Here is a 104,649-nt window from a genome sequence, read left to right on the forward strand (position 1 = left end):
CTTTGTACTTCATAGAGATTTTTTTTTGGGGGGTCCGGTGATGGGGCCTGAACTCTGGGCCTGGGCGCTGTCCCTCAGCTCTTCAGCTCAAGGCTAGCACTCTACCACTTGAGCCACAGCGCCACTTCCGGCTTTTTTCTTTTTTCTTATGTGGTGCTGAGGAATCGAACCCAGGGCCTCATGCATGCAAGGCAAGCGCTCTAGCACTGAACCACCTTCCCAGCCCCTCATAGAGATTTTTTTAATGCCAGTACTGGGGCTTGAACTCAGGATCTACGTGCTGTCCTTTAGCTTTCTGCTCAAGGCTAGTACCCTATGACTTGAGCCACAACTCCATTTCTGGCTTTTGGTGGTTAATTGGTGATAACAGCTTTCAGCCACCTGAGTAGCTGGGATTGTATGTGAGAGCTCATGTATGCTTTCTGAAATGCTTTTTGTCATTAAACAATAGTTTGTATTTTCTAGAATTTTCTATAGGTGGAACCCGGTTTTATGCACTGTCTTCTTGTCTGACTTCTCTGATTCATAAAATTCATTCATGGTTTTTATGTGTTATTGTCTTTTTCCTTTAAGTCATGTGACTATAGCATAGTTCACTCATTCCCTTGTTGAACATCTGGATTATTTCTAGTTTTTTGACTACTACATATAAAGCTACTGTGAAAATCCACAAATAGATCCTTATGAGGACATCTTCATTTTTTCTTGGGTAAATTATCTATGAGTGTATGGCTATAACTCTTACAGTTTATTAAGAAAAAAAATCTAATTTCTAAAAGGAACAAATATTCTGACAGATGCTTCAACCAAAAAATCAACACAGAAAATAAGCATATCTAAGTGGATGCTAAATCCAAAAGGTTAGGTGATACGACAAAACTAACAGGACTTAAGAAACAAAGAACTCCCGCTCATCTGGTTGAACCACTACTAAATATCCCCATGCTGCTGATCACAAACATGGTATATAACATGTGAACACTGTTATATATTACAGACTGTGGTAGACAATTTGCTCCAGGGAAGTTAGAATGAACTTGTGACTTTGAAATTATGTAATCATTTAATCACAATCAAAAAAAAAAGAACCTCGGGGAAGGGAGGGAGGGAGGGAGGGGATGGTAGGGGGAAAACAATGGAGGGGGTAACCATGTTCAAGAGGAAGTGTACTCATTACCTCACTCATGTAACTGTAACCCTCTGTATAGTAGCTTTACAATAAAATAAAATTAAAAAAAAAAAAAGAAAATAAGCATATCAAAAGATCCTCAATGCTGTTTAAGTAAAACCATAGTATAAATTAAGAGCAAAATGGTAGAATTTACCAGAATAGCTAATATAAGAAGCTAATACGGCAGGACTTGCAAAGAGAGGAACTGGAACACTGGCAGGCATGTAAAATGGCCAAACAGTTGGGCAATTCCCTAAAATGTTAAACTTGTGCTTTACCTCACAACAGTGTTTCCTGTCAGCTCCTTCCTTTTCGTCATGAACTTGAGAACTTGGTCTGCATTTCTTTCTTCTTTATTGATTTGCCTTTTCTTCTCCTGATTAGAAACCCAAGGACAAAAATCGCTTTATTCCTATTTTGGGGATTTGTCTTTTCTGTTCCTCATTTTTTTCCCTATTCATCCAAAATATACTCAACATAAAGACCAAAAAACAAGGTATCAAGAGGTGTCTTTCCTTAGGGGCAGTAAGCGTCCTGGTGAATGGTGGCACCATGTTGCCAGAATGAGCATTTGCTGGTCATGCTCATTTAATCTAATTATTTCACCCCTTTTGTCTCGGTCTCTGAATTTGCCATTTGGAGAAAATAGCATCTTCATATACTTATTTTGTTAGGATTCAACTGCTATACTGTGTAAAGTATTAGTCCTTGAAGCATGGCTTTATTTGTAATGTGTGGGTGAACAGGTGCTGTCTTTAAAGGAAAACTCTGGATCACACACACACACACACACACACAGCTTCTTCAACTGCACAGACACTATTTTAGAGGAACTGCCTACTTCCCAGAATAGGTATTCTAAAACAAGCTCATAATAACCTACTGTTTTGAGGAAAATAAGGATTTTCTTTAAGCAACAGCGATCAAGAGGGTGGGACCCAGATGAGCAAGGATGAAAGCGTAAGTTGACTCTCGCTTCCTGTCTGCCATTCTCTGAGCAGACTAGAGAACCTGCTCGGTGTCACATCTGCGCATCAACAGCCATCCAGGTTCAAAGCCTGGATTTGCCTGCTTGCCAATGGGTGATTCAAACAAGTGTGTGCCCTCATCACGTCTATACTAATACCCAACTCATGGGGAAGTTATAAAAATCAGATGAATTAGCATAGGCAATAGTCGCTGCCTGCAGGCTAGTTGGCTGTGATGAGTGAGAGCCATGTTGGATGACCTTAACAGTAGAGGGAACTGAATGGGAGCTGAGCCATCAACCCCGACTGACTTAAAGACAGAGGAAATTATCACCAAACACCACCATCTCAGGATCATTACTGGACATTTTTTAAGAGAATAGGCTTAGTTAGGAAAATGGCTTTGGTTTCATGTACACAGCACCCTGAGGTTTGTACAGCAGGGTAGAATGTGAGCAGTATTTCAGATCCTGTGCTCATAAAACACTCTTTTAAAACATATCATCAGTTAGCAGGTGGAGATGGTGCTTCAGTGGGGTTCTAGGTTACTTGAGAAAAAGAAAAGAAAAAATCTAAACACAGTGGGGAATTTTTTTAATAAAATAGTTACACATCACTCTCAAGAAAATGAAAATCTGAGTGATCATTCACTAAGAAGCTCAGAAAAGCAGCACACAGGAAGCCCTATGCATGTTCAGGCCACACAAGAATGGGAAGAAAGGATGCTCTGGTTCTAGCAGACCACTTGAATATGTAAAAGTTCCTCCCATATGGGAAGAAGTTTGGCGCAAAAGCAAATTTGAACATGAGCACCTTGGATGATACAGGGAAGAAAAAAATCGTTACATATTTTTACTTTCTGGCAAATCTCAAAGAAGGGTATGTAGGCATTCGTCATTCAACTTTTCTGAGAGTTTGCAATATTGCAGTTTTTTCCTCTCCAGGATTAAATTTAGGATATGAATTACTTCTGTAGATTTAAGTCTGAGGAGATCCATCTGGATAGAGGGAAAAAATGGGTCAGACAAAAAAAAAATCTCTTCTTTGGCATTGTATGCTCTATCACGTTGACCAATTTTTTAGTCCCAGAACAAGTATGAAGATCATCAGGGAGAACAGAGTGGAAATAGCGCAACAATCCTCAACCCATATTATAAATGTATACTAATTCAAAATAAAATAACAGATTGAAAGAAAAGAAAAGAAAAGCTCTTTTTGTACAATATAAGTGTAAGACAGTGGCTCACACCTATAATCCTAGCTACTCAGGAAACTGAGATCTGATGATTGCAACTGAAGTCAGCCTGGGCAGGAAACTCCATGAGACTCTTATCTCCAATTGACCACACAAGGCCAGAAGGAAAGCTGTAGCTCAAGTGCTAGAGGGCTGGTCTTGAACACAAAAGCTCAGAGACAGTGCCCAGATCCAGAGATCAAGCCCCAGGACCAGAAAAAAAAAATGTTTTTTAAATCCCAGAAAAGTAAAACTGCCTTTTCCCTCAATTCTAGACTGCCTCGTTTAAGTGTCTCATCTCACAGACTGCTCTGTGTTAGTATTTCTAACCTGTGCTGTCTGTCACAGAAATCCTCTCTGGAATGTAGAGGTGTACATGATGACATTACTGTAGTCAAAAATGTAACACCACATGCAGCTTTCAAAGTATCTCTAATTGTTCTCTCTTGTGCATAGACACCAGACACCAGAGGCGTGCACACACACACACACACACACACACACACACACACACACACACACACTTGCAGCCCTAAAACCCTCACCTAAATCGGCTCCCTGCGTTCCGTGCTCTCCCATCCTGGCATGTACCTGACCTGGCCAATCACTTGGCTTCACCACGTTCAGTTTGCTCCTGCTGACTTCAGTGGTTTCTCTTCTTTCTTGCTCTGACTAGAGGCAGACTCCAGGAATAATCTTTTCTTGACTCTTCCACATGAATTCAAGGTGTCTTATCACATTTCCCAATTTTTTTTTCTCAGTCCCTGGACAAGTGTGCAAATCATCAGAGAGATGGTAATAGGTATGACCGTGGAAAAGTTCTGCTGAGGGCGATGTTGTTTCAGTGGGAGCAATCAAGAAGAAACCCAGGCAGGAACACCTAGGAATTCATGTTCTGTCTAGTGTCCAGAATATTCTAGAAGGACCTGAAAAAGGGAGGGCTTCTCATTCTCTGGATTCAGTAGGAAGAGAAGTTTTGTTAAAATACGTCCAGTTGTATTCCTTGGAGTCCTGTATTCTAGTTCCATGTCTTGTCAGCTGACACAAAAAGAACTGAACATGATAAGAGATATGAAAGTTTCCAAGAAGGTCCATTCCTCCCCATAGCGCAACACTGTACGTGCAAGAGAATCTCCTATTTGGGAAGAAGTTGAAGGGAAAAGAAGAAGGAAAAGGACAGCTCACACGAACACACTAAGGAACAGGAAGCAAGATGTGGAGATGGTTGCACTTGATTTCAATCGATAGCCAGCTACCATGCCTGACCCTCTTTTAAGATCTGCAGTTTTAAGGCCCTGAAAACTGAATATCATTGGCAATGGTAGCTCTCTGCTTCTATCTGGGATGGTCCAACCGGAATTTTCTTCTCCTTCCTGTCATCTCAGCCTTGAGACAGCATGATTCTACTTCCTTCTGCAAGCAGAAATCTCCTCCAGTTTCATGACAACTCCAGTCTCAATGGCTTCCCTCCAGCTGCAGCTAGTGTGTTCTGCTGCAATTTCGTGTATCCAGTTCTGTCCCTAACAAAGATTATGAAACACAACAGGCTTCATTTGCAGCACTAGTCTTATGACTGTTACCATTCAGAACCACTCAGCTGCGCTATGTAAGGACTGACTTCATCCTGGCTCAACTTAATAAATGACAGACACTCTTTTCAAAATGACAGACAATGCTGAACTCCAGTGGCTCACCCCTGTAATCCTAGCTATCCAGGAGGTTGAGATCTGAGGATTATGGTTTGAAGGCAACCCAGTACATGAGGCTCCTATTGCCAATGAACCATCCAAAACAGCCACCGTTGGAGCTGTGGCTCAAGTGGTAGAGTGCCATCCTCCAACAACAACAAAAAAAGCTAAGGGATAGTTCCTGGACCCTAAGTTCAAACCCTAATGTCGATACAAAAGAATGATGAACAAAATGTTTCTTAAAAATCATCTTTTTACAAAACTAAGAACAATATTTATTGAGATTTCCCCAGGTACTTTTAACAAGGTGAACTTTTATTTGTTTTAATTCTTTTTTAATGATTTTTTATTACGAAAGTACCATACAGAGGGGTTGCAGTTACATGAGCAAGGTAATGAGTACATTTCTTATCCAGCATTGTTGCCTCCTGCTTTGTTTTTCCCCTACCATCCCTACCCTTCCAGCTCAAACTCAGGGCAACCTACTCACTAGGCAAGAGTTCTACCACTGAAGCCACACCTCCAGCCCTTTGGCTCTTACTTGTTTTGCAGAAAGGAGCTTGTGGGTTTTGCCTGGGTTGGCATCAGACTCAGATCTTCCCACCTCCACCTCCTGAGCAACTGTGGTTACAGTCATGTACTACTGTCTTTATTGAGGTAAATTGATCATACAAAGCAAAGGGGTTTCGTTGTAACATCTCCAAACATGAATAAAATCCGCTTTGATAATATTCACCTTTTCTAACTCCCTTTCTTCTTCCCTTTCCCCTTTGCCCTTCCCCTTGATGCCCCTGGCAGCAGCCCCTCTGTTCTTGCTCTTTCTTATCTCTCTGTTCACATCTTTTTGTTTTTGTTTTGGGGTTTTTTTTGTCAGTCATGGGCTTGAACTCTGGGCCCAGGTGCTGTCCCTGAGCAATTCAGTTCAAGGCTAAAGCTTGAGCCACAGCGCCACTTCCGGTTTTCTGGTGGTTTATTGGAGATAAGAGTCTCATGGACTTCCTGCCCAGGCTGGCTTTGAACCTACATCCTCAGCTCTCAGCCTCCTAAGTAGCTAGGATTACAGGCGTGAGCAACAGGCACCCAGCTGGGGGTTTTTTGTGTTTTTTAGATAAATCTGTTGGTGAGAGTGGGATCTTGAAGTTACTTTTATTGTGTTGGGTCTATCTGTTCCTTTGTGCCTATTATGTTTGTGCTGGTAGTTGTGTGTGCTGACCCTTGATGCATCTATGTTTATAATTATAATACCCCCTTGATAACTACTCCCTTTATCAATAATGACCTTGATTGTCTGTTCTGATTAATTTTGTTTTGAAGTCTGCTTTGTCAGATACGAGTGTAGTTAGTCTTCTCCATTACTTTCAGGTTCTATTTGCTTGGAGTTCAGGAGACTTGGGGCTGGGGGGATGCTTCTCTTAAGTGGAACAGGAACTTGAACTCAGGATCTTGTGCCTGCAAGCCAAACCTGTTCCCACTTGAGTCACACTCCAGCGCTTTTTGCTTTTCTTTTTCAGTGAGGGTCTTGGGATTTTTGCTTGCATCTGATCTTGGACCACGACTCACTTTACTACTCAATAACCTGGGATTATAGACATGTGCCAAATACCAGATTGCTCTTTTGAGATAATAACTCACTTTTGGCTTGAGCTGGCCTCAAACCGTAATCCTTCTCTCTCTGTTTCCAAGGAAGCGAGGATACAGGCATGCACTACCATGCCTGTCCGAGCTCATATATTAGCCCATTCTGTCTTACTCTTCTTGTGTAGGGTTCCTTTAAGTATCTTCTGAAGTACTAACTTAGTGGACAGGAATTTCTTTTGCTTGTATTTATCATGGAATTTTTTTTATTTCTCCTTTAAAGCCCATACTTTAGATTTCCTTAATTTTTAACTTAGTGTCCTTTTTCTGTCTTAGAATCCCATCTAAGATGCCACATTACACTTGTCATGTCTCCTTGAATGCCTCTAAATTTGCTTTAGATGATATTGGCACCTGCTCAGGTGTTATAAAACACCTATAAAGAATTTTATAAAGAGGCTGGGAAGATGGCTCAGTGGTAGAGCACTTGCCTTGCATGCATGAGGCCCTGGGTTCAATTCCTCAGCACCACATAAGCAAAAAGAAAAAAGCCGGAAGTAGTGCTATGGCTCAAGTGGTAGAGCGCTAGCCTTGAGCTGAAGAGCTGAGGGACAGCGCCCAAGCCCAGAGTTCAGGCCCACGACCGGACCCAAAAAAAAATTTTTTTTTTATGAAGAATTCTATAAAGAATGTTTCTCAACTATTCTCAGGAGTTTTCTCAGGGTCAGACAGAGGTTGCAGGTCTTTAGGAGAAGGGATGCAGAGCAAAAGTGCCATTTGCACCACATCATCTCAAAGAGCATATTCCATGAATGCCACTAATCAATGATACAAATTAGCTTTGAACACCAGCCTGGCCTAGTATTTTTCTTCAGGTTTGTCCTTTCTTCATTTTTGTATGTAAACTTCGGGCCGGGGTCGAGATTACTGTTCATAACTTACTCATAAGTAGTTGGGACTTGATGGTAGAGAATCTACAAAATTTATTTGGAATCCCTCTATGTGTGAGACTCCATTATGCTCTAGTTATTTATATGCTCAACCATTTATTTGTATTATTATGGACACATGGGTATTGTATACATTAGGTAATGATCTGACACTGAATAATACTCTTTGAGGCTTGGGTTGTGTCTGCTTATGCCATTGGGAGGCATTTTAGCCATCTCTTAAGACCCATTGTTTTGTTTGTTACTTCCTTTAAGGAAGTAACAAGATGCTCCAGGTTTATGTTCTATATATTCCCTGACCTAGACCTGCTATTAGTCACTTCTCCAAGGAACTCTGGCTCTTTTCTTTTCTTTTTTTTTTGGGGGGGTCCGGTCGTGGGGCCAGAACTCTGGGACTGGGCGCTGTCCCTCAGCTCTTCAGCTCAAGGCTAGCGCTCTACCACTTGAGCCACAGCGCCACTTCTGGATTTTTTCTTTTTGTTTATGTGGTGCTGAGGAATCAAACCCAGGGCCTCATGCATGCAAGGCAAGCGCTCTACCACTGAGCCAGCTTCCCAGCTCACTCTGGTTCTTTTCTAATAGCTTTTGTTTATTTACCTTAATAACATTTAGTAGCTTTTATTTGTTATTTATTGTCTATTTGGGATGGTCCAGCCAGCTAGACATAGTAAATGATAAAAAATAAAAACAAAATAATATACTCTTTACCACTTCGATCAATCACTTCTAAGCACACCACTTATTAATAAGTAGAAAAAGTAAATTTTATTATTTTCTTCAATGAAAATTGTTTTTGAGAGAGGGTCTTTTATGTGATTTCCATTTGACTCCATTCTCTTTTTTATTTTAATTTCATTGTCAAGGTCATGTACAGAGGGGTTACAGTTACATAAGTAGTGAGTGCATTTCTTGTCCAACTTGTTAACCCCCTCCCTAATTTTTCTCCTTTCCCTCCTCCTCCAATCCCCCCCAAGTTAAACAGATCATTTCTAACATATTGTCTTGTGAGTTCAGCTGTTACATTAGATCCCCTTTGTCCCTGGTCTCACCATTTGAGACTGCGTCTTTATATATAGCTCAACTGACCCACAACATACAAACCTTCTGTAACAGCCTCTTAAATGCTGGAATTAAAGGGGTAAAACACAAACTTTACTGTTTTTTTTTTTAATCTGTTCCTTCCCAGTTTTGATTACATGATTGCTTTCTAGGAAGTCTGGGTTCTTGAGGAAATTCTACAGCCATAAATTTCTACAATATGATCAAGTAAGGTTAACATCTGACTTTCTTGGGAAATAACATTGCTACGTTGAGGGAAATTGCCAACAACTGCCTCAGCAATTGCAGTTTCAATTTAATTCAATGTGAATTCCTGATGTGTGACACAGAAATATTGACATCAGATCAGAGGGAGTCATGGCACCAGAATGAAGAAGCTCTGAGTGGGCTGATGACCTGGATCATTCGGTTCTCATAAGATATAAAGGCAGCTACACTCAAAAGATATAAAGTGCTCCCAAAAACATAAACACCAAAACAAACCAAAACTGCTTTCAAGAATAGCTGGCCAAGATTCTGTCCCATTCTATGGGCTATCTCTTAACTCTGTAAATTATTTCCTTTGCTGGGCAGAGGCTTTTAATTTATTGCAGTCCTAGTAGTTAATCTTTGCTCTTATTTTCTGACATATTGGATTCTATTCAGGAAATTTCTCTCTATGCCTATGAAATGGCATCCAAGAATCAATAGACGGTAAGACCCCAAAACCACTGATAAACTGGGATTTATCAGAATTTTATCTAAGCGAAAGAACAAAGCGCTGATGGGATCTTGGAGCACCGCCCTGGGTATCAGCCAGTGCCATCTTTTAAGCAGTTTTGACCGGCGGGGGGAGGGAGGGGAGGGGGAAGGCTTGAGCATGCGCAGTTGGGCTCCTTGTGCATTTTGACCAATGGTCACTCCAGAAGTTGGTTTTTTTTTTTTACAATTTCCGCCAGGGCTTTTAGCCTAGGGGCTGTCGAAGGGAAGCTTGGAGAATGGAACACAAGATGGGAATGATGCATTTAGTCAGTAGCAGGAGCGATGTTACAGTTTGACTTTATAACCACAAAAACAAAGCTACAAAATCATCCACTACTGAAAAGCAGAGGCTTCTAACTTTTACATGGCCTAAATACCTCAATCAAATATTACCTTTTATTTTCAGACCACAATACCTATGACTTCGAATATTTCCCCACTTTCAAAATTTCAGGTCCTACCTTAAGGCCTTTGATGTCTTTCAAATTGATTTCATTTCTTCTTTTGTTGATTTTGTTTTGTTTTGTTTTTTTTGGGGGGGAGGGTTTTGCCAGTCATGGGGCCAGAACTTTGAGCCTGGCCGCTGTCCCTCAGCTCTTCAACTTAATTAAGACTAGTGCTCTACCACTTGAGCCACAGCGCCACTTCTGGCTTTTTCTGCTTATGTGGTGCTGAGGAATCAAATCCAGGGCCTCATGCATGCAAGGCAAGCACTCTACCACTGAGCCACCTTCCCAGCCCTCTTCTTTTTTTAAACAAGATGAGAGGCAGGGATTTAGATATCCAGTTTTCTCAGCACCATTTATTGATGAGACTCTTTTCCAAAACACACACACAAACACACACACACACACACACACACTGGCAACTTTGTCAAAGATCTGATGGTTGTAGTTGTGGACACTCATTTCTAGGTATGATTCTTCCTATCTTATCCTAGCCTGTCCTTCTATTCTATTAGATTTGGAATATAACTCAGGTGAGAGGAGAATTAAGGGGGGAACTTATTGCCTATGGTGACTTCATGAGGCTGTGACTATGTCGTGGCAAACATCCTAGAGTCCCCAAGCACAAGCTGTATGCAATATGAATGCATGGCTTAGTCCCTCTCTCCTAAGATGCAAGAACATGGTAGAAATGTCTCTGGATTTTTTATTCAATTTTCTTTATTTCAACCAAGTTTGTAATGCAAAGACGGACCATAAACATCTCTACTGGTAACAATCTATTCCTTTATAGTCTTCTCTGACATGACATTTTTACTTTTATGACATGCTGGACTGGAATCTTTCAGGATATCTTTTCAGGATATATTCCAAAAGAAGCAGGTCATCGATTGCAAATCCACTAATAAATAGCATCTACTTGATGTGCCAGCGTTTTCAAAGATGGCGATAAGAGGGAGCTACTGATCTCTTCCATCAGAAGGCCCAAGCCTTCTCCTGAGCCTCTTCATGGCTGATTTCATCTCCTGGTTCCTCAGAGTATAGATCAAGGGATTCAGCAGAGGGGAGATGACAGTGAAGGTGACAGAGATGGCCTTGTCGGTGGGAAGGGCGGTGAAGGGCCGGGCATACACATAGATGCAGGGCACAAAATGCAGGGTCACCACGGTGATGTGGGAGGTGCAGGTGGAGATGGCTTTCCTCCTCCCCTCTCCAGTGTGAGACCGCAGCATCATTAAGATGACGGTGTAGGACACCAGCAAGAAGATAAACCACAGAGTAGTGAGCATGCCATTGTTGGAGATCATCAGGATCTCCAGAAGAAAGGTATCCGTGCAGGCAAGTTTGAGCACCTGGGGGACATCACAGTAGAAAGTGTCCAGAACGTTGGGCCCACAGAAGGGCAGTGGGAGCAGGAGGGAGATCTGCACAATGGAGTGGACAAAGCCCCCCACCCAGGAGGCCGCGATGAGGGCCGTGCAGCGCCCCCTGCTCATGATGCTCACGTAGTGCAGCGGCTTGGAGATGGCGATGTAGCGATCCAAGGCCATCACCGACAGAGAGAACACATCCACTCCCCCGATCAGGTGGAAGAAGAACATCTGAGCGACGCAGCCGTCGAAGGAGATGGTCTTCCTCACCGAGAGGAGGTCTCTCAGCACCTTGGGGGCCGTGATGGAGGAGAAGCAGATGTCGGCAACAGACAAATTGCGGAGCAAGAAGTACATGGGGGTGTGAAGGCGAGAGTCCCAGGTCACGGTGACCATGATGAACAGGTTTCCCAGGAGAGTTGTCACGTACACCAGCAGGAGGAAAAGGAATAAGAGCAAGCTCACCTCTTGACTCTGGCTCAGGCCAAGGAAAACAAGCTCTTTGACCCTTGTGCAGTTTTCCGTGGCCATGGGCACATCCTCCTGCTTGCTGGTGGATTTCAGGATATGTCTTATGAAGGAACTCTTATTTCTCTTGTTCTTCTGAGCACCTAGAACCCTTGTAAGATGCTTTCCTGAGTGGATGTAGTGTTTGCAATTTGTTGAGTGGTCCAAGTAAAATAGCATCACAAGCAGTTTTGTAATTAAATCAAGTTGTCACATGAGAAAACATTTCATAGTTCTTTTCCTTTCTTGTTGTCTTGTTTGTTCATTTATCTTTCTTTGGGAGGGAAAAGGAAGGTCACAGAAATGGAGCGACAGAGAGTAAACAAATGCAGCAGTGCTACTCACTACACACTACAATGAACATCAACTATACAACTTGGGGGATGAGAGGAAAACAACTGGGAGAGTGGGAGGAAAGGGTGGACATTGTCCAGAAAGAAATGTACTCCTGGGCTGGGAAGGTGGCTCAGTGGTAGAGCGCTTGCCTTGCACGCATGAGGCCCTGGGTTCGATTCCCCAGCACCACATAAGCAAAAAGAAAAAAAGTCGGAAGTGGCGCTATGGCTCAAGTGGTAGAGCGCTAGCCTTGAGCTGAAGGGTGCAGGGACAGTGCTCAAGCCCAGAGTTCAAGCCCTACCAAAAAAAGAAAGAAAGAAAATACATATATTATATATATATATATATATATATATATACACAGAATTGGATAAATTGGATGCTTTTGGTACAAAAATGTCCAAGTTACTAAACTTTTGTTTGTATTCCCTTGATTAAGATTTCTTCATCATCTTTTTAGTTATGCTGTTTTGTGGGGAAATGATTCTGGCTTTGATAAAAACAGAGTGGAAACACCATCTGCAGCTTCTTATTTCTGCTATAACTGTCACTGGTTTGCTATTATTATTGTTGTTGTTATTATTTTCAATTTTTTTACACTTAATAAAAACACACTTGAATAAGTACCTATGGACTTTCAGAAATTAGAAAGATAATATTGTTTTCAAAATGGAGAACTTCTCTGCATGCCAGGAGGCGGTAGGATGTAGAACAGAGCTGGCTATACTGGGCATTTGGGGTCACAGCTCTATATCCCCCATGTTTTGCCATCATCTAGCTTATCAGTGGAGGCCTAGACTCCGTTCCGCATGATGTGGATAGTGCACGTGTGAACCAGCAAGGAGAAAGAAGAGCCTGACCTAAGGCTGATATAAACTTGGGAAACTATAGGACTGGAGAAGGGCATAGTTCTCCAGGTCAGAACTAACTGGAGATCTGCTTTTTCCCCCTTTCCTGACTCTCTTTTCTGCTCCTGTCTCCACCATCAGTAGATCCATTTGGAGGTGACCTTCCCGATGCCCTCTGGAGTCTTCACCTCTTAAGACACAAAGAGTCTTATGAATGGTTCTCCTCTCCTCACAGGGAAAAATGGTTTTCAGTTCTTTCCTGCAAATGAAGAACAATGATCAATAAAGAGATCTCATTTCTCCAGACTCACAACATCTGTAAACTGAAGATGTAACTCTACTCCATCCCAAAGCCCACATTCCATCTCCTTCAACATACAGTCATTGTTTAAGCATTGAATAATCAGAATGCTTTCTTTATCTCAGTAAGAGGATAAAGGTAGCAGAAACCAAGAAAAGGCTATGTTTAGAAAAAGCTACACACTTTCTTCTTCACTTTAAGCATACAAGCATGAAGCAGAATATAGTTTCTCTAAAAAGAATTCAAAGCAGGGAGCCTATAATCCTGGCCACTCAGGAGGCTGACATCTAAGATCACAGTTCCAAGCCAGCCAGGGCAGGAAAGTCCCTGAAACTCTTATCTCCAATAAACCACCAGAAAATTGGAAGTGGCGCTGTAGCTCAAGTGGTCCAGCGCTAGCCTTGAGCTGAAGAGCTGAGGGACAGCACTCAAACCCAAAGTTCAAGCCCCACAACTGACAAAAAAAAAAAAGAACTCAAAGCAACATAGGTGATCGGCAGTTCATAGTGAACCTCTCAATATTGTCAAGCACATTACTACTTATAAAGCACTTTGTGCTTCAACCAAACAAGCTTCGATTTGTGTGGTGAGATGAATAACATACAATTCACAGGACTTTATACATGTTTTTATATGTTCATAATGAGAAGGGGGAAGGAATGCAGTTAAGAATCCAATATGTTTCCTACAAAATCAAGAAAGGTAAGGAAAGGGGTGGGTAGGGAGCAATGGGTGAGAATGTTGAAAGGGCATTGACCAAGATGCGTTGTATTCATAAACTGCCTTGTTAAATAGCAACTCCTTTGTACAACTACTTAAAGATAATTTAAAAAAAAAAAAAACAACAACAAAAAGCAGTCAGGAAGTTTTCAGATAAAACAGGAGCCAGCATAGATCAGCCCACACTCCTTTAGATCTGCGGTGAGCTTGTGCAGCAAAAATTGATGCTGAGAAAATGAAAGTCGATTCCTTGACATTAGAATCCAATGACATATTGGACCCTGCATGTATCAGAAAGTGGAACTGCATTCATTTAGTCAACGAATCTTCTTATCCTGTAATGCACAATTCCTAACCCTTATGGCATGGTTGGTATTGCGCTAGCACTAGCAATATGCACACATGTTCAGCAAAGTTCTAGTCTCCAGCAGTTTTCAGTCTGAGGCACGGTACAAACGTTCAAGTGTATAAACACAAGTGAAGTATAGCGCTAATACCAACGTCAGAGCTAGAGCTAGGGTTAGTCTGGGCAAGTTTCTTATAGAGGTTAAAGTTTCATTCCATTTCATCAATTTCCCAGAAGCAGGAAAATGTAAAAAGGAAAGAATTCACACATGGCCATCTGTGATGAAAATAGCCATATGGAGAACACTAGAAAATGCACCATGGTTGCCACAATGTGAGAAGATGTTTATTTCCCCTCAACTCTGATTCATGTATTTAGTAGCATATATTAAAGGGTTTTCTAAAATGTAATGGTGAAATTTTATGGTCTTCCTCGACATTTTCTCTCTCTCTCTTTCTCTCTCTCTCTCTTCTCCCTCCCTCCCTCTCTCATTCTCCCTCCTTCCGTCCCTCCCTCCTTCCGTCCCTCCCTCCCTTCCCACTTCTCTCTCTGCTGGTCCTGAGTCTTAAGGCTTGAATTCAGGGCCTGAACATTTTTACTAAAGGCTAACACTCTACTACTTTAACCATAGCTCCATTCCTGGATTTTTGGTGGTTAATTGGAGATAACGGTCTCACAGACTTTCCTACATGGACTGCCTTTGAACTGTGATTCTCAACTCTCAGTCTCCTGAGTAGCTAGGATTCGGGGTGTGAGCCATCTGCACCCAGATCCTCTTTCTCTCTTTGAATGACACAACAATGGGAGACACTGGTTTCACAAGAATAAGGGATGTTTATATAAGATGTATTGAATCATTTTAAGTAACTTTCGTAATTACGATTATTTTTTCCATCTTGTGCATAGACAATGAACCTTTATTACGATGCTTACATATCTACAGACAAATCAAGTCAATGGAAGTTCAGGATACTATATTAAGTAAAAGAATACAGACAGAGCCAGGCACTGGTGGCTCATACCTGTACTCCTAGCTACTCAGGAAGCTGAGATCTGAGGACTGCAGTTCAGAGCCAGCCTGGGCAAGGAAAGTCTGTGAGACTCTTATCTCCAATTAACCACCAGAAAACCAGAAGTGGCGCTCTGGGCCCAGAGTTCAATCCCCACAACCGACCAAAAAAAAAAAAAGAATACAGATAAAGAGTAAATATTGTATTCTCATATTTGGAAAATTTTTAAAAATAACCTGATGGCAAAATAGTGATTTAAAGATTTAAAAAGGCTTGTGTGTATATGTGGGTGTGTGGGTGCATGCATGCTGCATCAGTAAAGGAAGAGTATATTTGATAACTGCACGCTGTATGCATATGGGGAAATATTGTGTTGCAACCCCATTAAAATGTAGAATGTATATATGCTAATAAAAATTTTAAATGATAAAGTAAAATGTCTACTATAAACTAGACTATGTTGAAAAATGCTTATAGTCTAAAAAAGTAAATGATTTAAGAAATTACAAGATATACTACATGATGAAAAATGAGATATTTTTGCAGAAAAGCACAGATAAATTTGAATAGTATAAGAACTATAATACAATGCCCATGATCATTTTTGACAATAATAAACGCTAGGATTTGTACAGTTCTTTGTATATATAACATGCTCAAAGTTAATTTGTTTCATTCTTACGTTCACACATTAGATACATGGTAGTGGTAATCCTATTTTTCACAAATACCTCTGGAGTGGAAGAGATGGGAACAGAAGGAAAGAGAGTTGTCTTTTTACCCTACATCATCATAGATGGTCACAGTGTGTGCTGTAAGGCCATTTGAAAAAGTCTGTCTGCAGAAAATCATTTTCCAGAAATCCTCTTTACAGTGATTTTAGTGTACAACTGCTTCCACCAATACACAACCCACAGGGACTTGATAAATGCATGAGCAGCTCTTTCACAACCAAGCCATCATTTTATCATTTAAAAAATGATTAACACAGCTTCCCCTCCTCCAATATTTGACACTTACCTGTGGAGCGGCCATCTTTGGACTAAAGCACTTGCTAGACCTGGGAATAATTGTGAAAGCCAAATCGTTTACACAGAACCACAGGAACATCTCATCTCCATTGTACCATGCATAGCCTTAACCTGGGCTTGTGCTTAGAGTTCTTACTTATTTCCTGAAACTCCAGCTAAAACTCATTTCCTAAGAGGTACTGTGCATATCAACTGGCATTACAAATTCCTGAAAATTTTATTTCTTAGGGGGGTATTAAATATCTTTTCTTTCCTCCATCGGTCATGGGTTTGAACTCAGGGCCTGGGTGCTATCCCTGAGCTCTTTTTGCTTACAACAAGCACTCTACCACTTGGCACCATAGCTCCACTTTCTGGTGGTTAATTGGAGATAGTCTCATGAACTTTCCTGCCTGGGCTTAACCGTGATCCTCAGATCTCAGACTGTTGAGTAGCTAGGATTATAGGCATGAGCCACCAGCTCCTGTCTTAAATATCTTAATATCCTCCATTTTCAGAAGGTAAAAAATAGTGTCAGGAATCCCATCTGTAAGGTTCCTCCACTTGCGTCTCTGTCTAATGTTCAATTCCTTTATCTCCAGGCTAAATGTGAGAATGGCCAAGGGAAGATTCTTCTTCAAGAAAGTGAAAGTAAGTGGCCGATTCCAGTTTGGGTGATGCAATTTTAGTGGGAATTATTCAATTAATAGAAGCCAAACAACACACACACACACACACACACACACACACACACACACACACACACACAAGACATACACACACAGAGATCAGTAGGTGTCTAAATTCTTTAGAGGCAATAGACGAAATCTATCCAATTTCTGCATTCAACAATTCTCCACTGGGTACCTGGCGCCATGTTCTAGTCCCATAGTCCCAGGCTGATTACAAGAGTTGGCTGAAAGATTATTTTTGGACATGGAAGTAGAAATCAAGTGGCTAGTTTCCCTGGTAGTCATGGAGTTTCAGTGGGACTTATTAAATAGATTGTTGCTAATATATATGCAAATGTGTAAACACAAGGAGTCATTATGGAGAGCAGCCACATTTTGGGTTGTGTCCAGATTATCTAACATCTAGAGAAAAAAATAAATCCTATTATCCCTAACTTAATCAGCTCTTTGTTAAAAAAAAAAAAAAAAAAAAAAAACATGCCAAGTCTATATTCATTTTTTGAAACTACATATTAGCTATTTAAACCATATAATGGTATATATTGCACACATATGCATCCTATATACATATATATTATTATCTATATGTGTGTATGTATATTGCAAGCTCTCAAAAAGCTAGAACAAGAGAATATGCCCCTAAACACTCTCTTTTGTTTTCTTTTCAAGCAGACAATAATTATGTCTCCAGTAACCTGCATGTCTACTATACAACACATCACAGGTGAGGTGATCCTTAGAAATGAACACCTGTAACTTGTTACTCTCTACCTTCTATGTATGTTATATAAAACCTTTACCCTCAGGAGAGCTGCACACAATTAAGGTCACAGATAGGTAGAGGTAATCATCAAAACTGTTCATTCAGCATTTTGGGCTATATATAAATTTACCTTATTGATCCATAGGAAAAAAATTGTTTGAAGCAAGGTCCTGGTAGTTGACAGAGGTGCTGTCCTGGGGCTTGTACTCAGGGCCTGGCATTGCCCCTTGAGTTAGTATTTACTGCCTGAGCCACAGCTCCACTTCCATCTCTTTTTGTAGTTTATTGGAGATAAGAGTTTCAGACTATGGGCTGGGAAGGTGGCTCAGTGGTAGAGCGCTCGCCTTGCATGCTCAAAGCCCTGGGTTCGATTTCTCAGCACCACATAAGCAAAAAGAAAAAAGCCAGAAGTGGCGCTGTGGCTCAAGTGGTAGAGCGCTAGCCTTGAGCTGAAAAGCTGAGGGACAGCGCCCAGGCCCAGAGTTCAGGCCCCACGACCGGACCCAAAAAAAAAAAAAAAGAGTTTCAGACTAGGGCTGGGAAGGTGGCTCAGTGGTAGAGCGCTTGCCTTGCATGCCTGAGGCCCTGGGTTCGATTCCTCAGCACCACATATGCAAAAAGAAAAAACTGGAAGTGGCGTTGTGGCTCAAGTGGTAGAGCGCTAGCCTTGAGCTGAAGAGCTGAGGGACAGCGCCCAGGCCCAGAGTTCAGGCCCCACGACCAGACCCAAAAAAATTAAAAAAAAACAAAAGAGTTTCAGACTTGCCTGGCTCACCTAGACTTACTTCTAACCGTGATCCTCAGGTCTCAGCCTCCTGAGTAGTTAGGATTACAGCGGTGAGCTACTGGAGCCAGGCATTTGATGCTATTTCGAATGCCATGAAATCTGAGTCTAGGATTCCAAGATTAAGTGAATCCTTAGGTCTACTTTTTATTTCTCAGCCATCCTATTCCATCTTCAATGAAAAGCACCAGATACAAAGAGAAGAATACAGCCAACAAATGGAAGGGACAAACACGCCCAGGATCAAAAAGAAACAGAGTTGATGAATAGTTTCACCAACTATACTAGCTCTCAATATTGACATGAAATATAAAAAGGAATGCAGAAGGACCATTGGAGTACACATTGAATTTTGCTTAGGAGAACTCGAAATCTACATTGCAGCATATTTTTTAGATGAGAATGTGATTTAAAGAGTAAAGTTCCACCAGATCTGTTGAATAGGCCAGATTCACATTCACCGAGAAAGGAAATTAGTAATGTCATAGGAGCATGGACATTTCTAACATATTTCAAACACAGAAAAGACAAACTCCAGTATTTACTCAAAAATCTTATGGTACCAAGTATGAAATAGTGAAACAGACATACCTATAACTTCATGGAATGCACTTTCTAGTGGGAAGAGACCATGCACTTAATTAGAGGAAAACAATATGGAGGAAAACAAAGCAGGGTATAGGACAGAGAGTAATTAGCAAAAGTCTACAATTTATGAAATGATGGTGAGAGAGTGGTGAGTTAACAAAACCTATTTATTAGGCTATATTAGTTATACAAGAAGGGTTTTCACAATGTTCCCTACACGATCTCCAGTAGGGAAAGTAACCGTAAGAAAAGAATTACGATACACAGACTTCAAATTATACTACAAAGCCATACTAGCAAAAACAGCAAGGTACTGGAGGGATGAGGGGCAAAGACAGACATAAAGAGATGAATGATATAGAAGACCCAGGAATAAGCCACACAACTACAACCAGCTCTTTTGACAAAAGAGTCAAAAGTACATACTGGAGACAACCTTTTCATAATTTGTGGTGGCAGAACTAGCTCTGTATAGGTAGGAGACTGGAACTTGGCCAAGATCAACTCCATAGAACTCAATGAATGGACTGAAACTTGAATCTAATGCAGAAAATATATGAAGCATGTGGAAATTACAGGCACAGGTCATTTTTTTTTTCAGGTCATGGGGCCTGAACTCTGGGCCTGGGCGCTGTCCCTCAGCTCTTCAGCTCAAGATTAACGCTCTACCACTTTGAGCCACAACACCACTTCTGGCTTTTTCTGCTTATGTGGTGCTGAGGAATAGAACTCAGGGCCTCATGCATGCAAGGCAAGCACTCTACCATTGAGCCACCTTCCCAGTCCAGTAATTATTTTTTTGAATACTGCTTGCCCATAAAAAGAGTAAAATTTGATAAATGAGACTAGATCAAATTTTTAAAAGCTTCTGAATGCAAAGAAACGATTACCAAGACCAAAAGCAACCCACAGAATGGGAGAAAAATCTTCACCAGCTATTCAATGGACAAAAAAAAATTAATATCCAGAATATACAAAACAGCTTAAGAATGAAACAGTGGGGGCTGGGAAGGTGGCTCAGTGGTAGAGCGCTTGCCTTGCATGCATGAGGCCCTGGGTTCAATTCCTTAGCACCACATAAGCAAAAAGAAAAAATCCGGAAGTGGCGCTGTGGCTCAAGTGGTAGAGCACTAGCCTTGAGCTGAAGAGCTGAGGGACAGCGCCCAGGCCCAGAGTTCAGGCCCCACGACCAGACCCAAAAAAAAAAAAAAAGAATGAAACAGTGAAAGAATAAATGAACAAATTAATAAGTGGGCAAGTGAATTGGCCAGTTCTCCCAGGGGGATAAATGATGACTAGACACCTCAAAACCTATTCAACATCCTTATCCATCCAGAAAGGAAATGCAAGTTAAAACTACACTAATATTCTATCTTAGCCCAATCAGAATAGGAAAAACAAAAACAAACAAACAACAGCAAACGCTGGTGAGGATGACAGGAGAAAAGAACTTCCATACCCTGCTGGTGGGAATGTAAATTCGGTTATTATGATGATTATGAAAATCAGTATTGAGATTTCTCAAAAACTTAAAAATAGACCTACATGATGACCTTGCTTACCACTATTGAGAGAGACTATCTGAGAGAGTGTAAGTTGATATGCAAGGAAAATGTCTGCCTGCTGCTTATTACAATACTGTTCACATTAACCATATAAATGGTGGAATCAACAGAGGTGATCCACAAAGATGGTGCATATATATAGACCTTTGATTATTAGATAGCTACAAAACTCAGATTCATGGACACACACACACACACACATGAATTTTTTTTTTTTGGTCAGTCATGGAGCTTGAACTCTGGGCCTGGGCTCTGTCCCTCAACTCTTCAGCTCAAGGCAAGGGCTCTACCACTTGAGTCACAGCGCCACTTCCGGTCTTCTTTTTTTTTTTTATTGTAAAGATACTATACAGAGGGTTACAGTTGCATGAGTGAGGTAATGAGTACACTTCCTCTTGAACATTGTTACCCCCTCCATTGTTTTCCCCCTACCATCCCCTCCCTCCCTCCCTTCCCCGAGGTTCTTTTTTTTTAATTGTGATTAAGTGATTACATAATTTCTGGAATTTCACAGTATTGTGGAATAATGATGCTCAGTTAAAGTCACAAGTTCATTCTAACTTTCCTGGAGCAAATTGTCTATCACAGTCTGTAACATATAACGGTGTTCACATGTTATATACCATATATGTGATCAGCAGCATGGGGATATTTAGTAGTGGTTCAACCAGATGAGTGGGAGTTCTTTGTTTCTTAAGTCCTATTAGTTTTGTTGTATCACCTAACATTTTGGATTTAGCATCCACTTATCAGGGAGACCATGTACCGTTTGTCTCTTCGTTCTTGGCTTACCTCGCTCAACATGATTCCTTCTAGCTCCATCCATTTCCCTGCAAATGCCATTATTTTGTCATTTCTAATGGCTGCATAATATTCCATTGTGTATAGATACCACAATTTTTGGATCCATTCATCTGTGGTGGGGCATCTGGGTTGTTTCCATATCCTAGCTATTGCGAACAGTGCTGCAATAAACATGGAGGTGCACGTGTCCTTGTATATTGGTTCCTGTTGTTCAGGGTAGATGCCTAGAAGTGGTATGACTGGGTCGTAAGGGAGGTCAATCTTTAGCTTTCTAAGGACCCTCCAGACTGCTTTCCAAAGTGGTTGTATAAGTGTACATTCCCACCAGCAGTGTAATAGGGTTCCTCTTTCTCCACATCCCCTCCAGCATTTGTCGTTGGCTGATTTGTGGATGTGGGACATTCTGACTGGGGTAAGGTGGTATCTCAGGGTTGTCTTTATTTGCATTTCCTTCACCACCGGGGTGATGAACATTTCCTCATGTGTTTCTTTGCCATTTTTATTTCTTCATTTGAGAAGTCCCTCTTTAGTTACCTTGCCCATTTAGTAATTGGTTTGTTAGGTTTGGGAGGGATTAGTTTCTTGAGTTCCCTGTATATACAGGATGTTAACCCCTTGTCTGATATATTGCTGGTAAATATTTTTTCCCAATTAGTTGGTTGTCTTTCTAGCTTAGTTGCGATAGATTTAGCTGTACAGAAGCTTTTTATTTTTAGGTAGTCCCATTTGTCGAGTCTCTCTCCAACTTGTTGTAACCCTGGGACTCTGTTCAGGAAGTTCCTTCCTGTGCGTATTAGTTCAAGTGTCTCTCCTACTCTGTCCTGCAGTAGTTTCAGAGATTCAGCTTTAATGTTAAGGTCTTTAATCCATTTTGAGTTGATGATGGTGCATGGTGATAGGCTGGGGTCCACTTTTAGTTTTCTGCATGTGGCTGCCCAGTTTTCCCAGCACCAGCGGTTGAAGAGGCTGTGTTTCTTCCATTGTATGTCTTTGGCTCCTTTGTCGAATATCAGCTGGCTGTAGGCCTGTGGATTTATTTCTGGATCTTCTATTCTGTTCCATTGGTCTTCGGGTCTGTTTTTGTGCCAGTACCATGCTGTCTTTGTTATTATAGCTCTGTAGTAGAGTTTGAAGTTCGGCATGGATAGCCCTCCCATATTGTCTTTATCCCCTAGAATTGTTTTGGCTATTCTAGGTCTTTTGTTGTTCCATATGAATTTTTGGACTGTTTTCTGTATTTCAGTGATGTACGTCATTGGGATTTTAATAGGAATTGCATTGAATTTGTATATTAGTTTTGGAAGTATTACCATCTTTACTATATTAAGTCGGCCTATCCAGGAGCATAGGAGGTCTTTCCATTTCCTAGTGTCTTCTGCAATTTCTTTCTTTAACTTTTTATAGTTCTCATTAAATAGTTCTTTTACATCTTTGGTTAGGTTAATTCCTAAATATTTTATTTTTGGGAAGGTTATTGTGAATGGGGTTGCTCCCTTTATTTCCCTCTCTTGTTGTACATTGTCAGTGTACAGGAAGGCAACTGATTTTTGTGGGTTCATTTTGTATTCTGCTATTTTGCCGAAGTGATTTATGATTTCTAAGAGTTTGGGGATGGAGTTTTTGAGATCGTGAAGGTATAGTATCATGTCGTCTGCAAAAAGGGATAGTTTAACTTCTTCTTTCCCTATGCGGATCCCTTTAATGTCTTTTTCTTGCCTTATTGCCCTGGCTAAGGGTTCCAGGACTATATTGAAGAGGAGTGGAGACAGTGGGCATCCTTGCCTTGTTCCTGATTTTAGGAGAATTGGTTGTAGCTTTTCCCCATTACCACTTCCGGTTTTCTGGTGGTTAGTTGGAGAACTCATGAGCCCACAGAATGGGAGAAAAATCCTTACCAGCTATTCAATGTGGGTTCTCATGAACTTTCCTGCCCGGGCTGGCTTTGAACCTCGATCCTCAGATCTCAGTTTCCTGAGTAGCTAGGATTACAGGTGTGAGCCACCAGCGCCTGGCACTGATTTTTAAACATGTGCTTGTTTAGGGGAATAAAGAGGGAAAAAGAGAGAGAAAATAAGTGATAGAGACTAATATCAAAATTTAACACAGCCATGTGCAAAGTAAGTAAAGGGATTTCAGTGAACGCTGTTGACCAAGAGAAGAATGAGAGGACAAGGAAAGAGAAAGCAACAAAGAATTATCTGATTAAAATCAAATACATGCACATCCGAAATACCATGGTGAAACCCTGTTGGCACAATTAATACACACTGAAAACATGGATGACAAGAGAGTAGAACAGGTCTGGTTGAGGAGTGGGTATCAGCAGAGCTGAGAAGGTAGATGGAAAAGGGGCAGGAGGGACGATGTGTATGGTAAAAAGTAGTTTATTCACATATATGATAAAAAAAAAAAAAGAGCCTGGCACTGGTGGTTTATGCCTGTAATCCTAGTTGCTCAGAAGGCTGAGATCTGAGGATCTCGGTTCAAAGCCAGCCAGAGCAGGAAAGTCCATGAGAGTCTTATCTCCAATTAACCACCAGAAAACTGGAAGTGGCACTGTGGCTCAAGTGGAAGAGCACTTGCCTTGAGCTGAAGAGCTCAGGAACAGTAACCAGGCCCAGAGTTCAAGCCCCACGCCTCACACACACACACACACACACACACACACACAGAATAACAAAACCTGCCAAAGTTGTTTTAAATGGGGAGTATGGAAAGGGAGAGGGGTAGAGGGAATGTGTTTGATTGATACACATTATACACTTGTATAAAAAGATCACAGTGAAAACTCTTCTTGTATAACTAATTTATGCTGATAAAGTTTTATTTCAACTCACCATTCCCTCATCATCATCCTTTCAGAAACTGTAGACTTTCACTAATTACTTTCTGTCCTTTGCCCTGCTTTGTTTTCCTCCATATTTCTTTTCCCATTCTAATAGTCTCTGTAGTTATTTTTCTTAGTAAACGCACAGTATCCTCCCACTAGAAAGTGCATTCCATGAGGGTATAGGTATGTCTGTTTCACTATTTCATACTTGGTACCCTCACATTTTTGAGTCAATACTGGGGTTTTTTCCTCTGTGTTTGAAATATGTTAGAAATGTCAGTGCTCCTATGACATTACTAATTTCCTTTCTCAGTGAATGTGAGTTCTGGCCTTCTATTCACAGATCTGATGGGACTCTACTCTTTCAATTCCATTCTCATCTAAAAAACGTTGCAGTATAGATTCCTACATGACTATTAGCACTTGTTTCCCATCTCCATGCCCAAAAATAATCCTTTAGCTAACTCTCGTAATTGGCCTGGGACTAAGAGACTAGATCATGGTGCAGGGACCCAGTGGAGAAATACTAAAGACATAATTTGGTTAGATTTCTTATATTACTTCTAAAGAGTCTATTGCATCAAGCAAAACTTGTCCCTATGTGTGTGTGCCTGTGTGTGTGCATATTTTGGTGACATTAATTTAATAATTCTACTGAAATTGCATCACCAAAACTGGAATCATCTACCTGTTTCCACTTTCTCAAACAATGAGTCTCTTAGCCATCAATCCACAAGTAGAAAAACCTTAAAGATGTGAATGCTTGAGACACAGTTCCTTTGTCTCCTGAAAATGGAGCAAGGACAAGAAGATATTGAATTCCTCAAAATATTTTACTGGTCAGAAACAAAAATTTTCAGGAATTAATGATGCCAGTTGATATGCACAGTACCTCCTAGCATATGAGTTTTAGCTGGAGTTTCAGGAAATACGTAGGAACTCTAAGCACTATGCATGGTACAGTGGAGACAAGATGTTTTTGCGGTTCTATGTAACAAATTTTGGCTTTCACTATGATTCTCAGGTCTAGCAAATGCTTCAGTCCAAAGATGGCCACCCCAAGGACAAGCACAGGGAAGGTAAGTGTCAAATATTGGAGAGGGGAAGTCATATTAATCCTATTTTTTAATCATAAAATGGTGCCTGGGTTGTGGGAGAGGTGTTCATGCATTTATCAAGTCCCTGTGGGTTGTGTATTGGTGAGAGCTACTGCACACTAAAATCACTGTAAAGAGGGCTTCTGGAAAATGCTTTTCTGCAGACAGACTTTTTCAAATGGCCTTACAGCACACACCGTGACCATCTATGATGATGTAGGGTAAAAAGACAACTCTCTTTCCTTCTGTTCCCATCTCTTCCACTCCAGAGCCATGTGAGGTATTTGTGAAAAGTAGGATTACCACTACCATGTATCTAATGAGTGAAGGTAAGAATGAAACAAATTAACTTTAAATCGCATGTTACATCTATAGAAAACTCAAAAAATACTAGTTTTTATTATTGTCGGGCATAATCAATACCTTATCATAGCCTTTATGCCACTCAAAGTTATCTGTATTTCTTTACCAAAATATCTGAGGCATTATACCCTTTAATTTGCACATATCAATTTACTTTTTAAAAGACCACAAGCTCTACAATACAGTCTAATTTATGCATATCTTCGTTATAATTTTCATTCTATTAACATATGCTAATTCTACCTATCAAGGGAAGTTCACATGATATTGCCACATATGAATACAATATGCACTTATCAAACTCAATATCCCTTTACTTATGAACACACACTAGACAAACATATACCTACATGCACCTACACATTCACTCACACACACTCACCCTTCAAACCCCTGTTACTCACTATTATACATTCAGGTCAACTTCTGTTAGTTTCCAAATATTAGAACATGGTCCGCTTAGCTTTCTCTGTCTGACTCAATTTATTTATTATAATGTTCTCAACTTCAATCTACTTATTCATACATCTGTGAACATTACAATAAACATTCATTGTCTATGTTATACATAGATAGAACAGGTAATAATAATCATAGAACTTTCTTGAAACAAATGTAGTATCATATAGGAGATAGAGAGAGAGATAGACCAAACAGGCATTGTTCTCAGGAGAGCAGAGCCTCACTGCAGTGTGTCGTTCAAAGTGGGAAAGAGCATGACCAATTCTCAAAAGAAAGCCACTGTGCCTTTCTATTTCTCATGAGTGTGAGGATCCCAAAATCCCCCACACCACTTCTCAGAGCAAAATCCTCAACCTCTGGTACTAAATACACAGATGAGAGTGGAAGGTAAAGAAATCAAAGGAAGCCGGGCATCCGTGGCTCACTCCTGTAATCCTAGCTACTCAGGAGACAGATCTGAGGATCACAGTTCAAAGCCTGCCTGGGCAGGAAAGTTGGTGAAACACTTATCTCCAATTAACCACCAGAAAACTAGAAGTGGCGCTGTGGCTCAAGTGGTAGAGCTCTAGCCTTGAGCTGAAGAGCTCAGGGACAGCACCCAGGCCCAGAGTTCAAGCCCCACGACTGACAAAAAAGAAAGGAAGGGGGGCTGGGAAGGTGGCTCAGTGGTAGAGCGCTTGCCTTGCATACCTGAGGTCCTGGGTTCGATTCCTCAGCACCACATAAGCAGAAAAAGCTGGAAGTGGCGCTCTGGCTCAAGTGGTAGAGAGCTAGCCTTCAGCTGAAGAGCTGAGGGACAGTGCCCAGGCCCAGAGTTCAGGCCCCATGACTGGCAAAAAAAAAAAAAAAGAAAGGAAGGAAGGAAGAAAGGAAGGAAGGAGGAAATCAAAGGGCATTGTCCTGGCCCACAGTGGTGGAATATTTAGGTCTCACAGATAGGAGATAGACAGGAGGAGAAAGATCGCAGATAGGAGGAAAATTGGGGTCATACTCTTTATTTTTTTTTTTTTGGTCCAGTTGTGGGGCCTGAACTCTGGGCTTAGACATTATCCCTCAGCTTTTCAGCTCAAGGCTAGCGCTCTACCACTCACTTGAGCCACAGCACCACTTCCGGCTTTTTTCTTTTTGCTTATGTGGTGCTGAGGAATCAAACCCAGGGCCTCAGGCATGCAAGGCAAGTGCCCTACCACTGAGCCAACTTCCCAGCCCTGGGGTCATACTCTTATATCAATCCCTAACTGACCAAACAAAACATAAGCACTACTGAATGTAATAATCCAATAGTTGTTAAGGTTTTGAGGCAAGAAATGAGCTGTTAGTAATTTTTTACTTCTCCTTTCCACACATGCCTACAGAGTGCCAGACCTGCTGCATTTTCCACCATGCTCTTCACACTCACGCCACTTTCACCACTGAATGATTATTGAGAAGTTCTTCCCTGTGTATAGTTTCCTGCCTGTGTTTCCTGGAAATCGATCAAAACTAAGGAAAATTTACACCTCTTTTAGGAAACGTTTCCAGAACAACTCTAGGTTCTAGCTCCACTGTTTGTATCAACACTCCATCTCACATGCGTTTACACACTCAAATGTGTGTACTTTCCCTCAGCCTGTGGGAACACATTGTTGTACTTGTGTGCATATTGCTAGTAATACCCCAATCCCAACCATGCCATAAGTGTTCAATGTGTGTGTTACAAGACTAAAGGATTTGCCAACTAAATGAATGCATTTCCACTTTTAGTATATGCAGTGCGCTGTATTCAATCTGATCTAACTTTTGCACCTTCTAGTTCCATTTTCCTAGCATCAATTTCTGCTGCACAATAAATCGCTGCAGGGGCTGCTGATGTGAGTGAGATTGGGCCTATCCTAGGCTGACTGCAAATACATTCTGTATAATTTATGGCTATTTAAATAACAGGTCACCTTTATGCTAGATTTGAGGTGAAGAAGTGTTGTATTAAATAATTCGTTAAATGTTAATTACAACAATATTAAATAACGTATATAGGTTAAGAAGGATGGTATGTTTGAGCAAATGGCATGTAGAGTTTGGAATAAAATAGAATCACCTCTGATGTTTGATCCCCTTCCAGACTATGGTGAGTTTGGAGAGATGAGTCTCCCTTCCTGTCCAACATTTCTTCATCGGTAGGGAGTAACTATAATCACTGTTCCCTAGGAGTGCATGTGAGAACCATTCACAAGAAACCTAAACTCCAGTGAAGTGAGAACTCCAGGGGAAATCATGACTCTCCCACCCGCCAGCTACAAATGGATCTTCTGATGGCAGAAACTAGAAAGGAAAAACAAGAACAGAAGGAAATGGTAGATGGCCAGTTACTTCAGCCTCAGCAAGCTGTACACTAGCTTCTTCAGTCCTGTAGCTTCTCCAGGTAATCATCCCCTCCACTCCTCCTCCCCGAGGGCTTGAAATGATGCCAAACACACCCTCCAGAATGGAGTCTGAGCTACGCACTGATCAGCTAGTTGATGGCAAATTGTGGAGGAAGTAGAGCCAGGATTCCAAACTCCCGTAGTCATCTCTGCTCTACACCCTGCTGCTTTCCTCAGTAGGGAAATTTGTCACTTTTGATGAAATAATCTATCATCTTTCCAGTCTCAAAATTCCATGGGCTCCTATCCAAATGTGCTACTCTGTGGTGCAGAAAAATCTCTGATAATAATAATAAATAATAAATAAATAATAGTATTGGGGCTAGGAAGGTGGCTCAGTGGTAGAGCGCTTGCCTTGCATGCCTGAGGCCCTGGGTTCAATTCCTCAGCACCACATAAGCAGGAAAAAAAAAAAAAAGCCGGAAGTGGCGCTGTGACTCAAGTGGTAGAGGGCTAGCCTTGAGCTGAAGAGCTGAGGGACAATGCCCAGGCCCAGAGTTGAGGCCCATCAATGGACCAAAAAGTAAATAAATAAACAAATAAACAAATAAATAATAGTATTGATTATAGCAAAGCCAGAGCCCTCAAATGCAGATATAACAAGGTGATATTTTCATCCTGGGCTTTTATCTAAGGCAGAATCATTTTCCCTCAGAACAGTGTAAGTAAGAAGATGAGATAAAAAGGTTTTATTCATGAAACGAGACACAAGTGTAGTCCATTGGAGGTTTTATAACAGAGGCATCAAATGGAACCTTGGTAATTTTATCTTTTTAAAACCATCGCTTTTAGGTAACAATATTTTCCTTCCCCGAATAGTTCTACAGGAAAAGAACGATTGAATGATTTCACATGAGACAACTCGATTTGATTTTAAGATGTAGACCACGCAAGAAATTGCATCCCTACATCCATGCGGGGAAGATTCTAACCTGCGTTCTTGGTGCTCTGGAGAACAAAGAAAATAGCACCCTGCTTCCCTAGGACGCCTGCTTGAAACCCACCAGCAAGCAGGAGGATGCGCCCCTGGCCATGGAAAACTGTACCAGGGTCAAAGAGCTTGTTTTCCTTGGCCTGAGCCAGAGTCAAGAGGTGAGCTTGCTCTTATTCCTTTTCCTCCTGCTGGTGTACGTGACAACTCTCCTGGGAAACCTGCTCATCATGGTCACCGTGACCTGGGACTCTCGCCTTCACACCCCCATGTACTTCTTGCTCCGCAATTTGTCTGTTGCCGACATCTGCTTCTCCTCCATCACGGCCCCCAAGGTGCTGAGAGACCTCCTCTCGGTGAGGAAGACCATCTCCTTCGACGGCTGCGTCGCTCAGATGTTCTTCTTCCACCTGATCGGGGGAGTGGATGTGTTCTCTCTGTCGGTGATGGCCTTGGATCGCTACATCGCCATCTCCAAGCCGCTGCACTACGTGAGCATCATGAGCAGGGGGCGCTGCACGGCCCTCATCGCGGCCTCCTGGGTGGGGGGCTTTGTCCACTCCATCGTGCAGATCTCCCTCCTGCTCCCACTGCCCTTCTGTGGGCCCAACGTTCTGGACACTTTCTACTGTGATGTCCCCCAGGTGCTCAAACTTGCCTGCACGGATACCTTTCTTCTGGAGATCCTGATGATCTCCAACAATGGCTTGGTTGCTACCCTGTGGTTCACCTTCCTGTTTGTGTCCTACACCGTCATCCTGATGATGCTGCGGTCTCACACTGGAGAGGGGAGGAGGAAAGCCATCTCCACCTGCACCTCCCACATCACCGTGGTGACCCTGCATTTTGTGCCCTGCATCTATGTGTATGCCCGGCCCTTCACCGCCCTCCCCACCGACAAGGCCATCTCTGTCACCTTCACTGTCATCTCCCCTCTGCTGAACCCCTTGATCTATACTCTGAGGAACCAGGAGATGAAATCAGCCATGAAGAGGCTCAGGAGAAGACTTGGACCTTCCCAAAGGGAGTAAAAAAGAAATCCCAGACTCTCCCCAGTAAATGAGTCTCCTTTGATTGTGTTTTTCATAGATCTATATACAGAAACCCATTATGAACTAACCAACTAGGTGTTCTAGAGAACTACTTTTATTTATTTTTTTCTATTTAAAACATATGTACCAAATAACACTAACTTCTCTTCAGCATAAAGTAACTCTTGCTATGAGATTGAGCACACTGACGTATTTTCAAAGACCAAAGTAACAACATGTCAATTAAATGATTAAATCTAACTTACTGAAGAAAAATAATTTAAAAAAAAAAAAACAAGAAAGGATTATTTTTGTGGCTTTTTTTTTTTTTGGTCAGTTATGGGGCTTGAACTCAGGTTCTAGGTGCTGTCACTAAGCTCTTTTGCTCAAGGCTAGCACTTGAGCCAAAGCACCATTTCCAGCTTTTTCTGAGTAGTTTATTGGAGATTTGAGTCTCATGGACTTTCCTGCCCAGGCTGGCTTCGAACCACGATCCTCATATCTCAGGCTCCTGAGTAGCTAGCATTACAGGCATGAGCCACTGGCACCCAGCTACATTCTATCTTAATTATAGTAAAAGTCTACTAGTTAAATAGATTATATATTAATGATAAATGATAAAGAAAGATGACAGAAGAGATAAGTAGATGATGAATATCTTAATTATAGTAAAAGTTTAATAATATATAGATATGATTTTATGTACATGCACATATATGGTTATCAAAACCCACCGAAGTGTACCCTTTAAATATGACAATTTATTGCATTTAAGTTCCACCTCAGAAAAAAAAAAAAAGCTGATTTTAAATAAGGTAAGGTCTGGGAATGGTGGTACATACCTGTAATCCCAACTATTTAGGAGGCAGAAATAGGAGGATCATAGTACAAGGCCAGGTTCAGGCAAAAGCATAAGGCCCTATCAGAAAATTAAACTAAAAGCAAAAAGGGTCGGGTAGAGCACTTGTCTAGTAAATGCAAGGCTCTGAATTCAATCCCCTGTACTACCAACAAAAGACAAAAAGAAAACAGAAAGGAACAATATCATATTTAAAGAACTGACAAAACCACTGTATCTAGATGTGTGTCAACACCCAAAGTAGCACTTGTTTTACATGCTCTTTTTGAAATGGAGCGAAAATACAGGAGGCAAGAATCTAATTTTATTTTATTTTGTCAGTCAGGGGCTTGAACTCAGGGCCTGTATGCTGTGTAGAAGCTTCTTCACTATAGGCCAGTGCTCTACCACTTCGAGCCACAGCACCACTTCTGGTTTTCTGGCAGTTGATTGGAGATAAAGAGTCTCATGAACTTTCCTGCCAGGATTCTGGACATCACCTCTACAAAGGTGGAGAGGTGGGGACATTTTTTTTTTCTTTCACTTTTAAATTTCCCATTAGCAGAGAAAGAGAATTTCTTGCCTTTGCCGAAATAGCTCAGTTGGGAGAGCGTTAGACTGAAGATCTAAAGGTCCCTGGTTCGATCCCGGGTTTCGGCAGTGGTTTTATTCGTGCTGGAGATGTTGGACGTTTTCTTACACACACTCCACTCCCTCAGAAAGAGCATCCAGAGTTCGACCCCTCCCAGATCCTAGGATTACCATCACCTGCACACAATGAGATATCCAGGGTTAAACCCCTCCTAGCTCCTAGGATTACCATCACCTGCAGTGTGCAGGCTGCGGGGCCCCGCTCCCCTCCGGTCACCTCGCGGGGGCCGCAGATTGTCTCCTAAGGAGACTTTTCAATCTGTGCATCTCACCGCAGGACCCCGGGCCAGGGCTGCCCGGCGCAGGAGCAGCGCGGCCGAGGCGGATTCCTCGCTTTCGCCTCGCCTCGCGCTCCACCCAGGGCGCAGCCCCGCCACCCACCCGGGGCGCAGCCCCGCCACCGGCCCAGGGCGCAGTCCCGCCACCCGCCCAGGGCGCAGTCCCGCCACCCGCCCAGGGCGCTGTCCCCGCCCAGGGCGCGGTCCAGCCTAGCCCAGGGCGCAGTCCCGCCACCCGCCCAGGGCGCAGTCCCGCCTGACCCAGGGCGCAGTCCCGCCACCCGCCCAGGGCGCAGTCCCGCCACCCGCCCAGGGCGCGGTCCAGCCTGGCCCAGGGCGCAGTCCCGCCACCCGCCCAGGGCGCAGTCCCGCCTGGCCCAGGGCGCAGCCCCGCCTGGCTCGGCCCAGACCTGCAACACTCCGGCCGAGACCTCCGTTCCTGCTGTGGTTCTGATGCCCAGACGGGGGCCAGATCTCTGGCTTTATGCCTTTCTTGAGGTTCAGGTTCGTTTTGGGGAAAATCCTTGAAGAAAAGGCAACAGTTCAGTGGGAAGAGAAATCTGCTTTAGCGTGGTTTCCTTCTGGAGTTGTGCTGAGGCTCAGCAGAGCCCCGGACAGAGAAGCCTAAAATAACTTGCGCCCGAACAGGGACTTGAACCCTGGACCCTCAGATTAAAAGTCTGATGCTCTACCGACTGAGCTATCCGGGCTCCTGGAGGCCTGCGCTCCCTTCGGTGATCCACGGTGGAACAGGCACGCGGTCTTTCACCAGCAGATTTAAATGTCATCCCTGGGTTGTCTCCTTGGGTGGAGGAAGAGCTGCAGTCCTCAGATCTCAGCTTCCTGAGTAGCTAGGATGACAGGCCTGAACCACTGGCGCCCTGCCCAAATTAAGGTTTATCAGAAGTAAGTTGGCAATAAAGTTAGAAGATGTTTTACGATGCCTTTAGGATGTCAAATGCTTTATCCTTTGGCATATGTTTTTCACAGATGCTTCTTTCTTGCAACAGTTTTAATAGAAAAATGAAACCTACGCAGAGTTCCCACAAACACTCTCCCCGTGTTCCCCTATCATTACATCCTGTAGTGTACTGTATTTGTTAGCAATTGGTGAATTAATATCGATATATTATTGTTGACTAATGTCCATAGTTTCCATCTGAATCCATTCTGCACTGTACATTTCTACAGCTTTGGACACATGTATTAGGTTGTGTATCTATGATTCTGGGATCATTGAGAAACATAGCACTGTCCCCCCAAATCCCCTGCATTCTGCTGATTGACCCCTCCTCTCCCCCCAGGCCCTGGAAAGCACTTCACGTCTGTCTTCCTGTTCCAGCATATCCTATGGTTCGAATCATACAGCCTGTAGCTCTGCGGAACAACTCATTTGTTTTCCCTATTCTTTTTTCTGTCTTTCTTTTAGTCCAGGATCAGCACTCGAACGCAATACCTTAATCCTTCCACTCCTTGGCTAGCGCTTTATGAACTGAGCCATGCCTCCAACCTCCGCTCATTACTTTGTAATCACCACTTGGAACACGCCGACCTTTAAGATGCTCGCAGCATAGCTGCAATTGTTTCAGAGAATTCTACTTTACAGGAAAAAAAATATATTTGTAATGCATTTTTTCAATGTTTCCCAAATCTTTTATGAAAAACTGGAACTGTTCAATATTAACTGGCGCTGTGATGAGGTAAAGTCTGCTTGCAGAGAATGTAGCAACTCTTTCGAGAGATGTAGAATATACAATACCTTGCATCTACAGCTTTTGGAGGGAGAACTTTATGAACATACCAATGCCTGAGCTTCAATCAATGACACCATTAGAAACACACTTTCTAAGTTGTGCTCTGAGAGAGTCTGGGAAAGACCAATAATCCACTGAGGGCAGCCTGCTGCAGGCAATTCGTTTCTAGTCAGAAAAAAACACTCAATATACACAACTCCCGTTCCTTGTCTCAGATGGCATACCTGCTCATTTTGTTAAAAAAGTGTTTTCTCAGCCAGGTGCTGGTGGCTCACACCTATCATCCTAGCTACTCAGCAGGTTCAGATCTGAAGATCACCATTCAAAGACAGCCCTGGCAGGAAAGTCCTTGAGACTTGTATATCCAATTAACCACTCAGAGAAAGCCAGAAGAGGAGTTGTGGCTCAAGTGGTGGAGTACTAGCCTTGGGCACAAAGAGTTTCAGGGACAGCATCCAGGCCCTGAGTTCAAGCCCCACAATTGACAAAAAAATAAAAAAGAAAAGAAAAGAAAAAAGAGAAAGAAAGGAAGGAAGGAAGGAAGGAAGGAGGTAGGAAGGAGAGAGATACTAGAAAGTAATTTTTCATAACCCAAGGGAAGATCCCATTCAATGGATCACCCTGAAACCAAGTTTATCTTTGTCCTAGAGTGCAGCCTTCCTAAGTAAAACTGTCCTCACATGATGAATTATACAGGATGCTAGGCATTCACACATAGTGGTTCCACAGGAAGTCACGCTTAGGAGAGGAACAGGAAGGTGCAATGCTTATGTGCATCTGAGCATACAGAATAACATTTATGGAAATGAACTCCAGGAAATGAAAACAAGAAGGTTGTTCTTTGTTGTTTTTTTTGTTTTCTTTTTATCTGTGTGTTCATTTATCTATCTTTGGGGGTGGTGTAAAGGGGGGCACAGAAATGGAGGGGCAAACTAGACACTATGTTATAAATGAACTATACAACTGGGAAACTGGGACGGTGCAAGGGAAGGGGTGACATTGTCCAAAAAGAAACGTACTGACTATTGGGCTTGTGTAACTATAATCCCTCTGTATATCACCTTTATAATAACCATCTTTATTGTTTTTTGTTGTTGGTGGTGGTGGTGGTCACGGGGCTTGAACTCTAGGCCTGGGCACTGTCCCTCAGCTCTTCAGCTCAAGGCTAGCGCTCTACCACTTGAACCACAGCGCCACTTCCGGCTTTTTCTGCTTAAGTAGTGCTGAGGAATCGAACTAGGACCTCATGCATGCAAAGCAAACACTCTACCACTGAGCCACCTGCCCAGCCCCAGTAACGATTTTTAAATAATAATTTTTTTAAACCCTGTCTGGAGACTATCAGCCCTATCGGCTTTTCTCATGCTGAGGTTGTTGGCAACATAAATTGTAGGATATACAAGCTGTCAGCTCTTAAAGGAACTTGAATGCTTCCATCACCCAAACACCTGTCATTTCACAGAGGAAGAAATGGAGTCTAAGAGGAAGTTATCCAACTTGATTCTTTTTGTTGTTGTTGTTTTGTCAGTCATGGGGCTTGAACTCTGGGCCTCAGTTTCAACTTGTTTATTCTCATGCAGACTCATATAATCTTTGTTAAATTGTTCAACATCTCCCATAGAGTGAAGCTGATTTTTCTTTCTTCGGTGGCCCTGGAGTTTGAATTCAGGTTCTTGAGCTGGCTCAACACATATCTACAACTTGGGCTACAAGAAGCCCCCTCTCCCACTCTTTTTTTCTTCTTTTATTTTTCAAATAGAGTCTCGTGGTTTTGAGTAGGCAAAGTCTACAGCCTCCTAGGTAGCTGGTAACACAGCTGTCTACCATGATGTCTGGTCTTTTGATTGAAATGAGGTCTCCCTAACTTTGTGTCCTTGCTGGCTTCTACCATGATCCTCTCAATCTGCACCTCTCAATATAGATATGAATTATAGATATGAACCCTAAGAAGAGAAACTGAGCTTCTAAAATATAAATAAAAATTTTAAAAAAGAAAAGCTTTCCTAAGAACAGCACTTAGTAAAATGCTTTGTAACCTCTCCTTACCACTAGAGGGAGCCATTCCCTTTTCCATGTTTCTCTCTTGGGAAGCTATTTAAGAACCTGAGATTGTTTTTTTCCCCAAGATGAAGCTTTAAAACTTGTTATCACAGGCCAGGTGCTGGTGCTTCACTCCTGTATCCAGAGGCTGAGCTCTGAGAATCACAGTTTGAAGCCAGTCTGGGCAGGAAAATCCCTAAGACTCTTAGCTCCAATTAACTACCAAAAAGCCAGAAGCTGGAGCTGTGGTTCAAGTGGTGGTAGCCAAATGAGAACTTGGGAGCCCTGAGTTTAAGCCCCCAGTACAGGTACACACACACACACACACACACACACACACACACACACACCATATGTTAAGGAGAGACAGAGGAAAGGCAAATTTTCCATCTGCTTGAGCTGGGCTGTGCATCTTCTGTGCTGCTGGTCTGGGACCTTCCCCCTTAGACTAGGACTTAAGACCATTGACTCCTTTGTCTCCCACATCACCGGTTGGTTGAATGCTTATGCTCCTCTCCCAAATTTGTACATAAACATAATCCCAGCCACCCATTGGTGGCTCACACCCGTTATCCTACTACTCAGGAAGCTGAAATCCGAGGATGGTAGTTCAAAGCCAGCCCTGATAGTAACGTCCATGAGACTCTTATCTCCAATAAACCATCCCCCCCACCCCCCACCCCCCAAAAAAGAACTGTATCTTACGTTGTAGAGTGCTAGCCCTGAGTATAAATGCTCAGAGAGAGAGAGAGAGCCTTTTCTCCTCTGGTCACATATAGTGAAGAACGTATAGAGTGTTTCCTGTTTTGTAGCGATCATGAATTGAACTGTTAACAAGCACTTGTTTGTAGGTCTTTGTGTAACTATATGCTTTAAGGTCTCCCCAGTAAATACCTGGGCATGGAATAACTGGGTTCTATGCTGTTTTCAGGTTGACAGGAGAACTTCTGAACTCTCCCAAAGAGGCAGTGTTGAGAGAATTTCTTTATGCTCTGATTTATGTTCGGTGATGATGTCTCTGTTCTCAGATCTGTGCCTGTGTTTGAGTTGTGTTGTCCATTTTCTTAGGTTTGAATCATGAGTTTTTAAATAAAGTCAATACAAAACTTTTAACAAAAAGAAGGCTTTTGCAAAACATTGATGGCTTCTCTTTTCTTTAATAATGTCTTTTGAGAAGCAAACATTCTTATATCAAGTGACTTCATTTTTTTACCATGGATCATAGTTTCTGTATCCTAGTTAAGAAATTTTCGCCTCCCTACCCAATGATCCAAAAGTTTCTCTCCTCTCTATTCTTCTAGAAGAGATATACAATGGGTTCAGGCTTTGCATCATAGTCTTTAATCGGTCCTGCCTTCTTGAAGCTTTAAATACAGTGATCTCTGATAAGACATTTATTTTGCAAAGGATGGGCCCTGTTTGAAGACCTTCAAAGACAAAATGGTTCTTCCTCTTCTTTGAGGGATACATTTCAATTATAAAAGAGCCTAAACTAAACCTACTTAAAAGAAGATCAGACTTCTAAAGTACCACAGCTAAAATGTCTTTTTCTTAATGTGTTAAATGAACACACATGAGGCTGTGCAGTTTACTGACAGACACTGACTCCTGGGCCAAACTTCAGTCAGGCTCCTTGGAGCTCCATCTCCACTAGCCCAGGGTGTGGCCTCCCCAGGGAGCTCAAACAATCTAGTTCTAGAAAGAGTCTTGCAAAACTCACTTTATGAAGAATCCCCCACCCTCCATATCTGATCAATCCCACCTGCCTCCTCTGTGAGATTTTTTTTTCCCCCTCCCCCCACGAAGACCCAGGAGTAGTGATGCACGCCTGTAATCCCAACTCTTGGGAGGCCAACGTAGGAAGGTGGATGGAAGAATCTGAAAACAGCCTAGGTTATATCGCTACATCTTAATAAAGCCAGAAAGGGAAGGAGGGACAAAGGGAAGGAAAGAAAATCTTCCCAAGTCGGCTTAGCAAGAATTTCTCATCCATTTTCCCCCCTCATTTAAAAATTGTATGTCTTAATCATTTACTATGGCCAAACCCTGGAGCAGACAAGAATGTCTCAGTCTTGATGTCTCCTCTGAAGACATCCCACCAACCACACACACACACACACACACACACACACACACACACACACACACTCATTCTGAATCTAAAGCTACAAGGAAAAAGTAAAGACAAAAGAGAAAACACAATATAAAAAATAAAAATAAAGCTGGCACCAGTAGCTCACCCCTGTGATCCTAGCTACTCAGGCAGCTGCAATCTGAGGTTGATGGTTCAAAGCCAGGCTGGGCAGAAAAATCCCTGTGAGACTCTTATCTCCAATTAACCACTCAAAAACAAACACAAACACAGAATTGGCACAAGAGTGGTAAAGAACTGGCCTTGGCCTTGAACAAAAGAGCTCAGGGACAGCACCCAGGCCCTGAGTTCAAGCCCCAAGATGGACAGAAAAGAAACGAACGAATAGTTCAAAGGAAAGAAACGAAGTGCATGGCAAACACTCAAGAGTAGAATAAAATACATAAACCAGCGCTTTCACCTGTGAAAGGAACCGTCCGGTGTTGGGGTGGGGGGTGGGGGGTGGGGAGAGGACCTCCCTGGGTGGGAATTTAACCTGGCACGCGCTCTTTGCGGGAAGTCTACGCGTGTGCGCCTCTTCCAAGGCCGAGACTAACGCCTCCAACAGGGCCTGGGAAGGATCGAGCCTTAGTAATAGGAGATGAGGCGGGGAGGACGGTGTTGGCAAACCTGCAGGAAAACCTGGGAGCTGAGGGCCCTGCCCGGCCCTGCGGGGGCGCATGCGCAGGACCAGGAGCTAGCCCTCACCAAGGCCACGATCAGAGATGCGCTTGGGGAATTGATACAACGCCGCCCATTCCTCTCCATATTTACTCAGATGGGCAAAATCTGCCTGGCAAAACTCGAGGCGCACAAGCTGGTTCCACTGGGGCTCGAACCCAGGACCTTCTGCGTGTAAAGCAGACGTGATAACCGCTACACTATGGAACCACGTGCAAGCACAGCTTGCCGGAGCGCAGGAAATCCTGACAGAAATGGTATTTTGTTGTTTGTTGGCAAAGTAGGACCCGCTTGAAAGCAGATAAACGCTCGTAAACAGGAATCGGGAAAACGATCTTAGACTTCCCAGGGCTGAGACGGAAGCACTCAGTCCTAGGCGTCAGAACCCGCCGCGGCGGTGCCGCTGAACCCGGGGTGTCCTCGGTTATGCCGAGGGGGGGGGGGGGGGGGGGAGGAAGGGGGGAAGATTCCAAGATCCCGGACTTCGGCAAAAAGCAACAAGAAAAACTCTAGTGGTTCCACTGGGGCTCGAACCCAGGACCTTCTGCGTGTAAAGCAGACGTGATAACCGCTACACTATGGAACCGGGCGCTGCCAGCCCTGCCTTCGGTGCCTTAACTAGGCAGGAGGATTCGGGCGATGGCGCGCAATGAGGTTCCGCGTCGGCGCGGGGCGGTCGGCGCCGGCGCCGCGGGGCTTCGGAGAGGCTCTCGGACCGCGTTCCCCGCCGCGCCTCCGGCTCCGGGCTCTCCCGCCCGGCCCCGCACGGCTCCGGGAGGAGCAGAGGGCGGCGCGCGCCGCCGCGGCCCGGATGTAGGCAGCGCAGAGGAAAAAAAACGGCAGCTGGCTCTGTGGCGCAATGGATAGCGCATTGGACTTCTAGACAGACGGGGGCATTCAAAGGTTGTGGGTTCGAGTCCCACCAGAGTCGCTTTTCTTGTTTTGAAACCGCGGGGAAGCCAAGAGCCGGAAAGCAAGAAGCGCGGCCTGGGCTGGTCCGGGAAGTGAGTTCCCGCGCCTCCGGGCCGCGCGGCGCCGCGTCGGGGCTGAGCTGCGGGGGGGCGGGGGGTTAATAACTGACATCAAGAACGGAGACCGTCAGATCGCTTGGAAACGTTCATTGCTGGAATAAAGCGTTTAGTTCTTCATACTTTGTGGGTAGGTACTGTTACTGCTGCTGCTGCTGCTGCTGTTGTTTAGTTACCATTCCCCCTGTGAGGTTATGAGTGCAAAGCTTCTCGTCAACCCTTCCTTCCGCCTCCCTGCCCGGCCCCCCTGACCGCCCCCCCCCCCCCCGCAGTCCGTCCGCCCGTGTGCAAAGGCCCTGAGCCCGGTGCCCGCCCCCGCCCGTGTGCAAAGGCCCTGAGCCCGGTGCCCCCCCCGCCCGTGTGCAAAGGCCCTGGGCCCGGTGCCCGCCCCCCCCGCCCGTGTGCAAAGGCCCTGAGCCCGGTGCCCGCCCCCGCCCGTGTGCAAAGGCCCTGAGCCCGGTGCCCGCCCCCGCCCGTGTGCAAAGGCCCTGAGCCCGGTGCCCGCCCCCCCCCTGCCCGTGTGCAAAGGCCCTGAGCCCGGTGCCCGCCCCCCCTGCCCGTGTGCAAAGGCCCTGGGCCCGGTGCCCGTCCCCCCCGCCCGTGTGCAAAGGCCCTGGGCCCGGTGCCCGCCCCCCCCCGCCCGTGTGCAAAGGCCCTGGGCCCGGTGCCCCCCCGCCCGTGTGCAAAGGCCCTGGGCCCGGTGCCCCCCCCGCCCGTGTGCAAAGGTCCTGGGCCCGGTGCCCCCCCGCACGCAGCTGCGTTTCAGATCCGGCCTTCTTCTCTGGGAACTTTCCAGTTGCCGCTTCAGCGTTGCCCGGGTTACCCGACAGCAGCGCTCTGCTCGCCGCTCACCAGAATGGCCGAGTGGTTAAGGCGTTGGACTTAAGATCCAATGGATTCACATCCGCGTGGGTTCGAACCCCACTTCTGGTAGACGCGCGCTCGCTTTTTCTCACTTCCTGTTCCTTTTGCCGACCCGGAGGCGTTCAAACCACAGCCAGGAAAGCGGCTGGGGGCTCTCGGCCTGCGCATGTCTGTCTGTGAGTCCGCTTTCAGCATTGATGGTTAACGTGGGGCCTGCCTTGGGGACCACACACTGGTATTTGGGGCAGGGAGCAAGGGGGAGGTTTATCTCTTTAATTCTGCTACAGACCACACATACTCTTAAAGGCAGGCAGGCTTGGGGGGGGTTGAGGGGGAGGGGGGGTTAAAGCAAAACACAAATCGACAGAAAAGGACAAAACAGAAAAACAGGAAGAGAGAAACAAGAGAATTTCGGAAAGAAAGAAAATAAGCACCAGGGAGGACACTTGTGGCTCCCGCCTGTAATCCCAGCTACTTCAAGAAACTGAGGCTGGAAAGAAGTGTATGCCTTTAACTTCTCTCTGCCTCCCGAAAGTTCTCATCTGAAAAGCCAACTAAGAGATTTCGAGAACATGGAATCATTTAACAGATCACGTTGTTTGTTTTTTTTTTTTTTTCATACTTGAAAAGAGGAATGGGAGAATGATGGGAAAGGGGTGGCACTGATCAAGATGTCACAATAAGCAAGATGATCAAGTAATGTGTGCTGGTCTTTTAAATGTCAGTAGTACAGATTGATGGTCATAAAGGAAACACTAAGAGCCCAGTTGCCACTCTCTGAAAGGTGGCTAATTCTCCACCTTAGAGATTTCCACTGGTTCACAACAACATACATACGATTGCACATGAAGTTAGTACATTCATATGCACAGATATACATATATCCTTTATTTTTCCTCTTTTTAAAGGAGTCTGTAATAGCACACATCCGTTGTACAGGGAGAGAGGTTCACTATGACACTACCATACATACAGAGGAAACCCATGAATTTTCTAGCTCTCTTCCTTACCCCTCACCCCTTCTTTAAAAAAAGTTCCACTTTTCTCTTTGCCTGACTTATGTAACTGTAATCCCTCTGTACATCACCTTTATAACAACAGTGGAAAAAAATGAAAGAACTTCAATCCAGTGGAAAAATTAAAATAAGTGGATAATCCAATTTTGTCTATTTTCCCACATGCCTAGAAGCACTTTAACCACCTTCACCCTTCACCCCTCCCTCCCCCTCCTAACCCACTGAGACCCCTCCCCAGCACAGTTTTCCCCACCAGTCATCATTTGTTTTTATGTAAGTGGACACTAAGTATGTCAAGACAGTTCGCCCCAGTTTCTTTTTGCAGGGGCCCAGATGAGATTTTCGTCACCCTTTAATTTTCTTTCACAAGCTTTATTCCACACATTCTCTTTGGCACACTGTGGTCTTTCTATTTGCCATAACCTTGCTATCTTGCCACAACTGATTCTTTCTTCTTTTTTTTTTAAATCTTTGCTCGCCATTCTTATTTATTTTTGCATAAAAGAATCTTTAAAAAAAAACATGTCCTCACATAGGATCCCAAATCTCTCTTCAAGGGACTTAGGAGGCCACATGATAAATGATTAACTGACCCATTGGATTCCCCGGGGAGACTGCTCCCCAGGTAACCGTCACCCCATGAGAGATCAAATCCAGCCCTTACACGAGTGATCGGAATCTGGATTCCACTTGGGCGGTCGGGTGGGGGGTGAAGATGTTCAGGTTCCGCCCTTCCCCCGCCCCAGGGGGTTTCCTTGCGACATTTCCACTCCTGTATGCGATGTACCCCATTCCATCTCAGCTCCTCTATCTATCCTTCTCCCTCACCCCCCGCCGCCCCCCAACTCCCACCGGCGTCTATGCCGACACAGGCGACCTCTCCACTTGGACCACCAGATGCTGAATCTGCTGCCTAACTCTGGGCATCGCCTCATGGGGAAAAGAATAAGTTAATTAATTAGCTGAATGAATGAATGAATGAATGAATGAATGAATGAATGAAAATCCCTTTTCAGGGAGCCCCGCGGGGAGCAAGCCGACGCCTCAAAGGGGCAGGGGTATGATCCACTGGTGAAAGACCGCGTGCCGTTCCACCGTGGATCACCGGAGGGAGTGCAGGCCCCGGGAGCCCGGATAGCTCAGTCGGTAGAGCATCAGACTTTTAATCTGAGGGTCCAGGGTTCAAGTCCCTGTTCGGGCGGAAGCTTATTTTAAGCCTTGTTTGTCCGGGGCTCTGCTAAGCCGCAGCAAAACTCCAGAAGGAAACCACGCTAAAGCAGATTTCCACTGTTGCCTTTTCTTCAAGGATTTCCCCAAAACGAACCTGAACCTCAAGAAAGACGTAAAGCAGAGATCTGGGCCCCGTCTCGGCATCAGAACCACAGCAGGAACGGTGGTCTCGGCCGAGCCAGGCGGGGCTGCGCCCCGGGTGGGTGGCGGGACTGCGCCCTGGGCCAGGCGGGGCTGCGCCCTGGGCCAGGCGGGGCTGCGCCCTGGGCGGGTGGCGGGGCTGCGCCCTGGGCCAGACGGGACTGCGCCCTGGGCCAGGCGGGGCTGCGCCCTGGGCCAGGCGGGACTGCGCCCTGCGCGGGTGGCGGGGCTGCGCCCCGGGTGGGTGGCGGGGCTGCGCACTGGGCCAGGCGGGGCTGCGCCCCGGGTGGGTGGCGGGGCTGCGCCCTCGGGCTCGCGATCGCCCTCGGCCGCGCTGCTCCTGCGCCGGGCAGCCCTGGCCCGGGGTCCTGCGGTGAGATGCACAGGTTGAAGAGTCTCCTTGGGAGACAATCTGCAGCCCCCGCGAGGTGACCGGAGGCCCCGCAGCCTGCACACTGCTGCATCTCATGGTGCGCAGGTGATGGTGATCCTAGGAGCTAGGAGAGGTTGAACCCTGGATATCTCATTGTGTGCAGGTGATGGTAATCCTAGGATCTGGGAGGGGTTGAACTCTGGATGCTCTTTCCGAGGGAGTGGAGTTTGTAATAAAACGTCCAGCATCTCCAGCACGAATAAAACCACTGCCGAAACCCGGGATCGAACCAGGGACCTTTAGATCTTCAGTCTAACGCTCTCCCAACTGAGCTATTTCGGCGAGGGCGAGAGTTCTCTTTCTCTGCTAATGGGAAATTTAAAAGTGAAAGAAGGAAAAAAAGGTCCCTTTATCTCCAACCTTTTAATTTTCAATCCTATTACCTCATTCAGTTCAGTGGGTTTCAGAATAAGGAGCAGTTGTCCCTGTCACGTAGGGACCATTTTCTTCGTTGCTGCTCTGCCTTGTCTCCGGTGACCTTTCACTGTCTTCCTGGTCACTTTTCCTCCTCCTACCGGTGGCCCCAATAAGAATGAAAATAGCAACGACTGTGCCTGTCCGGCCTCAGAGGCTCTGGGTTCGTTTTCATTTAATCAATAAATAAAACCAGCACCGCGTCGGTTACACAAAGCACCTGATTCCCCTTCAGTCCTCCAGGGAAAGGAGGGGTTCCACCCCTGGTCTGGGACTGCCAGAAGAATGGTGGGGGCCAGGAGACTCCACCTTCCAAACGTGCCAAAACTTAACTTGATTGATCACTTCCGAGGAGCGGGGGAGGAAAAGTTTGGAAGATTCTCCTTTGCCACAGCTGCTTGCCTTACCTGTTTATTCTGCAATGTCTCTGAGCCCCATCATTCAGCACCCTAAAAAAAAAAAAAAAAGAAGGCCATCTTGATCAATCACTCTCCCCCCTTCTTTGAATCACTGACTTATATTTTATGATGCTGGGCATTGATTTCTTGGAAATGACTCTTTCTCTGTTTCTATGCGAATCTCTTTTTGGGCTAGCCAGAAATCTCTTTAATTCTAAGAATGGCGACGACGTCTGACTTACTGGCTTTTAAGCAAAGACTCTTCTTAGTGGTTTGTGCTATCTCGTTTAGTTATCACAGGTTTAGGAAATGGAAACTGTGGCCACGGCCTTCACCATCATCATCATCATCATCATCATCATCATCCTTTCTCCTGAGAAGGCTGAGGGAGGAAAAGATTCACTTTCTAGAGGTGTGTGTGCGCGGTGTGCGTGTGTGCGCACGTGCCAGTCCTGGGGTTTGAATTCTGTTGTTCATGGCTACAGCATTACCACTTAAGCTGCAGCTCCACTTCAGGTGGGTTTGAACCCCTCTCCTTAGATCTCAGTCTCCTGAGTGGCTGTGTTGTTGTTGTTGTTGATGATGATGATGATGATGATGATGATGATGATGACGATGATGATGATGATTTGCTCCGTCCAGCAGTCCAGCAGCTACCGTAAGGCCTCAACCGCGAGCGGAGTCCCCGTCGAGCGCGGGGGGATCTGATCTCCCTGGAGGAACTCGTTCTTTTCCAGGGTCGGGGGGAGGCGAGGGTGCAGGCCGCATTCGCAGGCACCTAACCCCGAGCCAGCAGCGCCGCGGAGGGGCGAGGAGACAGGGGCTGCGATGGCTGGATCTTGTTGAAACCTCGGTTCCCCACCGGGAAACAGCGGCTGATCAAATACGGAGGTGCACATTGTGCACGGGGTTTTACTACGGTTTTCTCTGCACAGCCACGGGGGTCTTAACACCCTTCAATGTAGTTCACATGAGGCATGGAGGGGGAAAAAAAAAAAAAAAACAAGCTTCCGCCCGAACAGGGACTTGAACCCTGGACCCTCAGATTAAAAGTCTGATGCTCTACCGACTGAGCTATCCGGGCTCACGCTGCGCAGCGTCACTTTGGTCACAGAAGACCGTCCGGCGTTCCGCGGCACCCTCCGCCGGTGACGTCAGCCCGCCTGGGGGCTGCGATTCGCTGACGCTCCAACGCCCGCAGGCCCGCGGGCGCGGGGAGAGAGCGAGGTGGAGCGGGGTGGGGAGCGGGGCCGCGCCCGCGCGACGCGGATTCGCTGCAAAGAGAGGGTCGGAAGCGATGGGCGGCCCTGGCAAGCCTGCCGGGGTCTTCACAGCACGGGCACCACGAGGGCACCGCGCGTGCCACGCGGACACCGCGCGCCGCCCCCCCCCAGCCGCTTCTGCGCGTGCGCAGCGCCAGCCGCGGCCCCACCCCCCTCCCCACCCCGACCCCCGACCCCCAGGGTCCCCCCACCCTTCACCTCCACGCGACCCTCCACGTTCCTTGGGCAGATCTATGTGTGGGGACATGGCCGGGAAAAGAGGAGATGGTGGCTTCCGGCTCCAGTTGATAAAGTCTCTCAACACAAAGGACAAGGGAGTTCGTGAAGTGAGAAGACAAAGGGAAAGAACCGTGGGCCTCTGCTCGGAAGTAACTACCAGGGAGCATATCAGTAGCGGATGAAGGTAGTCAGGAAGTGTGTGGTCTGGAGGTAACATCATCTGGAGATGGTGCCCTCTCCACAGTTGATAGGTAAGGGTGATTCCCCTTTGTCCTTCCTGCTACAGGATGGAGAAAGGACACCTGTGCACAGGTGGTCAGCCCACGGGGGGCCGGGAGGGGGCGGAAGGTAGAACGCGTTTGTATCTGCTTCTTGATTGTCTTCACCTGTGAAGAATCCCCAGGCCACAGTGAGGTGTGGGGCTGTGATCTACTCTGCCACCTTTCCACACCTTGGGAGGGTGACGTTTACTGGGCATTCTCTCTGGGGAGCTTCCTGTGTGTCCAGCAAGCAGAGCGGCCCCTGAGTGGGCGAGGGAGGCATTATGTACACATCAAGGAAGTCTATACCTCGCCAGGATGCCTTCACAGGTGAGCTGCAGGGGGCGGGAATGGAATGCAGGAAGTTGACTCAGCCTTGCATACACTGTCTTCTCTGAGCTTGTTCAGATTCCAAGTGCTACACAAAAATGTCTCCCCTATCATCTTTAGATTTCATCTTTAGATTTTTAAAAAAAATAGACAGGCTTTGTCCTGCAAGGAGGAGCCCAGGGGAGTATCAAGCATTTCCTAGGAATTTGAATCTCACCTGTATTATCCATCTCTGCCTTCCCCCTTACCTGTGAGGAAGGTAACACTTGTACACATGCTGTCAGGTTTCTCCAGAGCCACAGAACATAGACAAAAATACAGGTAGATCTTGGAAGTGCTGCACGTGCATGTATAGAAACAGAACGATAAAGCCTACTGAAAAGCGTTTTAAAAGGGTGGAAGGGATGAGAGAATAAAAGAGGGACAGAGTGAGATCAAAGTACCTTATACAAATAGGTGGAAATATCACAATGGAAGCCCTCTATACAATTGATATAGTCTAATTTTAAAAAAAGGGAGAGAGGGAAAGAAGCAGAGATGAAAATAGGAGTAAAGATCGCGTTAAGAACTTGGCTCAAACAATTATGGAGGATGTTAAGCTCAAAACCTGCAAGGCAGGTTGACGGTCTGAAAATTCAGGTAAGAGTTGACTTTGCAGTTTTTACTCAACACAGCCCTAACCAGGAAACTCTCAGACAGGTATCTTTGTTGAAGTCATGATTCCTTCCTGATCAGAAAGCCATCTTTGCTCTTAAGGGCTTCAAATGACTGCATGGGACACAACCACATTCTAGATGGTAACTGGCTTGACTCAAAGCCCACTGGTGCAATAAGAATGATGACTAAAAGAAAAAGACCTACCTTGACAATCAGATCTAGAACAGTATTTAACCAAACCATGAGACACCATAACCTGGCCAAGTCAACACACAAAATTACTCATCCTACTGCAGACACACAGCATATATAGTGTGGAGGAACTACCCGGTTTATTAGCCCACCACTTGGGGTTCCTTCCTTTTGATTTTCACAGCAGTTTTTTTCTTTTAGTACCTTACCAAAACACACACACACACACACACACACACCTTTCTACTAACAACCCAGTGTCTTCAGTGGATGGAAGCAGGCAACCTGGAAGACTAAAAAAGAGAAGTAGACATAGGTCTGCAGAACATATGTCTACATTTTGCCTTTTACCACACTTAGAATATGACAACCGAACTTCATTGGAGTGGAATGTGTGTGTGTGTGTGTGTGTGTGTGTGTGTGTGTGTGTGTGTGTGTGTGTGTGGTGATAATATGATTTCACATTGTATTCCCTCAAGTGTAAGTCTGCTTGGTTATTATTCAGTTAGGATCCAGTCCAAGCTTCTAGACTCTCCTGGTCTCTACCCGGATCATGATCGAGTGGGGGGGGGGGGGGACGGGGCGGGGGGGGGGGGGGGAAACAGGTGGCCGATCGCAGTGGGTTCCCAAGTCCTGGATGCCAAGGCACCCGTGGCCCGCGACCCGCGAGCGGCTCAGACGTGGCCTGGCATCTGCTGTGGAGCGCGGAAGCCATCCAGGCCCGCCGGCCCAGGCCTGTGCTCCGGGGCCCCGCAGGCTGCGGATCCAGGGCGGCCAACCCGCAGGTGCCGCGGGGAGGCCGCCGCCCGCCTCCGGCCCGAGGAGAACGGAGCCCGCCCGGGCGGGGAGGGCGAGAACAAAGCGAGGACGCAGGGGCAAAACGGGGGGTCATCACATCACCACCATCCGCCCCGAGTCTTCTCCGGAGCGCGTTTCACCAGCAAGCTGACAAAAGCCACTGCCGAAACCCGGGATCGAACCAGGGACCTTTAGATCTTCAGTCTAACGCTCTCCCAACTGAGCTATTTCGGCGAGCCCGGCTGCCCTGCCTTCCCCCCTGTCCCATATAATTGTGGCCCGCGGGGCCCCTGGGCCGACCCGACCCGCTGGGGAGACGCGACGGGGCGCGGCCCTGCGGACGGACGGACGGACGGACGGCAGCTGCGGGACCCCGCCCCCGCCCCCGCGGTAATTGCTTTCCACCCGCGTCTGTCTTTCATGATGACGCTTCCGTGGGTGACTCCATGGTGTCGGATGCGCTGTATACAGGTCTGTAGTCAGACTCGTTTAAAACGAGAGGGAAATGGAGAGGTCCGTAAGGTCCAAGTGCCGCAGACGCCTCCCTGGTGCGGTTCAGACGCACACTGAAAGTTCAGTTTAAAAGCGCACACACCCTTTTTGAACCAACGCACCGGGCAGGCTTGGAGGGGAGCCCGAGCCCGAGGCCAGGGCCGCCCCCCAGGAACGCAGAGGCGGCCTGAGACCTTGAAACCCCTGGGCCAAGAGAGCCTGGCTCACCCACCGCGCCCCACTGCCACCCCACCCTTCCCAGCCTTCCCTCGGGCGTAGGGAACCTCAGCCCCGCTGAAGGACGGGGTCGCCCTGGGTCGCCCTTCCCAAGCTGCACTCCGGAATAAAGCACGTCGCCGGCTTTCTTGATTCTGATGCCCTCGTGACTCAGTTTCCCGACACAGTCTGCCTGAGTTTGATCTGCAGCCCTGAAAAGAGAAAAAAAAACAAAATGGGCATGTGGCTGGAGTGGTAGAGCCAGGGACTTCAGTGGATGGCACCCCGGTTCCCCCGAAGAAAAATCAGCACAGGAAGACCATTCGTCAAGTGTTCTGCATTTTGTTTTGTTGTGAATCTGAGATGGGTACCTGATGCTTTCTCATTCCTTGGCTGGTGTTCTACCAACTGAGCCATGCCTCCAACCCCTGGGATTGGCTATTTCTTTTCTCTCTTTTATTTGTCAAGTCTTCGCATGTAGACTTTTGATATTATCCCCTTTGTCTATGTGAATATACCATCTTTACTAAAAGCATCCATTTGCTAAGCGTAATATTCCAAATATACCTTAGTTGTCTCTTTTCTTTTTCGTTTTTAACGGTGTACAGTTGAGAAGGAGGCCTGCCTGATATACAAAGGCCTCTTTCAAACTCTAAGAAGCCACCTGTGGTTTCATAATACCCTTAGCAGGCTGATTCTATTCCACCTCGGCCTCTCATTGCATAACTACACATTTGTTCAAGTAAAAAAAAAAAAGTCTTAACAATTCCATAAGACAGAATAATTCAGCATTCACTCGATTCATACATAGGGAGAGAACATAGACATAACTTGCAAAGAATCTATTCAGAACATATTGGTTCAGAACTATAAAACAATGGATGTAAAGTGGAGAATCATTCCAAATTGTACTTCTTGAGAGGTAAGGAAAGAGTGTATCTGAGGTGAGCAGTACAGGGCTGCTGGGCCTAAACTCACTTGTTTAGCTCAGATTTCACTTTTTTTTTCTTTTCCCAGGTAGTAGGAAAAATCCTAAACTGCCCCCCTCCCCAACAGGACACCCTCCCAGCCCATCCAGTGGACACTGCCTAATCCCTGGAACTGTGGTTAATCTGATGGGTTTCACTAGGTTATATAATATAGCATGGCTGTTTCTATGATATGTAATTAATCTAGGTGGGCCTGACCTAGTTCAGGTGCCTGGTTAAAGCTGGGGAGTTGTGGTAGTGAAGACAGACAGATGACACTTAAAACACACCCTCCTGGTGTTTCTGTGAAGGGTTTTTTGAGTTGATTGGGTCGCGAGGGCTCTGACCCAAACAGTGGTTGTAATGGTGGAAAGGCTGTGAGACTGGGAAGTGAGGTCTAACTGGAAGAAATGGGTCCCAGGGGGCGAGCCTTTGAATGGCTCCTTCCTGTGACTCCTCTCTTCTTTGTGAGCAGCTCTGCCTCACCTCCAGCCCAAAGCAATGGAGCCAGCCAAGCATGGATGGAAGCCAAAATAAGCTGTGTCTCTCAGGAATTTGTCCCAGTGAACAAAAATCTGGCTAAAACAGGGTTTTCTCCAACTGGTGGCACAAAGGATTCAAAGATTCAAAAATATAAGGATGTGATGTAAACGCACTGGCTTGAAAATGGCACCCACATAACAAGAGTTAGTGAGAGCCTCTAGGAGTTGATTGAGAGTGGCTACTTTAGCCCACAGCCACCATCAAAACCAGTCCTCAGTCCTACAATTGCAAGAAAGTGAAGGATACCAGTGGCTCCTGGTGAGCAATCATCCTGGGTGACTCTTAGATACCCTGAGCAGAGAGAACCCTGCCCCACGGTGTAGGATTCACACACTGTGAGCTAATAAACAGGGGTTTCAAACCACAAAGGTCGTGCGTGGTAATGAAGTTGTAGCAATGGAAAACGAATTGAGAAGTGCAGACTTGTCACAGGTTTGTATAGATAGATGATAAAGAGTACATTTTAATCCTAGCCTGGTCACTTACTTGTCTATAATTTTGCACAAGTCCGTTCCTTCTTATACATATTGCACCAAATAGTGCAGTTATTGCATATGCAATTATACTAGGTCTTGCTCTAGTGAAATCAGAATCTTAGCATATAAGGTGGGAGAGAGAGAGAGAATGACAATAATTTGTGTGTGTGTGTGTGTGTGTGTGTGCGCCAATCCTGAGGCTTGAACTCAGGGCCTGGGCACTATCCTTCAGCTACTTTTGTTCAAGGCGAATACTCTCCCACTTGAGTTACAGCTTCACTTCCAGTTTTTTGGTAACTAATTGGAGATAAGTCTCATGGACTCTTCTGTACCCACGCTGGCTTTAAACTCAGCCTCCTGAGCAGCTAGGATTACAGGCGTGAGCCACCAGCACCTGGCTAGAATAATTTTCTAATATTGGCCAGGTGATTATAATCTAATTTCATTCAGTCTCCCATTCTCAGTGTTTACACAAATAAGACTCATTTTTTTAGGCTGTATTTATATTTTCTACAGACCCATCCAACCCAGCATGTACAAAAATGAACTTATTTTTCCCCTCTAAATTTGTTTTTCTTCCTACCGCCTTCCATCTGTTTCCCAAGCCAGAAACCTGACAAATGTCTTCCTTTCCCCCTCTGCTCTCCATTCATAATCATACCTAATGCTCTTTGTTCTACTTCAGTAGTTCTGGAATTCTGAAAACATCTCAAATCTTCTCATCTGGTGTCCTTATCTAAAAATCCATATCCACATATCTAAAAATCAATTCCCACTGGCGCCCACTATCCTACTTTAAAACCCTTCACAGGTAAAACAAACAAACAAACAAGGTATTGCCAGGTGCCAGTGGCCTATAATTCTAGCTCCTATTCTATTCTGGAGGCAGAGATCTGAGGATCACTGTTGGAAGCCAGCCCGGGCAGAAAAATCCCCTTGAGACTCTTTTTTTGTCGGTCATGGGGCTTGAACTCTGGGTTTGGGCGCTGTTCCTCAGCTCTTTAGCTCAAGGCAAGCGCTCTACCACTTGAGGCACAGCGCCACTTCCAGTTTTCTAGTGATTTATTGGAGAAAGGAGTCTCAAGGTCTTTCCTGCCCAGGCTGGCTTTGAATTGAGATCCTCAGATCTCAGCCTCCTGAGTAGCTAGGATTACAGGCGTGAGCCACCAGCGCCCAGCTCTGTGAGACTCTTATCTCCAATTGACCACTCAAAAATAGAAGAGTGGAGCTGAGGCTCAAAATGATAGAGTGTTAGCCTTGAGCAAAAGAGCTCAAGGACAGCTCCCAGGCACTGAATTCTAGTCCCAGGACTGACAAAAACAAAACAAACAAGCCATCTCAAAATGGAATGTAAAACCTTCAATAGCTTGCTCTACCCTTCACTAGCATACAAAATCTCAGTGTTCTTTTCTTGACTGGCAGCCAAATCCAAAGTGTGCCCCACTCGAACCAGTTTTGTTTTTAATGAGTATACATTAGCTCAACAAAGAGGAAGAGTTTGTTGTGACATTTTCTTTTTTCTTTTTTGGGTCCATTCGTGGGGCCTGAACTCCGGGCACTGTCCCTCAGCTCTTCAAACTCTGGGCGCTGTCCCTCAGCTCTTCAAACTCTGGGCGCTGTCCCTCAGCTCTTCAAACTCTGGGCGCTGTCCCTCAGCTCTTCAGTGCTCTACCACTTGAGCCACAGCGCCACTTCCGGCTTTTTTTTTTTTGCTTATGTAGTGCTGGGGAATTGAACCCAGGGCCTCAGGCATGCAGGGCAAGAGCTCTACCACTGAGCCACCTTCCCAGCCCTGTTGTGACATTTTCTAGGAGCACTTTTTTAGTAACCTTAAAAGTCAGAGAATGGAATCTCTGCAACCTTTGCAAGGCTCTTTATAGAAGATTCTGAACCCCATTACTCTCAAACCCAGGGCCTTTGCATATACAGTACACAGCACTCTCTCACTGAGCTGTATATTGTGAGCCCTTGAGGTCTCTACCTTGCTTTTAACAATACCTTGCCTGCTGCTGGGTGTAGGGGATCTGTGGGAGTAGGGAAGATGAATACGTCAGGAGTATTTCATAAGCAATTATGAAAATAGAACAGTGGAGCTTGCTGAAATTGCTTAAGAAGGAGAGTGGCAGAGAGTTGACGTTGGAGAACATGGTATGCATGTATGGAAATGTCATTAGGAGCACTTCCTTGCGCGACTAATATATGCTAATAAAAAAGATACCTCAAGCCAGTCATCTGTGGCTCACACTGTCATCCTAGCTACTCAGGAGGCTGAGATCTGAGGATCATGGTTTGAAGCCAGTTTGGACAGCAAAGTCTGTGAGACTCTTATCTTCAATTAACCACTAAAAAACCAGAAGTGGAGGTATGATTCACCTGGTAGAGTGTTAGCCCTCAGCAAAACAAACAAAAAACCAACCAAACAAGGACAGCACCCAGGTTTAGAGTTTGAGCCCTAGGACAAGCACAAAAAATAAAATACAAAGTTATTTCAACTGGCAAATGCCTTTTTCCCCCTGAAAGATCCATAAGAACCAAAACAAAAAAACAACAAAAAGAAGCACTTGAAACAGACAGAAGAGAAGAAAGCCTCAGGACAGTTTAATGATAGCTTATTCTATGAGCTTCAGAAGTACTCTGCCGTAGGGCAAAAACTCTATGAACTTTCAGAAAAAGAGCTCTATATTCTTTTTTTTTTTTTTTGGGTCCAGTCATGGGGCCTGAACTCTGGGCCTGGGTGCTGTCCCTCAGTTCTTCAGCTGAAGGCTAGCGCTCTACCACTTGAGCCACAGCGCCACTTCTGGCTTTTTTCTTTCTGCTTATGTGGTGCTGAGGAATCGAACCCAGGGCCTCATGCATGCAAGGCAAGCACTTTACCACTGAGCCACCTTCCCAGCCCAAAGCTCTATATTCTTGTAGTAATCTTTCGAAGTTCCCTTGGTGTACATGGACAGTAAACAAAGTTCAAAGAGTTTTCTACACTTCCTTTGGGATTATGCTGTCAGTAAGTGTTCTACAGTTTTGAATGTAAAGCAGACCTTTGAAATGTAGACGCTCAGCATTTTTGTGAAAGTGTGAAGAATTTTGAATCATGGCCAAGGATGGTAGACCCCTCTCCAGATCCATAATCCTACCCACCAGACAACACTGGAGGACTCAAGGAAGGGTGGCTACTGTTTTAGTTGCCTTCATTTAATTTATTTGTCAGTTGGGAGCTAGAACTCTGGGCGTGGGCACTGTCCTTCAGCAGTTCAGCTCAAGGCAAGCATTATCACTAGAGCTATAGTACCACGTCTGGTTTTCTGGTGGTTGATTGAAGATAAGAATGTCACAGACTTTCCTACTTGGGCTGGCTTTGAACGGTGATCCTCAGATCTCAGCCTCCTGAGTAGGTAGGATTATAGGTGTGAGCCACTGGCGCCTGGCTGTTTTCATTGCCTTTAATACTCAAGACTGCAGGATAGAGAGGAGAGAAGACAGAAGACTGTGGTCCCTGGAGGGAAGCTGGTCCCTGGGCTCAGGGGTAGGTTGAGCCAACCCTGGGGAGGCCAAATGAGGCAGCTGGATGGGGTGAGAGGACTAAGAAGGCTGTGAACCCAAGAGCGAACACGTTCCTGACCATAGATGCTTGTCTGTGCTCAGAACATCAACCTGCACAGAAATTGTGATGGTTTAGTCACATTCAAAATCAACCTTGGTATTCTCTTTATGCTTCTTTAACACATCAAATGTTTTAACTGTAAAACAACCTTTGTTCTTGTGCAGAAGATATATGCCATATATCTACGTCATAGGATAAGCCAAGATTTAGAAATGTGTCACTATATAGCACCTTTTTCTTTCTCTTTCTTTATTCCTTCCTTCCTTCCTTCATCAGTTGTGGGGCTTAAACTCAGGGCTTTGGCACTGTCCCTGAGCCTCTTTGGGCTCAAGACTAGTACTCTTATTACTTGAGCCACAGTTCCATTTCCAGTTTTTGAGTGGTTAATTGGAGATAAGAGTCTCTTGGGGCCGGGCGCAGATGACTCACGCCTGTAATCCTAGCTACTCAGGAGGCTGAGATCTGAGGATCGTGGTTCAAAGCCAGCCCGGGCAGGAAAGTCTGGGAGACTCTTCAATAAACCACTAGAAAACTAGAAGTGGCACTCTGGCTCAAGCTGAAGAGCTGAGGGACAGTGCCCAAGTCCAGAGTTCAAGTCCCACAACTGACCAAAAAAAAAAAAAAGTCTCATGGGGACTACTCTGCTCCAGCTGGCTTCAAACAGTGACCTCAGATTTCAGTCTCCCGAGTAGCTACTAGGATTACAGGCATGAGTACCTTTCTTTTTGGACAATATCACCTCTTTCCTCCCTCTCTCCCAGCTTTGCTTCTTTTTATTAGGAGAGTGGACTTATATATTTATATGGAAAGTTTCTCACCCTCCCTAGTTATACTATACAATCTGTGACCTCTCTTTACCTCAGAGCTTTTATTTTCATGTCTGGCTGGCACTCTATTTCCAGTTGACCCTTGGATCTCAGTCTCCTGAGTGGCTTAGAGTTATAGGCTTGGGCTACTGGTGCCCAGCACATTCTTTTTAACTGAAAACCACATATATCATTTTTCTTTTAGCCTTAGCCACACAATAAAGGTTGAGCTATACATATAGGTTCATATATATGTACATATATACACACATATATATGTATATAGATATGTATATAGATCTATATATGTATATAGATATGTATATATCTTCACAAAAAAGGATTTTTATGATACAGAAGCCTCTCAGGGAGATGAACTGGGTCCCACCATTGGACCCAAAACTACATGTGTTTTTAAAAAATAATTTTAACTTTTTAAAAAATTAATCTTATACGGTCCAAGGAATTGAACATAGGGCCTTATGCATGATAGGCAAACACTTTACCACTCAGCCACATTCCCTGTCCAAAACTATGGTATTTTTGTGATTGTTGGTCGTGGGGCTTGAACTCTGGGTCTCAGCGCTGTCTCTCAGCTCTTCAGCTCAAGGCTAGCACGCTACCACTTGAGCCACAGCGCCACTTCTGGCTTTTTCTGCTTATGGGGTACTGAGGAATCGAATCCAGGGCCTCATGCATGAGAAGCAAACACTCTACCACTGAGCCACCTTCCCAGCCCCAAATCTATGATTTTTTACTTCTACTTTACTACTTTTGTTTTGTGGTTGTGGGGCTTGAACTCAGGGCCTGAGCACTGTCCCTGTGCTTCTTTTGCTCAAGGCTAGCACTCTACCATTTGAGCCACAGCACCACTATCTTTTTTTTTTTTTTTTTAATAATTTTTAATTGAAACTGATTACATAAATTTCACAGTATTGTGGGATAGTGCTAAAGTCACATACACATTTTAACTTTCACAAGGCAAATTGTCATTATCATGGTTCATAAAGTTTGTGAATTCTAAGTTTTGAAAATACAATTATTTCTTCCACATCAGGTGATATGAGAGGTCGAATTGAAAGTCATTATTAGAAGGCCAGCGACCACAAGCAGACTCATCACAAATACCTGCAACCCTGCTAATACACTTAACACTGTCAGAAAAGTGAGCCATGAAAGCAGTAAAGAGCAAGCAGAAAAACACTACCAACAAACCAGCTCAACTCCAATGGAGAGCTGAAATGGGACACCATATTGACCAGGAGGAGGGCCTGGAGACAGAAGACATGGAGACAGGAGGCATGGCATTGTCCCTGAGCTCTTGTGCTCAAGGCTGAACCATTTGAGCTACAGCTACTTATGGCTTTCTGGTGATTCATTGGAGGTAAGAGTCTCATGGACTTTCCAGCCTGCGCTGGCTTTGAACTATGACCCTCAGATCTCAGCCTCCTGAGTAGTTAGGATTATAGGCCTGGCTTTAAGTTCCTACTTGTAATGGGAGAATGGAAGAAGCAAGTAGGGAGTTAATGTCCCACACACCTCTCACAGACTGGCATTATGCTTGCTCTCATCTGAGGGCTCTCCTACTTTATTTTGCCTATCCCCCTCCGGAACTCTGAGAAAAAGCAAGCAGAGCCGCTGTCATTACTTTTGTCAAAAACTCTAGTTTAAAACTTTGAGACAGGGTCTGTGAAACTCAGGCTGGTCCTAACTCTCTTGCTTCACTGTCCTGTGGCCTAGGACTGGCTGGTTTTTTCCTTTTATTTTAGATGGGGGTTTCACTGTTGTCCAGGCTGTTTTTGAATTCCTGGGTTTAAGCAATCATCCTGACTCAGGCTAGACATATATACTGTGTGTAATTTTCAAAGATCTTCAAATCAAATTTGCTTGTTTCAAAAAGTAGAATTTGATGGGCGCCAGTGGCTCACACCTGTAATCCCAGCTACTCAGGAGACTGAGATCTGAGGATCATGGTTCAAAGCCAGCCTGGGCAGGAAAGTTTGTGAGACTCCTATCTCCAATAAAACCACCAGAAAATCAGGAGTGGTGCGGTGGCTCAAGTGGTAGAGCGCTTGCCTTGAGCTGAAGAGCTGAGGGACAGCGCCCAGGACCAGAGTTCAAGCCCCACAACCAACCCCCTCAAAAAAGAAAAATAGCAGAATTTGAGCTGGGTGTCAGAGGCTCATGCCTGTAATCCTAGCTAATCAGGAGACTGAAATCTTAGGGTCGTGGCTCAAAGCCAGTCTGGGCAGAAAAGTCTCCATGAGACTCTTAACTTCAACTAACCACTCAAAAACAAAGTGGTGCTGTGGCTCAAGTGGTGGAGCGCTATAGCCTTAGGCACAAAGCAGCTCAAGGGACAGTGCCCAGGCCCTGAGTTCAAGCCCCACAATGGACCAAAAAGAAAAAAAAAAATTGAACCCCTCCATAAACTAGGTAACAGTAAGAATTTTGTTTTTAGTATTATTTGCAGTGCTAGTTTTGAACTCAGGACCTGGTGCATACTAGGCCCCTAATTTTTCACTTTTTTTTTTTTTTTTGAGGTGAAGCAGGCCCAGAATTCACAAAACCAAACCAAACGACCATTAGCAATTATTCCTGCCAAGGTCAAGATGAAGCAAAGTGCAACACATTGAAGTGGTAGGGCTTTTAAATCTAATTTTCTGCTCACAGGCCCTCTGGAGCCTTGCTCAATAGTGTTCTGTGCCCTCTTCCAGTTTCTCACAAAGATGAGGGCTCCCGGGCTCCCACATTCCCAAGCAGAACAAAACCACTGGACCAGTTCTCCTCCCCCTCCCCGCCAATGCTTCTGGCCTAGAAGAACTGAATCAGACAAATATGGCTTTTTAAAAATTATTTAATTTAGTAGTTTTTTTTTGAAAAAAAAAAGCAATAAGGCAAAAAAACTGAAAACATATATAGTTTTGTTTTGATGTGACTTTATTCCACCTTTAGGACTCGTAAGCTTCTTCCATTAGCAGGTATCTGGGGATTGAGCCAGAAATGTAGTGCAGATGGTAGAGGAAGAAAAGGGAGAGAAAGCAGGGAAGTTCAGTTTAGTTAGGGAATTCTCACTCCATCTAAAGTCCCTGAAGAAGGTCCCAGCTTTTCTGGGTCTCCTGGAACAAGCCCTGGCATAACCCCCGGCTTGGGATGGAAAAGGGTTCTTAGGAAGAAATTCCCAGCGTGTTCCTCGCAGCTAGGGAGGAAGGGATGAGGGAGAGGGATAAAAGCACTGATTTACCCAGTAAAACCCAATTTCCCTGGAGGGATGGCTTCCTCTGGAATGATATTTTCCCCCAGGACCCACACTGGCTGAGGCTCAGCAGTTAAGGAACAGAAACAGAAAACACTAACAGAAAGCATACAAGGAAGGCACCTCGATTTGTGATCCTCAACCAAGGGCAGGTGGCATAGGGGTTAGATTTCTGAATAAGACAAAGAGAACAAATAGAGAACAAAGGAGGAAGCCAGCCCAAGAGGAGGAGTTCTCTCATTCACCCTACATGATGGCGCTACCAGCCCCCCATTATGGCAAGAAAATTCTTTTGGGATTTAGCCTGTGTGCTGAACAGAGGCTGAAGTAAACTGGAAGGTACTCTCCTCTAACTTTCTACCCATATTCTTCCAACAAAGTAAGCAAAGAGGCAGGAAAGAGACTAGGATTTCATCTTCAAAGGAGAGGAGAGCTTAACACAGCACTGAGCACCCCAGGATACAAATCCTGGGCCCGTCTCAGTTCAGTAACTACCAGATGTGATCCAGCTTGGGCTCCAAATCTGCCCCTGAAAGATGGGAAGTAGAAGAGTGCCCATCCTCATAAGACAGAGTCCCAGGGAGACAAATGATATACAAAAACCAAGATTCTTAATGGGAGGAAGGAAAATCAAACAAAAAAATTAGATTTTTCTCTACATATATATAATATACAGATATTTAACACATTATTCCAGAGGTGGCTCCAGTCCCTGGGGTTTGAGAGATGGTGAAAACTTAGTTCCAGATTAACTGCTCTCAAATTCTGAACTATACCAGAATGGACAGGTGGCTCCAGACTGGGGCACAAACCCATACAGGTGTAAGCTGGGAAAGAGGGGTGAAAGGCGATGAAGGGTGGGGGTGAGGACTGGGGAAGGCCAAGTGGCTAGCAGTCTTCTTCCATCCCGCCTGGTCTCTCGGTTCTCCGCCTGAGGAGTCCATACAGCCTTTCTATGAGGACGACGTGCCCCTCATACAAACCACCAGCGTGGTTTCCAGCTGCTGCCAAAGGCAGACAACGGCAGAGGGGCACGTTATGCAAGTGAAGATAGAAACTGCCAAGGAGGTACCAATTTTCCAGCCCCACAGAGCCGTCTCTCTTGCAGCCGCTCCAGTACCCTGGTTGTCTGCACATGGAGGGCCCACACGCCAGACCCCACGTGAGCACGCATTTCCTTTAGACCTAAGCTCCACCGCAATCATGCACAGTGCCTCTGCTGGTTAAAGTCTTATGTGTTTCTTTTTAAAGGAACTTTAAAATCAGTTCTTGCTCTGAACAGCACCAAAAATGCTCATGAATCACAATCTTATGCAGATCTTGGCTGAGCAGGATACTACAAGGGAAGGGCAAATGACATCATCTTAAATGGGTGCAGAAGGAGAAAGAAGAGCCAAGAATTCTTGACTTCGCAGATGGAGAGTAACACTAACTTTCAGCCACTAATCCTCTCCCTTACAAACATAGTTATCTAGTATGTTGATTTCAGTGTCAATCAGCTAAGGCAACCAGCCAATCACCACCACTGGTGTCTGCTTCTGGTGATTGATTTGGAAAAAGTGATTGGTTAAGACAGACAAACTTGAGGAAAGCACTTGGTAAGAGTCACAATTGCCAGCTTTCCCACACATCCTCTGTCCTCTTCTCCGATCAATCCTCTTCCTCTTTGTTACTGCTCCTTCAGAAAATGTCTGGACACGAGTTCCAGTCCTGCTTTTCTTTACACTCCCAGTATTCACCCCTATAAATATGAGTTAACTCCTTGGTAACAGGGTCCTTCTTCCGCTCAAACCACAGTGCCTTATAAGGATCATAGGGTGTGCCTAAAAGGGAAAGAGGGAAAAGAAGCAAAATTAAGAGCCAGCTCTCTCCACCTGCCAAGACGCAGGAATAGAAAGCAAGTTCATTACCATCTTCTGTGGCCTTCATAGCTTCAGCTTCTCTTTTCTTTCTGGAAAGTCTTTGTTTTTCCTCCAGGCGCTGCTTCTCAGCGTTTGCTTCATCCCAGCGTCCATTTTCCATCAGTCTCTGGTCAGGCCGTAACCGGCTGTCTGTGGGTGCAGTGCCACCTTCCCAGGCATTGAGAGTTAGAGCCAGCTCTGAGAAGTAGTACATGTTTTCCGCATTCTTCCTAAAAGAAAAGGTAACAGAAGAGCTCAGACTGAGTTAAGGAGTAGTAATTTGGTACATTGCCAAGCCAACATTATCAAGGTTGCTCTACAAGTGGAAAAAAAAAAAAAAGTCTAGGGCCAAGAGCCAACCTGGATCCCTCTACCCCTCCCAGTATGATTCCATTTAAGTGTCATCTGGGGTTTGATACTACTCAGCCAGAATTATCTGTATCCATCTGGATGAATACAACAAACACTCTACTTAATCAAAATTACTCATTTCTATTGCCTTCTACTGCATTTACTTTTTTTTTCTTTTTGTCATTCATGGGGCTTGAACTCTGGGCCTGAACGCTGTCCCTAAGCTCTTCAGCTCAAGGCTAGCGCTGTACCACTTGGATCACTGCGCTACTTCCGTTTTCTGAGTGGTTTATTGGAGATAAGTCTCACAGCCTTTCCTGCCCAGGGTTGGCTTTGAACCGTGATCCTGAGATCTCAGCTTCCTGAGTAGCTAGGATTACAGGCTTGAGCCACCAGCACCCGGCTTGCCTTTACTTCTTTTCAAATTTTTTTTCCTTTTTCCTCCTGGGACAGTCTTGGCTACTGCTATCAATGGAATCTATTAGATGAGGTCAGAGTCCTGGACACTTGCTCAGGACTTTCCTGCTGCCTCTGGGCTTTTGGACACCTTGCTTCTCTGGCTGTTTGTGAATAGCTTTGCTCTAAACTACAGAAAGATATTCTTCTGAATCCCAATCCAATAGAATAAAAATTTAAAAAATGTTTTTGAATGGTGGGTGTTAGTTAGGACTTTCTTGTGACCACCTTCTGGTAACCTCTCCAAAAGGCCCTATTTCCCTGGTTGGCCCTTCATATAACTAAGTAGGAAGGCAGGCAGACTTATTTTCACTGTTCCACAGGTAAGGGCAAAGTGGCCTCCAGGTACCAGTTCACAAACAGATACTCACGGTAAAGGATTCCTTTTCCACAGCATGACCCTGCTTTCCTCTGCGTCGTGGCCTCTCTGACGAGCATCACCCCCATTCTCCCCAGCAGCTGGCTGCACTTTGAAGCAATCCATTTTCTCATCCCATGTCCCCAGAAGGGCAAAGTGAACTTTTCCTGATGGATCTGTCACTTCCCCTGTCACCTGTAAGAGTTGAGAGCAGGGCTTTGGAGCAGAGGATGCAGTGTGGAGTGACTAATCCAGAAACCAAGGTCCTAGGGTAAACACTGCTTAGATCCTGTCACAGCAAGGATTATGGAGTCATCTGAATTATTCTGTTGTCCTGATTGTGGAACTTTATTCAAAATACTAAGTCATGACTTGGAGGTCACTCTGTTGCACAGGGATTTTCTATGCAATGAAAAGCATCTGACTGGTACTCAGCATTGCGTTCTCTTCTCTCTAAAAACAGAGACCCACTGTGGTGGTAACACACTCTTTCCTGAATGTCACAGATGTCCCGCTGGTCCCACCTGCTTCTCACAGTCCTTTTACTAATCCTCCCTTTGTGTTCCCTTCAGTCTCTAATTGTTCTCGACTTTTACTTCCTCACTTGTGGTCTAAGAAAAGAAAGGGGTCCTGTATGCAATTCAGTCCCTTTTTGCTGAATTTCTCCAGTCTACTTGCTTTTCTTTTTCTCTCTTGCCAGTTCTGGGGCTTGAACTCAGGACCTGGGTGCTGTCCTGGAACCTCTTTGTGTTCAAGGTTAGTGCTCTACCATGTGAACCACAGCACCACTTTTGGCTTTTTCTGCGTGGTTTAATGGAGATAGAATCTCACAGACTTTACTGCCCTGGCTAGTTCTGAACCACGATCCTCAGATCTCAAGCCTCCTGAGCAGCTAGGATTACAGTTGTGGGCCACTAGCGCCTGTCACTGTCTACTTGTTTTGAATCACCACATCTCTTTCTTTTTTTTTTTTTTTTGGTCCGGTCGTGGGGCCTGAACTCTGGGCCTGGGCACTGTCCCTCAGCTCTTCAGCTCAAGGCTAGTGCTCTACCACTTGAGCCACAGCGCCACTTCTGACTTTTTTCTTTTTGCTTATGTGGTGCTGAGGAATCGAACCCAGGGCCTTGAGGATGCAAGGCAAGCGCTCTACCACTGAGCCACCTTCCCAGCCCCACCACATCTCTTTCTACATACCTATCAACCTATGCATGTGTATCTGGCACAAATGTGTATACATAAACACCAGCCTTAGAGGGCCAGGCTTTCTTAGAAATGTACACTTAAGAAAAAAAACATGTAAATTCCAATTTTTCTTACCTTTCTTGCCACATCTCGAGAGAAGTAGCTATAAGGAACAAATTTAAGATTACACTTGTCTCCTGTCTTGTGATTTATAATATCAATTTCACCAGACTGGAAATGAAAAAAATCATGGATTAGTTTTATGAAGACTGTATGACTTGAATATCTTCCAACACCCACACCTTCTAATTCTTGATAGTTTGGTCTTACATTCTAGCACTCCCTTGCTTAAGCCTGGTTCTCTGCCAGCCTTAGGGATGCTGTGGAATCTTTTGTAACTTTTGTCATTTCAGGTTGGGATTAATACCACTTGCTTTATGTGTCACATGGTAGGTGGCAGGATTTGACCTGAATATGTAATGGAATTCACATAATAATTTACCTTCCCATGCAATCCCTCAAAAGAGCACCCTTCCTGAACTCCTCTGCTTAAATCAAAGTACACACAGTTTCAAGGTTATATATGACAGGACTTTCTAGACTTTATTCATTTTTTTTGCCTCATTTCTATCCTCTGAATTCCAGACTGCTCTTGAAAGATCCAGCTTAATTCCCCCATCTAGTATGAAGTTCTTCCTGACTGCTCAGAAGATAGTACTCTCTTTTTCTGAATTTACTACAACCATTGTCTTAAAGGCAATCTTAACAGTTACAAGTGAGGATGAGCAGAAATGCCCCAATGAAAGCATTCTTGTACATGCTAATGAAATTCTTTTTTTTTTTTTTTTGGTCGGCCGTGGGGCTTGAACTCTGGGCCTGGGCGCTGTCCCTCAGCTCTTCAGTTCAAGGCGAGCGCTCTACCACTTGAGCTACAGCGCCACTTCCGGTTTTCTGGTGGTTTATTGGAGATAGGAGTCTCACGGTCTCTCCTGCCCGGGCTGGCTTTGAACCGCGATCCTCAGATCTCAGCCTCCTGAGTAGCTAGGATTACAGGCGTGAGCCACCAGCGCCCGGCGCTAATGAAATTCTTTTAAAAAAACCTTAGTACTTCCCTTATTCTAGTTTATTTTGTCACATACTTTAACCCTGGTACCTAGTGTACCATCTGGCAATAGATGTTTCATGAACAAGGAAGGATTAAGAGTGGAAGTCATGCCAAGGGTGAAAGTGCCATGCTCATTTATTTAGTTAAATTAGCTAAATAATTAGAAACATTTTTTTTCCTGGTACCAAGGCTTGAACTCATTCTTCCACTTGCTCAGCTTTCTTGCTCATGCTGGTGCTCTACCATTGAACTTTGCCTCCAGCCCTACTTTTTGCTGGTTAATTGGAGAAGTTTTCTGTTTGGGTTGGTTTCAAATCATGACCTTCTAGACCTCAGCTTCCTGAGTAGCTACAATTACAGGTGCCCAGCTAAGTGCTGTTTATTAAGTCTTTATTCTTTGTACTGCCTAATATAGTCCTAGTTGTCACTGATGAATGTTAATTTTGGCCACTTATAAGTAATTATTTGTGATACAGAAGCTTGGGGACGTGAAGGTAGGGCTATAAGTGAAGCAGCAGCAACATTCTGAGGCCAGTTCCTCTGTCTCAAAAGCAGACATTATATGAAGGAAGTGTTCTGAATTGCAGAAGCACTGTGGGTAACTTTGCTCACCTGATCTATCCACAACTTGCCCACGATAATGTTATGCACTGTTGTGGTCACTTTTTTCCAAGTGTAGTGGTGCCCAGTTGCATGGAAAATACAGTGGATGGTACCTAAAAACCGAGAGGTATACAAATTAGAGAATTAAGAATGGAAAAAAAAAATGTACATGTCTTTCTTAAATGTTGGAAGCATTGAATTTTTTTCTTCTCTTGATTTTTTTTTGGCAGTTATGGGTCTTCAACTCAGGGTCTGGGCACTGTTCCTGAGCTTTTTTTGCTCAAGGCTAATGCTCTACCACTTGAGCTACAGAGCCTCTCCTGGCCTGTTCTGTTTACATGGTACTGAGGAATGGAACCCAGGGCTTTATGCATACTAGGCAAACACTTTAGCACAGAGCCCCATTCCCAGCCCCTCTTGATTTTTAAATGTATTAATAACATATAGCTGAATAATGATAAACACTAACAGCTGATACATCTTAGCTAGGGAGCTAGATCTCCCAAAACCAATTGCAAAATATATGCATAGGAACAAGTCAAACATGTCTCAATGAGAAAAAAAATGAAACTCCATTATAAAAAGGGCACATACTGGTTAATCATTATGGGGGCCAGGACTTGCTATTAATAACTAACTAGCTGTGTGACCTTAAAGAAATCACTTATCCACAGCCTTTAGTAGTTAAAATAGAGGCGTGGACAAACCAAAGCTTTGGAATTATAGCTGGATTCAGTCCTGGCACTATCACTTGTTAATATGTTGCATATTAAGGAATTTTGTCCAGTCTTTGTTCAGAAGAGAACCTTTAAACCCCTATCATTCTCAAGGAATAGGAAGAATCTGTTATCCAGAGTGGGCCTGATACTCTATATTGGTAAGATTGATAAGATGACTCCAGGCAAGCCTCTGATAGCTACACCAATGAGGAAACTCAGGTAGAAGGCAGTCCAGGCCAAAAACATCAACCATGTGATAAGAAAGTTAGGGCTAGGAGTCATTTGGTATCAGCCCAACTCCCTAACTTCCAAAAGGGAGACTGGATATTGAATTTAATCATATGGAAAATAATTCGGTCAATGAACCCCCAATAAAAGCCCTGGAAACCAAACCAGTGGACATGTCAGCGTGAAGAGAGGGTGATGTGCCCTGCTCGTAGGGAGAAGACAAGTAAGCTCTGTGAACAGGACCCTCCCAGACAACACCGTATGGCTCTCTTCATTTAAGTAACCTTGATTTGTACCCTGTGTAAAACCGTAAGTATAGCACTTTCCAGAGTCCTATGAGTCATTCTAATAAGTTATCAAATATGAAGGAGTTGTGGGAGCTCCCAAACTAGTTGGTCCAAAGCATGAGTGGTCTAGGTAACCCAAAATTGTGGTCTGTATCTGAAGCAAGGACAGTTTTGTTGTAGACTGTGTGCTTCATGTATACAGTGTGCAGAAACTCTGGTTGTTAGCATCAGAATTGCATTACAGGATTCAACCCTATTTTAAATTCCCAAGGCCTTGGTTTTATCATCTGTAGACTTGGGTAATGTTGATTTGCTCAGTAAAATGCTCGAAATATAATATGTGCCCATTGATATAGGTTCCTGATCCTATGATTTGATGTCAAATAAATACCAAACCCAAATCAGTACTTTGACCATAGGTAACTGAGGATTCAAAATGTGTGTACGTGTCTATATTTGCAAATAAATAGTAGGTAATCTGATCAACTGTATTTCTTTCTTTTTTTTTAATTTTGTCGGTTGTAGGGCTTGAACTCTGGGCCTGGACGCTGTCCCTCAGCTCCTCAGCTCAAGGCTGGTGCTCTACCAGTTGAGCCACAGTGCCACTTGATCAACTGTATTAACAAAATAACTAAGTTTCCTCTGTAAGCACTAGTGAAAAGAACACAGACTTGCTGTGGATTAGGAGAGTGAGTCTTTACTTTCTTGTAGAAAAGATTCAAATAACTCTGGTAGATTGGCTGGTGACAACAATGATGGCAATAACATTAGGGATAAGTGCAACTCTGCCATAAACCAGGCTCTGTGCTACATTTTCCTCACTCATTATCTCAGTTAATCATCACAAACACCTTCAAAATATTTGCCTAAATACATCGTTAATCTCTTATCAATAGCTCTTCCTCTACCCCCACCTCTCAGATCTATGAGCTCAGTATTATTCTGACACCAAAGCCAGACAACTGCAAGAAAAGACATTTCAAGAAAATAAAACCACAGGATCAATATTCCTTATGAAAAGTTACACATGAATCTCCAACAAAGCGTTAGGAAACAAAACTGATAGCTGAGAAATTCAACCACCTCCCCAAAGCTGGATAGTGAGGTGTAAGGTTTAGTGCTCCAATCAGAACTGATCCAGCAACTTCCTCTACCATGACAGAGAACCTCTCACTCCTCCTTCCTAGGGATGGTGGTCTTACCGAGGGGCATAATGGAGAGATATTTGCCCCGAAACTTGCTGGTGATTTTGATTTCCTGACGTAATGTCCAGCCATTTCTGGATTCCGCATGGTGCGCAGCAGCAGGGGGGTGATGACTCACCTGGAAGGCATCAGGTTCAAAGTGAGCAGGCAGAAAGGACAGGGGAAAGACATTACCTATTAACTAGTGATAAACACCCAACGTTTCCTTTGACATTATACCGGCAATAGGAGGTAAATAGCAGGACCTGCAGTATAGACTCTGAGGGAAAAAAATCAGATAGGGATGACAGGACTGACATATCCTTCAATTCCCTCTGGAGGATCAACCAAAACCTCATTCCTGTCCTCAGAAAGGAAATGTGTTACGGTGGTGGTGCTCTGGTACCTGCTCACAAAGGGATCGGTACCCATTCTCCTCTAGCCGGTCCAGCTCAAAGGTCTCCCCAAGGAGTGGGTTGAATGGCTTGCTGGTTCGGAAGACAGTAGTAGAGTAGGAGGACACGGTGAAAGCCGCAACATAGCAGAGCTGCTCCAGAGAGTTCTCACATTTTGCGGCTCGGTCTAACAACTCATGGTATTCCAGGTCTTCAGTAAGGCGCTGAAGCATGGATAAGGGCTCATTAAAGTTCACCTGTAAGGGAAAGAAGAGCTGTCAAACATTTTTCCAGACATTTATATCAGACAGTTCACGTACTTCGCAGGTAGAGAAACAGCTACTGAGAGCTGAGTTGATAAAAACAAATCACTGGCCTCTCTCAGAGGCTAAATAAGGAAACAAATGAATGAGTATTTAAATAGAAGGAAGCAGCAACTCGTTATATAGCTTAGTGGAGAGCTGAGCAGCCACAAGAAAACCCAGAAATGAAGAACAGCAGGAGGCCATAGGGAAGAATAAAGAAATGCAGAAGCACTGCCACAGCCAGAGGCTGAGGAGATCCAGACAAAACCCAAATCATGTGAAAGAGGAAGTCAGTCCACTGAAAACTAGATCCACTCAGATGCTGCCAGAAAACTGCCCAAGGGGAGAAATACTCTTCCTCCCAGCTCTGATCTCCTACCAGTGTCTTGTACTGATGGAGCCCAGCCAGACTCCAACAGACACACAACTTGAAAAACAGCCCAGAGAGATCAGCTTTCCAGTGATGCAGGACAAGGCCAGGGAAGGGTGAGTACTTGATTTGCAGATGAAAAGTATAGGACTGTACATTCCTTTTTTTCTTTTTTTTGTCAGTCATGGGGCTTGAACTCGGCCTGAGCGCTGTCCCTCAGCTCTTCAGCTCAAGGCTAGCACTCTACCACTTGAGCCACAGTGCCACTTCCTGTTTTCTGGTGGTCTATTGGAGGTAAGAGTTTCACGGACTTTCCTGCCCAGGCTGGCTTTGAACCACGATCCTCAGATCTCAGTCTCCTGAGTAGCTGGTATTACAGGCGTGAGCCACCAGCGCCCGGCTAGATCTGTACAATCTTAATGGCAGTATCATTAAGGAAGTAAGTCAGGATGGAAAGGTCCCTAGGCCCAGAAGAGCCATGTCTAACTGGAAACTGCATTTCCCAAGACTGTGAAGACCTGCTCACCTACCTGCCCACTACTTCCTTGAAGGCATCTAATGCTCCAGGCAAGTGGGTCTTATGCACAGCCTTTTCTTGTCAGTAGTTTAACACACACACACACACACACACACACACACACACACACACACACACACACACACTCCTTTGCTGTACTGAAGGCCCTGAACACAATAGGCAAACACTGTACTACTGAGCTATAATCCCAACCCAAGTCAAACATTAAAAAAAAAAAACACCACAAATCCCACATACCTTAATTGTCCTCCATGAGCAATAAGATACAAATCCTATCCATGAGGAATGAAGTCTATAAAGAGGCAGAAATCATATACTGGTCCTTATGCCCCAAGAAGATAGGGAAAATATTTTTGTACTTCTGCCTGTCAAATAATGGCTATTGACAGAACCTTATGGGGAAGGAATACTCCTTCCCCATTTTCCTTCAGCTAGCTATGCCTGTATATAAATTCTAGCCACAGAGATTTAAGAGATTAATGGATTATGCAATTTCCAGGAAGCAGCCTTAAAAGACAGCCTGCTCAGCTTCTTTCTCCATCTTGCAGCTGACTGCAATGTGACCTTGATGGCTCACACTGCAGCAATCAGGGATGCACCTAAGAATGGAGGCCACCTAGCAGCAGAGTGACAGGGCAGAAGGAAGCCTGATCCTGACTCTGTGGAGTAGTATCTTTGGACAATTGACTTCCGGAGTTTAACAGAAGAATGAGTTAAGTCAGGATCTGTGTAAGGCCAGGCTTCACCAGCTTTTCTGCGAAGGGCTTTCGGAGCGCGTGGTCTGTCATACCACACAACACTTGCTGCAACATGGCAGCAGCCACAAACAAGATCTAAATGAGGGCGCTGGGAAGGTGGCTCAGTGGTAGAGTGCTTGCCTTCCATGCATAAGGCCCTGGGTTTGATTCTTCAGCACCACATAAACAGAAAAGGCTGGAAGTGATGCTGTGGCTCAAGTGGTAGAGCACTAGCCCTGAGCTGAAGAGCTGAGGGACAGCACCTAGACCCAGAGTTCAAGCCCCATAACTGACAAAACAAAAAATCTAAATGAATGAGTATTTGTGTTCCAGTAAAACTTTATGGGCTTTAATCTCATGAAGTATCTTACTCGCTTTCCTCCATTTCAACCATTTAAAAGAAAACATCCTTGGCTTGTGGACTGCATAGTCTGCTGCCAGATTTGGCTCAAGGGCTTTAGTTTGCTATTTTGGTCCAAAGCAATATATTTTAGACTTATAAGTTGAACCTGTATCCACTGGTACCTTGGGCAAAGAGGAGACACCTAATTTACACTTGCAGAATGAATAAGCAAATTAAATACACTGTGCAGTCTAACATGATAGAGCACAAAGGAGAAATAGCTCATCCTGTATTGGACAGGTTTACTGGAAAGCAACATTATACATGAATTCAGAAGAAAAGGGTTTTAGCCACAGCAAAAGAAGTCATAAGGTGGGCTGGGAAGTTGGCTCAGTGGTAGAGCGCTTGCCTTGCATGCCTGAGGCCCTGGGTTCGATTCCTCAGCACCACATAAACAAAAAGAAAAAGCTGGAAGTGGCATTGTGGCTCAGGTGGTAGAGCGCTAGCCTTGAGCTGAAGAGCTGAGGGACAGCGCCCAGGCCCAGAGTACAAGCCCCACGACTGGACCAAAAAAAAGAAGTCATAAGGGCCGATAGGAAACAGACAGAAGGAAAAAGGGGAGGAAAAAAAAGAGGGAAGGAGGGAGGGAGGAAAGGAGGGAAACAAAGCAGGCAGAAAAGAAGGAAGGGATTCAAGCAGAAAGAGCAGAGTATGTAAATGCTCTTAAGGAAAAGACAAGATATCTCTGAGTACCTGACAACAGTCCTACTGAGCAGAACACTGGATATATATGGCATGTAGAAGAAGTACCACACCAAACCCACAAAGGAATCTGGACTATGTTCAAAGCAACAAGGATCCAGCAAAGGGATGACTTAAATTGAGGAATGACATGACCACACCTCTAATTTTAAATAGGTCATTCTGGCAGCAGTGTGGACAGAATGAAGAAAACAGGACTGGAAGCAAAGAGATCAGCCTAAACTCCATCTTCATTCACAATGGAGACAGTCCTTATCTTCCTGGTTGGAATGCAATGTTTTTGCTTCTCTGTTCTCTAAACATTTGTATGTATAGCACTTCCTACAACACTAATACTAAAATAGTGTTGGCTGTCTGTGTTCATGGTATGCTTCTTGACAACGGGACAATGATGTATTTATTTGGCATGCCTCAGTCCTTGCTGAGCCCTTGCTCATAAACGTTACTGAACATGCGCATCTGACCCCACGTATGATATGGAAGTAATACTGAACCCACAGCCAAAACTAAACCAGCTCATGTAAAGGAAGAGTTTATGACTATAAAAATAATTAAAGACCATGATCAAAACTGCCACTTAAGCGGGCCAGGCTCTCACAGTGGTACTCTTCTCACAGAGGCTGAGAGGATCTCACCGGCATGGGGATTTTGGAGAGTTCTTTTCCGATGCAATTCTTCATGATGCTCCATAAGTTGAGACTATAGTTCGGCTTATATGGTATTCTCGTTCTCTTTTCCTTTTTGGTCTCCTCCAGCTGATGCTTGTACTGAGAGCAAACACAAAGCTATTCAATCAGCCACAAAGAACAGAAAATCCACTATTTACCACCTTCCCTTCCCCCATGCTAAAAATGCTGTTTGTCTTAGCATTTCACAAACAAACCTTGGGAATCCCACCCAAAGCCCAGATTTCTATAACTTCCACAGAATAGATACCTGTTCATCAAGGCTGATGTCACTACTGGCCCCGCTGATGTTGCTGCCAGTACGTCTGTGTGGATGGGAAGCACAAGAGACTTAGAACAAAGGCCAAAATTACAGTTTTGCCCTCAATGGTTATTTACAAGGCAGAATATCGAAAGCATATTTTTTTCTCTCTTTCTTTTTAGTCTGTCCTGGGGCTTCAACTCAGGGCCTGGCACTGTGACTGAGCTCTTTGCTCAAGACTAGCACTTTACCTCTACTTCTAGCTTTTTGGTGGCTAAATGGAGGTACAAATCTCATAGACTTTGCTACCCCGGCTGGTTTAGAATGACAATCCTCAGATCTTGGCCTCCTGAGTAGCTAGGATTACAGGCGTGAGCCATAGGTACCCAGCTAGTTTCTAAACTTTTGATGACCTGTGATGCTCATTTCCTTCAACAGACTAGGACAACTTACTTGTGGCCCAAATTTTCAGGCATGGTGATGATCTCAGGTGCATCAAAAAATTCATTCTCATCATCTTCGTCACTCATGTCCCCCTTACCAGAGCAGCACTGATCTACAACAAGAAAAATGGTTTTTGTTTTCTCTGGTTATATTTACCAAATGCCTGGTACAGATGGTTCTTTTAAATACTAATCACTAGGTACCAAAAGGTCCAAAGCAGTGGTAAGCCGGAAGAAATAAATGGTTCAAACTGCACTTTACATTAGTCATTGGTTGTGGAGAATTTGGAGTTCTAGCAACTAGCTGGTTACTATTAGAATGAGCTATGCAAGAATCCATCTCTTACCTTTCACAGATCCAGCACTGCCAGGAGTGTTTGCTGGCAGCACCGTGGCTCCCCGAAAGGCCCTCTCCAGGTGATTGTGCTGCTTTGCCAGCTGCTCCAGGGTCTCTTCCAATCGGATACGCTGGTCTCTTTCATACTGCAATGACTTCTGCCACTTTTTGCTATGGGTCTGGGCTAACATGAGAAAATCCCTGCAGGCCTATAGAGACAAAGTGTTAACTGTATCACTCCAACTAGGCAGAGATTCCCCTCTGGCCTCCATAAGCTCATTAAGTAACTTTATTCTAGAAAGTTCTGTGGGCACATGACAGTGAAGACTTTTCCTATTACTCCACAGCATCAGGGAAAAGTCACTTTGTGCTGCAATCAAGGTCAAACAGAGTAAACATAGTTGTCAGAGTTCTCATATATTTTCCTGGTCATGAGGACCAAACAAATGCCAAGTGAGCAGTAAACCCAGGCAAGGTACTTGTGGTAAAATCCCAAAGGGCAGGTATCTCAACACCAGAAGTGATCTGACTGAGACAAAAATGAGAAAAAGTACAGGATAACTGCTTTCGATAAACTCTTGACTAAACTCAAAGCAGAGGAATTTAGACAGCAAGCGTAGAGAATCTGCACTGAACTAGATTCAGGAAAACGTTTTTCTTTTATTTTGATCACTAAGAGAAACATCTGACCTTAAAAATTTGAAGCTTACTTGAGGGACCAGAGAAAGGATCTGGAGACAAAACACAAATCTTATCATCTCAATCACAATCCCTTTTCTAGCTCTCCCCTAAGATTAGAACCAAGTTCTGCTTACTGGTTATGAATACACGGAGCTCTTCCTGGTATGCACACCACCTGCCCTGTATCCCCCCTCTCCAGGCAGATATACTGGACCCCGACCCTGCAACGAAGGCATTGGCAAAGAAGCTTACTGTTTTGGGGACACACAGATTTCTTAAAGGACTACTACTTCAGCATATGCTCCTCATTCGGTCTATAGCGCACGTCCCTATCTACATTGTCTAAGAAAAATCTACAGTTAATATTTCTTCTGTGACACTTGCCCTTAGTCTTAAAAGCAGCAGTCTCTTTTCTATTTTAGTTTGCACTTAGCACACTTCAGTTTGTGACTGTCTGTCCAGATGGATCATGAGCAACATTACAGCCACATTTTATATAGCTTATTCAGATCTCTACCTCCTAACACATACTAGATCTTGATAAAGTTTACAAAATAAATATGTGAAAGGAAGTGACATAAAACTGAGTCAATTTCCCATTATAGAGAAACGAAAAGGTACATAGAATGCCTACTACCAGGGTGCCAACAATTGCTAAACCAGGAATTCTAACATGTCACTCACTGAGTTTTAGACTCTCTAAATGCCTACTCAATGGCTGAAAGTAATCTCAAAAGCAATGGGCTCCAAACTGAATGTACCATGTTGTCTTGATGCCTCTGCCTCTTCTATTGATTCTCCCTATGCTAAAACCAGCTCCTGGGATCTCCCAGCTGCCCAAGCTAGTAATCTAAGGGGTGTCCTTTTGGTTTTGTTTCCTTCCTCATATTCAATTACCAAGATCTACTGATTACTATTATATTATTATTATCATTATTATTATTTTAGTTGGTCGTGGGGCCTGAACTCTGGGCCTGGACTCTGTCCCTCAGCTCTTCAGTTCAAGGCTAGCACTCTACCACTTAAGCCACAATGCCACTTTTGGCTTTTTCTGCTATGTGGTGCTGAGGAATCGAACCCAGGGAACTACTATTGTTTTAAACTTGTACATTTCTTTCTGTTCTCCATTCCACAGGCAGTATAGAGCACATATCCACAATAAGAACTGAGCCACTGGGGCTCCACTCCATTCTCACCTTCATAATCTATATGCAAAGCTTACATTAGGATCTACTTTCAAGAGTAGCTGCTTTCCATGTAAAGCAATTAGAATCACTTGGGGCTAAGAGTAAGCATTCAATTAGCTACTACAATTATGCCTGCATCAAAACCAGTCTCATCTTCAAGCCCAGGCAGCAGGATCTGCACTCCTTCCTCCTTCCCCTGCCTCACCTCAATCCACTTCCTTGTTCTACTTCCCAGACTGTGGAAGAGGGGGGCGGAGAATGTTGTTCATATACATACCACATCACCACTCCACAAACTCGTCTCTCATTTCCTTGAACAATACTGATTGTAATTAAATTTTAGACAATTATATGCCAGCTGCTTTGCTGAGTAATTCACATCAATTATCTAATAAAAACCTTTCAACAATACTGTGAAACGTCTACTAGTATCTAAGTAATTTACAGATAACAAACTGGGTCACATAACCCAGGCTGCCCTGGGTTATGCAGAAGATGAAGGAGGCAGTTGGGATCTAGGCCCTGATCTCTATGTTGTATTTTTTCATGGAAGCCTTTAATTGTTCCTTCAGAATTTACTTGAAGTATTATCTTCTCTAGCCCTTGTAGTCTGATTTAAATACTTCCACTGTGCTATGCTATAGCAGCCAGTGCCCATGCTATTATAGTCCTTATACCAGCAAGATCCATTCAAAATCGGTCCTTCATCAGATATTAAATTCTGTGAGGCCAGGGACCACAACTGCCCTCAGGGACTTCACTCGGCAGAGAGTAGAACACCTAGGTACTCATTTAGCCAGTGAATATACTTACAGCATCCATTTTATTTTGCTAAATTCAGTCTGGTAGAGAGAAAAGCTATCTCATAAGCAATCACAAAATTGAGTGATATGTATTCTTTCATAAAACTTTGCCAATTTATACAGGACTCCAGGCATTTACACACAATGAGACCAAAGGAAGAAACTCTTAGGAGAGGACTACAAAGGCATAACACCTATAGGTAGCTGAGTATATAAAATAATATTTATCCGAATGAACTGCAAGAAATGGAAACAAGAGGTCTTTTTCTTTGTTACTGTTTTCGTTTCTTTCCATCTTGTTTATCTGTCTTTGAGAGGGTGGGGAGCACAGAAATAGAGGAAGAAAGGGTGAACAAATGCAGCAGTAGTATTTACTAGACATTATATTGAACTGGGGATGGGAAGGAATGATTGTCCAAAAAGAAACATGTGCTTTACCCAACTTATGTAACTGTAGCCCAACTGTAAGTCACCTTTATAATAACAATGATTTAAAAAAAAAAAAAGGGCCAGGCACTGGTGGCTCACGCCTATAATCCTAGCTACTCCAGAGGCTGAGAGCTGAGGATCACAGTTCAAAGCCAGCCCAGGCAGGAATGTCCATGAGACTCGCATCTCCAATTGACCACCAGAAAATTGAAAGTGGTGCTGTGGCTCAAGTAGTAGAGTGTTCACCTTGAGCTGAAGAGCTCAGGGACATCGTCTAGGTCCAGAGTTCAAGCCCTATGACCAACCAAAACGAAAGAAGAAGAAGAAAAAAAGAATTCCAGGACAGTGCCCAGGCCTTGAGTTCAAGCCCCAAGACCAACACAAAACATATTGTATATATCTGTAATAAAATGCTTTGAGAACTTAAAAAAAAAACTTTGCTCATTTAGAGCTGTGATGCATGAGCAGGCTATTTCTCTCTCTCTCTCTCTTTCTCTCTCTCTCTCTCTCTCGTCTCATTAAATTACCCCACTAGCCTCAAACTCAAAGTCCTCTTGCTCAGCTTACCAAGTGCTAATATTACAGGTGTGGGCCCCTAACCACAGCAGACTTAGTTTTTATTCATACCATACTTAAGGGAGAACAGAGGAAGAAAACAGGAAAACAGAGCTTATCTCTGTTATGGTGTGTGGTGTGTGTGTGTGTGTGTTTTCATTTATTAGTGCTGAGAAATAAACCTGGGATTATGTGCATGCTAGGCAAGGAATCTACCACTGAGCAACACCCCCAGCCCCAGAACACATCTCTGACTTCCAAGGGATCATTCTCTTTAACACAAACTCTAAAACTTAGGACACATGGGGCTGGGAAGGTGGCTCAGTGGTAGAGTGCATGCCTTGCATGCCAGAGGCCCTGGGTTCGATTCCTCAGCACCACATAAGCAAAGAGAAAAAAGCCGGAAGTGGCGCTGTGGCTCAAGTGGTAGAGCACTAGCCTTGAGCTGAAGAGCTGAGGGACAGCGCCCAGGCCCAGAGTTCAGGTCCCACAACCGGACCCAAAAAAAAAAAAACAAAAACAAAACTTAGGACACATAAAACTTAGGGAAGAATTTCCTCAAGGAACAAAGATGAGTACATTTTCAAGAGATAGGGCCCAAATAGTTTCAGTTTTATGAATCTGATATTTTTTTTAGAAAAAAATTCATATTATAACAGGAAATAAAAGCTGTTATGGAATGAGGTGTTCACCTACCATTTATTACAAAGTAGCCTTCACTCTCAGTAGACCATTGCCCTTACCATTCTATTTGAAAAGTATACAGTAGGATTGTTCTATTTAAAATATTTATTATTTGGGTTGGAGGTGTGGCTCAGGTTGTAGAACGCCAGCCAATGAACAAAAGCAAGCATCAGATACCCAGTTCAAGTCCCAGGAAAGAAAAGAAAAAGAAAATAACCAAAAATGTATTAGGATTTTTTTTTTTGTATTAGGATTTCTGAAGTTATGAGGTTTTCTTAATCACAAGGGGAACAGAAAAGAAAGCAGTTACTACAAAGTTCAACAATTTGGAGAAAAAAAAAACAGCTGACTCAGCCCTGAAAAGTATAGGCATCAGAACTGACTAGGGGCCGGGCGCTGGTGGCTCACACCTGTAATCCTAGCTACTCAGGAGGCTGAGATCTGAGGATTGCGGTTCAAAGCCAGCCCTGGCAGGAGCGACCGTGAGACTCCTATCTCCAATAAACCACCAGAAAACCGGAAGTGATGCTGTAGCTCAAGTGGTAGAGCGCTCGCCTTGAGCTGAAGAGCTGAGGGACAGCACCCAGGCCCAGAGTTCAAGCCCCACGACCGACAAAAAAAAAAAAAAGAACTGACTAGGGCTGGGTGCTGGATGCTCACACCTATAATCCTACCTACTCAGAAGGCTGAGATCTGAGGACTGAGGTTCAAAGCCAGCCAAGGCAGCTAAGTGCGTTAGATTGTTTCTTTCTTTCTTTTTTATATTTTTTTGGGTGTGGGGCTTGAACTTTGGGCCTGAACACTATCCCTGAGCTCTTCAGCTCAAGGCCAGCACTCTACCACTTAAGCTACAGCACCACTTCTGGTTTCTGATGGTTAATTGGAGGTAAGAATCTCAGACTTTCCTGCCCAGGCTGGCTTTGAACCATGATCCTCAGATCTCAGCCTCCTGAGTAGCTAGGATTACAGGCATGAGCCATTGGTGTCTAGCTTATGAGATTCTTATCTCCAATGAACAACCAGAAAACTGGAAGCTGAGCTGTGGCTCAAAGTGGTAGAGTGCTAGGCCTTGAGCAAAAGAATTCAGGGATAGCACTTAGGCCCTGAGTTCAAGCTCCACAAATAACAAAAAAGAAAAGAAAAGAAAAGAACAAAGTGTTCAGCATGTCAGGATGTGGTATTGAAATGAAGGTATCACAACTCCAAGCAAGTAACAAAAGGGCAGAGTAAGAAAATTCTAAATCTTGGTCACAGAAAAAGTTCTTTGATCTTTTAGAGCCATGTAAAGTAAATTAGCTCTAAGCAAACATCTTACTGTCTTTCCTTAAGCAAGGGAAAATCTGGCACTAGTGAGGTAATTTCATCCCACTTAATTAGGCAAAGAGGCCTGAAAACTTTTTCTCACAGGATACTCTTCTTACTTATGAAATGTCTTTGAGTGTTTTTATACGAAGGGAACTACGATAACCTGCCTAGTGAGAATAAATTACCAGTAGAAGTAAAAACAGCCTTGTTAAAACCATGTATTCATTTCATACTGTCAATACATCAGTAATACCAGCAATGCTTTGTTTACCTGGAATCTGGCACCCAAGCAGCTAAAATATACTGCAAACAAATGACAGCCACCCAAGATAGCAATCGTGAAGAGGCAGAAATACTGTTGCTCCTTCTTTTTAAAGGAAAGGTGTCCAAAGTTGAGTATTTTGTCTTAGTAACATAATTGCTTGTGAGATTAAGGACTAATGATGGGACTAACTAGTTCTGTGTTATCGCTAGTTCTTAATCCTTCAGTTACTATCTTGCATGCCAGAATCTATTAGCCAAGTAGGAGGAGGACCCCAACATGAAGCTAAAGAACACGACACTGAAAAGGACCTACAGTGATCTTTTGCTGAAAGATTAAACTAGGTAAAAGTAAGCAAATGAAGAAGACATCCTAAAGAGGTTTATGGACTCAACAATTATAATCAGCAGATACCCTGCTGGTGAGAAGCAGGGCTGGACCCCTGGACACCTAACAAACTTCCAGGCTATAAACAATGTCCTCCTGATCAATTGAGCAGAGCACTAAAGTCATTCCATCTTCACAAGCCTTTTCTATTTCATGAAACAAACAATGTAACTTAAAGCCCCTGAGCACTGAAGCAGGACCTAATGTTCTGGGCTTTATCAATTACAATCCAGCTTTGGGGTAAGAATTATGTTTCACAGAGGGAAAGAATCAAAAAGAACAGAGACACCATCTGCACTCACATTGATCATGGCATTGGATGTTATCCTAAAGAGTGTGGCTCTTTCGTTGACCTGTTTGATCTTTTCATTGCTCTCAGCAGGCAACTTCAGGGATTCCAGCTCACTGAGGGAACGCTGCAGGGCTGTGCCATGCTTAGCTATCAAGTCATTGCATGTGCTCAGGTCTTCTACTTTGCTGGAGAGGGTTCGAAGGGTATTCTGCAGCTCAGTCTTGTCAGTTTGTGAGACAGACTCTTCATCTCCTGATTCATCTGCAGGAATACAAAGGGTAAGTTATAGGAAGACTCCAGGGCCAGGACTCAAGAGTTGGAACCCTACCTACTCTGTCCACAAGCAAACTGACACTGTTCTTGCTGGGCCTTCTGATTGACTGCAGGCCTGTCATTACCACACAATTTCCCTACAATGTGGTACACTGACTACCTGCACCAGAAATATCTAGAGTGCTTCTTAAAGGTGCAAAGTTGCTGGTTCTACTCCCAGAGACATTGGTTCGGCTGGTATGAGACAGGGCCTGGGAATCTGTATTTCTAATAAGCCGCTCAGGTGTTCCAAAAGTTGAAATTTAAGAACTACTGGCTTGGTAGGTATGATGAAGAAGCTAAATGGCTCTTGGAATTAGGAATTGTATGATTGAGACTTTAAACGTTACCTTGAGGGTTCCAGATAGTTCAAATAATTTCTATGAAAATCTGTCATTCTCTGTCCGGTGATAAGTGAGCCCTCTGAAAAATGGGTTGTGAATAAGAATCTACTTCTGTGACCAAGTCCATGTCATTAAAAGTTTATTCAATTTTTTTTTTTTTTGGTCCGGTCGTGGGGCCTGAACTCTGGGCCTGGGCGCTGTCCCTCAGCTCTTCAGCTCAAGGCTAGCGCTCTACCACTTGAGCCACAGCACCACTTCCGGCTTTTTTCTTTTTTCTTATGTGGTGCTGAGGAATTGAACCCAGGGCCTCATGCATGCAAGGCAAGCGCTCTACCACTGAGCCACCTTCCCAGCCCCTCAATTTATTTTTGTAAGTTTTTTATTGTGAAAATACTGTACAGAGAGGTTATAGTTACATGAACAAAGTAATGAGTACATGTCTTTTTTTTTTTTTTTTGGGTCCAGTCATGGGGCCTGAACTCTGGGCTTGGGCAATATCCCTCAGCTCTTCAGCTCAAGGCTAGCGCTCTACCACTTGAGCCACAGCACCACTTGAGGAATTGAACCCAGGGCCTCATGAGGCATGCAAGGCAAGCGCTCTACCACTGAGCCACCTTCCCAGCCCCAATGAGTACATGACTTATCAAGCATTGTTGCCTTCTCCTTTGTTTTTCCCCTACCATCCCTTCCCTCCCACCTCCACAACTATACTCCCCCCACCCACCTAAAAGTTTTTCAACATAGTGTCTTGTATATCCCATTGTTACAATGGGTCAAACTGTATCCCTATTTAAACATTTTGTTTTTTCCCTTCCCCTCCCCCAATTATACTGATCTCAAATACAGTGAAAACACGTGGGAGAGAAACATACAAAGCAAAAAAAAAAAAAAAAAATCACATGGTACCTTATAAATACATTAGAACAATACAAGAATGAAAAAACCACTTGTGTCCCTATCTTGGGGTTCATTTCATCTTTAACTTCATCTTTTTTTTTTTTTGGTCTGGTCGTGGGGCCTGAAATCTGGGCCTGGACGCTGTCCCTCAGCTCTTCAGCTCAAGGTTAGCGCTCTACCACTTGAGCCACAGCGCCACTTCCGGCTTTTTTCTTTTTGCTTATGTGGTGCTGAGGAATCGAACCCAGGGCCTCAGGCATGCAAGGCAAGCGCTCTACCACTGAGCCACCTTCCCAGCCCTAACTTCATCTTATCTAGTCAAATACAGCTTTTGACCTTTTCTACTTGTCCCAGACATATACTAATTATTGTAGATAAGGGAAACCATGGGACCTATGTTTCTTTGGGCCTGGCTTACTTAATATAATTTTTTCCAAGTCTTTCCATTTCCTAACAAATGGGGGAATGCCATTCTTTCTGATGGCGGCATAGAATTCCATTGTATGTATGTATGTGTATATGTATATACATAACATTTTCTTTTCTTTTTTTTTTTTTTTTTTGGGTCCAGTCGTGGGGCCTGAACTCTGGGCCTGGGCACTGTCCCTCAGCTTTTCAGCTCAAGGCTAGCACTCTACCACTTGAGCCACAGCGCCACTTCCGGCTTTTTTCTTTTTGCTTATGTGGTGCTGAGGAATCGAACCCAGGGCCTCATGCATGCAAGGCAAGCGCTCTACCACTGAGCCACCTTCCCAGTCCCTATACCACATTTTCTTGACCCATTCATCTACTAAGGGGCATCTGGGTTGGTTTCATATCTTAGCTATGGTAAATAATGCTGCAATATATACAGTGGTGCTGGTAGTTTTAGTATGGTCTTGTTTGAGATCATTTGGGTAAATGCCCAAAAGTAGGACTGCTGGGTCATAGGGGAGCTCTATGTGGAGTCTTTTGAGGAACCTCCATACTGCTTTCCAAAGTGGTTGAACAAGTTTACACTTCCACCAACAATGCAGTAGGGTTCCCTTCTGGCCATATCCCCTCCAGCATCTGTTCTTGATTATAGCCATTCTAACTGGGGTGAGATGGAATTTCAATGTTGTTTTGATTTGCATTTCTTTTATGGCTAGAGAGGTTGAGCATTTCTTCATGTGTCTATTGGCCATTCTTATTTCCTCTTCAGAGAAGTAAGTTTAATCAATTTATCTTCTCAAGGACAGCTCAAGAATTTCATGACGAAGAACTCATTTGACACTAGCACCAGTATAAAAGCAATACAAAGTCTTATATAAACTACTACTCCAATAGCAAGTGGGAAGCTATGCTGTGAGAGCTATGCTCTATCACTTTATACTCAACACTTTCTAAAAGTGCTCTACAAAGTACTTTCCTAGCAGTGCCATGGAGCTAACACCAGCACCAAAATTAAAAGAAGTAAGGAAAGATATGCCCTATCTGTGAAAGAGAGAGACAGGATCAGGGTCAAAATATAACCTGTTACTGAAAAGTTCACAAAACAGAGAATTTTCTTTTCATTGCTTAATAGACATTAAATACAATATGGGGAATGACAAGAAGAAAAGAGACAGCAAAGTCCATCAGTGACCCTAGCCCACTCTAAAAGAAAAAAGCTAGTATGAAGACACTATGGGCAAATCTTACCATTTTTCTTGAAGAAAAAAAATCAAAACCATTAACTGTTCTTTTGCCAGGCACTTGTGGTGCATATCTATAATCTTAGTTACTCAAAAAGATGAAATTACAGTTGAAGGCCAGAGGGTAGAAATGCTTGCTAGATCCCATCTCTAAAATAAGAAAACAGCAGAGCTGGAGGAGTGGCTCAGCAATAGAGCGCCTGGCCAAGCAGGTGCAAGACCCTGAGTTCAAGGCCTGGCAATCTCCCACCCCCAATAATAAAAGAAACTCTTCTTTTTAGTGTAACATACAAAAATGACTTTTCACAGAAATATTGCATATATAGGGTTTTTTGGGGGGGAAGGTTCTGGTGCTTGAACTCAGGGCCTGGGCTCTGTCCATGAGCTTCTCTGTGCTCAAGGTTGGAGCTCTACCACCTGAACCACAGCACCACTTCTAGCCTTTTATGTGTATGTGGTACTGAGGAATCAAACCCAGGGCTTCATGCATGCTAGGCAAGCACTCTACCACTAAGCCACATTCCCAGCCCCTACATACATAGTTTTTTTTTGGTGTACATTAAGAGTTTAACTTAACTAACAAATAAGCTATCAGGAGAAAAGAGAAAAGTTGGGGTAGATCTAAATTGTTAAGTTGTTTAGCAACTCACTATTTGATTTAGAAACTGATTTGACACTTGATTTAGACATAAAGTAATTACGTCTCAAAATTTTAAGGTAGTTGATTGGTATTAAACAAACAAATGCAAAAAATGTTATGTATCTCCAGTGTTTTTTTTTCAATCTTGGCTAGATTATTTCTTTGTGGGCAGTACTATCCTATGCTTTGGAGGGAGACTAGCAGTATTGTTCATCTCTACTCTCTAGTTGACAATAACATCTCCACTCTTCGAAAGTAAAAACTAAACATATTTCCAGACATCGCCAACTGTCCTTGGCGTATGTACACATATGCACACCTGTGTATACACAAAATTGGCCCCAGTTGAAAGCTACCACTCCAGGAGAAATACTGTATAAGAAGAATGAGTCATCTAACAGACAGACGACACAGCAGAGAGGTCAACAGAAAGACTCCCAGGAATAGTATGCTTTGCTCCCCACCTGATTCTGCCAGCATCTTAACGGCCTTGGCCTTGGCCAGTTCTAGAGCTGTCACCCAGCGTTGCCTCTCTACTTCTGAGCTTGCCTTCAGATGGTAGGTTTGGGCGCCCCCATTGGAAATGATGAAGTTGCAAGAATCCTCGACAGTGATATTCGCAGTGGCGAGGTTGATGGTACCACGGCAGGTATGTCTCATTTCCGCCTTTGACCTGTAATAATGAGATAAAAATAAACTAAAAAGAAAGGTGATAGCTTATCCTTCATCATGTTCCACTTTTCTCCATCACTCTCAGCTCTTTGTAAATTCAGTGGGCTTGAGAATCAACAAATTCTAGATATATTTCCTAGAAGTCTCTGAATCAGGTTTTACTGCCTTATTGTTCGTCTCGCCATTTGCTTTTAAAAATAGGCTTTACTAAAGTTTAAGGACATATTATTAATTCAGCAATTTAAAATGTTCGGACAAATATATACAGACAGAATATTCTGACCTCAAAGGTCTCCTCATGCTCTTCTGCAGTCCATAATTACTACTTAGCAAGTTAGAAAGTACTTAATAACCTCATGCAACCCAATTTTGTATGGCAATTTGATTCCTTGGGAATAGCTCCATTTTACAGACAGTAGAGCATTCCCCTCACTATAAATCACCACAAAATAAGAACTGTCACACCATGCTTAGAATCATATTTCAGAAGTGTTTAAAAAGGCAAACCACAAATGTTTAGACTATTACACATTGGCTATGGCTCAAATGACTTGAAATAAGAACATCTAGCTAGCTATCAGAGACAGTAAAGGAAAAAAATCATCACAAATGGATCACCAGACATTTTAACCTTTCTGGAAAACATTCTTGCCTACTAAGGCCAACAGACTTCTTCTGGTGGGAACTCCTAAGCCATCCTATTAATAGCCAGGAAAGATTCAGCAGATCCTCACCCAGAGGACTGGGTGTAAAAATTTTCCCAATGTCTTCTGACTGACAGCTCTATTAATAGACTGACTTTAACTTCACAGCGCTACTTGGTGACAAGGAGCTACAAGAAACTTCACATAAAATGGGCTTCCAGCTACTAGCACAATTGAGTATACAGTATAAACTGTGCTAATTACTTCACCACCTGCTGGTCATCCTCAGGGACCTGTACATTGACTGTAGTTTACTCTGTCCAACTTGGAACATAAAGAGGTCAAAGTCCTTTGCCAACTGCCACATTACATAGCAGAACCATTTCCCTTTCAATAGAGCCAAGTGGCCAAACACACCCGTCACATCCAGAATTCCTACATGCCAGACATGGCACACACAACACCCTATCTCCCAAAACAAAGGTTTGGTATGTTTGTAAAGGTTGTTTCCTGGGCTTAGGAAGACAGATTTGGTATTTGGTTTGTCACATAAGACTGTTTTTGGTTCCCCAAATTCAAAAATGACAGCCTGAGATCAACACGGGGGTCTCAATGGACTGGGCTATGTTCCATCCCCTGCATCTGCCACACTGTAATATGAATCCCTGTGTTGTTTTTTCTCCTTTTTTTCTATTCTTACCTTCCCATTCCTAAGCTTTAGTTACATTATGAATAATGCAGGCTGAATTACAGATGCACAGCTGACAGGTCTGTCACCCTTGCCTTCTATTTGAAGGGTGGTACTTGGACCTTCTAACATATTCCTACTTATAAGTACTTTCCACTAACTAACTCCTAGGAATTTCTTCTTCCTGGGTCATCATGCACTAAAGGAGTTTCTTTTTCTTTTTTTTTGGGGGGGGGGTCCAGTCATGGGGCCTGAACTCTGGGTCTGGGCGCTGTCCCTCAGCTCTTCAGCTCAAGGCTAGTGCTCTACCACTTGAGCCACAGCACCACTTCCGGCTTTTTTCTTTTTGCTTATGTGGTGCTGAGGAATCGAACCCAGGGCCTCTGGCATGCAAGGCAAGCGCTTTACACTGAGCCGCCTTCCCAGCCCCTAATAAGTTTCTTAAATAAGAAAGTGTACAGCAGTTTCACAAATAGCAAGATTTTAGGAGAAAAGACAAGCTTGATTACAATGCTCTTGGAGTTAGGTAGATGTGCCTATGCTTATAAATGATTAGTTCAGAAGCCAGAAAAACATGATTCTCAGAGTACAAGGAGAGTTCTTAAGGTCCCATAGCATGATGTGGTATTTTCTGGCTAGAAAGTTCTTGCCTGAAAAAGACCAGCCAAAATAGTAATTCAATCTCCTGAAGCTAGCTAGGAAAACAAATATGATAGCCTGTTATGATGTCTGAGAGCAATGATTATATGTAAGATTTTAGGTAGCGAGGTGTCTAAGTAATTGGGTATGTACAAATACATAAACAGAAGGAAGTGGCTTGCTAAATTCTATTAGGATAGTTTGTGAGGGTCTAGGAAGCACATGATCTCAGTTAAAAGGAAAATGGTATTTTGGAAATAGTCTATATACAGATTGCAGTTTCTGAAGGCATGAAAAGCAGGAGGGATGACAGATAGGCTAATTAATTCCAAGAGGGCAACAGGGACCAGAGGAAGAATAAACTGTGAATACAGTTGGAAGGCAGTACTTTACTGCAATTTTGAGGGTAGTATAGACATGATTTGATATTGTAGATCCTCTGTTGCTTGGTTGTGGATAGGACCATCCTAGTTAGCAAGGATAAGACAATGGCATAATTCCTAAAATATGGGTTAGTATGTTTTAGAAAGAGTAGTAGTCAGACAGTTACCACCACTGGCTCTTGTTACAGAGACATTAAAAGTGGGTACAACTACTTGAAAAAAACAGCAATACATAAGTCATTACTATCCAAAATTAATACTGGTACTGAATAAGAATCAACTAGCCTAGACAGTAGATAAATCAAAAACTAGGATGAACTGAAAACAAACAAAAGCCTCAACTTATGTACAGTTGGAGAATTAGTGCAAATAGTGATTTATGAGCTAACCTAGGATTTCAATCTGAATATTGGGGTGATAGGAAAACATAAATTTGAGTAGGGGTAAAAATTTCAGGGCAAACTAAACATCTTAGTTAGATGCAACTTAATCTTAGTTAGAAAAACTGAGATTAAAATAAATTCTAAATAGAATAATGCCAAAGATAACATACAACTGTTCACAATTAATGCCACTTGAGTAATGAGGAAGGACTATCTACTGAATCTTATCTACTGAGGACAAGTAATATTTTCATGCCAACAACCACCAACTCTCAATTTCTCCCCAAAATTCTGAAGGGCCAATACAATGGAGCTTGGAAAGGAGTTGGTCACATTAGCTCCTGCTAGCAAAGTGGCTGCCAGTGGTGGGGAGGGGAGGAGAAGAAATACAAAGTGAGCTACTGATAGACATCAGTGTTTGGGGTACCAAATAGGATTGCCTTTAGAAAGAGATTTCAGTTAGAAATGTCATTATTCTAAGCAAAATTTCCCTTTAAATATAATTTTAGTATAAAACACACATTGTAGTCATGATCTATACTTACTTGGGATAGATAAGTAATCATTTCTTTCCCTGAGATGATGTGAAAGAAGTAGTTTGGAATCCTGGCTCCTCCATGCTAAGTCTCAGTTTCCACATCAGGAAGATGGGACTCTCTCTTAACTACCAAGGCTGTGGCTAGGAGCCAAATACTCAATGTGAAATCTCCAGCCCTTGGGAAATGATTATGTCCTGTCCCTGGATCACTCATTTTAGCACCTCTATCTAGAATAATATAAGCCCCAAACCGTGTTATGATAAAACCAGGTTGTGAGTCACTTTAAGTGTACATTAACCATTCCAAAACAAACACTGAGCAGTATAAGTAATCATACCAAAGATACAGGCTCCTCTTTTAATATCACTTAACACTAACTAGAAGAAGAAGAAAAAAAAAAAAGGTAAGAGAAACATTGGAAAGACAACCAACCATTCCTAAGGAAGACGAGACAAACAAAAATAAAAGCAGCAACAGAGCGCACATCTCCCATTCTAGACTCTGCAGAATGCAAAAGTTAGGTGCCAGTGTCCGGGAGCTAGTGGGACGTAGGGGGCAGAATCCCGAGGCCACCCAGTGTGTGGTGTCTTCACGCAGGGGCCGGTCCCTCAAAGGCTACGAATAACCTTGAATTTGGGGAAAGTAGGGTGTAGCTATCTGTAGAGCGCTACGCCTCGGGACTTCACACTAAACAAGCTCTTGGGGGGGGGGTGGGGGGGTAACAGTGCTCAGCCTCTGCTCTCCGGCCCGAGCCCCCTGAGCACCTCCACCAGTGGGTGCCCAGATTGCAGAATCGATCACTTGCACCCACGTGGTGGCAGAAGTACAATGGAAGAAGACACAGATGCTTCTTCCCCTCCCATCTCCCGAAAGAAGAAGAAAAAAAGAATCACAAGAAAACACCCAAACAAACAATCCCTGTCGGAAGGGGGGTGAAGCCGGGGCAGACTGAGGGTGGGGGTGGCAGTGGGGGGGGGAGGGAGGGGCGGGAGGTGGGCGCGGGCGGGTGTTCAGTCCTTTCGTGACAGTGGGCTGTCGATCAGGGCAGGTGGCCCCGGTGGGGGGGGGGGGGGCGAGCTCGGCGGCGATGCCCGCCGGAGGCCCCGGGCGCGGGACGGAGGGGCTGCGGCGGGGGGGGGGGGGGGGGGAGCAGCAGGTGAGTGACAGCGCCCCGGAAGTGCTTACCTGTAGTAGCTCAGGAGTCCGTTGCTCAGCACGAACCACCGCCGCTGGTAGCCTTTGATGTAATTGGTCCATTTGAAGAGCCAGCCCTCTCGAGCCGACCCCGAACCCCCGGCCCCCGAGCCGCCCGAACCCCCGGTCGCTGGCGCAGGGGTCGGGCCCGCCGCCGCCACTCCTCCGGCTCCGGAGCCCGCGCCGCCCGCAGCCGCGGCGGCCACCGTCCCCGACGCGATCCCGGAGCCGGGCCCAGCGTCCCCGCGGCCGCCACCGGCGCCGCCGCCGCCGCCGCCGCCTCCGCCGCCGCCTCCCACCACCGGAGGACCGGCGCCGCCGCCGCCGCCGCCGGGGGCTGCAATGGCTGCCGGCCCCGGCCCCACCACTCCTCTCAGCTCCGTCGCCGCCATGAACCGTCGCCGCCCTGAGATACAGGACCGGAATCGCCTACGAGAACCGCCGCCGCCGCCGCCGCCGCCTCCCGGAGCGCCCCACACGGCTAGCGCATCAGCCGCCGCCGCGCAGCGTCCCCGCCCCGCCAGGCCCGCCGGGGGAAGGAGGGCTCGACCGCCGGGAAGGAGCACGTCGATTGGTGCCGCCGAGTGTCACTTGCGGGAGACCCCGCGGACATTGGCATTTCTCTCGGGCCTGTCATTCTACTCCGCCCAGTGAGAGCCTGGGGGGGGTGGGACGCGTCCACCAACTCTGACGTTCATTGGCTGAGACGAAGGCCAATCAGAAGCACAGACCAGCTCATTGGTGATTTCTTGAAGTCCCTAGCGCTCTGGGAGGACGGGGTGAGGCCGAGTGCCTGGCCACTTTGATCGTCGATTGGCTAGGCTTTCCGTCACTCATTTCAGTTTATGCTGCTGTCACTGCCACGTCACCTCCTCCCATCACTCTTCGCGTCATCCTCTTCCGCCTCGACTGATTGGAGGTTGGTATCAGCTGCTCAACCTTTTCTACCACTTACTGAACGCGTCGAGGCAAAAGGGGAGGAGTCTCGCCTTGACATCCTCACGCTCATTTCTTATTGGTTACCACGCGTATCGCTCATACGATGGAGAGGCGGGCGGGCGAGGACTGGAGATGATTGGTTCTGGGAATGGTCTGTGAGCGCTAGAGCTTGGTAACACTGACCAATGAAAAGGCCTACTGAGAGAAGGACCGGTCACGGCAACCAGTAAAATTTAGGCTTGGGGGTGCATACCCGCCTGTTTTCAGCGTGGGGAAGTTGGTTGGAGGCGGGCGCTCGTATGCCTCTCTGAAGCATTGTTATTGGTTGTGGGCGCGATATCCAATTTCCTCTTTCTGAATTGAGGCCTTCTAGAGTGTGCTTATGGGAAGGAATGAGCTGGTGACTCTTTCAGGCCCCTCCAGAGCCCGTCTTTAGGGCCTCTTCTCACGTAGAGCTCGAGGCCTGGTTTCTGGAGGATTCGGAAAGCTTCCCCAGTCCCTTCCCGGATCCCTCATTCCCTGGTGGGTCCCGTCATCACCCCACCACCTTTAGCTTTGATTGTAGAGGGTCATAGCACCAGCTGATAATGTCCCACATTTGCTGGCCTAGCTTCCCGAGCAAATAGATTTGCCCGGACCTGATTTGATTTGTGTCTAGTAAATCTAAAGCCTCTTGTTGGGTTCAGCATAAAAACTGCATATGTAATCTAAAATATTTAAGTAAGCACGCAGGGTGTTACACACCCATTATGCACAATCTGACTAAAATATATGCAAGTGTGAGATACTGTGGTGAAACTTTTGAACAGTTGGCATGCATTTTAACAAAGTTAAAACGTGTCCAAGGTGTTTGAGCTGGTGGGAGGGGACAGACAACAAATATAGTAAAAATACTTTGTATACAATATACATACATAGAAGTGGAAGTGGTTTGGGAAAGGTTGAGAGAAAGACTGAGAATGATGGAGGAGGTAGTTATGATTAAGATGCATTATATGCATAAATGGACTTGTTGAAGCCCCTAGTACAATTAATCGATGCTAATAACTCGTACACACATATACACAACACCTATAATACAGGTGTGTGTGTAAAATTTTAGACAAAAAAAAGGAAGAAAGAAAATAACCAACTCTTTAGAGGATGGAGGTGTGGTTTAATGAGTAGAGAGCTAATCAGTGCAAGAAAATGTCAGGTACCAACTTCAAGTCCTGATCTCGGATCTAAAAAAGGAATAGAAATTTGTCATTTTTTATCAGTTGAATGTGTGTGTGTGTGTGTGTGTGTGTGTGTGTGTGTGTGTGTGTGTGTGCTCACGGGCACATATGCCAATCTGTGGGCTTGAACTCAGGTCCTAGACACTCCTTAAGCTTTTTTTTTTTTTTTCCCCCTGAAGGCTCTATTTGAGTTACAGCTTCACTTCCAGCTTTTTTGGTGCTTAGTTGGATTGTCTCAGGGACTTTCCTGCCTGGGCTGGCTTTGAACTGGGATCCTCACATCTCAGCATCCTGAGTAGTCAGGATTACAGGTGTGAGTTACCAGTGCCTATGTTATCAGCTGAATTTGTTAGTACCACGGTTATGAATCCAAATTCAGCAACTAATGTCCCATTTAGATGTTCCAAGCTAATGTTAAGGAATGTGACCAAAAGCAGAATCATTGAGGAAACGAGCATAGGCTACATCTTACCAGATTGAATAGCTAACACAAATAGGTTTGAGACTATGAAACAAGTTAATTTTCCTTGGTAATTTCAAAAAAAAGTAAAGAAAAATACACTGCCACCACCACACCCCTCTTTTTAAAATGGTTCCACATGTTTATTGAATTCTGAAGGAAAAAAAAACACACTAAAAATATCGCTTTGTTTTAGATTATTACAGATGAACATTTTTAAAGTGAAGTAAAATTAATAAACACATGCTTGAGTTCTGCTTTTTCTACTTATTGGCTCTGACTTTGACAACGTCGTTTAAGCACCTGGAATAAACAACCTCAGTTTTCATTTTTATTGAAAAGGAATAATTTTGAAAGAAAGGAATAAAAACTTACAGGTGTGAAATAAGGTTTGTAAGTGCACATGAATGTATTTGATAACTTCAAACATCACAGAAATGTGAGTTATAAAAGAGAAACGTACTACCAGGAGGTCTGGCTGTGCCCATATAAACCCAGAATCTGGCTTAGCATCACTAACCCCAAGACAATCGGATGAGGCCTTGTGATGAGGTCCCGCCTCTGCTGCAGGACACAGGATACTGCACATCATGAGTTTATAGGAGCTGGAGAAACCAGTTAAATGATACTCCCAAAGGAGATAGTCGTCATGAATGTGAAACATTCAATAAGACAACTGACAAAAAAAGTAAAACATGGATTATGGAAATCAGTGTCATATAAAAGTCAGTGGTGATAGTTCTAAAAAAAAAAAAAAAAGGGTGGGAAGGTGGCTCAGTGGTAGAGTGCTTGCATTACATGCATGAGGCCCTGGGTTCGATTCCTCAGCACTATATAACAGAAAAAGCCAGAAGTGGTGCTGTGGCTCAACTGGTAGAGCGCTAGCCTTAAGCTGAAGAGCTCAGGGACAGTGCCCAGGCCCAGAGTTCAAGCCCCACCCATATCTGACAATAAAATCCAAAAAACAAAAACAACCCCTCCCCCCAGCATACTTCTAGGTAGGTTAAACACATTTAAAAACCTAGAAGGATATAAAATCACTCAGAAATCAGTAGCTTTTCCAAATACTAGTAATGAAGAACTGAAAAAAAATCAAGAAAACAATTCAATTCATAATAGTCTCAAAAATGAAAATATCTAGGTATTGACTTAATGAAGTGATAGCCTTCTCCAGTGAAATCTATAAAACCTTAAAGAAATTAAAGACACTAAAAGAAATAATTGCTATGCACGTGGATTGGCAGAAATAGTGTGAAGTGAATCCATCGCCAAAAGAAATCTCCAGACTCAATGCAATGCTCATCAAAATCCCAATGCTGTTCTTTACAGAAATAGAAATAAACAATTCATATATATGGCTGAATGCCAGTGTTTCATGCCTGTAATCCTAGCATTTAGGAGATTAAGTGTTGGGAGATTGAGGTTTGAAGCCAACCCAGGCAGAAAAGTAGATGCAGCCTCCAAAATAACCAACAAAAAGCCAATTTGGAGACATAGCTCAAGTAGTAGAGCACCAGACAATCAAATGAAGGCCCTTAGTTCAAACTCCAGTATTGAAATCACATGGAAACATAAAAGACCCCAAACAGCTAAAACAATGTTGGGAGTTACCAGCATAGAAACAATCCCAGAGTCCAAAGGAAAATACAAGAGAAAACACAGCTACAGCCATTTAATATTTGACACATTAAAGAAAAGACAACCTCTAGCAGCTGCCAAGACTACTTGCAGGTGACTGCAACTTGAATCGACCTCTCATCCTGTGCAAAAATCAACTATGGATCAAAGAACTCAAAGTAAGACCTGAGCTTTAAATCTACTATAGGGAAACCTAGGAAAAAATCTAGAAGCTCTGGGCCCAGACATCATTTTCTGAATAGAACTCCAATTGCCCAGGAAACAAGAACAAGAACTGGCAAATGGAACTATATTAAATCAGAAAGTTTCTGCATAGCAAAAGGAAGAATTCCTCAAACCAAGAGACAACCCATAGAAAATCTTTGCTATCTGTTCAGCAGAGAAAGGGTTAATATCCAGGATAGATATACAAAGAGCTCAAAAGCTTAAACTACAAAAGAACAAAAATCCAATTAATAAATGGTCAAGAGTGTTGAACAGATAGTTCTCAGAAAAAGTACAAATGGCTAATGGGTACAAGAAGAAATGGCCAATATCTTCAGCCATAAAGAAAATACAAATCAAAACTATTCAAAGATTCTATCTCACCCCAGTCAGAATAAGCAGTCTTCAGGAAAATATATGCTGGCAAGGATGTGGGGCAAAAGGAACCCTTAGACACTGTTGGTGGGAATGTAAACTAGTGCAACCGCTAAGGATAGCAGAATACAGTTTCCTCAAAAACCTAAATACAGATCAGACCCCACGATACCACTCTTGGGTATATACCCACAGGAGCATAGATCAATACACAAGGAAGACCCTTGTATACCCATACATATTGCCGTGATGGTCACAACAGCCAAACAGTGGAATCAGCCAACATGTTCAACAACAGATGAATGGATATAGAAAATATGGTACATCTATATGTCATGGAAAGAAAAATGAAATCAGTCACTTGCAGGAAAATGGGTAGAATTGGAGAACATCATGTTGAGCAAGGTAAGCCATGTTCAAAATGCCAAATGTTGTATGCATTCACTTGCAGGAAGCTAGAACTAACACACACACAAATATTCATTACATATTCATATGTATATATACAGAAGATGGCATGAGTTAACTATGGGACTGTTTAGGAGAATGAGAAGGAAAGGGAAAAAGAAGGTAAATAGTTTTTAAAAAACATTGTATGTGGCTCAGTGGTAGAGTGCTTGCCTTGCACGCATGAGGCCCTGGGTTCGATTTCTCAGCACCACATAAGCAAAAAAGAAAAAAACTGGAAGTGGCGCTGTGGCTCGAGTGGTAGAGCGCTAGCCTTGAACTGAAGAGCTGAGGGACAGCGCCCAGGCCCAGAGTTCAGGCCCCACAACTGGACCAAAAATAAATAAATAAATAAAATAAAAACATTGTATGAAAACGGTATAAGAAATCTCAGTGAAAGCTGTTGATCAATAGAGGATTAGGGTGGGAAAGGAAGCAATAGTTTCTGGACAAAACAGAATACATGCACATCACATATATTTAGTGAAATGGCACAAATATGTATAGATAACAAAAAAATTAAGAAGTTGAAAAAGGCCAGGCACCCATGGTTCATATCTGTAATCCTAGCTACTCAGGAGGCTGAGATCTAAGGATTGTGGTTCAGAGCCAACCCAGGCAGGTCAGTCTGGCAGACTCTGATTTTCAATCAACTATCAAAAATACAAAACTAAACTAAACTAATCTAGAGACTGAGAAGGTGGCTCAGTGGTAGAGTGCTTGCCTTGCATGCATGAGGCCCTGGGTTTGATTCCTCCGCAGCACATAAGCAGAAAAAGCTGGAAGTGTTGCTATGGCTCAAGTGGTAGAGTGCTAACCTTGAACTGAAGAGCTGAGGGACAGCATCATGCCCAGAGTTCAAGCCCTACGACTGGCCAAAACAAAAACAAAAACAAAAAACAACCTAGAAGTGGAGCTGTGGCTCAAGTGGTAAAGCACTGGCCTGAGAAAAAATGCTCAGCAACAGTGCTTAGGGCTTGAGTTCAACCTCAAGAGTGGCACAAAAAAAAAAAAAAAAGGAAGAAAGAAAAGGAAATATATCATGGTGAAGCCTTTTTTTTTTGTACAAAAATAAAAAAAATGAGTGAGGAGTGGTTACCAGGAGGAGGGAGGAGGGCTAACAAGGTGAGTAAGACTGAATATATTTGAATAAGTTTATTTTATATCGATGTGTGTAAATAGAGCAGTGAAACCTGTGGAAATTATTTTAAAAAGGGGCTATGAAATAAGTTATAACAATAGAGAGGGTTGATCAGGATACATTGGATACGAGTGTGAAAATACCACACGCGTATATGTTGTTTTATACTTAGGAAACAACCAACGGCAAGAAAAGGAAGAGGGCATGATGGACTGAAGCCTATATTCCCAGCCTGAGCAAGCAGAAGCTTGCTGGTCTACATCCACAGACTCTAAATCTATCATCTATCCATCCGTCCATCTATCTCAGTCTGTCTGCCTATCAAGATTCAATTGAATGCTTGATTAGATTCTGCTTCTGCAAAAAAAAAAAAAAAAAAGGAAGACATTTTTGGGACAGTCGGGGCAAGTTGAAAGTGGATGTATAGTGAGCAGTGATTGCATCTGCTTTGTATGGGAAATATGAAGGAAAACATCTTTAAAACTTGGAGAAATGGGCTACAGTACTTAGAATGAAGAGTACTATTGTCTATTATTTCTTTTGAAATGATTCATAAAAAAAAAGAGAGGGAAAAGGAAGTCAGCCAAACGCATTCAATGTATCAGTCAATTTTTGCTACTGTGACAAAATACTTGGGAAAACAATTTAAGGAAGTGTGTGTGTGTGTGTGTGTGTGTGTGTGTGTGTGTGTGTGTGCTTATACACTGGAACTTAGGGCCTGGGAACTGTCCCTTAGCTTTTTCACTCAAGACTGGCTCTCTACTATGTGAGCCACAATTCTACTTCCGTATTTTTGGTGGTGGCTCATTGGAGCTGAGGGTCTCATCAATTGTCCTGCCTAGGCTGGCTTTACACTGAGATCCTTAGATCTCAGCCTCCTAAGTAGCTAGTATTGCAGGCGTGAGCCACTGGCATCCAGCTGAAGGATTTATTTTGCCAGTGACCTAGTTTCTCCACCGAGCCACCTTCCAGTTTCCACCACCACCTGGTACTCTCTTGAAATTGGAATTCATTGACTGGCTTAATCCATGGGTTAAATTGGTCCAATCACCTTTCAGTAATTGAACCTACCAGCTGGGGTTCAAGCCTTCAACACAGGATCCTTGTGAGCCAGACCATAATAGTAATCCCTGTGTACTTTCTGTGCGGGAAGCCTCATGACCCCTTTGGTCTATAGGACAGAGTTGATAAAGAACTCATTTTGCTTTCTGAGACTCTTTACTACCAGGGCCTTGGCCTTCTGTTATTGACCCATTTTTTTACTCCTCCATTCAATAAAACTGCTCTGCCTGCCAAATGCATTCATGATTTCTTTTGGCTTTTTTTTTTTTTTTTTTGGTGGTACTGGGGTTTGAACTCAGGGCCTAGGTGCTTGGTAGGTAGATGTCCTATCACTTGAGCCATACCCTATTCCTTCCTGCTTTAGCTGTTTTTCAAATAGGGCTCACATTTATGCAGAGTCAAGACTGGACACTCATGTTTCCTTTCCCACCTCACTAGGATGAGGAGTGTACACTTCCAGCTTTTATTGCTTGAGATGAGGAGAGAGGGTCGTATGAAATTTTTTTTCCTAGGCTAGTCTCCGAAAACCTCCAACTTCAAGGCTCTTGGCTCTGCCTCCTGAGGAGCTAGGATTAGAGGTGTGAGTCACTACATTTAACTTGGTTACTTTTTTCTTTTTCTGTGTTTTTACAGCTAGAGCTTTAACCCAGGGCCCCATGCTCATTATGGAAGCAAGTTATTTCTTTTTGAAAGAGTAGCTTTAGATTCATAGAAAAAGTGAGCTGAAAGTATTGGCTAAAGGCTTCGGTCTCCACACATGTACAACCTCCCACAATAGTACACGTGTTAGCATTGATGAATCTATTCCCAACACCCCACTTACCACTTAAAGCCCACAGACCATCGGACATTAGGGTCCAATTGTTATGGCACAGTCCATGGGTTTTAACAATGTATGATATGTATATCATTATAGTAGTATACACATTCTCTGTCTCTATTAATCCCTATGATCTAATCATCTAATCAACTGATCCTTGGCCACTGTTCTGCTTTTACTCCTTCTGGTTGCTGCATTTTCTTTCTTTCTTGTTTTTGTTTTTGTTCTTTTTCTCTTTTTTGTTGGTTGTAAGACTTGAACTCTGAGCCTGGGCGCTATGCCTCAGCTCTTCAGCTCAAGGAGAGCATTCCACCACTTGAGCCACAGCACCACTTCCTGTTTTCTGAGTGGTTTATTGGAGATAAGTAAGAATCTCACGGACTTTCCTAGTCTGGCTGGCTTTGCACCGCAATCCTCAGATCTCAGCCTTTGTTTACTAAGATTATAGGCGCAAGCCACCTACCCCTGGCCCAGTTGCTGCATTTTCTTAAAAAAAAAAAAAAAAGTACCCCAGGGCAAATAATCTTTCAGATTTGGCTTCCTTAGCTTCTTGTGTGTAAAGTTTCTTCAGTGTCTTTTCATGGCTCAGATACTTTGTTTCTTTTCAGGAAAAATACTTCATGATCTGGATGTCCTATAATTTTTTCCATTTTTCATCTGCGGAAGGAAGACATCCTGGTTATAGCTTCCCAGTTTTACCAATTATGAATAAAGCTGATAAAAACACCCTTGTCCTGTTTTCTGTGTGGATAGGATTCCAGCTGTTTGCTCAATTGGGCAAAGTTTGAGACTTTCCATATTCTTTGTGTGTGGTGCTGGTTGTACAGCCCAGTGTTTTTCAAGTGACGGATAGGTGTCCATAGTGCAGATCTTGGCAATTCATTGGAATGTAGGCTTTTGGCGTTGTGGTTTTTGTCTCCTTTCATACAGTCATCACCAACATCCTGACTGGAAGAGGTCCTTTGTTGTTTTGAAAGACAGAATGGAGAAGAAGCCCAAGCATGTCTCAGGTTCATTTCTCCAGCAGCTACACTGGGAAGCTCTCCTCTCTTGGAAGGAAGGCCATGGGATAACCAAATGCCAGTGGTCCTGGCCCTTCAGGGATGGGGGAGGGGTTGTGGGGGAGTTTGCTGTCTAGGTGACTATTCATACTTTCCACCACATCTGCCAAATATGTCTTCAATTGAGGATATATATATATATATATGTATATATATATGTGTGTGTATATATATATATATAATTCTAATCACAAAAGGAATTATTTTCAAAAAAATGCCCCCAAAATAGCAGCTTCCTATCTTTAGTGGGAGGATAAATATTTTGCAAGGAAAACTGTTTAGAGGTGTTTGGCTTCAGGGCTCATTACACCTGACTGAAGAGCAGCTGGTAAAGACAGCAGCTGAGGAGAAGATCAAAAGAGCCACTTCAATAAGTCCAAGCTGTATCTCCAAGTAAGCTCTCCCCACCCCACCGACAGTTGCTACTGAATAGCTACCACTGTCTTAACGTCAGGAAAGCCGTGGCATGACTTGTGAATTACATAATGTTTTACTTTTGGAGCACAGAGAAGTTCACGGTGTGGGAAAGCCTGCAGGGATCTTTTGCATTTCCTCTCTCCAGCTGGCTCCAGTAGATGAGTTTAATGTTTAAATCTCTAACAAATATATATGAATTAAAAAAAAACGTCTTGCAATCTGAGGGTTCAGTGTCTTAAGATGACCGGCTGGCATTACATTAGGGCTTGACCTCAGGGCTACTGTCCCTTGGCTTTTTTACTCAAGGCTGGTGCTCTATCACTTGAGCCACAACTCCCACTTCCTGCTTTTTGATGGTGGTTAGTTGGAAATAAGAGTATCATGGACTTGTCTTTTTTTTTTTGGTCGTGTGTTGGGCTTGAACTCAGGGTGTGGGCGCTGTCCCTGAGCCTCTTTGTGCTCAAGGCTAGTGCTCTATTACTTGAGCCACGGAGCCACATCTGGTTTTTGACTGTTTAATTGGAGATAAGAGTCTCATGGGGATTCTTCTGCCAGAGCTGCCTTCGAACTGCAATCCTTCAATTCTCAGCTTTCTGAGTAGCTAGGATTATAGGCATGCGCCATAGGCATTGAGGCTTGACCTTCTTTTTTGATTAGAGGCATAGTTATGAATAAATTGCAGTCTCATGACAGTCTGCCTTGCTTTTTAGTTTGCAAATTTTGCACAGAAGGTTGTTTTGAGGAACCTGTTCATCATTCAGCGTGACTCTCCCAGCTCCCAGTTTAGCCAAGTTCATTCTCCTAAGCAATGTTAGCCAAAAATCACACTTGTGGTCCAGAACATAAGTAGAAGGGAATCAGTGATATGCTTGCTAGCTGTTCATGTAACATCTCTTAAAACGGCTTATGTTGTACCAATCTAAATAATGAGGAAAACTTCCACACCCAACAAAGGAAAGCAACTCAAATTCCACCCCATCCAGAAAAACTGCTAACAGTTTTAGTGCATTGTTCTCCAAGTGATTTGTCTCTGTATATGCATGCAGAGATAAAATGACAGATGGTTCTACTTTGCTTTTATTTTCTCTTAATACATCATGACATCTTTTTTACATCTGTGTATGGACAGCTACTCTGTTGTTTTTTATGGTAGTGTAGTGTTACAATGTTTCCCACTGTACTATAAATCCCCCTCTCTCCCAGTTAAAGGATCTTTAAATACTTCTTGTCAACTCATTGTTTATCTAACTGCAAACAAAAATAAGCCCACAATATTTTATATTTATACAACTTTTATAATGTAAAAAAGACATTTATCTCCTACTCTTCTCAAAGTCCCCCCCCCGCCCCCCCCCCCCTCTGGTCTGGGGCTTAAACTCAGGGTCTGGGCTCAAGTGCTTGAGCTTCTCTGTGCTAAAGGCTAGTGCTCTATCTATCATTTGAGTCACAGTACCACTTACAGCTTTTTCTGAGTAGTTTATTGGAGATAAGAGTCTCACAGACTTTCCTGGGCTGGTGTTGAACCACGATCCTCAGATCTCAGTTTCCTGAATAGCTAGGATTACAGGTGTGAGCCACCAGTGCCTGTCTAGGTTTGTGAAACAGGATGGCCAACCACAATTGTTCTGTACCAAAACTGACCAGCTAGGGCATCTAGCTGGTAAGGACTAAAACTGGGCTTTGTGTCCTGGCTATAAGAAGTCTTCTATTCCAGACTATGTTTCAAATAGAAGCAGCTAAAATCTGTTATATCCTAGGTGGATCTTACTGTCTTCACTTTTAAAAAGCAGATTTAACAATTGCTTTTTGAGAATGTAAAAAAAAAAAAAAAGGAGGAAAGGGATTCAGGTTATAATTATTAAGACCAATTGCAACAGATAAGATCAAGAGGAAGAGAATGCCACTGCCAGGCTTCTGATCTTTTAGTTTAAATATTTTGAAACAAATGACACACCTTCCTTCTGCTCTTCTTCCTTTCCAATGTTTTGAAAGGTGTTTTAGGTCAGTGAAAGATAGAAAGTGTCATGTCCCCCCAAATTTACCACCTTGCAGGCAATCCACAAGCATCTGATTGTGAAGTAGTTATTAAGAAACCAAATATACTGCCGGGTGCTGGTGGCTCACGCCTGTAATCCTAGCTACTCAGGAGGCTGAGATCTGAGGATCACAGTTCAAAGCCAGCCCGGGCAGGAAAATCTGTGAAACTCTTTTTTTTTTTTGGGGGTGGGGTCCAGTTGTGGGGCCTGAACTCTGGGCCTGGGCACTGTCCCTCAGCTCTTCAACTCAAGGCTAGCGCTCTACCACTTGAGCCACAGCGCCACTTCCGGCTTTTTTCATTTTGCTTATGTGGTGCTGAGGAATCAAACCCAGGGCCTCAGGCATGCAAGGCAAGCACTCTACCACTGAGCCATCTTCCCAGCCCAAATCCATGAAACTCTTATCTCCAATAAACCACAAGAAAACCGGAAGTGGTGCTGTGGCTCAAGCGGTAGAACGCTTGCCCTAAGTCCAGAGTTCATGCCCCACGACTGACCAAAAAATAAATAAATAAAAAGAAACCAAATATAAAAGGCTATCCAGATTGAGAGTTCATTACTGAAGGCCCATTTTAAAATACACTGTCTCGCACTTTATCACAGTAGCCTTGAAGTCAGCAACATATGATTAAGTCAGACAGGCCTTGCTTACAGCAGTGGTAAACAAGCTAAGCCATAGCCACTGTTGTGGTACGTCTAACCTTCTGAAGGGACATGTACAGTGGTGAAGACGAAAGAGAACAGAGCGGGGGGGGCATTGCTAGGATCAGAGTGAGGGGAGGGATTGTGCTTTAGAGAGTAGCCACAGGAAGCCTTGATCCCAGGTGACACTGAAGCAGACATGGGAATAATAACACGGACAGCCATTCAGGAGAAGCTGCTTGAGACGAGAGCAAGTTTGAGGCCAGGTGTTGGAGGCTCACGTGGTAGAGCGCTAGCCTTGAGTGAAAAAGCTTAGGGACAGCACACACACAGGTCCCAAGTTCAAGCCCCAAGACTGGCACACTGAGACTCAATGTTACTGGAGGGAGGGGGTTAGAAGGGGAATGACACGATGAACATTAGAAAAGTAGCAGAGCCCAGGCCACACAGAACCTGGAGGAGATCTAGTCTCATGGGAGTGGCAAGTTTTTGTAGAATTTTTAATACAAAAAACATGTAATTCACCCCTTTAGAAAGGATTGGCTGCTATATGATGACAGATGAAAGGTCTTACTAAAATACCAGAGGTTGGGGATTTCTAAAGAAAATGTTTATTGGGCTGGGAACGTGGCTCGGTGGTAGAATGCTTGCCTCACATGCATGAAACCCGAGGTTTGATTCCTCAGTACCACATAAGCAGAAAAACCCAGAAGTGGCACTGTGGCTCAAGTGCTAGCCTTGAGTAAAACAAGCTCAGGGACCGTGCCCAGGCTCTGAGTTCAAACCCCATAACTAGCAAAAAATAAAAATAAAAAAAGAAATCTTGGGGCTGCGAAGGTGGCTCAGTGGTAGAGCGCTTGCCTCGCATGCTTGAGGCCCTGGGTTTAATTCCTCAGTACTACATAAACAGAAAAGGCCGGAAGTGGCGCTATGACTCAAGTGGTAGAGGCACTAGCCTTGAGCTGAAGAGCTGAGGGACAGCGCCCAGGCCTAGAGTTCAAGCCCCACGACCAACAACAACAAAAAAGATAGAACTCTTAAAAAAAAAAAAAAAAAAAAAAAAGAGCCGGGCGCTGGTGGCTCACGCCTGTAATCCTAGCTACTCAGGAGGCTGAGATCTGAGGATCACGGTTCAAAGCCAGCCCGGGCAGGAGAGACTGTGAGACTCCTATTTCCAATAAACCACCAGAAAACCAGAAGTGGCACTGTAACTCAAGTGGTAGAGCGCTCGCCTTGAGCTGAAGAGCTGAGGGACAGTGCCCAGGCCCAGAGTTCAAGCCCCATGACCGACAAAAAGAAAAAAAAGGTTTATTTTGGCCCACTGTTTTGAGAGGTGAAGAGCAAAAGGCCAGCATGTGATCAGCTTTTGGCAAGGGCTATGTGCCAGGAGCTTGGTGGAGAAGAATTAGAGGAGCTTTCTTTATAGAGACCTAGTATCACATAACTCACTTGCATGTGACGTCCTCCCATGAAAGGGAAAAATCACCTCTTAAAAGACCCTACCACCTTTTTTTTTTTTTTTTTTGCCAGTCCTGAGGCTTAAACTCAAGGCCTGGGCACTGTCTCTGAGCTTCTTTTCCTCAAGGCTAGCACTCTACCACTTGAACCACAGCACCACTTTCAGCGTTTTCTATTTATATAGTACTGAGAAATCAAACCCAGGGCTTCACTCATGTTAGGCGAGCACCCTGCCACCAAGCCACACCCCCAGCTCCTACCATCTTTTATTTTATTATTATATTTTTGGGTCCGGTCATGGGGCCTGAACTCTGGGCCTGGGCGCTGTCCCTTAGCTCTTCAGCTTAAGGCTAGCGCTCTACCACTTGGGCCATAGCACCACCTCCGGCTTTTTTTCCTGCTTATGAGGTGCTGAGGAATCAAACCCAGGGCTTCATGCATGCAAGGCAAGCACTCTACCACTGAGCCACCTTCTCAGACCCCTACCATCTTTTAATAGCATTCTATTAGCAATTAAACTCCAACATGAGTTTTGGTGGTCACATATCAGAGAACCTCTCGGAGTATGGGGACTGAGCCTTTAAGAGGCAAAGTGAAGCTTAGTACCAGTGGCTCACACCTGTACTTGTACTCAGGTGGCTGAGATCTGAGGATCATAGTTTGAAGCCAGCTCCAGGAAGAAAGTCTGTGAGACTCTTTTACCTCCAATTAATCACCAGAAAGCCAGATATGGAACAGTGGCTCAAGTGGTAAAGCACTAGCCTTGAGCAAAAAAATTTCCAGGCCCTGAGTTCAAGCCTCAGGACAGGCACAAAGAAACAAAATGAACAGTAACAGGAGAACTGACCCAGGAAATAAACGCTTTGAAAATTGATTTGGGACAGTTATCTCTGGTGTTCACATGAGACTCGGATAAGGATGTAGGAAAAGACTCATCTGTCTTGTAGGAAAATGCTCATTTGTCATATATTGAATGGATTGACTATTACTAGTTTTACCATTGTGCTTAGCCTTAATATATCATCTGACTTCTGTCATGTTATCTCCGCAAACCTACATGTTAGTCCTAATCCCAAGTACTTAAGAGGATTTTTACTATATTTGAAGATGGGGTCTTCAAAGAGGTACTAAATCAAAACAATGTAAGAAGGGTGGCTTCTAATCCTAGGACTGGTGTTCCTGGAAGAAACTAGGACTCAGAGGGAGGGAAGATCATGTGAAGACCATCCAAAAGCCAGAGAGAGACTGCACAATAAGTCAATGGTGCTGGCATCTTGATCTTGGATTTCTAATTTCCAGAACTCTTAGAAAATAAGTTTCTATGTAAGCCACCCACCTAGTCATTATAGTAACTCTACCAAATGAATAGCCTAACTGCGAAATACTTCTTTAAAATGATACGTATAACCAGGCAACGGTGGCTCACGCCTGTAATCCTAGCTACTCAGGAGGCTGAGATCTGAGGATCATGGTTCAAAGCCAGGCTGGGTAGGAAAGGCCTTGACACTCTTATCTTCAATAAACCACCAGAAAACCAGAAGTGGTGCTGGGGCTCAAGTGGTAGAGTGCTGGCCTTGAGCTTAAGAGCTCAGAGACAGAGCCCAGGCCCAGAGTTCAAGGCCCATGACCGAGAAACAAAACAAAAAACAATGTATAATTTGTTAGTAGTGTAACATACACAACATCTGGAATGTTGTTCTTTTCATCTCTGAGCACTTATAACATCTTTTTTTAAATCGTATGTTTAAAGGAAGGAGTTTGTGTTTAAAGGAAGAACAGGACATGAACTTGACACACTTGCAGTGTCAGAAAAAGAAAACCTCCGATTATTTCCCACAACTTCTCCATCTAACAGGGAAGTGTGAAGACATGTGTGAGACTTCTAGAACTGTTCCTTCGAAGATGGGACTACCAAACATGCCCTTTCATCCTTCCTTATCTTGCTGCCTTGAATGCAGTTGTAATTACTGGACATCTGGAGTCAAAAAAGTAAAAGTAATCTCAACAAATTGCACACGGAAAAAGACTTCAGTGAGCCATCAAACCAACTCCGAGCTGTCTGCCCCTAAGCCTCTATGTACGTTGAACTAACATGAATTGGGCCTCTGCTCTTTGTAAATAAATATAACTGTATTACAAGATATTTTCAGTTGTTTTGCATTAGAATTCACTAAGTGCTCTTGAGAAAACCATTGTACCTATTTTTTTAAATGGCAGAGGTGAAGAACATGGAGTTCAGGCTGAAGCTGCTTTCTTGGCTTTGCCACAGCCTCAGGCCTCAAAGCAGTAACATTCTGCATGAGGACCCTGCTCTTCCACCCACTAGCTGCATCCCCGCAGGCAAGCTATGTGACCTTAAGGACTCTGTTCATCAGGAAAAGTGCACCAGGCAAATAGGTGCCTAGTGATGTCAAACTATCTCCCTTCTCACTGTTCTGCCTTTCTTTCCTTGACTGCCTCTTTTACTTGTTTTACTTACAAGTAAACATGACACTCAAGTCTGAGATAATTCAAACAAGCTTGTTCCCTTGACCAAACTTTTCCATTTTCTTTTTGAGATAGGGATCTATGTAGGTCTGGCCAGCTCTGAACTCACAATCCTCTGGCCTTTGCCTAGAATACAGGGGTTACAGGCATTGACTGCCATCACCAGCAAGGATATTTCATTGTTGCATCTCCACATACACTTATCCTGTATTCTAATCAATCCTACCTCCTGTATTACATGAAAGCCCATTCTTAAACCATAGCTGGCCAGTGGCATGTGCCTGTCATTCTAAATTAAGTGGGGGGACTGAAATTGGGAGGGCTGTGGTGCCAGGCAATCTGGGGCAGGAAAGTCCATGAGACTCCATCTTAATGGAAGATGCTGGGCATGGTGGTATGTGACTGTCATCCAAGCTATGCCTGGGCAGAAAGTAAGACACCTTGTCTTCAAAATAATCAGTGCAAACAAGGGCCAGAGGCATATAGTGTGCCTGCTTGGCATGCATGTGCAACTGATTTCACACCCCAGTGCCAGAAAAACAAAACAAAACAAAACCCA

The 104,649-nt window shown here is 44.1% G+C and overlaps 3 protein-coding genes, 1 long non-coding RNA gene and 10 other non-coding genes across 14 annotated transcripts; 6 read left to right on the top strand and 8 right to left on the bottom strand.

The window, feature by feature from the left end:
- Window positions 1–10,791: 10,791 nt before the first annotated feature.
- Window positions 10,792–11,733, bottom strand: LOC122105190 (olfactory receptor 4D11-like). The gene has a single exon (XM_042676332.1). It carries the CDS (start codon window positions 11,731–11,733, stop codon window positions 10,792–10,794), a length of 942 nt encoding a protein of 313 aa, XP_042532266.1.
- A 17,926-nt stretch (window positions 11,734–29,659) lies between these two features.
- LOC122105158 (olfactory receptor 4D11-like) lies at window positions 29,660–30,589 on the top strand. Its single transcript, XM_042676303.1, has one exon. The coding sequence runs from the start codon at window positions 29,660–29,662 to the stop codon at window positions 30,587–30,589; it is 930 nt and encodes a 309-aa protein (XP_042532237.1).
- A 1,425-nt stretch (window positions 30,590–32,014) lies between these two features.
- Trnaf-gaa lies at window positions 32,015–32,087 on the top strand. Its single transcript has one exon. It is a non-coding gene; the product is annotated as a tRNA-Phe (tRNA).
- A 906-nt stretch (window positions 32,088–32,993) lies between these two features.
- On the bottom strand, window positions 32,994–33,066 carry Trnak-uuu. The gene has a single exon. It is a non-coding gene; the product is annotated as a tRNA-Lys (tRNA).
- A 1,778-nt stretch (window positions 33,067–34,844) lies between these two features.
- On the top strand, window positions 34,845–57,126 carry LOC122105159. Its single transcript, XR_006147005.1, has 3 exons — window positions 34,845–34,946; window positions 47,615–47,627; window positions 57,117–57,126. It is a non-coding gene; the product is annotated as an uncharacterized LOC122105159 (long non-coding RNA).
- On the bottom strand, window positions 39,100–39,172 carry Trnav-uac. Its single transcript has one exon. It is a non-coding gene; the product is annotated as a tRNA-Val (tRNA).
- Window positions 39,476–39,548, bottom strand: Trnav-uac. The gene has a single exon. It is a non-coding gene; the product is annotated as a tRNA-Val (tRNA).
- On the top strand, window positions 39,808–39,893 carry Trnar-ucu. Its single transcript is given in 2 exon segments — window positions 39,808–39,844; window positions 39,858–39,893. It is a non-coding gene; the product is annotated as a tRNA-Arg (tRNA).
- Trnal-uaa lies at window positions 40,841–40,923 on the top strand. The gene has a single exon. It is a non-coding gene; the product is annotated as a tRNA-Leu (tRNA).
- Window positions 42,999–43,071, top strand: Trnak-uuu. The gene has a single exon. It is a non-coding gene; the product is annotated as a tRNA-Lys (tRNA).
- Window positions 43,884–43,956, bottom strand: Trnaf-gaa. Its single transcript has one exon. It is a non-coding gene; the product is annotated as a tRNA-Phe (tRNA).
- On the bottom strand, window positions 45,498–45,570 carry Trnak-uuu. The gene has a single exon. It is a non-coding gene; the product is annotated as a tRNA-Lys (tRNA).
- Trnaf-gaa lies at window positions 48,387–48,459 on the bottom strand. The gene has a single exon. It is a non-coding gene; the product is annotated as a tRNA-Phe (tRNA).
- Window positions 57,127–58,206: 1,080 nt separating the features above from the next.
- LOC122104900 (oxysterol binding protein) lies at window positions 58,207–88,183 on the bottom strand. The gene is made up of 14 exons (XM_042675898.1): window positions 87,678–88,183; window positions 83,009–83,217; window positions 78,707–78,957; window positions 72,122–72,320; window positions 71,785–71,887; window positions 71,341–71,395; window positions 71,040–71,171; window positions 67,361–67,606; window positions 66,973–67,093; window positions 64,546–64,649; window positions 62,964–63,059; window positions 61,660–61,841; window positions 60,491–60,711; window positions 58,207–60,403 (listed from the first exon to the last, which is right to left on the bottom strand). The coding sequence occupies exons 1-14, from the start codon at window positions 88,076–88,078 to the stop codon at window positions 60,261–60,263; spliced, it is 2,463 nt and encodes an 820-aa protein (XP_042531832.1). The 5' UTR covers window positions 88,079–88,183; the 3' UTR covers window positions 58,207–60,260.
- Between the last annotated feature and the right edge of the window lie 16,466 nt (window positions 88,184–104,649).

Source organism: Dipodomys spectabilis, unplaced genomic scaffold, assembly GCF_019054845.1.
Source record: "Dipodomys spectabilis isolate Male_0828 unplaced genomic scaffold, ASM1905484v1 ptg000030l, whole genome shotgun sequence".
NCBI lineage: Eukaryota > Metazoa > Chordata > Mammalia > Rodentia > Heteromyidae > Dipodomys > Dipodomys spectabilis.

Coding starts and splice junctions, on each gene's coding strand:
- LOC122105190 (XM_042676332.1), bottom strand. CDS start 11,733: ATGGCCACGGAAAACTGCACAAGGGTCAAAGAGCTTGTTTTCCTTGGC.
- LOC122105158 (XM_042676303.1), top strand. CDS start 29,660: ATGGAAAACTGTACCAGGGTCAAAGAGCTTGTTTTCCTTGGCCTGAGC.
- LOC122104900 (XM_042675898.1), bottom strand. CDS start 88,078: ATGGCGGCGACGGAGCTGAGAGGAGTGGTGGGGCCGGGGCCGGCAGCC. Junction 78,958..83,008: donor TAAGATGCTGGCAGAATCAG/GTGGGGAGCAAA, acceptor GTATTCCTGCAG/ATGAATCAGGAGATGAAGAG. Junction 67,607..71,039: donor TCTCCAAAATCCCCATGCCG/GTGAGATCCTCT, acceptor TTTCCCTTACAG/GTGAACTTTAATGAGCCCTT.